The following is a 144,179-nucleotide window of genomic DNA, read 5'->3' as shown; positions in this document are numbered from 1 at the left end:
AGAAAAGGGGGAATATGTACCCGCACACAGGATCTTACTGAGAGTAGTCCTAGTGGGCCACTAACTGGAGAGGGGGAGGTTGTTCCATTAAGCCCAGACCCCATAGTGATAGCATCGCTCGAGACATTACCGTCCATTCTGCCACTGTTCCTAGAGTTGGAGAGACTAATGCGGTCCCTTCTGATTCCCATTGAGGAGCGAGTTATAAAACTAGCTGATCGGTTAGATCACTTTGAGCAGGCTAGTCTGAATAATTTCTTCTCCACAAAATCATTAATTAAGTCCTATTTTAGGACGGGTGAGAGTAGGAACCTCCAGCAACCTGCTGGGCAGGATGAAAGTGTTCCCACGGTTGAACTCCATTCTCCCGTGGTTAGCACCGTAATCGGGCCACAGGGAAAGGGACAAAATCGCAAGACTAACACCGAACTGGCAGTTATTTTAGGTGGCAACAATGGGGGGAAAACTAAGCTCCTTGACAATGGGGTTAAAGGTAGCAAAGAGTGTCCCAAAAATGCCATCCCTCTAAGTAATAGCACACAACATCCACCAAGAACCCTGAAACCCTGTCAAGGTCTTGTAGCTGGTGGTAATAACAGCTCCAGAAAAAGTAATGCTGTATCGAATAAATCCCAGGCTTCCCAGGCTCCAAAAAATGTTGGTTTTGTGGCTGGTGTTAACGACAGCTCCAGAAAAAGCAATGCTGTACTGAATAACTCCCAGGCTTCCCAGGTTCCACAAAGTGTCCCAATACACCGCCCTGCTGTTCCAGACAAAAGCCGCCCCACATTCCTTGTGACAAAGCCTCCCCCAAGGATACCCCCCATAAATCTTACCCCAGACTCATACCCTTATGTGGCTGTTCCACCTTTATTGGTAGGCCAAAAAGAAACCTTCCAGATGTTAAAAAACAAGGTCATGCACTGGTTAAGGGCTAATAGACCATTGCCCGGTGAAGTTGATGGTTTGATTATCGGGGTAAGAAGGGCTATTTGGATAGGTTGTACTCCCAAAAACTTGGGGGGGGAGTGTATTATAATTAACTTCCAAGATCCAAGGGTGGTAGGTTAGATCACGAAGCCAGGCTGGGGCACTAGCAGTGGTGGGATTGGTATTGTGGATCTTACCTTCTTCTACCCAAGACCAACTGGTGCCCAATTTGGTGTGATTAGTGATCTATGCAGTTCTAGTTACCTACCACTGACAGGGAACGTCCCCTCCACTGTGCCTTTGTCACGACCAAACTTCTACGATGGTCAAACCTACAATTCCTATGTTGGGATGAAAAATTCGGGGTGGGGTTGCTGACGAAAGTCGGGTAATTCCCTGAATATCGGGGGCGGTATGACAAGGGGGGACTTATGTGGGAACTCTTTTGTGTCTATCTTGGATACAACAGTGTATCCAAAAGAAGTGGTTAGTGGTGGGGTGATTAGGAATGGGAGGGGAAACAGTGGGGCGTGTATGCAAAGTTTGGGGGGTGAAGAATCATTCATAATAAGTACTACTGATACCCAGGAAACTGATGCTAATTTTGTGGACATTGTTATGGACCAGGAAGGGAACACTGAGAGCCCGAACAAACCTTCCTCCACGTTAGCCTTTGAGGTGGGAATTAGAGATGGCCCTAGCCCGGGGAAGTTTTTCTCGTGGAATATTGCGGGGCTAGGTAATAGGCTATTGTCCCAAAATTGGATAGATTTTGTCAAAGGGTTTGAAGTGTGTCTATTCCAGGAGACATGGGCTTGCGATCCTATTTTCTTCCCAGGCTATTTAAATTTTTCGATTACAGCGAATAGAGGTGCCAGGGGTCGACCTATGGGAGGTTTAACAGTTTGGGTAAAGCAAAGCCTACAAATTAAAGTGAAAGTGTTGGATCTGGGTTGTAAGGATATCCAATTGCTAAGAATGGCATCTGACAAGTGGGGTGCGGTAGACATATATAACATTTATGCTAGGGGTACCACACCAGGAGCTCCCCCACCCTAGAGGCCCTGTCCACTTTCCTCGAGTCAAAGTCCCTGGGAAACAGAGTGGTAGTGGCTGGTGATTTTAATAGGACCTTTGAGCCGTTGGATAACACGGAAAATCCATTAGGGCAAGAGGAAGACACCCAATGGGGTGTTCCGACTCTAAACCTGGTTCCGGTTAAACGGTGGACGAAGGAGATATTGCTATTAAATGCCATGTGCCTGGAATACGGGCTGAGGGCCCTAAATGGAAGGACTAAGGGCGACCAGAAAGGTGCTTGTACATTTGACAATGGCCATAACAAAAGTAGAATTGATTATGTTATTTGTAGCCTTAATTTATGGCAGGGGGTATGCGATATGGAAATAGAGGGTAGATTGGAAAGTGATCACAATCCCCTCTGTGTCACCCACAATTGGTGGACACCCATGTTAGGCAATCCCCAACCTCGTGGTGGAGTGTTACCTGTTATGGCTAATGATATGCGCAGAGTTAAATGGCCAAGTGTGCTGGCGAATGCAGCATCTATGGACTATATAAGTTCTGAGGTGGACACTGCAATCGCCGCTATGGAGACAGCAAGCCCCGTAATTCCTGGGTCCAGTGTAACCACAGACATACATGATAAGTTTTTTTCCCTTTTAAAACCACATTTCATGAGACCTTCAAAGGCAATTAAGAAAGTCCCACCCAAACCGGCTAGGTGGTTCAATAAGCAGTGTAGGGCAGCTAGATTGGATTTGGGTAGAGCAATTAGAAGTAGGGATAGGGTTATGATTGGTGCAGCCAGGAAGCACTACAATGTTAGTGTTCGCCTGGCAAAGAAAAAATGGGATGAAGAGTACTGGGATGAATTGTTGGAGGCCTCAGGAGCAAGGGATTCTAGGGTTTTTTGGAAAATTGTGAAGTGGGGTAGAGGTGGCACCCCAAATAAACCAGATAACAATGTTGACGAGGCGTCCTGGGTGGAGTATTTCAAACCCCAGTACGCAGAGACTAAGGAGGTCGTGGCTGAAGAAGCAGTTCCAGTTGTATTTTGTACTGAAAGTTTGTTTTCCCCCAAAGAAGTAGAATTAGTAATTTGTTCCTTACAAGGGGGTAGGGCACCGGGTTTAGATGGGATACCCTCCGACGTATTTAAAAATGATAAAGTACGGTGGGCCAGGTATGTGACCCTATTGGGAAATGCCATTGCAAAAGGGGCTGCAATCCCAGAAACATGGAAGGGAGCAATAATCATACCCATCTATAAGAAAGGTGATCGGTCACTGCCGGCCAATTATAGGCCAATAAGTTTGATTGCCACTGTCCAAAAAGTGATAGGGAAGATGGTGGTAAACAAACTGATGGACTGGGTAGAGGAGAACAATGCTCTGTCCCCCTACCAGGCAGGTTTCCGGCGGGCGACCAGTACGGTAGATCAAATATTCCGTTTCACCATGTTGCGGGGGGGACGGTGTTGCTTGGTGAGGGCAGCCTGTATGTCGCTTTTGTCGACTTGCGGGCTGCCTTCGACCTGGTCCCAAGGAGCAAGCTCTGGACAGTCTTGAACAGAATGGGGGTCCCGCCCGAGTTGCTCACTTTGATCATGAGGTTGCACGAGTGCAACTTTGCCAAAGTCCAGTGGGGGCTGAATGGAGAATCCTCTGTCGACTTCCCGGTCGACGGGGGGTACGACAGGGATGTGCAATGGCACCCTTGCTCTTTTCCCTATTTATTAATGGAATTGTGGGTAGGATGCTGGATGCAAGTGTGGATGCACCTTCGCTAGCGGGCATCAGGGTCCTGATCCTGATGTTCGCTGACGATACTTTAATTGTGTCCAAAACTCCGGCTGGACTACAGCGGGCTCTAAATATATTTGATGTTTTCTGTGGGGAGCATGGCCTTGAAGTTAATGTTGGCAAGACCAAGCTGATAGCTTTTTCCCAAAGGCGCAGACCTCGACCAAGGATATTTCTAAACAACAGTGAGCTCGAGGTAGTTAGTGCTTTTACCTACCTTGGGGTTGAGATATCTAGTAAGCCAGGTTGGTCTCACCATATAGAAAAGGCGGTCCTGAGGCATCAGCAGATTTCCGGGGCACTTCGGGTGGAGCAAACAAAATCAAAAACCAAACCTATAAAAACCGGTTCTTCTCGTATATGATGCCAAACCTATAGGGTCAACCCTATATTGGGCAGAAGTGTGGGGTTTTGAGAGGCTTCTTCCCTTGCAAACATTAGAGAATAGGTTTCTAAGGGGAATTACGGGTATTCCCCAGAGTGCGCCATTAATCCCGCTCGGTCTTGATCTAGGGAGGAGATCTGTTAGTGACCGAGCTCGACTAAGGCCTATTCTCTATTGGAGACGGCTATGGACTACCCAAGAGATTCCACATTATGCCGACGGGTTTCTATCCCTAATCAAAGCAGACACCTTTCACAAAATATCATGGTTGAAGAAACTCAGGGTTGTTCTGGGTGAGCTCGGCCTCCCTAATCTGTGGGATAATCCATCTGGGGAAGTATTCCCAAGTAAAAGCACCATTTAGACCCTGTACTGGGACTACGTAGATGAAAGACTCTGGAGAAGTACAAGATTTGATACAATGGGGGGGAGATTTTTGGAAATTAAAATGAGACTTGTATTAGAACAATATTGGGACAGTATCACTGTCCCAATGGACAGGAAGTTATTTTTTCAGCTAAGGTCTGGGTCCCTTCCCCTGAGATCCTTGACGGGTAGATGGCGGAGCTCGAATACCTCATGCTGCCCGGTGTGTGGTGCAACTAATGAAAGCATAGGCCACTTTTTATTCTTGTGCGAGGCCTATGCTATCTCGAGGAGAGTATGGCTGGCCCCAGTTTGTCGAAATCTTGGGGCATCTAGTGGTGTTGAGGGGCTAAGAATCATCTGTACTTCCACCGACATGCCTATTGTCTTGGGAACAGCAAAGTATTTGGGGTGGGCATGGTCCATCAGGCGGAGGGCTATATCTGTTAATACAATTTGATATTTGTTTTAAAAGTTTAAACAATCTTTTTATTGTTAAAGCTTGCACAACTGTTTTAAATGTATTTACATGTATGAAATACTGATTTTAACTAAAATGTATTTTTAAATGTATGCTTGTGCTTTTATGAGTATATATCTCGAATAAAGCTTTACAACAACAACAGCTTTTCTCATAACTGGTGTTATCTGCACAAGGTTGAACGATCCAGTTACTTGGAGCCATTGATTGTCCAGCTGTTCCTGTAATGGCCTTATTCTGAGACATGCGTGAGGTACCATTTAAATTGCTGAGAACATTATGCAGAGCAGAGATTTTATAAAACGCACAGAACCGAACATTCTTCCTGTTAGCTTTGCCACTAGAGAAATAAGGCTTGCCTGCCTTTCTGTAGATAAGAATGTCTTGTTTTGGATGGTGTCCAGGATTGCTCCGAGAAAAAACGTCTTCTGAGACGGATGCAGAACCGACTTTTGATAATTGAGTGTTAGCGCAAACAAACTAAACATTTGTAAGCAGATTAAAGTTGCCTTTGAGGCCTGCTTAAAAGATGGTGCTCTTACTAGCCAGTCGTCTAGGTAAGGAAACCTTTGCAGACCTTGAAGCCTGAGATGAGCAGCAACTGGAGCCAGGCACTTGGTGAACACTCTTGGGGCTAAACGAAGGCCAGACGGGAGGACTTTGAATTGAAAAGGAGCACTTACCACAGTGAAACTGAGAATTTTTGGGATGAAATGGGAAATGTAAATATGCATCCTGGAAATCTAGAGTTGTCATAAAGTCCGCATGATTGAAAAGCTGAAGTATGTCCTGAAGGGTGACTATGCCGAAAGACTTTTTTTGCAGATATTTGTTTAGCTTTCTGAGATCCAGAATTGGTCTCCATTCACCCAACTTTTTATTTATCAGAAAAAAGCAGGAATAAAAACCTTTTCCCATCTGAGAACATGGAACTTTTTCTATAGCCCCTTTCTGGAGCATAACCATAGCTTCCTTAAAAGCAATTTGAGATGAGCTGGAAGCAGTCTTACAGGGGGATAAGGCGTGGGACTTTTACAAATTCTAAGAGCATGACCATAATTTCCGATGTCTAGGACCCATTTGTCCGTCAAAATTTTGCTCCACTGATCGTAGTGTTGGGAAATAATTGTGGAATTGAGGTTGGTCTTGAGCAGAGTCATAGCAGGTGCTGGGAAGTTGCCACTGCTTTCTAGCATTGTCTCTGGCCTGGGTTAGTTTGCTTCCTTCTAGGTTGCTGCCTAGAATATGCAGCAGGCGGTTGGGCTCGATACAACTGCAGCTGTTGATAAGACTGATAAGATTGCTGTTGGTACTTTTGATACTTTCCCAGAAAGGAATACAATCCTCTGCCACAGGCTCCTCGAAAAGATTCTTTCCTACATTGAAGAATACCTAACCCCTTAGAGGTATCAGTATCCGCTGGGATTGCTTGCAAGGCCTAATCAATATGTTTCCCAACTAGTGAGTCGCCATCAAACAGCATGTCTAAAATGTTGCCCTGGACGGAAGGTACTAGACTTCAGCTATCCTTGGCGATGGAGAACTGCTGCACCAGCTAGTTGCCTAAAAGCAAGAGAAGCCATATCCAAAGATATATCAATAGCTTCAGAGGCTGACCATTCACCTTCAAGGAGAATCTTTCTTGTCTCCTGTTTTTTATCGTCTGGCAAAAATTTGAGATACAATGCCACATCCGACCACATTGGCGGTCATATCTGCCTAGAATTGCTAAGGAGCTGGCGGCACGCACTGACGCACCAGCAATGGTAAATTTATTTCTGATATTATCTAAACGCCTTCCATCCTTATCAGGTGGAGCAGTGATGGGTACCGAAGGATTCTGTGATCTTCGCTGTGCAGCCTGGGCAATTACAGAATATGGCCTTGGATGACCCACTATGCACGTTGATGCATCTTCAGAAGCTTCATATTTTTTATCAATCCTGGGAAGGATTGCTGGCACTGAATATGGCGACTTAATGATTTTTATTCCTTCCTCCCAAATATGATCTTTAATGGAAATTGTACATAGAGAGTTTCTGTTCTGGTCTTTAAAATCATACAAAAAACAGTCAGACTGTTTCTAAAGCATTGGTAAATGAAAACGATTTGCTGCTCTTTCCATTAGAGCATGTAAACCCCCAATATCTTCAGGTAGAGAGTCAATCGCTTGAGGAGCTGGCAAGGAAAGTGTAGGAATTAGTAATCATACCACTCGTCAATAAATGTAGGGTTTCTCAGAATTTTGCACTCTTCAGCCTCATCATCGTCATCCTGTGGACCCTGATATTGTTGCACAGGTACAGAATCTTACAACTCAGGAGAAGGCACTGTAATTATTCCATAGTCCAAAACAGGCACAGTTCCTGCTGCAGCAGGGAAACGTGCAGATCCTGCACCAATGCAACAGGCAGTTTTATCATTCGTTCCTGGCATGGCATCAACACCTATGACTTATCCATGGACTGATGATGTTGTGGCCCATAATATTCATCTTCATCCTCCTCCTGAAATATGACATGCAGTTGAAAAGGCCTTCCATCATCTTCAGATACCTTCAAAAATTGACTATGAGGCAAAGGAGAGATGTATGATGGATCCTGAGAAAAACCTCTTGACGACGGGATAGTCAACGAGAATTTTGATGACAAAGAAATCATCAGCGACGGTGTAACGGATACCGTCGATGTAGAGAAAACAGTAATCCGTGGCGGTGTTGTCATAGTCAATGTTGTCGGCGGCATAACTACCGTCGATGAAGTAGTCATGGTCGACGAAGTAGTTGTCAACTGTGGAGGTGCCAACAATGGCGGAGGTGTCGTCGTTGGTAGCACTGTCGACAACGCAGGTGCCGACATTGAGATTAGAGTCAGCGGTGTTGTTGATGGCGGAAAAACCTTCAACGAGGCTTCCGTCGACGGTGCCAGTGTTGACATCGATTGCTGAGAGACGAAATCCAACAGCTGTTTTGTCATCGACGAGGTCTTTTTCGATGACGAAGAAGTTTTGACAGACTCTAACTGGGCCTTAGGTTGCTTAAAGGCAGTTTTTGAGGTGTTTTTTAGGCAGATTTTTCCTCAGAAGGGAATGGAAGTTTCCATTTTTTAGAGGTAGCCTGCTAAGACTCATGATGGTTCTTTTTTATGCTTTATGTCCCTCGGGTGATTCCACAAATCTACTGCTTTTCTAAGAAAGCTGGACTGATGCCAGGAAGTTTACACTGCCTTCCTCATCAGATACCACAGAGGCTTTTGATTTTAGCCTTTCCAACCAGATAAGCAGTTTGCCTCCCCTGTCTTTCAAAGTCTTTGAAGAAAAAGTTCTGCAAATTCTACAGTCTTTTACCTTGTGAAGGGGGTACAGGCAGTAAATATACTCCTTGTGGGGATCTTCCGAATGGAGCATTTTCTTACCACATGACCCACAAGGCCTGAAGAGTCCTTTCTTAGAAGATTCGGACACCATGAAATCACACAAATCAAGGATAAGGAGGAAAAACTGAGCAGAGTTCTGGGAGACTCCCGGTCACAACAACGTACAGCAGAAAATCTGAGGGGCTTGCCTCTCTGTGGAGTGTTCTAAAGGGTACCGTTGTCTGATTGGCTGTGTTTTAACTTTGATTCTTTTTACAAAAGGATATGGATGGGCTACTTTAGCATCTGTACAATGCGTTGTTGCCTATGATAAAATTAATTACTACTATCCCACCTCGACGGCAGGGATGATTCAAGCATGTGAATCTATTAAATACCCAATACTGGATAAACAATGATATCAACCTGTCAGGAAGTACTAGGTACCAAGAAACACCAGCATGAAGAATGAATCTCCATAAAAACGCTCTGCAAAATCCAAGAGAAAAAGGAAAAGGAAGATGTCGTCAACATCAGCTGAACAAGAGCAGAAAAAGTGAACGCTGAAGTTGAATACACCAAAACCAACAATGAAGCAAAGAGAAGCTTAAGAGCAGACAAGCGAAGATTTCTCAATGGTCTTGTCACAGGAGCCCAGGAAGCAGAAGGCTCTGGCCAAAAGATGCCTTATGCCACTAAAAGGAGCCAGGTTTGCAGGGAGGGTTGAGTGTATCGCTCCTGTTGAACTGCTAGGGGTCAATCTATCATGCTAGGTAGTAGGCGTAAAAGAGCCATCCTCAATATATATATATATATATATATCTTTATATATATTATATATATATATATATATATATATATATATATATATATATATATATATATATATATATATATATATATATATATATATATATATATATATCTTTATATATATATATATATATTACCTACTGGCGGTCGCCAGTAGGTAGTTATAGTTAGGATTATTTTCTATAGGAAATCCGCAACATTCTATTGGGAATAACTTTGGCGCCGGTTGAGGAATCTGCCTTGCGGCGCTCCGCTCCTTCCCTGAAAGTTTGGGGGGGATTCGTCAAGCGGGGGCCGAGAAAAAAGGGGGTCCCAAAACGTGTTTTCCCCATGTTAATTTCCATAGGGCGGTCAACCTCACTTTTAGCCCGAACGGCTGAATGGATTTCCACCAAACTTGGCAAAATTGTAGGGACTGGTAGCCCGATGTGCCTTTGCTATGTCTCAAGATATGTGCTCCAGTGGATTTTGAGTAATTTAGGTTAAAAAAAATATATATAGCTATAAGCGTGCCCCGGTACGCGCACCGGGGCGCTAACCAGCGCGGGGAAAGCTGATTGGTTCTCGGGTGTCTGTCAACATTCCAAACAGTCCTGAGCGGCCGTCATCTTATGTCTCCGTAGGATCGAGACACAAGAGATGGCAAAAACAAAGGGGAAATGACCATAAGGGGGCAGAGTAGACCCCCCCCATACCCCCTAGGTTTGATGTGGGGGCTATAAAAGGGCCCGGGGGCAAAAAAATGTTGTTTTTTTTCAATTTGCGCGAGGGGAGCTCCCGGTACGCGCACTGCAGAGCGTACCGGGGAGCGTACCATGGGGAAAAAAGAATGATAACGTTTTTTAAAAATGTAGCCTTTTTTATAATTTGGAGGTAGTTCTAAAAAGAACTGTTTTTTTTTCTTTTTGTTGTTTTATATTTTTTTAAATATTTTTTTGAACATTTTGTACTTTTTTTGGCTTTTATGAACTATTTTATATTTTTGTTGTTATTTTTATGGGGAGAAACAAAAAACAGGGAATTAAAAACGGCTCAACTGGAGCAAAAAAAAATTAGGAAAAAATTATGGATTTTTGGAGCATTTGTGGTTGTCACCAGCACAGTTGATGAGCGTTATGCTTTGCTCACCATAGGTGATGGTCTTACCACAAAAAATACAAGTGATATTGTATTGCCCAAACTTTGGTTGAATGTTTGGGACCATCTCCCTTGTCTCTGGTCCCGATGGAGTGGGTTGCTTTCTTTTGGAGGTGCTTGGTGAAGATTGGGGAGGGTTACTGGCCAGTTCTCTCACCTCTGCGGCAGCATAGTTGTTGGGATGCTTGCACTGCATGTGCCGAATCATGGTGTTATTGCTAAATGAATATTTCTTATTAGGGTTCCCCCTTGAAAGTTCAATGCCACAGATTTGGCAAGTCACCTTTGGCGCATTCACTTTCTTCTTGCCCTCTGGGATGGAAAAAAACTCCCATACAATGTGCTGCTTTGGCCTATATGGGGTATTATCTTCTGGCAGCCACCTCCTCCCCTCCTCCTCCTCCTCCTCCTCTTCTTCTTCTTGACCACCAATGTGATGTTGTGGTGGTCCTCTTGGTGGTGGTGGTGGTGGTGGTGCAGATGCTCCAGCTGCTGCTGCTACTGTAGCCATTTTAAAGTACAAAATATTACTAAAAGATCTCCAAACAGGTCTTCCTCAGTCAAAGGACAAAGTCAAAATAAGGAAAAAAGGTGGGGGCTTTCATCATTTGAAAAAAAACTGTCCTGAACCAATGAAAAGTGTTATTTTCAGGTCACATGACCCAGGCTTTCATCATTTGGAAACCAAAACTGTTCTGCACCAATAAAAAGTGTTATTTTCAGGTCACATGACCCGACGCGCTTACACGACGCGCCCGGGGGCGCGTCGCGTAAGCGCGTCAGATGCTTACGTTGCGCGATCGTATTCGCTCGAGTGCTTCCGGGTGCTCTTACGCCGTGCGTATCACGCGGACGCGGCTACGCGATACGTCACGATGATGTATTCGTTCGCGGCAATAGCGCTAACGGGACGCTCACCGGTGCGCGCTGGAAAACTGCGCTTTCCGGTGTGCACACGGGGGCGCGCACCGGGAGCGCACCAGGGCAAAAAAATAAAAAAATCAAAATAAAAAAAATAGTATTATATAAATATACAATATAGGATTCATTATAAAAAAATATTACATTTCATAGGTTTGAGGCCCTATATATAGTTAGGAATTAGCATTTAAAAAACCTATGAAATTCACTGAAAAAACCATAGGTTTCACACCAGTTATAGTTAGGAATTAGCATTTAAAAAACCTATTAAATTCACTGAAAAAACCATAAGTTTCACACCAGTTATAGTTAGCTGGAAATTTTACTGACATAAAACCATAGAAATTCCAACGTTATAGTTAGTTGGACTCACTATAACAAGCGCGCCTGCAATGCACTGCTGATGACGTCACATATTACATCACTCATGACATCGTCAGTGACATCACTCATGACATCACTTATGACACCATCCTTGTGACAGAGTGACAGACCTACTTTTAGTGTAATGTAACCCTTGAAACACATATTCAAAAATAGAAACTAACATTTTCAAAAAAATGGAGATACCCATACCAGTTACAACAACCAATTCAGTAATTCCACCATCTATATACACATCCACTCATTCACCAACAGTTCTATATAGTCACTCATACATATACTCACTCATCATATGTAGTGATACATCTATACATCCAGTTATACACCGACAGTTATCCAAAAGTTACTCACACACATACTCACACATGCAAATAAACTATTGAACATCCATTTATTTGCATCTACAACTATACACACACTACCTCCTTACTTCTAAGGAAACTTACACATACTTACTCTCTTAAACAATCACTTATAGAAACACATACTTATTTAAACAGGAACTCTTACAATCTCTTACTCTCACATATACTCACTTATATACATCAAAACTCACATATACACACTCATCCACCCATACAGTCCTGCACATATGCTGTCTTATAAACACATACAAACAGTGAGTCAGTCACCAACTCATGCAGCCACTTATACACAAAGTGAAACTGATACATATATTTCAATATTTCAAAGTTACTCGCTAATATATGTATTCAATAAGATACACTTAATAAGGCAGTTAACCAATCATTTTTTTTTAAAACAACATCCATTTACACACTTATTTAACCATTTATTCTTCCATCAACCTTTACAAGTACATATATAAAACATGTTGATTTTTCAGAAAGACACACATTCACTGGCTGGCGTCATCAGTGATGTCATGAGTGATGTCACTGACGATGTCATGAGTGATGTAATATGTGACGTCATCAGCAGTGCATTGCAGGCGCGCTTGTTATAGTGAGTCCAACTAACTATAACGTTGGAATTTCTATGGTTTTATGTCAGTAAAATTTCCAGCTAACTATAACTGGTGTGAAACCTATGGTTTTTTCAGTGTATATATACATATATATTCACTGAAAAAACCATGGGTTATAGACCATATATAGTTAGGAATTAGCATTTACAAAACCTTATTTTACTCACACAAAACCATTGAAATTCGCATATATAGTTAGTTGCACTAACTATATATCGCGCACCCGCAATCCACTGCTGATGATGTCACATATTACATCATTCATGACATGGTCAGTGACATCACTCATGACATCACTGATGACATTATCCAGTGACTGAATGTTTCTGTAAAGTTAAAATATGTCTTACATATTGAAGAATGAGTGGATGTATAAGTGTCTGGATGAAGCATTTAGTAGGTGCATGACTGACTGTATGAGAGAGTGATTAAATGAGTCTCACTAAGTGCATGGGTTAGGAACTAAACTGTCTTAATTTGTGCATCATTATATCTGTTGTTCTGTAAACTGCTGCATGTGTTGATCAGTAGCTATATGAGTAACTATATGGGTTATTGATTGGTTGCCCAAGTATTTGTATGGGAGAGTGAGTGTGTGTGTGTGGGTGGCTGGGAGGTGTGTGACTCTGTGCATAGATGTGTCAACAGTTGATTCACTAGATGTATTGATTCAAAACTGCATGTGGAAACAACTGTATGGGTTGTTGACTGTGTGCATGGGTGTATTGGTGAGTGAATGTATATCTCAGTGCTACATGCCAAAGTAAGTACATATGTAAAACACAGTACATGTGAGAGTTGTCATATATAAATTACTGTGCATAAGAGCCAGTGAATGTGTGAGTGGCTGTATGGATCATTGTAAACTTGTATCAGGGATTTATAAGAGAGTAAATATGTGTTAGTATATGTTTGAATAAGTAAGGTGTGTATAACTGTATAGTTGAGGAAATGGAGGTGTGATTGATTTTCTGCATGAGTGACTAGGTGTGTGAGTAACTCCATGAATGAGTGACAGTCTGTGAGTGTCTGTTTACACTGATTGTATCTAAGGTTATATTAGAATCTGAAGAGGTTCATCGTATTATCACATGAATGATATCATCAGTGATGTGATGAGTAATGTCAAATGAGATGTCATCAGTGATGTCACTGATCATGTCATGAATGATGTAATATGTGACATCATCAGCAGTGGATTGCGGGTGCGCGATATATAGTTAGTGCAACTAACTATATATGCGAATTTCAATGGTTTTGTGTGAGTAAAATAAGGTTTTGTAAATCCTAATTCCTAACTATATATGGTCTATAACCCATGGTTTTTTCAGTGAATTTTCAAGGTTTTGTAAATGCTAATTCCTAACTATATATGGTCTATAACCTATGTTTTTTTCAGTGAATTTCAATGGTTTTTTAATAGCAAATATGAAAAGCTTTAAAATGTCATGTACGTGGTAGGTAAAAACATTTTCGTGTCTATGCACGCTGATGTGCTTTGAACGCTGCCCCCCCCCCTCCTTCCTTTTAGGTGTATTCTCTCTTTGCAGATAGTGAAGGGTAGGTAACGCAGGCCTTTGCCCCCGTTGTAATCCGTCGTGCCTGCTTCCCTCTCCATTTGATTGATTGTTATCCAAGCATTTACTGTTTTAGAATTGGTTCTCTTTGGTTCATTCTCTATTTACAAACAAGCACAGAGTCGCAATACTCTGTTTAGTCTTTGCAGATAGTGAAAAATCGTTAGAAACAACAAAAGGAATCAAGCAAAATCAGTAGCCCACTAATGGGATCTCTTTTTGACCTCGCTAAAATGGAAACATTAGGAACAACCCCTCATGAGAAATATGAAACTAGTGAGAGGAACTGAGCTCGACGCCATGATGGCTGCAAGACAAGCTCGGCTCTGCCGCCCACCCCGCCTAAAACAACGACAAACCCTATGCAAATATTATAAATATATACAACACACCAGCAAAGTAACAGGGTAAAACGTTTTATTAAATAACTATTTACATGGCAGCCTGCTGCAACATCGATCCAAATGCATGCCGCCGTTCCCGGGATTTCTCCCCGACTACTCTGTGGCCTGCGAGATGGAGAGGCCGGGGCGTTGACTAGGCGGGGCCTCCGGCCGCAACCACAGCGCCAACGATCGCTGCTAACAGCCACTGATCTGAAGAACCGCTGCCTGCGATGCTTCCCTGAGCCGCTTGACGGAGGCCCCCGAGGGGCGGTGTGGTGGCGCGGACTCGGAGGGGGCGCTTGACTCCTGCCCCCTCCCCAAGTCTTGTTGCCCTGGTGTGGCCTGAGATCGCCCCTGACATAGGCGGTCGGCTCCCGGGGTCAGGCGGAACTTGTTGCCTTTTGGTGACTCTTCCATTCTGGACCTTGTCCCACAATCCGTTTGACCTGAAGACACGTCCTGCGGTGCCCTGGTCCAACCATCACATATACCTGCGCCAGGACACGGCGTGGGGTGCACTGGAAGGGAGAGGCGGCGGGAACGAGCCTCCCCCACCTCCCCAGGTGGAGGTTTCTAAGCTACACCCCAGCGCTTCACTCGGCCACCTGAGTTGCGCCCGCTCCTGCGGCACAGGGCCTCGCTCGGCCAGCTGAATTGCGCCTGCTCTTGTTATTGCAGCGTCTCACCCGCCATCCGGATGAATTACACCCACTCATGCAGTACAGCGACAGGCGGCTGCCATGGAGCTCAGGAAATGGCGGTCGGCTCCACAGACTTCGGCCTGGCCTGCAAGGATGGCTCTGGGCAACCCTGGAACTCGGACGCTTGACGGCGTGGGCTGCACTGGAAAGGAGAGGCGGCGGCGAACGAGCCTCTCCCACCTCCCCAGGTGGAGGTTTCTCAGCTACACCCCAGCGCTTCACTCAGCCACCTGAGTTGCGCCCGCTCCTGCGGCACAGGGCCTCGCTCGGCCAGCTGAATTGCGCCTGCTCTTGTTATTACAGCGTCTCACCCGCCATCCGGATGAATTGCACCCACTCTTGCAGTACAGCGAGAGGCGGCTGCCATGGAGCTCAGGAAATGGCGGTCGGCTCCGCAGACTTGGGCCTGGCCTGCAAGGATGGCTCTGGGCAACCCTGGAACTCGGGCGCTTCTACAAGAGTCACCGGGGCCCCCGACTCCCGCAGACTTCCGGTGGGGAGCGACTGCCATGATTGCTCGCGGAATGGCCACGACGTAGCCACGGAATGCTCTCATGCTGACGCCAGCTTCAGTCTGAAACATCCAGAAACACTGTAGACTACCAATTCGATCAGTTTCGGTGGAGCCCCAACGTGACCCGGTAGAGAAGAACTTGCCCTCCCCTCTTTGACTGATGGTTCTTGTTGCCTGTCCCTTCTGTCATATGACGCGCCGCGTTAGCGCACCCGGAAGTGCTCCGTTGCGCGAGGCGCGAAAAGCAGCTACCCGGAAGCGATCCAGGGCGCGGCGCGGAGCGCATAACGTAAGCATAACAGGTCATGTGACTTGTTAATAAAACTTTTCATTGGTTCATTTCACTTTTGGGTTCCTAATGATGTAAGGCTAGGTCATGTGACCTAAAAATAACACTTTTCATTGGTTCGAACTGGGAGGGGGCGCTTAGCTCCTGCCCCCTCCCCAAGTCTCTCTCGGCCAGCTGAGTTGCGCCTGCTCTTGCTATTACAGCATCTCACCCGCCATCCGGCTAAATTTCACCCACTCTTGCGATACAGCGACTCTTCCATTCTGGACCTTGTCCCACAATCCGTTTGACCTGAAGACACGTCCTGCGGTGCCCTCGCAATGCGGCCTGGTCCATGAATGTGTGCAGGGGAACGGTATTTCTCGCTCTGCCAGCAGAGTTGCGCCCACTCTTGCGGCCTACGACATGGAGAGGCCGGGGCGTTGACTAGGCGGGGCCTCCGGCCGCAACCACAGCGCCAACGATCGCTGCTAAAGGAGGGTAGCCTTGCCGGTGAGAGCCACTGATCTGAAGAACGGCTGCCTGCGGTTCCTCCCTGAACCACTTGACGGAGGCCCCCCAGGGGTGGTGTGGTGGCGCGGACTGGGAGGGGGCGCTTGGCTCCTGCCCCCTCCCCAAGTCTCTCTCGGCCAGCTGAGTTGCGCCTGCTCTTCCTATTACAGCGTCTCACCCGCCATCCGGCTAAATTTCACCCACTCTTGCGATACAGCGACTCTTCCATTCTGGACCTTGTCTCCCCAGAGGTACATCACCTTACACAGACATGCACTCTGATCTCCTTGGCCTCAGTCAAGCATCAACAGTAAGATTTTCATAGGTGAGTGTAAGTGGGGGCTGTTTGAGGACCTGACTGCATTGGAAAGCAATGTGATGCGGTGCCTCCCTGAACCGCTTGACGGAGGCCCCCGAGAGGCGGTGTGGTGGCGCGGACTGGGAGGGGGCGCTTGGCTCCTGCCCCCTCCCCAAGTCTTGTTGCCCTGGTGTGGCCTGAGATCGCCCCCGACATAGGCGGCCGGCTCCCGGGGTCCGGCGGAACTTTTTGCCTTTTGGTGACTCTTCCATTCTGGACCTTGTCCCACAATCCATTTGACCTGAAGACACGTCCTGCGGCCTGGTCCCTGAATGTGTGCAAGGGGACGGTATTGATTGGATCAAGATGGCGGCTTCACACAAAGCTGACTCAAGTGTTGCTGCTGATGCTGTGCAAACAAAAACTGGTTTTCAGTTTGTACATTCTTCAGGATTTTTCCATCCAAGGCTGGTTGAGAGTTTGTAGAACGATGGCTTCAGATTTTCAACATACTACTCTTCAACATTCTTCATAAATATAACAATGTGAGACTCACTAGGAGAACGGCCGTTTATCTTTCCTTTCAAAACGCTGCCAACAATATTTTCTGAATGGAAGACACCATCTTGTAGCATAAAAGGCTGCGTCAAGGGTGGTATTGCCCAGAATGTCTTGTTTTCTAGTGCTCGTAATGACGAAGCCAGAACTGCCGAAAAGGATTCTGGTCCTGCCGCTACTTACTGGAGACATTGAACTATACTCTGGACCTGCCTGGGCTCGACCAAAATGGCGCCAGTACTGGAGCGACTTGCAACTCCTTATGACGTTCTAGTTACTTAGCCTTGACGTTATGGGGGATGTATGCGGTCTTTGTGCACATGGCGTGCGGGGAAGGGTACTGACTGGGAATACGGACAACCCTATTGATGTCGATTTTTCATTATTAATTATTGTATTAATAAAGCTTCGAAGTAATGTTACCCATGATACTCGCCCATGGTGTGCGTATAGACGATTTTATTGTAACTGATCCTGTTATACTTTCAATTAAAAAATCAACCTTCACTGATCCTACAACCGTTTATCACGTTGAATTTTTTCAATTAAATGGCTCGCTTGTTACATACTCCTATACCCCTGGCTTTTGAAAGACACCATCTTGTACAATAACGGGCTGCGTCAAGGGTGGTATTGCCCAGAATGTTTTGTTTTCTAGTGCTCGTAATGACGAAGCCAGAACTGCCAAAAAGGATTCTGGTCCTGCCGCTACTTACTGGAGACATTGAACTATACTCTGAACCTGCCTGGCCTCGACCAAAATGGAGCCAGTATGGGAGCGACTTGCAACTCCTTATGACGTTCTAGTTACTTAGCCTTGACGTTATGGGGGATGTATGCGGTCTTTGTGCACATGGCGGGCGGGGAAGGGTACTGACTGGGAATACGGACAATCCTATTGATGTTGATTTTTCATTATTGATTATTGTATTAATAAAGCTTCGAAGTAATGTTACTCATGATACTCGCCCATGGTGTGCGTATGAAGGATTTCATTGTAACTGATCCTGTTATACTTTCAATTAAAAAATCAACCTTCACTGATCCTACAACTGTTTGTCACGTTTAGTTTTTTCAATTAAATGACTCGCTTGTTACATACTCCTATACCCCTGGCTTTTGAAAGACACCATCTTGTACAATAAAGGGTTGCGTCAAGGGTGATACTGCCCAGAATGTCTTGTTTTCTAGTGCTCGTAATGACGAAGCCAGAACTGCCGAAAGGGATTCTGGTCCTGCCGCTACTTATTGGAGACATTGAACTATACTCTGAACCTGCCTGACCTCGACCAAAATTGGGCCAGTATGGGAGCGCCTTGCAACTCCTTATGACGTTCTAGTTACTTAGCCTTGACGTTATGGGGGATGTATGCAGTCTTCGTGCACATGGCGGGCAGGGAAGGGTACTGACTGGGAATACGGACAACACTATTGATAACGCAAAAAAAACGATTTTTTTTTTCTTGCCCCGCGGGGCCCTTTTAAAGCCTCCACATCAAACCTAGGGGGTCAGGGAGGATCTACTATGCCCCCTTATGGTCATTTCCCCCTTCGTTTTGGCTTCCTCTTGTCTCTCGATCCTACCGAGAGACAAGATGGCGGCCGCTCCGGACTGTTTAGAATGTTGACAGACACCGGAGAGCCAATCAGCTTCGCTTCGCAAAGTTTCGTTACGCGAAAAGTACGCGAACCGGAGCGCTACCCGGGACGCTGTCACAGATATATATATTTTTTTGAACGTTAATTTATCAAAATCCACAGGAGCACATATATTGAGACCTAGCAAAGGCACATCGGGCTAACAGTCCCTACAATTTTGCCAAGTTTCATGCAAATCCATTCAGCCGTTTGAGCTAAAAGTGAGGCCAACCGCCCTATGGAAATTAACATGGGAAAAACGTGTTTTGGGACCCCCCTTTTTTCTCGGCCCCCCTTGACGAACCCCCCCAAATTTTCAGGAGCTGCTCAGAAACAAAATGTGCCATTTTCCTGAAAATTTCAGCCAATTCCGTCCACAAACGCCAAAGTTATTAGACATAGAATTTTCAAAAATCCCATAGAGAAAAAATCCTAACTATATATACCTACTGGCGACCGCCAGTAGGTAATATATATTCCATATGAAAGCACACCACAAATCGAGGCGCTGCACACAGTCGTGAGAAATACCTTCTTTATTGGAAAGGTAGCAGGAGTAACATCAGTGTCCCTTCAGAAAAATGTTCGTTCCCAAACGCGTTTCTGGCTCATATAGCCCTTGGTCACTGAGATATAGTTCAGGTAGCAGCGGCAACAGATTCTTACGCTGCACTGGCGGCGTTTTGAATGATTAGCTCCACCCAGTTGGCCGTATCCCCGCATCGTATTCTGGTCTCAGTAGTTCAATGTTAGTCAATATGACATTGCCGCTTGCATCTCTTTAGGGTTCACAAACCTAGGTAGGTAACTGGAGGGGATGATATTAACTCACTGCCAGTATTTTCCTTCCCACAGTGGTTCATGACGTTCCTAATGCGCTCTGAATAATCCGCGCTTGGAATCTGCTCATCCGCAGCGCGGCGTCTCGCGACTAGGCATCAGCCGCTATATATTCCATATGAAAGCACACCACAAATTGAGGCGCCGCACACAGTCGTGAGAAATACCTTCTTTATTGGAAAGGTAGCAGGAGTAACATCGGTGTCCCTTCAGAAAAATGTTTGTTCCCAAACGCGTTTCTGGCTCACATAGCCCTATAGATATATACACACCCTTTGTTCTTGACTAAGTATGTCTTTACTGCTGTAAAATACAAGAAATAATGGGAGTTCCTTTCCTGTACGAGTTGTATGAGTGCTGCTTCAATAAAAAGAGTTAAAAAAACCAAAAAGAAGCATTATGCTGATAACTGTGCTTTGTTGTAAGCGGAAAAAAATGAGCGGCAGAAAGTTGCTCTGTATTGGGCCATTACTACCATCTTTTGTCATTTGTATCCTAGCTGACAATATGTGACAAAAGGGAGGGCCCCCAAATATTCTTCAAGACCCCCACCCCCATTTCTAATAATCACACTGTGAATAATTTTACACATTAATAAGGCCTGCCTGACCAGAATAGTATGATTGGCAACCATGAATTGAATTGCATTTTCAAAATGGTAACAGAAATTATCTGCTATGTTTAAATAAGTCTATGCATATTTCAACAATGCCAATTTAATAGAATTTTGAATAATTGTGAGGGGGGCACTGATTGTTTTATTTTCAATGCATGGGGAGGGGCACAGCATTAATACATTCGAAGACCACTATCCTACTGTGATATGTCATATCCATAAAAGTAGATTTGGTAGCATTAAGAAAATTTTACTCAGTTGTAACTAACGTTTTCAAGCACGTCTGTTTTTCACAGAGTCACATGCCTGCATTACTCCCTCTGGATAGGCTCATGAGTCAGTCAAATAGCTTTAGTTCGATAACAAGTATCATAAAAGCATAATCATTCATACAGTCCAACAGTAAAAATACAAGTTATCATAAAAGCATTGTTAATAACAAAGTATATAAAATCCATCAGGGCATAGTATATTAGCACTTATTCAATTCGTTAATGATTGGATAGGCTCATAACTGTCCAGTGAAGTGTTACATCCAGCTGTTTTATATAAAATAGAGCTCCCCCTCCATCCACCTAACTGACTAATATGCACTACAGTAATGTGGTAGACTGGCCTAAAAGGTGCCATAGGTCAAACAGCACATTGTGTGAGAGAATCCTCTGCATATGTACATCTTCTCTATCAGCAATTTGTATAGTTGTTTTCACCATGTTAAGATGTTCCCAATCGCCGCATATGCATAATCTATAACGTGGCAAAAGACTGTTTTCCTTTGCCGTTTCTTCACTTAACTTTAGCTCTCCGGGTTTTACAGTTGTTTGTGTGGGGGATAGCTCTTTCCTAATGACCATTTCCTTCGAACGATGGATAAAGTTTATGCTCAACCCTAGACTTCACTGTTACGTCGTGTAATCTTTCTGAACTCAAAGTATTTATGGGTATAACCTGAACCTACCACCTATATCCTAATCATATCCCAAAAGACTGAAATTTGTCGACCTTTTTTTGGTAAAAAGTTATTAAACAGGAGGAGAGGTGGTGTTTGTCTGCGGGATATTCCTTCGTTGAGAAACCTATCTAGAAACACAACACTTTGTACAACTGCAAAAAATGTGACAAAATCCAAAACAAATTCAAGCTTCCACCTCTGAGGTGAAAAGGAAGACGTTGCAGAGCTGAACCAAGCTGGGAAATGTCAGAGTAATGGCTGTCAGCACGCAAGGCACTCTGGGCATCCTCTGCTTTGAAAACTGGAGCGCCCCTTTATTAAAAGAGGAGATCTGTTTTGTGTCATGTGCTCTTCAAGCTGTGACACAGGACCCTCGAAGTGTTGAAAAATGTAACAATGCGAGAATGGTCTCTTAACTGAGAACTATCCAACCGCTGGCAGTCATCCCCCATCCACAAAAAGGAAAAGTGTGTTTCTCCTCTAGAGTCTGAGAATTTTAGCCTCCAGAGAAACCCAAAAGCCCCCATGCTCAGTGAATGAACAAATGCCAAACAACCAAAAATGACAATTAGCTAGACCACTGTTAATGTTTATTACCAGACGTTGATGTCTTACTCATTAGTCCTTGCTCTTCAGTTCTTGTTAGCAATGACCTCCAATACAGACTTGGCATGGTAAATGCTGAATTAGCACAGACGGTATGGCTTAATACCACAAGGAGAAGCAGCATGGTAAAAACGTTGTAAACGTTAGCCAATGATAGTAAGCCAGACTAGATTCATCAGAACATTAGCATACATGATGAGGCTACATACAGCTCAAATAAGGACAGACGAGATAGACTGAAAAGAAAGACGTGATTGCTAGAGTCCAGTCAAACCATGTACTCATGCCTTACGAACTAGCACACAAAAATGTCTTACCAACAACAGAAGGGTGAAAATTTACTTTTGCGTGAGAGAGCACAGTTATATTGAAAGAAGGGATTCTTCTGACTACCGGCCGAGTGCTTTTCCAGTCACTTTGAAAGACGAAAAGACTGGACGGGGCAACATGCCTGTCACTTTCATCTAACACATAATAAAGTGTTACTTATATAGTACATTTGGTACTCTTAAATCTATAGACTGAAGAACAGTGACTCCGCACATTAACACACACCACCCATAAACCCAAGACGAAATTGCTATCACTAAAACAATTATTCAGAGCCAAGGCTTAGAGGGGCAGATTTACAAGCCCCTTGCGCCTCATTTACGCCGCCGTTGCGTCACTTTTGTGACGCAATGGCGGCGCAAATCCTGCTCCATGGTGTGTGGGTACTTAGGGGCAGATTTACAATCCCCTTGCACCTCATTTACGCTGCCGTTGCGTCACTTTTGTGACACAACGGTGGCGCAAATCCTGCTCCATGGTGCGTGGGTATTTACAACGTGACGCATCTGGGAGATGCGTCACGTTGTAATGCCCTGCGCCACTTGTAGGCGTTCCTGTGCAGGGGGGGGCGTTCCGGCGCAGGAACTCCTCCTAAGAGTGGCTGAGTGAAATCTACAAGATTTCACTCAGTCACTTGTAGGCCCATGCTGCGTCAAAACCCTGCGCCTGCCTGAAGCAGGCATAAGGATTGACGCAGCATTAACTAGTTAGGGCCCCCAGAGCATTGCTGGAGCTGCGTCGCGCTTGCGACGCAACTCCAGCAATACGTCACTTCTATGTGCGTCACGCATCTGTGCCGTTTTTGCACCATGGTGCGCCGCATTGTAAATGCGGCGCATCCATGATGGCGGAGTTGTGGCGCACAATAACTGGCGCATCCCTGCTGATTTGCAGGGATGCGCCAGTTATTGTAAATATGCCCCTTACAACGTGACGCATCTGGGAGAGTCGTCACGTTGTAATGTCCTGCGCCACATGTAGGCGTTCCTGTGCAAGGGGGGGGGGGGCGCGTTCCGGCGCAGGAACACCTCCTAAAAGTGGCTGAGTGAAATCTACAAGATTTCACTCAGTCACTTTTAGGCCCATGATGCGTCAAAGCCCTGTGCCTGCCTGAAGCGGGCGTAAGGATTGACGCAGCATTAACTAGATAGGGCCCCCAGAGTATTGCGGAAGCTGCGTCGCGCTTGCGATGCAACTCCAGCAATGCGTCACTTTTACGGCACAGATGCGTCACGAATCTGTGCAGTTTTTGCACCATGCGGCGCATCCATGTTGGTGGAGTTGTGGCGCACAATAACTGGCACATCCCTGCTGATTTGCAGGGATGTGCCAGTTATTGTAAATATGCCCCAAAGTGCTTAAATGATTTTCCCTCTCTGTTTTTTTTTTCATCCGTCAGGTTCACTAATCACAACCTTACTTTATACCAAACACTTACTTCTCGATTGAGGCCTTAACCTGTTACTTCCTACTGGTGTGCTTTATCTAAATTTGCCATACAGCCATCTATTCCCAATATTCCCAATACGGGTGTGCAGAATGATGTGGGCCATCCTGTTTCATGAAGGTGACAGGGACAACTTTAATCCCCAAGTGGTTTGTGCCGGTTACTACAGTACATCCAGTTTAGTGTAGGAGACCGGAAGCAGTTTAATCCCAGTGTGGGGCTGTGTAGAATGGTGCTAATCATCCCGATAGAAATCACTTTATTCTCCGTGTAGGCGGTGAAGAATTCTATAGGCAATCCACTTTCGTGTATGTGATAGGATTCACTTTAACCCCAATGTGCATTATGCCGTACGGTGACACAGTTTCGTGTAGGTGATAGGATTAACTTTAATCCCATGCAGCTGTGAAGAATGATGCTCGCGATCATTTTTTTGTGAGGCAGATAGGATTCACTTTAATCCTAATGAGGGCTTGCAGAATAGTGTTGGCATCCAGTTTACCAACATGCGGAGAAGTGTGGCTCACTGGTTCGAGGAGGCAGACCTGGAAGCAGAGGTCAGCCCGGGACCAGGGTTCAATTCCCGGCTCTGCGGGGTCTTGAATCCTAAAATGTCCATGGACTCGACAATTCTCGCTCCAGTGCCTACTCGGTTCACACTCTGCGACTCTGGGCAATAGCTTGTTTAATCTCCACAATGGCCCCTCGCGGCGGGATGCCTGGCTTTCACCTTGTGGATACCCTGCCGGGGTTATCTCACAGGGGAATACCAGGACGGGTTCCCTAAGCAAGCGCTTACAAACCGGTTGGTGATTTGCGCTATATAAATTTTCTTTGTTTTGCTGAAATCTCCTGAGGCACAGCCGGGAGAAGGGACCCTCTACCACATTTGAAATATTTTGTGTTAATTTACTGATTTTAATAGTAACTGCTGCACCAACTCCTCGCACAGCGAAGAGAACGCTGACAAGGGCGGGAGTTTGTTTGTGTTGGTGAAGCGCAATTGGCCGGTACAGAACGGCACGCCCAGCAGCCGTAGCCACGCCCCTTTCTCGCCATAGCGCGCGCTGAACACGAGCGCTGCGTCTTTGTTTTGCTGAAATCTTCTGAGGCACAGCCGGGAGAAGGGACCCTCTACCACATTTTAAATATTTTGTGTTAATTTACTGATTTTAATAGTAACTGCCGCACCAACTCCTCGCACAGCGAAGAGAACGCTGACAAGGGCGGGGGTTTGTTTATGTTGGTGAAGCGCAATTGGCCGGTACAGAACGGCACGCCCAGCAGCCGTAGCCACGCCCCTCTCTACTCCCCATCCCACTCCTATGTAAGATGTGCCCCTACAGGAAGCGCAGCGGGTGCGACGAATGCGCGCCGAAGGCGCGCATAAGGCAAGCTCGTCTGCGCTCGTCCGTGCCGAGACCGGGCCTAGGGCATCCCCCCCTGCTCGAGCTCTCCCGCCCCACAAGGCAAATAGATATAGTAGAGAAACACTCATGCTACTAAACCCTCTGGCAGGCAGAGCTAGCTGCCCCCGCCTAACTCCTCACATTGAATCTGAGGTCAATAGCCCCTGTCCCAACTGCCTAGGGTTCCTGCCTCATATCAATCCCCTTCCACTTGATTCACAATTGAATCCTGATCAGACGTCAGGATATAGGCATTTCCCGCCAACACACGCCGCCTCTAAACAGACCATTAAGGGAGAATTAGTCAGTGGTCTATTAAACGTCAGATCCCTGCCGAAACACGCCACCGAAATACAGTTATTGGTCGAGTCCAACAATTTGGACATTTTATTTCTGACCGAGACATGGACGGCTGCGGGAATGGAACTAGAGCTAGGGCCGGGCTGCCCACCAGGATACAAGATCATTCATAAGCCTAGGACCATAGGACGAGGAGGAGGAACAGGGATCATCTTTAAAGAGGAGCTAAATATTGCAACCTTAGATGTCGACACGGTTTCATGCGCTGAAATCCTCGGAATATCAATCAGACATGACTCAGGCCACTGCCTCACGAGCCTAATCTGCTATAGGACACCAGGACATATTAATGCAACACAACAGCAGGAATTGATTGCCGTTGTCAACAATATGTCAATCTCACATAGCAAACTACTGGCACTAGGAGATTTTAATCTATGGGATAATGACCAACTACACACGACCTTCCACAATATCACCCATTCCTGGGAAAATTTAGTCCTGAAACAGTGGATAACTACCCCCACACACAAACAGGGAAATACATTGGATCTAATATTTGCTGCAGAGGATCTCATCACAATGAGAACAACGCTCCCAGTAGGTTGATCAGACCACCACCTCCTACTTTTCAACATTCACACCTTGGTCAACACAGGAACTACTAATATACAGACTAGGTCCTGTATCAGACGCGATTGGAAAGGCCTGTTAAAAATGAAAGAGAAAGGAAAGTTCAATTTCCGGCACGTCGGGGACTCATTTAACCTAGAGAACGACATTACCACAAACTATCTCTCTCTCTGTAAAGAAGTAACTATGAAGCTCGACGATACTGTTCCCCTGAAAGTAATCAGGAAAAGAGGAAGACCCTCCGCACCCTGGTACACGGATAACCTAAAGGCACTGAAAAGGGCTTGTAAAAACACAGAAAGGATCTGGAGAAAAAATTACTCGGAGTCTGAGAAACTGATATGGAGACAAACCATCGTACGGTATAAAAAAGACATAATCGCAGCTAAAGCTAACTATTTCGCCGACTTAATACTCCACAGCTCTAACAAGTCCTGTGACACCTTCAGGATAATCAGAGAGTTATCCAATCCGGATTGTGCTAACAGTCAAATTAAGCCCTCACAAGAACTATGCGATGATTTAGCATCCTTCTTTCAGGAAAAAATTACTAAAATCATTGAGGGAATGAAGTATGCTTCCATCCCCTCCGAGCAGGATAATAGCAACCCCGAGAATAGGGAGAAGAGCGAAGGCAATGTAGGATGACCCAACCCAAAGGCTACTTTAGAAAACTTTAAGGTCCTCACAGAACAAGACTTCATAAATACTGCTCTTAAAACAACTTCAGGATCCCCTTTGGACCCTTTGCCTCACAAAATAGTAAAGGAGTTTAAGGATGACGTTTTCCCTGTATTACAACAGCTTTGCAATCAATCTCTCACTTCTGGCACAGTACCAAAAGACTGGAAACTGGCGGTTGTTACCCCCCTACTAAAGAAACCTAATCTAGACCCGAATTGCAAAAAAAACTACCGTCCTATATCGCTCCTACCATACCCCATAAAGATCGTAGAGCGGTGGGTCAGCAGATCCCTTGCCCTCTTCCTAGAGACTAACAACATCCTAGAAGAGGAACAATTCGGTTTCAGACCAGCTCACGGAACCGAGTCAGCTCTGCTGACAGTCCTGGATGACCTGCGAATGAGGGCGGACAGGGGGGAATCGGCAATCTTGATTCTGCTGGACCTGTCCGCCGCATTCGATACTGTGAGCCATGATATCCTGCTGACAAGATTAAAGAACATTGGAATCGGGGGAGTGGCGCTCGATTGGTTTCACTCCTACCTAAAGGACCGATGGCAGGCAGTAGCCATCCCCCCATATCAGTCGGAATTTGTTAAAGTCCCACATGGAGTCCCACAGGGGTCCGCAATCAGTCCGATACTTTTTAATATATATATGCAACCCCTGTTGGGCATTATCAAGGCCCACGGTATTAGCGTGATCAACTATGCGGACGACACGCAGCTGATGATTTCCCTTGACGGTGCCCAGGCCAACTCACTTGAGACCTTCCATACCTGTATGGCAAAAATGACACTCTGGCTAAACCAGAATTCACTACAATTCAATAGTGATAAAACGGAAATAATGCACTGCGCAGTGGGCAGAATCACCAGAAGTCTACCCATCGATTTCTGGCCTTTAGACTCAGGGGAACCATTAACCCCAGTGAAATCGGTGAAGAATCTCGGAGTCAGCTTTAACGACAGTCTGAGTCTAGAGACCAATGTTAATAAGCAGGTGAGTTGCTGGTTTGCTTTAATGAGAGGACTGCGAAAGCTACTACCCCTCCTACCAGCGCAGGTCAGAACCACTATAGTTAGGAGCACCATTCTCAGCCGCCTGGATTACTGTAATGCTCTGCTTCTGGAATTATTATTATTATTATTATTATTATGTTTCTTATATAGCGCCTGAATCGACCCCCGAAGGGGTATCTCCGCGCTTGCCTTGGGAACCCGTCCTGGCTTTTCCCTGTGAGATAGCCACTACAGGGCATCCCCAAGGTGAAAGCCAGGCATCCCGCCGCGGGGGGCCGTTGTGGAGATTAAGCAAGCTTAATGCCCAGAGTTGCAGAGTGTGAACCCATGATTAGGTCAGGCACCGAAGCGAGAATTATCCAGTCCATGGACATTTGAGCTCAAGACCCTGCCGCGTTGGGAATTGAACCCTGGTCCCGGGTCTGACCTCTGCTTTAGGGTCTGCCTGCTCTAACCAGTGAGCCACACTTCTCCCCGGCCTATTTGATTTCCAGACTGCAAAGCATCCAGGCGGCAGCAGCGAAGCTGGCACTCTCCCGAGAGCGAAGATCCTCTACCACCCTCGCTCTGGCCGACCTTCACTGGTTACCTGTACATCAAAGGATCTGTTTTAAATCCCTCTGCATTGTCTTTAGGGCAGTACACGGGATGGGCCCCGACCACTTCAAAAGAAATTCAAATGGTATACACCCACCCGGTCCCTCCGATCCTCATCCTCCAATCTCATAAGCATACCCAGAATTAGGAAAGCCACTTATGGTGGCAGAGCCTTCAGCATAGCCGCAGCCCATCTGTGGAATAAAATGCCTATCGACATCAGGAAAACAGACGAACTGATGGCTTTCCGGAAAAAAGTGAAAACATGGCTCTTCCCCAAAGCTTAATCTCACCTGAACCTTAATACTATTCCTCCCCCCCTCTGATGCACAGTATTTTTTTCAGCAAATTGTACACAGCTCCAGGATGCCCGTAGGGTTGCAGATGCGCTTTACAAATGCTATAAATAAATAAATAAATAATAAATTCCTGTACATTTACATTCACATGCGTAAGGTACCACACTGAAAGCCAGCTGCTCGAAAAAAACAATGAAAAGTAGCATTATGTGGTTCTTCATGAACTAGTGCCCAGATCACAGGTCTCAGGTGATGGTTCTCTTCTGAGCATCTCAGCGTCTCCATTTCTCAATTCTGCTATGTTATTGAAAGCACTGGGGGGCATATTATCAAGGGGGTTTATCTCCGCTTTTTTGGCTTTAAAAGCCAAGAAAGCAGAGATAAAATTATCTCCCTATTACCTAGCTGTCGCTAACACCAGTTAGCGACAGCTAGTAGGAGATAGCGACCATCTTGGGCCCCACTTTGCATGTCAGTGATATTTATCACTAATGACATGCAAAGTGGGCGTGCCAAGATGTTAGCGACTGGAAACAGTCGCTAACATCGCTATCTCCTATTACCAACTTTTGGAGATATTCGCGCTAAGCGCGAATATCTCCAAATATCTCCAAAAGCTAACACCTGCCCCTGAGCAGTTCTTAGCCATGTTATCCAATGGTAGGTGGATAACATGGCTAAGAGCATTAGCTTGGTAATGCATGAATATCGCTGACTTTTCAGCGATATTCATGCATTTCGGCCGATTTTTATCGCTTAGGAGATAAACCTTGATAATAGCAAGGTTCCTAAGCAATAAAAATCGCCGCAGCTCGGCGATAAAAATATCGCCGCTAAACCAACATAGCGATAATTATCGCTAGTTGTTGGTAATATGCCCCGTAGTTTGTTAGTAGCTTTCTTTTTAATAATGCACCACATTACACAGTCTAAAAGATGAAATAGATGATAGGGTTTATGGTATTGCCTGCCAGACAGTTTTACCTATCAGTAGGCAGAAGCCTTGCGGACCATACCAAAAGGTTAGAGATTACTTAGAGACAAACTGCTTACAATTAGTTGGCTTTTTTTCTCGCTCTCATTTGCTTGCTTCTTAGGTAATAGTTTTCCTTTCTCCTCATGTGTTTGTGCTTCCTGTGGAGGATAGCATATTTATCATCCTTTTCACTGGATTACTTGTATCTTTCTACTGCTCTTATTCAAGCAACTTCTATTTTCTTTTTCTTTCAGTACTCCATGACAGTGCACATGTTATCTACCCTGCTCCCTCTAGCACCGCTTTTTCCTAAATCCGGCTTCCCCACCCAGTGGTGTTCCCTCATCCCTCTCCCCAAGCTCGTCTATTGCTTTACTAAGCGTGCCCAGACTTTTTTTCTCTTTATTTTCTAAAGGCTTCCCTGGGTCTGGCCTCACGTTCCTCTTTTGCTCCATAAACCCCAAGCCCACTCCCTGTTGCTTTCATCCAACCCACTTTCCTTATCTACTTCTTCATAGTTACATGAACGTCTTGCAGTATATATTAATTTTTTTAACTCTACTTATTTTTGGAGGGCCAGGAAGCTTTCATTTGGTGCCGAACCCCTTCACAGTGCCACCAAAATTACATTTTTTAAATTTACCAATCCAATTGGTGTTTGCCATTTTTGGATGCTACATTTAAAAATGGCACCGCGTCATTTAGGCGCACACATTCCTCATCATGCATGATTTGCATATGGCTGGGTTCAACTGGAATGGCATGGTGAGCAAAAAAACGATGGATTTAGGCCCAGATCTCTGTACTGGGGTGAATGTATGACATTGTTCTGCATTCTGTCCATCAACTGTTGTTTTTGCATTTGTCACCCCGAGTGGGACGGGTATGCTCAGACGTGAGTCCCGTGCTCTCCATGCCACTGGAATGAAGCTATCTTGGCTGATGAGGGCTGAAAGCCTGAAAACAGTCCTAGGATGCTTGTTTCCAGTCCAGGGAGGTTCTGGCTTGGCAGTTCGGGCTGGACTGTCCCCATGGGGCACAGGGTCAAGACTGATTTGCATATGGCTGGGTTCAAACTGGAATGGCATGGTGAGCAAAAAAACGATGGATTTAGGCCCAGATCTCTGTACTGGGGTGAATGTATGACATTGTACTGCATTCTGTCCATCAACTGTTGTTTTTGCATTAGTCACCCCGAGTGGGACGGGTATGCTCAGACGTAAGCTCGAAACCGGTCCTAGGATGCTTGTTTCCAGTCCAGGGAGGACCTGACTTGGCAGTTCGGGCTGGACTGTTCCCATGGGGCACAGGGTCAAGACTGATTTGCATATGGCTGGGTTCAAACTGGAATGGCATGGTGAGCAAAAAAACGATGGATTTAGGCCCAGATCTCTGTACTGGGGTGAATGTATGACATTGTTCTGCATTCTGTCCATCAACTGTTGTTTTTGCATTTGTCACCCCAAGTGGGACGGGTATGCTCAGACGTGAGTCCTGTGCTATCCATGCCAATTGAATCAATCAAGCTATCCTGGCTGAAGAGGGTTGAAAGCTCGAAACCGGTACTACAATGCTTGTTTCCAGTTCAGGGAGGACCTGGCTTGGCAGTTTGGGCTGGACTGTTCCCATGGGGCACAGGGTCAAGACTGATTTGCATATGGCTGGGTTCAAACTGGAATGGCATGGTGAGCAAAAAACGATGGATTTAGGCCCAGATCTCTGTACTGGGGTGAATGTATTACATTGTTCTGCATTCTGTCCATCAACTGTTGTTTTTGCATTTGTCACCCCAAGTGGGACGGGCATGTTCAGACATGAGTCCTGTGCTCTCCATGCCAGTGGAATCAAGCTGTCCTGGCTGATGGGTGCTGAAAGCCAGAAACTGGTCCTACAATGTTTGTTTCCAGTCCAGGGAGGACCTGGCTTGGCAGTTCTGGCTGGACTGTTCCCATGGGGCCCAGGGTCAAGACTGATTTGCATATGGCTGGGTTCAAACTGGAATGGCATGGTGAGCAAAGAAACGATGGATTCAGGCCCAGATCTCTGTACTGAGGTGAATGTATGACATTGTTCTGCAATCTCTCCATCAACTGTTGTTTTTGCAATAGCAAATGACAGTCAACAACCTCCCCAGCCTCCTATGTTTGTGTTTTTGCTGATGCTACACAGCATCAGAGAAACAAACTGGTAAAGTCAACAGGTCAATAACGCAAGATCTATTGGCTTTGGCAATACTTATTTACCAGACCTTTCCTGCATACGCGCAGTGCCTTAAGTGGAAATACAGATATTCAGATACTCGCTATGCAGGAAACCTGTTTGCCACAAAGAAGTGCACATACTCTGTTACTTTACCAGTGCTGAGGAGAGCTGGAACTCTCCCTCTCAAATGAGTGAAGTGCAAATACTTAATACCTGTCCATTGACAGCACTGCATGTGCAGATCACCACAGTCTCCTCTCTTCCAAGGTCAGCTGAGCTACTTCCGACAGTTACTATATGTTGCTGGGAACACAGATGTTCAGGGAAGCAAAAGACCCGACCTATCGTCAATGCTACATTTCTAATGCGAGTCAATGGAAGATTACTTCTAAGATTGTATGTAACTAATTTCACCTCTTTCCCACTGCAGGCAGGCACTCTAAAGAAACGATCCTCGGCAAGAGTGTCCCTCCAATGCACATGGTAGTGGCATGAATCCTTTATATCAGGGGTCTCCAAACCGGTCCTGGAGGGCCGATTCCATGCCAGATTTTTAAAATTACTACATGTATCTCAATGGGGATATCCAAAAAATCTGGCATGGATCCGGCCCTCCAGGACCGGTTTGGAGACCCCTGCTTTACATATTCGTGCAGATGTGTTCTCGGGCGCTGGGCTGCTATGGAGACCTCAAACACGGACACAATATAAACCAGTTCCCCTGATCCTTAGAGCCAGGCAGCTCTGCTGGGAAAGGTTAATCCCTGACAGACCTGCCTGAGACACCGCTATGCTCGAATGTCAGGATTCTCATTCCTGACACTGACAGATCGACCAGTGAGGCACTGCTGCTGGGCCAAGTGCACTGGGAGCTCCAAAGCATACAAGCCAGCACCGTCTGGGCTTTCACTGTGAATCAGCAGCCATGGCACTGCTCCGAAGGCAGCACATTCATAAGGGATGAACACCCAGGACATGGGCACAGGCCAGGGAAGCTGCAGACGCATTTCCTGGTCCCACTGGATGGACTACGAGCAGCTGTCAAATCAATGCAAGTGGAGACTCTACAACAAACTACATGGAGGCCTAATAGAGCAGTTGCATCTAAGTTAACACAAGACAGCAGCACCATAGAGAGCAAACTTTGAAAACAAGAGAACAATGAGAAAGAACACAGGCATGTCCGTCTGAAACAAACACAAGGAGAGGGGGGAGGCAGAGCAGGTTAAAGACGAGTTATGAAAGATTGGGGGATGAAGGGAAAGACTAACTATCATATCTAACAACAGAGGAAATAAGCACAAGAGAACATCTGCAGAAATCATCTGATATCGCAGGGCAGATAGCAACAAAGCATAAAAAAGAAAGCCAGTTGTGGCTGTGTAGGAGAGAGAATATAGAGAAGATTGAGGGCGATGGAAGAGTAGAGGGGACTGGAACACATGCAAACGGTGGAGGACATGGAGAGTAGTAACCATACAGACTCGAAAGAAGGATGGGTGAAGATCTGATGAAGAAAGAGAGGAGGCAGAAGGAGGAAGGCACGGCAAGTGGAGAGAACTGGAGGGAAAGACAATGTGAGCATAAGTAGGAGGGAGGAGGAGTACAAGGGGTGTAAACCTGTTACATGCATGTGGACATGCAAGGAGTGAGGGATGGCAGTGTCGGTGATCTTATACTGAAGTGACACAGCTGCCATTGTTAAAGAGGACTGGAGGCAGGCACATGTAGGAACATTAATTGTAGGAGCAAGACAGTAGTAGATACACAGGATACACAGGACAGGACAGGCAGAGTAGCACCAAGAATTAGTGCCCCACCAGGAGCCAGATGTTACTTGCTAAGCCACCAACGTGCTTCTGCCAGATGTCAACTGCCATCCTCAAAAATCAGGAGATGGCGCCTTCGAAAACACGGGCACAGCAACAATACGACAAGGGAAGGACAGGAGTGCCCATCAAACGAATACAAATTATGACAGATGGCAATAAACATGGGGGAGAGCTTAAGTAGACAGGGGGAAGGTGCAGTGGGTGGAGAGAATGGGGGGGAGTAACGATAGATGGAGCTCTGTGTAGAAACAGGACAACCTGCGAGGTGTACTGGGTAGTGATGTGTAAAAGTACGGAGGGCTCACAATCGTAAAATGCTTATCATGAGGAAGACGTACATGCTGCGTATTTGGTGTTCTGAGTGCAGCTAAAGTGCGCGGATTTTGGTAATCAACTTTTCCAAGCATTGATTTCAAAGTTTCAACTCAGTTGAGGGAAAGTGGTGCAGAAAAAACGATAACAACGGTGGGAGTGATAGAAATTTGATTTATGTACTATGTGAAGGGTAGCATTTGTAGTAAGCAAAGTCCTGTACAAGGAGGGAGGTGTTTTACACACAACAGAAGCCCATGTAAGAAATTACTTCATAACTGGCAGTGGAGCTAACCCCCATTTAAAGGAGGTTTACCATCTGCTTACATCAACCGCGGTTGAAAAACCGCAGCTCTTTGGAGCAGTTCTCTGGAGCTCGCAAGCCGTTTTCTTTTTTTTCTTTAACAAGTTGTATTGTTTTACTTCTTAAACGTTACACAGAGATATTACAAGTCAAGCAAAACCTACATTTCTTTATATACAAATAAAGAAATCACACAAAGAATTAACACAATTACAAATTGCTCAAAACCTACAGTCTCCCTTGTCAATTATTCTCTCCCGCACACAGCAAAGTAACACAGAGACCCAAATCTAGAAAGTCCTCTGGTTCTTGAGTGGACAGACCTCATGGAGGTTGGCTGCACTCCTAGATCCCTATGTTTTCACTAGGCTTCAAATTGTTACTGCTGACAAATATTTAATTGTAGGTTCAGTCCTTTAATGGATCCCTCCTTCCTCCATAGTTGGTTTCAAAATGCTTATAGGACTGGTTTTAAATGAAGCCAAATCAAATACTTCCAAACAGTTCGATAGAGACCTAGTCGACCTAAGTCCTACGTCACATCTATAGGATATATTATTCCAATGCACAGAGTCTATTGGGAATATAGGAACTACACTACATGGCGCCCAACATTTGGTAATGCACTAATTTAACGGTAGATACTAGAGTAACTCAGTCGTGCTTTTTACAGAGACCGATTTTTACCGTGAAAAACTCCAATAGACGTCTGGAGTGGGTTAAAGGATACAAAATCCGCCATAACTGAGTAGGAAGAAAATCCTATGTATTAGTTTTTGGTTTTGTTCAACGTTGAAGGATACAGCGTTGGACCCATGGTTAGAGAGGCACCGAGGCGAGATTTATCGAGCCCGCTGACATTGGTTCCGTACCCTGCCGCGTCATAAAACATACATCTGATTATTTAAAGGTCTATAAAATTGTAAAAACATATGTGTCCTATATAGAATTATAGGACATCGGGGGGTGCAGTAGAAAAGCGAAGAAAAGTCACCAAGCAAAACTGAAAGGCATGGGTGCTTGAGCATGCAATAAGGTGTCATACAGGCATGCATGTGATTATTTTAGGCGTAGGCAGGCCTGTGGGATAGTATTTGCACATACGGTGCATGATACGTCATAAAACGTGAATATAATTGTTAAAAGGTCTATAAAATTGTGAAAACATGTGTGTCTCATATAAAGTTTTAGGACATCTGGGGGCATAGTAGAAGAGCGAAGAAGAGTCACCAGGGGAGTCATTTTAAACACGCCGCCACCGCCGAGAGTCACTTACCTGCAGCGAAGGCACCCTGTTGCTCCAGCCGCCACCGCCAAGAGTCAGGAAGGCACTTGACTCCGCGCCGCCGCTCCGGGGGACTACAGCACCCGGCAGGCCACGCGGCGGCGCCTCTAGGGTGACGCACACGCGCCAGAGAGCGCCAACGGGGAAGACAAAGGCCGGAGAAGCCCGGCAGAGCGGGGGAGTCATTTTAAACACGCCGCCACCGCCGAGAGTCACTTACCTGCAGCGAAGGCACCCTGTTGCTCCAGCCGCCACCGCCAAGAGTCAGGAAGGCACTTGACTCCGCGCCGCCGCTCCGGGGGACTACAGCACCCGGCAGGCCACGCGGCGGCGCGTCTAGGGTGACGCACACGCGCCAGAGAGCGCCAACGGGGAAGACAAAGGCCGGAGAAGCCCGGCAGAGCGGGGGAGTCATTTTAAACACACCGCCACCACCGAGAGTCACTTACCTGCAGCGAAGGCACCCTGTTGCTCCAGCCGCCACCGCCAAGAGTCAGGAAGGCACTTGACTCCGCGCCGCCGCTCCGGGGGACTACAGCACCCGGCAGGCCACGCGGCGGCGCGTCTAGGGTGACGCACACGCGCCAGAGAGCGCCAACGGGGAAGACAAAGGCCGGAGAAGCCCGGCAGAGCGGGGGAGTCATTTTAAACACGCCGCCACCGCCGAGAGTCACTTACCTGCAGCGAAGGCACCCTGTTGCTCCAGCCGCCACCGCCAAGAGTCAGGAAGGCACTTGACTCTGCGCCGCCGCTCCGGGGGACTACAGCACCCGGCAGGCCACGCGGCGGCGCGTCTAGGGTGACGCACACGCGCCAGAGAGCGCCAACGGGGAAGACAAAGGCCGGAGAAGCCCCGCGTCGCGGGACGCCCGGGGCTAAGCCCGGGCAAAGGGCGGGCCCTCTACGGCCCTCATCGGCACGAGGAGGCAGGGCAGGGCCAGAAACTCTACAGGATCTATACTCAAGTAAGCTACTTCGTTGAAAATTGCCTATATATCAAGTAACTAAAGTTGCAATAACGTTGGATGTGAGTACTTTGAAAAGCATGCCCGCGAAAACGAAGGAAGCTCCACAGAACACCCTTGATAACTATCTTGTTCAGACAGTTAGGAAAATCAATATGCAAAGGAGAGACTCTCTTGGGTTAAGTCAATCCCCAGACCTTCGCTGTTTGTCACCTACTGCTTCCACTACGATTGATGACACTATTCTACAGGAAACTAGTCAGGAGAATGTAACTGGCGGCCCCATTCTCCTAGATCTAAGTAGTGCACCGGATAATGCAGTTATGGCTATTGAGACCTCTAACATACAGGCCGAGGGTGGTATTGATACTGACAATGACTCTGACCAAGAGAGACATGCACAAGTTGCATCCAAGGAGATGACACCAAAAGGGCGTGCAACAAGGCCAAGACGCTTATGCACCAAGAATCCTCCAAAGCTGAGTGGCCCGCGTTTAGGGGCAAGAAAGAAAAGGGTCACCACTCCAAAGACTAAACAAGTAAATGTCGTGGTGGACAATCAGAGTCATATCTCCGAGGATGCTTTTTTCGAAAGGATCTCTGACTTTCTTGAACAAAAAATCAATGCCATTGTTAAACCCTTAATATCTAAATTAGACAAATTGCATGCAGAGGTTAAGAGGATGGGTGGCCTAAGTACTAAGATAGTAGATGGGGTGGAAAATATCACCAAGATAGTCACTAACCTGCCCAATAACACAGGGGGAGATGTGATTAACGAAGTGTTTCATGATAATGAAGGGACTCAGTTACCTGTTGACAATTTATTGCCCCAGCCATTAATACCTTTGTCTACCATTACTGAGGCCCCTCTTTTAGTTACCATCCCAACAGATGATCTCCCTTCTGTCAGACCACCCCCAGCAACTGCCCACACTACGGTTCCCCACCAATTTTTAGTTGAGGCCACCCCAGTGGTCCTGGTGCTTGCAAACGTACCCCCTTTGGAAGGGGGAACAGTCGAAAGCCCTTCCTCCCTTACAAGCAAGGCTCTGCACTGGCTAACCAACAACATGCAGTTAGCCCCAGGGGGAAAACATCATTTGGCAAATGTCATTAAGTCTGCGACCAGGGTCCCTTGGTTGGGAAATCGCCCGAAAAAGTTTAAGGGGGACTGCGTGGCAGTGACCCTCTCGAATCAAGATGTTCTTCCTAACATACTGGCCAATCTATCCCCCCCCCCAACGCAGAAAAGGCACTGTTGTCCCTCTAACTTTGAAGTTCTTTTATGGGGAACAACAAAATGTTACGTATCCAAGGACTCCAGCATTGGGGTGGGACAGACCCTGGGATTCTAACCCCAGACGGGGGCAGGATATAAGGCATAATTCTGTAGCCCAATATCCCCTTTTACCACAGCATAATTCTTTTGTTGAACCTCTTCAGTTATTTAATCGCTATGCCCCATTGTCCTTCATGGACCAGAATGACTGACTCGCTCCTATAGAAGATACCAACAATGAGGGTTTTTTACCTGTTTCTTTTTCTGTCCCTGTACTTCCAGATTTAAAAATTAAAAGTAACAGGGTGTGTAGTATCTTGAGCTGGAATGTCGCTGGTATCAGCTCTAAAATTAGTAATAAGAACTGGCTGGAAATGGTTAGATCATACGACATTCTTGCATTTCAGGAGACTTGGGAGACGTCCGACGGATTTGCTCTAGACGGCTTTTCACAGTTCTCTGTACCTGCCGTTTCTAGCACATCTGGAAGGGCAAAGGGAGGCTTGGCTATATATATTTCCTTAAATGTCCAGGGAAAGCCAAGACAAATTATTTCTAATTCAACAAACATACTAGCGGTTGAATTAACTACATTTAACTCACTGCCTACTTTATTAGTTAATTTTTATAATTCTCCTGTCAGTCATTTGCTCAACGAGCACTTGGTAACCCTAGAGGATTTCTTGTCTACCCACAGCGAGAATAGCGCCCACGGCTTTGATGTGATTCTCATGGGAGATTATAATATCCACCCATGCGACATGGATTGCCGCGAGGAATATGAAGATTTTCCCCCTTATCTCTGTATTCCGCACTTTGAACACTCATCGCGTGGGGAGGCATTGGAATCACTCTTAGCAACTTTCAACCTTTATGAATTTTCTAGCAGCAACAGAGACCTGAGGTTACCGACATTTGTGGGTAACAGCTCTGGCACAATAGTAGACTATATCTTTTTGTCGTCTAGTATTTTGTCTGAGGTTTCAACCTATAAGGTAGTAACCTCAGTCTTTAGTGACCACAACCCAGTAATTTTAGAGATTTTATCTCAGGGAGTTTTCGGAAAGAGAGAGGCTGCAGCCTTATGCGCGACTAACTTAGTCCTGGGAGATCAGAACCGTAGGCTGAAGTGGGATCAAGTTACCCCGATCACTTTCATGCAGGACACTTTGTCCAAAGTTGAGGGTGAGGTTGCTATCTGCCTGGATAATAATAACTCTTCTAGTACCTTGCTAGAGGCATTTAACATTATCTGCATCCAGGTTGATCTAGATCTGACTGTAAGGAATAAGGCCCGGACATGTAGAGGCAAAAAATGGTTCAACATAGATTGCTCAAAGGCCCACTCAACTCTTCTAAAGGCTCTAAAAGCTGAGCCAAGAGATAAAGCACAGATAGCGTTGCTAAGGAAAAACTATAATGACGCTATCAGAAAGAGAAAATCAGAGATTAAACACGAGGCCTGGAACGACTTGCTGTCGCCCGACATACAGAGAGACAGCTCAAAATTTTGGGCGATAATAAATCATCCCTTTTTTGTCGATCTAGATAAGCAGAGAGCAGATTGCACCATACCGGATGATCAATGGGTCACACACTTCAGTAATATCTACAGTTGTCCTGATAATATCTCAGGCTGTGGATTACAATCCACATTAGCAGCCCCTCCAATTTCCCCTTTTAGAATAGAAGAGGTAAAAAAAGCTATCAGCGACACACATTCTAAAAAGGCTCCGGGCCCCGATGGGGTCCCCGCTGACTTTTTTAAGAGTGCCCCTGAATTAAGCGCCAAAATTCTTACCAACATTTTTAATGCCACTAGAGATCTAGTTTTTCCTATTAGCTGGTCGAAGTCTACCATTATACCTATTTTTAAAAAGGGACAAAGAACAGACCCAGCCTGTTATAGGCCAATCTCCCTAATCGATTCAAGTGTCAAGATTTTGGGAAGAGTCCTCTTAGGAAGACTGACTCAGCTCCTAGAAGGAAAGGGCATTTTATCGAATGCACAATATGGCTTTAGAGCCAAAAGGGGAACCTTAGATCAATGTTTAAATTTAGAAATGATTATAAGTAAATATGTGGCTGCCAAGGGGGGCTCTCTGTACATGGCCTTTATGGACCTCTCCTCAGCATTTGACCTGGTCAACAGGGCTAAGCTGTGGGGGGTCCTTTTGGCCATGGGCTTTGATACCTCACTGGTGGGATACTTGGCAGAGTTACATAGAGACCTCAAGACGTCGGTCAGAGTGACCAGGGAAGGAAGATGTACCTGCCACTTCGAATCAGGGAGAGGGGTTAGGCAGGGATGCATCCTTGCACCCCTTCTCTTCACACTTTATATAAATGGTCTTGAGGCAGTTTTGGCTGCGTCCCATACGATATACCGCGTGCAGGAGAAATAAAAATACCTGTCCTCCTGTACACGGACGACGCCGTCCTTTTGGCTCGCTCTGGAGTGGCACTGAACAATCTACTCTCAGGTTTTGGGGATTTCATGTCCTCATTGGACATGAAAACTAACGTAGAAAAATCCCACGTAATGATAGCAGGAGCCGCAGGCAGGAAAAGAAAGACTAAAACTTTCTTTTGTTCAGGGAAGGAAGTCAGGAGAGTCCCATCTTTTCCCTACCTAGGCGTGACCTTTGACGAGAAAGGCAAGTGGGGCCCCCAGCTTTTGGCCAAAAGCAACGCAGTAGCAAGAGCGGCTGCTGGGCTGCTCGGTTTTGCTAAAAAGCTTGGTGCTCGCCCCATGGAAAGCATTATAAAGGTCTATAAATCCAAATGTTTATCGGTTGCCCAATACGGCTCTGTTATCTGGGGTTACACTAATCATGACTATGATAAAATTCAGAAAGTGGAAAATAAATTCCTAAGAACCCTGCTTTCTGTCCCCCAGTCAACTTCTACATACATAACACATACAGAGCTCGGCCTGGGCTACATTACCGATATTCTGAAGGCAGCCCCAGTCATTGGTTGGTTGAAAGTATGGCTCAATCAGGAGCTTACTCTAAACCATCATATTTTTAAAGATTGTTTAGCCCTGGACAATGTTTATAACATCCCTTGGTTAAAATATGTCAAGATGCAGTTAACTCTAGTTGGCCGACCTGAACTTTTTTCCTCTCCACATTTGATAAATCTAGAAGACGTAAAGACAGTCAAAAATCTTTTGACTGAGCGCTATGTCTTGGAGAGGGAAGCCACAGAGTTGAACAATGTTAATGTTAGTAGGTATTTGTGAGCGCTCGTACGCCCGGGGGCTTCATGGCGCTATAGAAAGGAACGAACGCAAAGGTCACAGAAGAGGAGGAGCAGCTCAGCAATACGCCTGAGTGAAAAGCCAGGTTTTCAGGGAGTGTCTGAAGCTGAGGATGTTATCATTCAGTTTCAGATGAAGGGGAAGGGAGTTCCAGAAACCAGCTGCAAGATGGTCAAAACAGCTGCGTCCCAGACTTTTCCTCTTATAAGGTGGGACAGTCAGAAGGGATTTGTGGATAGACCGGAGGTTGCGGGAAGGAGTGTATTTCTTAAACATGTCTCTAATGAACAGGGGGCCAGAGTCATGCAGAGATCTGAATAAAATACACCCTGTTTTAAAAGCCACGCGCTGCTCCACGGGCAGCCAGTGTAGCTGTTTCAGGCCAGATCTAACAGACTGCCTCTTAGAGAGGTTCAGGAGGAGTCTAGCAGCCTGGTTCTGGACCAGCTGAAGGCGTTTTAGCTCTCCAGCTTGAATGCCAAAATAGAGACTGTTGGAAAAATCTAGTCTGGACAGAACCAGGGAGATGACAATCTGAGTGAGGGCAGCTGGGGAAAAGAAGCTGGCGATTTTCTTGATTTTCTTCAGCTGGAAAAAACTAGCTGAGACAACTGCTCCTACTTGTTTTTTGAGAGAGAGGTCCTCGCTGATGTATATCCCCAAACTCTTGACTGAGGAGGACTTGGATGGGGGGGCTCCCATACTGGAAGGCCAAAAGCTAAGGTTCCAACTAAGAGCACTCTGCCCCGGCAAGACCAATTCGGTCTTGCCAGGGTTAAGTTTCAGGTGACTGCAGTTCATCCAGTTTAAAATGTGGGACATAGTATTTTGAAATTCAACCACAGCGTCCTTGGTGTTTAAAGGAAAGATGAGCTGCAAATCGTCAGCAAACACACACACACACACAAACACACACACACACAAACACACGGTTAGGAAACATTGTACGATAATAACTGTTTTAGGTATGGAACCATATCTTTTTTCGGTACATAAACCATACCATTGTTTCCTCCTAACAAGATTTCGCCTTGATTTAATTCCTTTTATTTTGGGCAACTTTAAAAAGTGGTCTAGACCTGAAAATGCTGATCCTTGTGATTGTGACCATTTCTCTATTCAAGACACAACGCACTTTATCCTGTTCTGTGGTCATTACAAAGAGAGTAGAAAAAAATTCTTGCTGCCTATACTGTGCAATATGGGTTTTACACAGGTAAAACCAGCTATGCTATTCCTGCAACTTCTACCCAATCTAAAAGTGGCATTTCATGTCGCTAGTTTTTTGGTTGCTGGTGCACGTATAAATAAGCATCGTTTTAGCAATAGGCACTCTGCCCCTGATTAATTATTACCATCTATATTTTATTGATTTTTACATTTTTTAAGATCATGGTACAACTTTATTCTTGTATAATGTGTTTTTAGGGTTTTTTATAAAATTTTTATAAATTTTTCGATATGTATTACTATGTGTCATGATGAAATGTTACCGTGTATTGCTCGTTCTTCTTTTATGATTTTAATTAATCGAATAAAGAAATTTTGACTGACTGAGTCACCAGGCAAAACTGAAATGTGAGGTGTCATACAGGTGTGCATGTGATTATTGTATGTGTAGGCTGGCATATGAGATGGATTGTGGAACAGTATTCCTCCCAAAATAAACTATACAATGTGAAGAAATAAACAGTGATGCAGGTAAATGGTATATAGAACCATATAGTGTCAGTGTAGCTGCCACGGGAAACAACTTTTACAACGCACTACCATTACAACAAAACTTTTACAACGCATGCCATTACAATGCAACCATTACAACGCATGACACTACAACACATACCACTACAACGCATGTCATTACAACGCAGTCATTACAACGCATACCATTACAACGCATAGCATTAAAACACATAGTACCCTTACACTATCTAACACTTACCCTACTGTTGCACCCCCTGGAGTTAGAATAGTAATTTTTACCCCTACACTATCCAACACTTACCCTACTGTTGCACCCCCTGGAGTTAGAATAGTAATTTTTACCCCTACACTATCCAACACGTTACCCTACTGTTGCACCCCCCTGGAGTTAGAATTGTATTTTTTACCCCTACACTATCCAATACTTACCTTACATGCAATGTAATGTTATGCGTTGTAATGGAATGCGTTGTAAAGGTAGTTTTTAAAAATTTGTTGTAATGGCATGCGTTGTAATGGAATGCGTTGTAATGGATGTTGCGTTGTAAAAATGTGTTGTAAAGGTATGCGTTGTAAAAGTATGCGTTGTAACGTCATACATCCAGCTGCCACGATAGATGATCGGTGGCTCATGTTTTGTTTTCTTTCATCATCAGTTCTTACAATGTTTGTAGAGTCCTTCCTGCTGCTGCATAGAACTTCTCAATTCGTGCAAGGTCCGTCAGCACTTGGGTGGTGTAGATGAACTTTAGAGCCTCCTTGCATGATCTTACACCATTTTGAAGGAACATAGTTCTTAGATACAGTCGCCTTTGACACAGCCAAGCTGGGCTACAACAGATGATAGGGTCTGCTGATTCTATGTGATATTGGCACAAGCAACATCCACTACTTCTTGACGGTGTGTTTTTCCAGTGGGCCCTGTAGTCCTGTATTGGTAATATTAGGAGCCCAGTTCTCAAAACATTCTGGAGAGCTTGACTTCCCAATCCTGCCTTCAGATATGCTTGGCATGAAGTGGCTTTGTATGAGTAGACAGGACACTCTGCGCCTGGGATATGTCTAATCCGTTCAAGATCCTGTTGTCTTGGAGTATTCTTGCTCTGCCTCTTTAACAGGCTTTTTAGGCCGGCCATTGTTAGGGGTGTGTCTGTTAAAAGGTCTGCTGACAGGCCTAATGTCTTGTTAGCCATCAAGAGATACCTTGCCCAGCGACTAGTATTATCAGTTAAACCTGTTTGTTACACCTCTCTGATTGTGCCCGGGCCTGCCTTGATCATGCGATAATGGAACTTGACTATGTCTTTTTTTACATTCAACGTCCATTGCTGGAATATTGAACTCCAGGCGGATGAGTGTGTGCCTTGTTGAGTATGGAATATTGAAAACCTTTCTATTAGCCATGGTGTGCAGGCGCTCCAATTTATCGGTAAGCAAGCCAGGGAAGGTGAGATGGCCATACCTCAATGTTGGAATTAGCTTTGCTTGCATTACTCGTCGGATGCCCTCTGTTGAGTGGCTTTGGAGCTTATGATTTAATTTGCATAAACCATGTGTAACTTAAGCCACTTTAGCCTTGAGTGCTTTGGCCTGCACTGTTGGTCTACCTGTGTCTGAGAATTGTACTTCCAGATAAGTGTATTTGTTAGCAGTAGCAATCCTTAGCAGGTCAAGATGTCTACCCAATAGTGGTTTTTGGGTTTATGGCCAAAAACCAGCACCTTGGTTTTTGTTGTGTTGGCTTGAAGTTTATTTTCCATATAATAAAGGTGTAGTTCCTCCAATGCCCTTTTCATGCCTATTCAGTAGAATGAGGTCATCTGCGTACTGCATAATCGGAAGTCTGAGATGGCCTAGTTTGGGCGGAAAGATATTGTTTTTTAGGAGTGCCTAAGTGTATAAGTTGAACAGTGTAGGGGTGATCACACAGCTGTGTTTTAGCCCTTTTTTTCGTGTAGATCTTGGCCGTTACACATGTCTGTGTGAGCTTAGTATGAACCCAAGTGCCGGTGTGAAGTGTCATGATGGCCGCCAGACGTTTCCTCGGGATGCCCCACTTTGCAAGTTTTGTCCACAGTATGTTGCGGTCAGTGCCGTCAAAGGCGGCACTGTAGTCGACAAAACATGCAAAAAGTGGAGGGGTGACGGCCTCTTGGCCTTAGTTGCCAGGTAAGATAGTGCAATGGCTTAGTCCTGGGTAGCTGAATTGGCCTGAAATCCTGTCTGATATAGCAGTATGATTTGTTTTTTTGTTATCCATGCCTCTAGCTCTTGCAGGAGCACTTTTGCGAATGCCTTCCCATCAACATCCAACAATGGATCAGTCTGTAGTTCTCCGGGCAGGAAGTATCCCCTTTTTGTAAATGGGATGCAAGATAGAGCCTTTCCATGAGTCCGGTACTACCAAGGTATTTTAGCATTGGTAGAAAAGGCTATGCATGTGGGGGGCCCAAAACACTTGATCTTTGTTAAAAATGCTACCTGGTAGCCCATTAGGCCCGGGTGCCTCATCCTTCCTGATTCCCTTTAGCGTAGGTATGGTTGCTTTTTCTGTTGGAGCAAAATGCTCTGCCTCATTCTTATCGGGGTGAGTACCCTCTACTTCCATGGTGTTAGCCATGGGTTTAAATTTGGTCGACATAAAGCCTTGTTGTGTGGGCTGCCCATTTGTTGGCGAGTACAGCATTATCTGTATGGCCTCCACCATTTAGACCGTTAAAATAGCTCCAAAATTCCCAATTGTTATTGGGTGCGAAGAGGGCATAAATAGGTTACCATTTTTCTTCTGTATTGGTTTGTTTCAACTGTCAGACAGATTTTTTATGCAGTTCTCTTGATGTGTTCAAGATTTTTTTCCATCCAAGGGCACTTCTCTCTCTTGTGCTGTAGCTCTGCCAGATGGGACCTCTTTTTACTCTCTCTGAATTCTTTGTTATCGAGGAGATAACTTGGCCCTTTTCCTGCAGGTTTGCCTATGTGTGTGGGTTGCCTTCCTGCACTCAAAGCTTTAAATAGTGATCCCATGATTTCTGACCAACTTTTCTGCAGGCCACTTGTACATATAACCTGTATCCACTAGTTATATCTGGCCCGACTTGGCTGTCCCCATTTAATTTGTTTTATCGTTGCTGGTTCACTGGTTGGATTAAGCATTTTACCGACAGTGAGATGTTCCTCATGCATCATGGTGCTTACATTGACAAGAATGGATATTGGATGATGATCGCTTGCAGTGGTATGTGGCACCTTGTATTCTTCACACCTCTTTAATAGGCTGTTGCTCAGGAAGATATAGTCTAGAGTGGAGATGTTTTTAAATGTAAGTTGTAGTTTCCTTTTTTTTTAAAGTGTGTTTATTGAATTTTACATAACAAAAAGAAGACATAGCATCATATCTGGATCATTAGCAAGGATATTACACACTTGAAACATAAGAAAAGAAAGTCAACATACAACATACACCAGTCTGAACGTCTCTCTATGTCAAATCAGGAGTTAATGTTACATATTTCCTGACTTGGCTACCTCTTCACAATACAATCGGCAGTAAAACAATGGTTAAATTAGGCTACACACTTGTCTTTATCATGTTTTGTCGGAGCAATAAACAGGGCTAGAACAGTGGATCAGGAGACAGATATCGCCTGTTACGTCCCCCATATGGGGTGCTTCTAAATTACACAAACATCGAATTGACCTTAATAAGGGAATATCCTCCTGCCCGTGACGGGCGGTCCAACATATACATACATCAAGGGGGTACTGCAGTGTCGCCAATTTCAGGGGGAGCTCGCTCTGGCCCTAGTCCATTTCAGAAAAGGTTCTCATATATTTCTAGGCCTAGAGGTCAAGGGCATGAGTTCCCAATAAATTCCCAACTGTGTGTGCCCATAAGTGACATCTGCCAGTCATGCATCGAATTTAGGTACCTTCCCCCTGCCCCATCTAACAGCAATTTGCCTCCGGGCATATAACAGCAGGAGAGCATGTAGTTTACGTTTCTGGGGCACAGTGTCACATACAAGGCCTAGTAGACCCAAATGCGGGGTGGGGGCGTCAGTTCTCTCAACTATCTGGTTTACAGCATCAAAGATGTCTTGCCAGAAATCAGCCAGTTTAGGACATTCCCAGGCCATGTGCAAAAACGAAGCATGCTCGAACCCACACCTCCAGCATCTCTCATCTTCCCGTAAGCGCATGCGGTATAAACTAGTAGGAGTCCTATAAAACCTGTGTAAAAATTTTAAATGGATACGGCGCAGCCTATAGTTTGGGGAAAGTTCCAACAACTGCTTACAAAAAAAGCCCCATTGTTCGTCTGTCAACGGGGGGTCTAACTCTCAATTCCATAGCAGCAATGATTTGGGTTGAATGATCGGGCCGGATCCTGCCTTACAGTATATAGACGAGTCACCAACTTACGTGGCGAGGCCTGTGCTAAAATGTTTTGTAAAGCATTTAACGTTGGGGGTGCTTCGGGAAACCCTTCCCAGTGCGTCCGGCCGCTGCTTTGAATTTGTGGTAGGCAGATTTCTCTTGAAATGATACCTCCTGGCCATCTTCTCTCACAGGTGGGTGCCTAAAATTTCCATCAGGGTACAAGTCCGCAAATGTTCGCATCTGTGTGCCCCCTATCTCCACCACTCCCCCACTTTCTTCCAGACAGGCCAGCATCGGGTTATTTCGTAAAGGGACAGCTGGTGCATAGAGCAGTGGGAGGCGAGCACGTAGTTGAAGTTCACGCCATGCCCATCTCAATGTTTCTGCAGTGTCTACATCTGTTTTAGGGTGCGGTGTTTTTTTATAGACTGCCACCGTTAGCGAGATCGGTGCTACTGCGTCTATTTAAACCACCACATGGGGCTGGTATGGTGTCTGGTACACCCAGAAATGCAGAAATTTGGCTTGTGCCCATAGCGCATAAAGCTGCTTGTCCGGGGCGCACAAACCTCCCTATCGCAGCGGCAGGGTTAGGAGAGCCCATGATATTCTGTCTTGGCCGCCCGCCCACACTAGGGACAGCAACTGTGAGCGGAGACATCTGAAAAAATGCTGCGTGAGGGGAATTGGCACGTTAGTAAATAAATACAGAAATTTTGGCAAAACCACCATTTTAGATAACGCCACTTTGCCTGCGATAGATATGGGCAGTTTAGACCAGATCGCCACTTTACTCTCCAGCCATGCAACAGCCCGCCCGAAGTTCAAGTTCCAAATGTCCTGCATGTTTCGGCTAAGCCTGATCCCCAAATATTTAACTTCCTCCGTCTCCCAACACAACGGATATTCAGACATCACCACGGGGGTGCCGTCTGTCAATGGAAAAATTAATAGGCAAATAATAGAGGCGAGAGCGAGCAGCCTTGTCTGGTGCCTCGAGTTATATTAAACGCCTCCAACACCATGCCATTTACTCTCACCCTGGCCACTGGCTTAGTGTAGAGCAACTTAATCCGACCTATGAACTAAGGGCTGAACCCTGTGTGCTCCAATATCCTAAACAAGTATGGCCATTCGAGTGAATCGAACGCCTTCGTTGCGTCTAAGAACACGGCAGCAGCATGGACACTGGGATGGAGGTAATGCAGTACCGAGAATATCGTTCTAAGGTTGTGCGACGTTGAATATCCGAGTATAAACCCCGACTGGTCTGGGAGAGCCACCATTGGGAGAAGAGGTTGAAGGCGATTCGCCAGCAATTTAGCATACATTTTGATGTCCACATTTATTAGGGATAACAGACGATAAGAGTCTAATTCCGTTTCTTCTTTGTCCGGCTTTAATAATGTCATTTTCAGTGCCTCTCACATTGAGGCCGGGAGGATCTCTGCCTCAAGTGCCTCTTCATGAACCGCAAGTAGCCTCTGAGCCAGCTCTTCCTCATAGGCCTTATAAAACGCAATTGTCAGGCCATCTGGACCTGGGGCCTTGTTCAGCGGCAAACTTTTTATCACTTGCTTAATATCTTCAATTGTTATGGGGAGGTCCATGTACCTTCGAAGCATATCATTGAACCATACCAACGCGATGGAATCCAAGAACTCCTGCAAATTCTCTGAAGGTGTCGACTGAGTGGCAGTGTACAAGTCAGAGTAAAAGGCGCTAAATTAATTTAAGACCTCTGCCTGTCCTGTAATGGTGTCTCCACTAAGATCTTTGATTGTGTGTATAAAAGTTGTGGATGTAGATTTGCGAATCATGCCTGCCAATGTTCGGCCCGGCCTATCCCCCTCCCAATACCTTCTGGCATCAGCATATTTGCCTAGGAACTTGAGCTCTCTCTGGGCCTCCTCTGCAAATTCCAAGAGTTTACCCTTCAATTCTGCCGCAATGTTTGGACTGGTATCAGAGCAAAACTGATGTTCAAGCTCTTTGATCCACCCTTCAATCGTTGCAATGGTACCCCTAATAGCCTTCAGGACCCAGCCTGCCGTGCTATACATTTCCCCCTTATTACCACTTTGAAGGCGTCCTACAAAGTAGCTTCGGTGGGCACCGAGCCAGAGTTCGGGGCAAAGTAGTCAGCAATGTCAGTCTTGATTTCCTCCTTGAATGCTTCATCTAGCAAGGCGTGAGGGGGGAGCCTCTAACTAAAGGCCCGTGGTGGTGAGTCAGGGAGAGACAGTGTAAGCAGCTTGGGGCATGGTCCGATAATGAACGTGCGAGGTGGGACACCTCAATCGTCCATGCGGCTATGTCTGAAGATACCAGCCAATAGTCCAATCTGGACCAAGCTGCATGTTGACTAGAAATGTATGTCCCCTCTTGCGAGTTAGGGTGCCTAACTCTCTAAATGTCTAGTAGGTTACCTTCCAATATGAGATCATGAAGGGCCAGGCTAGCATGGGGGTGTAATGGTCATGGTGCACCTTTTCGATCTAGAGCAGCATTTAGTACAGCATTAAAGTCCCCACCCCAGATTATCGTATTGCAGTTAGTAAAGGCTATCCGCGCCCAAACATCTCTAAAGAACTCTGGAGAGTCTATATTTGGCCCATAAACAGCGGCCATCACAACCGGTCTGCCACCCAGGCGGCCCTGTAGGACTATGTATCGCCCTTCAGGATCAACATACACCATATCCTCCTTCCAGTCCAACCCCCTACGAATATGTATTGCCACGGATGTATGTCATTACAACGCATGATTTTTCCATGCATGCCTTTACAACGCAGGTTTTACAACGCAAGTCATTACAACGACTTGCGTTGGGGGGCGCTGGATATTGAATAGTTTAATTTACTATTCTAACTCCAGTCCCCTTGGATAGTAGGGAAGGTTTTGGATAGTAAATTAAACTATTCCCTATCCTACAGCGCCCTCCAGCGCAAGTCGTTGTAACGACTTGCGTTGTAAATCCTGCATTGTAAAGGTAATGTGTGGAAAAAGTTTTGTTGTAAAGGATGTTTCCCTATTGCCACACCTCGTGCAGAATTGGAGTAAATCGCAGAATGTATGCCCGCTCATCTGCTGTGCTTTAATTTCGATGATGGTTGCGAATTAAGGTGCGTTTCTTGTAGAAAACAAATGTCAATAGTATGTCTCACTAAATACGCAGGAACTTGGCGAGCTTTCCTGCTATCGTTTAGTCCCCCTACATTTCAGATAAGGAACTTAAACACGTTCTTACTAGCCCCTATCTTAGTCGCTTAGCAAGCGTGTGTGCACCCAGCACCCAGTCACCCGTAGCATGCCAGTGCATTTTAATATTTACAACAAGGGGTGGTGAGGGACAGAGTCTCTGAATTAAGCAGAAAGCTCTCACCCAGTCAAGAGATCCGGGCTAGATCCAACACCGTTTTTTAGCTCACTGCACCATCCCAGTTTCAGAACCTGGCTGTATGCAAATTAGTCTGTTCCTGTCCCAGTGCATGATGGGAACAGGGCAAACCAAACTACAAAAGCCAATTCTTACACTGGGAAGGAAACAAGCTCCCGGGGACCGGTTTCTGGCATTACAGCCGTCTTCGGCCCGGTTTGCTTGAATCCTGATGGTGCAATGAGCAAGGGACTCATGTCTGAGTATACCCTTCCACGCTTAGGGTGGACAAAAATATTTACAACAAGGGGTGGTGAGGGACAGAGTCTCTGAATTAAGCAGAAAGCTCTCACCCAGTCAAGAGATCCGGGCTAGATCCAACACCGTTTTTTAGCTCACTGCACCATCCCAGTTTCAGAACCTGGCTGTATGCAAATTAGTCTGTTCCTGTCCCAGTGCATGATGGGAACAGGGCAAACCAAACTACAAAAGCCAATTCTTACACTGGGAAGGAAACAAGCTCCCGGGGACCGGTTTCTGGCATTACAGCCGTCTTCGGCCCGGTTTGCTTGAATCCTGATGGTGCAATGAGCAAGGGACTCATGTCTGAGTATACCCTTCCACGCTTAGGGTGGACAAAAATATTTACAACAAGGGGTGGTGAGGGACAGAGTCTCTGAATTAAGCAGAAAGCTCTCACCCAGTCAAGAGATCCGGGCTAGATCCAACACCGTTTTTTAGCTCACTGCACCATCCCAGTTTCAGAAACTGGCTGTATGCAAATTAGTCTGTTCCTATCCCAGTGCATGATGGGAACAGGGCAAACCAAACTACAAAAGCCAATTCTTACACTGGGAAGGAAACAAGCTCCCGGGGACCGGTTTCTGGCATTACAGCCGTCTTCGGCCCGGTTTGCTTGAATCCTGATGGTGCAATGAGCAAGGGACTCATGTCTGAGTATACCCTTCCACGCTTAGGGTGGACAAAAATATTTACAACAAGGGGTGGTGAGGGACAGAGTCTCTGAATTAAGCAGAAAGCTCTCACCCAGTCAAGAGATCCGGGCTAGATCCAACACCGTTTTTTAGCTCACTGCACCATCCCAGTTTCAGAACCTGGCTGTATGCAAATTAGTCTGTTCCTGTCCCAGTGCATGATGGGAACAGGGCAAACCAAACTACAAAAGCCAATTCTTACACTGGGAAGGAAACAAGCTCCCGGGGACCGGTTTCTGGCATTACAGCCGTCTTCGGCCCGGTTTGCTTGAATCCTGATGGTGCAATGAGCAAGGGACTCATGTCTGAGTATACCCTTCCACGCTTAGGGTGGACACAAATATTTACAACAAGGGGTGGTGAGGGACAGAGTCTCTGAATTAAGCAGAAAGCTCTCACCCAGTCAAGAGATCCGGGCTAGATCCAACACCGTTTTTTAGCTCACTGCACCATCCCAGTTTCAGAACCTGGCTGTAGGCAAATTTGTCTGTTCCTGTCCCAGTGCATGATGGGAACAGGGCAAACCAAACTACAAAAGCCAATTCTTACACTGGGAAGGAAACAAGCTCCCGGGGACCGGTTTTTGGCATTACAGCCGTCTTCGGCCCGGTTTGCTTGAATCCTGATGGTGCAATGAGCAAGGGACTCATGTCTGAGTATACCCTTCCACGCTTAGGGTGGACAAAAATATTTACAACAAGGGGTGGTGAGGGACAGAGTCTCTGAATTAAGCAGAAAGCTCTCACCCAGTCAAGAGATCCGGGCTAGATCCAACACTGTTTTTTAGCTCACTGCACCATCCCAGTTTCAGAACCTGGCTGTATGCAAATTAGTCTGTTCCTGTCCCAGTGCATGATGGGAACAGGGCAAACCAAACTAAAAAAAACAATTCTTACACTGGGAAGGAAACAAGCTCCCGGGGACCGGTTTCTGGCATTACAGCCGTCTTCGGCCCGGTTTGCTTGAATCCTGATGGTGCAATGAGCAAGGGACTCATGTCTGAGTATACCCTTCCACGCTTAGGGTGGACAAAAATATTTACAACGAGGGGTGGTGAGGGACAGAGTCTCTGAATTAAGCAGAAAGCTCTCACCCAGTCAAGAGATCCGGGCTAGATCCAACACCGTTTTTTAGCTCACTGCACCATCCCAGTTTCAGAACCTGGCTGTATGCAAATTAGTCTGTTCCTGTCCCAGTGCATGATGGGAACAGGGCAAACCAAACTACAAAAGCCAATTCTTACACTGGGAAGGAAACAAGCTCCCGGGGACCGGTTTCTGGCATTACAGCCGTCTTCGGCCCGGTTTGCTTGAATCCTGATGGTGCAATGAGCAAGGGACTCATGTCTGAGTATACCCTTCCACGCTTAGGGTGGACAAAAATATTTACAACAAGGGGTGGTGAGGGACAGAGTCTCTGAATTAAGCAGAAAGCTCTCACCCAGTCAAGAGATCCGGGTTAGATCCAACACCGTTTTTTAGCTCACTGCACCATCCCAGTTTCAGAACCTGGATGTATGCAAATTAGTCTGTTCCTGTCCCAGTGCATGATGGGAACAGGGCAAACCAAACTACAAAAGCCAATTCTTACACTGGGAAGGAAACAAGCTCCCGGGGACCGGTTTCTGGCATTACAGCCGTCTTCGGCCCGGTTTGCTTGAATCCTGATGGTGCAATGAGCAAGGGACTCATGTCTGAGTATACCCTTCCACGCTTAGGGTGGACAAAAATATTTACAACAAGGGGTGGTGAGGGACAGAGTCTCTGAATTAAGCAGAAAGCTCTCACCCAGTCAAGAGATCCGGGCTAGATCCAACACCGTTTTTTAGCTCACTGCACCATCCCAGTTTCAGAACCTGGCTGTATGCAAATTAGTCTGTTCCTGTCCCAGTGCATGATGGGAACAGGGCAAACCAAACTACAAAAGCCAATTCTTACACTGGGAAGGAAACAAGCTCCCGGGGACCGGTTTCTGGCATTACAGCCGTCTTCGGCCCGGTTTGCTTGAATCCTGATGGTGCAATGAGCAAGGGACTCATGTCTGAGTATACCCTTCCACGCTTAGGGTGGACAAAAATATTTACAACAAGGGGTGGTGAGGGACAGAGTCTCTGAATTAAGCAGAAAGCTCTCACCCAGTCAAGAGATCCGGGCTAGATCCAACACCGTTTTTTAGCTCACTGCACCATCCCAGTTTCAGAACCTGGCTGTATGCAAATTAGTCTGTTCCTGTCCCAGTGCATGATGGGAACAGGGCAAACCAAACTACAAAAGCCAATTCTTACACTGGGAAGGAAACAAGCTCCCGGGGACCGGTTTCTGGCATTACAGCCGTCTTCGGCCCGGTTTGCTTGAATCCTGATGGTGCAATGAGCAAGGGACTCATGTCTGAGTATACCCTTCCACGCTTAGGGTGGACAAAAATATTTACAACAAGGGGTGGTGAGGGACAGAGTCTCTGAATTAAGCAGAAAGCTCTCACCCAGTCAAGAGATCCGGGCTAGATCCAACACCGTTTTTTAGCTCACTGCACCATCCCAGTTTCAGAACCTGGCTGTAGGCAAATTTGTCTGTTCCTGTCCCAGTGCATGATGGGAACAGGGCAAACCAAACTACAAAAGTCAATTCTTACGCTGGGAAGGAAACAAGCTCCCGGGGACCGGTTTCTGGCATTACAGCCGTCTTCGGCCCGGTTTGCTTGAATCCTGATGGTGCAATGAGCAAGGGACTCATGTCTGAGTATACCCTTCCACGCTTAGGGTGGACAAAAATATTTACAACAAGGGGTGGTGAGGGACAGAGTCTCTGAATTAAGCAGAAAGCTCTCACCCAGTCAAGAGATCCGGGCTAGATCCAACACCGTTTTTTAGCTCACTGCACCATCCCAGTTTCAGAACCTGGCTGTATGCAAATTAGTCTGTTCCTGTCCCAGTGCATGATGGGAACAGGGCAAACCAAACTACAAAAGCCAATTCTTACACTGGGAAGGAAACAAGCTCCCGGGGAACGGTTTCTAGCATTACAGCTGTCTTCGGCCCGGTTTGCTTCAATCCTGATGATGCAATGAGCAAGGGACTCATGTCTGAGTATACCCTTCCACGCTTAGGGTGGACAAAAATATTTACAACAAGGGGTGGTGAGGGACAGAGTCTCTGAATTAAGCAGAAAGCTCTCACCCAGTCAAGAGATCCGGGCTAGATCCCCGGTAGCTTGTTTCCTTCCCAGTATAAGAATTGGCTTGGTAGTTTGGTCTGCCCTGTTCCCATAATGCACTGGGCCAGGGTCAGACTAATTTGCATATAGCCAAGTTCTGAGCTGGGATGGTGCAGTGAGCTAAAGAACGGTGATGGATCAAGCCCTGATCTTTGGACTGGGTAAGAGTGGTCTGCTTAATTCAGACACTCTGTTCATCACCACCCCCTTTTCTGAATCTTTTTTGTCCACCATAAGCGTGGAAGGGTATACTCAGATGTGAGTCCCTTGCTCATTGCACCATCAGGATTCAAGCAAGCCGGGCCGAAGACGGCTGAAATGCCAGAAACCGGTCCCCGGTAGCTTGTTTCCTTCCCAGTATAAGAATTGGCTTGGTAGTTTGGTCTGCCCTGTTCCCATGATGCACTGGGCCAGGGTCAGACTAATTTGCATATAGCCAAGTTCTGAGCTGGGATGGTGCAGTGAGCTAAAAAATGGTGATGGATCAAGCCCTGATCTTTGGACTGGGTAAGAGTGGTCTGCTTAATTCAGACACTCTGTTCATCACCACCCCCTTTTCTGAATCTTTTTTGTCCACCATAAGCGTGGAAGGGTATACTCAGATGTGAGTCCCTTGCTCATTGCACCATCAGGATTCAAGCAAGCCGGGCCGAAGACGGCTGAAATGCCAGAAACCGGTCCCCGGTAGCTTGTTTCCTTCCCAGTATAAGAATTGGCTTGGTAGTTTGGTCTGCCCTGTTCCCATGATGCACTGGGCCAGGGTCAGACTAATTTGCATATAGCCAAGTTCTGAGCTGGGATGGTGCAGTGAGCTAAAAAACGGTGATGGATCAAGCCCTGATCTTTGGACTGGGTAAGAGTGGTCTGCTTAATTCAGACACTCTGTTCATCACCACCCCCTTTTCTGAATCTTTTTTGTCCACCATAAGCGTGGAAGGGTATACTCAGATGTGAGTCCCTTGCTCATTGCACCATCAGGATTCAAGCAAGCCGGGCCGAAGACGGCTGAAATGCCAGAAACCGGTCCCCGGTAGCTTGTTTCCTTCCCAGTATAAGAATTGGCTTGGTAGTTTGGTCTGCCCTGTTCCCATGATGCACTGGGCCAGGGTCAGACTAATTTGCATATAGCCAAGTTCTGAGCTGGGATGGTGCAGTGAGCTAAAAAACGGTGATGGATCAAGCCCTGATCTTTGGACTGGGTAAGAGTGGTCTGCTTAATTCAGACACTCTGTTCATCACCACCCCCTTTTCTGAATCTTTTTTGTCCACCATAAGCGTGGAAGGGTATACTCAGATATGAGTCCCTTGCTCATTGCACCATCAGGATTCAAGCAAGCCGGGCCGAAGACGGCTGAAATGCCAGAAACCGGTCCCCGGTAGCTTGTTTCCTTCCCAGTATAAGAATTGGCTTGGTAGTTTGGTCTGCCCTGTTCCCATGATGCACTGGGCCAGGGTCAGACTAATTTGCATATAGCCAAGTTCTGAGCTGGGATGGTGCAGTGAGCTAAAAAATGGTGATGGATCAAGCCCTGATCTTTGGACTGGGTAAGAGTGGTCTGCTTAATTCAGACACTCTGTTCATCACCACCCCCTTTTCTGAATCTTTTTTGTCCACCATAAGCGTGGAAGGGTATACTCAGATGTGAGTCCCTTGCTCATTGCACCATCAGGATTCAAGCAAGCCGGGCCGAAGACGGCTGAAATGCCAGAAACCGGTCCTCGGTAGCTTGTTTCCTTCCCAGTATAAGAATTGGCTTGGTAGTTTGGTCTGCCCTGTTCCCATGATGCACTGGGCCAGGGTCAGACTAATTTGCATATAGCCAAGTTCTGAGCTGGGATGGTGCAGTGAGCTAAAAAACGGTGATGGATCAAGCCCTGATCTTTGGACTGGGTAAGAGTGGTCTGCTTAATTCAGACACTCTGTTCATCACCACCCCCTTTTCTGAATCTTTTTTGTCCACCATAAGCGTGGAAGGGTATACTCAGATGTGAGTCCCTTGCTCATTGCACCATCAGGATTCAAGCAAGCCGGGCCGAAGACGGCTGAAATGCCAGAAACCGGTCCCCGGTAGCTTGTTTCCTTCCCAGTATAAGAATTGGCTTGGTAGTTTGGTCTGCCCTGTTCCCATGATGCACTGGGCCAGGGTCAGACTAATTTGCATATAGCCAAGTTCTGAGCTGGGATGGTGCAGTGAGCTAAAAAACGGTGATGGATCAAGCCCTGATCTTTGGACTGGGTAAGAGTGGTCTGCTTAATTCAGACACTCTGTTCATCACCACCCCCTTTTCTGAATCTTTTTTGTCCACCATAAGCGTGGAAGGGTATACTCAGATGTGAGTCCCTTGCTCATTGCACCATCAGGATTCAAGCAAGCCGGGCCGAAGACGGCTGAAATGCCAGAAACCGGTCCCCGGTAGCTTGTTTCCTTCCCAGTATAAGAATTGGCTTGGTAGTTTGGTCTGCCCTGTTCCCATGATGCACTGGGCCAGGGTCAGACTAATTTGCATATAGCCAAGTTCTGAGCTGGGATGGTGCAGTGAGCTAAAAAACGGTGATGGATCAAGCCCTGATCTTTGGACTGGGTAAGAGTGGTCTGCTTAATTCAGACACTCTGTTCATCACCACCCCCTTTTCTGAATCTTTTTTGTCCACCATAAGCGTGGAAGGGTATACTCAGATGTGAGTCCCTTGTTCATTGCACCATCAGGATTCAAGCAAGCCGGGCCGAAGACAGCTGAAATGCCAGAAACCGGTCCCCGGTAGCTTGTTTCCTTCCCAGTATAAGAATTGTCTTGGTAGTTTGGTCTGCCCTGTTCCCATGATGCACTGGTCCAGGGTCAGACTAATTTGCATATAGCCAAGTTCTGAGCTGGGATGGTGCAGTGAGCTAAAAAACGGTGATGGATCAAGCCCTGATCTTTGGACTGGGTAAGAGTGGTCTGCTTAATTCAGACACTCTGTTCATCACCACCCCCTTTTCTGAATCTTTTTTGTCCACCATAAGCGTGGAAGGGTATACTCAGATGTGAGTCCCTTGCTCATTGCACCATCAGGATTCAAGCAAGCCGGGCGAAGACGGCTAAAATGGCAGAAACCGGTCACCGGTAGCTTGTTTCCTTCCCAGTATAAGAATTGGCTTGGTAGTTTGGTCTGCCCTGTTCCAATGATGCACTGGGCCAGGGTCAGACTAATTTGCTTATAGCCAAGTTCTGAGCTGGGATGGTGCAGTGAGCTAAAAAACGGTGATGGATCAAGCCCTGACCTTTGGACTGGGTAAGAGTGGTCTGCTTAATTCAGACACTCTGTTCATCACCACCCCCTTTTCTGAATCTTTTTTGTCCACCATAAGCGTGGAAGGGTATACTCAGATGTGAGTCCCTTGCTCATTGCACCATCAGGATTCAAGCAAGCCTGGCCGAAGACGGCTGAAATGCCAGAAACCGGTCCCCGGTAGCTTGTTTCCTTCCCAGTATAAGAACTGGCTTGGTAGTTTGGTCTGCCCTGTTCCCATGATGCACTGGGCCAGGGTCAGACTAATTTGCATATAGCCAAGTTCTGAGCTGGGATGGTGCAGTGAGCTAAAAAACGGTGATGGATCAAGCCCTGATCTTTGGACTGGGTAAGAGTGGTCTGCTTAATTCAGACACTCTGTTCATCACCACCACCCCCTTTTCTGAGTGCATTTTAATAGGCAGCAGAGAGCCCGCAGACCGGTACAATACAAACAAACCAAACTTCCCCACCCATCCCCCTCCCACTCCAACCCCCCAATCAGGTTGTGTCAAACCCCCCCCCCCCCAATCCCACTCTGAAAGTGGATACAACTGAACATAGGGAAACTACCCATGAGGACGAGGAAGCGCAAGCATACTCCCCTGTTTACACAGGGTGGCTGAGAGTAATGTAAACGCATTGGTGATGGCATAGCCCAATCCTTAAGAATCATGTTAGGACATTTAAAGAAGGGGTGAGAAAGGTCAGCGCCATGCAGGATAACTTATAATAAGAGTAGCAAATTGGGCATCAGGTCAGCTTGGAACATAAGTGGTAGCAGTTATAACAAACATAATGCGCATTTGACTTCATCAATTTTGCCAGTTTTGGTATAGACAGTACAAGTAGGCAACTCAGTCATTATCGCTCATGCAATCAGTGCCGTGGTCTCTCTTAGCGCCAGCTGCTTTTGATTTCGGACCACAGACATGTTTGGCAAATTTAGGAGCAGATTTAGCATCATTGAAGAAGTGTGCAGTTCCATCATGGGAGACTTTGAGTTTTGCAGGATATAAAAGTGAATACGAGATTTGTGCTTGCAGCAACAGGCGTTTGGCTGGGAGAAACTCCCTCCGTGCAGCCTGTACTGCTGGGGTGAAGTCCGGGTAGAAGGAGATAGTATTTCCTTTCTGAGTAATTTGCCCCTTTTCTCTCACTAATCGTAAGATGAGGTCCCTATCCTGGTAGTTCAGTAGTTTGGATAGGATGGGCCTCGGTGTACCACCCACAGGTGGCTTTGGGCCCAACGCCCTGTGTGCCCGCTCAACCACAAACACCGGAGAGAGGTGGGGATCGAAGAGTTTGTGTAAGAGGTCCGTCACAAACACCTCTATCTTAGTTATAGCAGTTGTCTCCGGAATTCCAGTGACTCGTAGGTTGTTCCTTCTGGAGTGCGCTTCTAAGTCGTCATTCTTAGCCCTTATAACATTTAACAACTTGTCCATGTGTAGGAGTTGTTCTTTCGTTTCCTGCTGAATCTCCTGGAACTCAGTGTGTCTATTTTCCAAGCAATCCAATCTTGTTTCGTGTGTAGATACTTGGGATTTAACCAAATCTAATTGTGAGGTCAAGGAGTCCAGTTTCGCATCAATATTTCGCAAACTGCAGCGCATTTCCAGCATCAGCGACCTGAGGTCTTCCCCCTCGCTTTCCATGTCCGCATCGCCACTCGCAGCACCCTGGGCATCCGGGTCTTCAAGGTTGTTTGGCGTTTCGCTTGTTTTCAAATGTAATTTTTGGCTGCCTGGCGTCAGTCGTAACCATGATGCCTGTTCGATAGGATATCGCAGATGGAGGGCCAGATGTCACACAGCTTAACGTGTGTGGTCTCCACCTCTCACTTCTAGGCAAATGGCGGATCTCTTGAGTGAGCAGAGCCACAGAACTGCGCAGAGGATTTGTGCTGCAGGCACCAGTGAGATGTCGAGTGCCCCAATACTTAAAGGGTTGAGGGGGCTAAGCACCAGACATCAGCGTGGCCATTCACCTCAATTCAGGCCGCGTGCGTATCACAGACTCTCAAGCAGTCGCGAGTAGAAGTCTCCTATCGGCACATGTAATTAGGGCGCTTATCATAGGGGCCACTACAGTACATATACCAAACCCCAGTGCCCATTAGGCCCAAGTACCTACACAAAGAACAGTGGCATCAGCAGTCCGATATCCGCAGCTCAGGTTTATGCATATCTGACCATACTGACCAAGGCTCACAGTCCATGCATTCAGGGAGGGCCCTCACTCCAGCGCACCTTCAGGTAAGATGGCGGCGGCTTCCATGCACATCCACCGCGTCCTCTTCAGTCTCAGAGGTTACCTGCCACCACCAGTAGCAGCCACAGCCCACCACCGCAGCCCTGTTACGCCAGGTCAGCAAGCCAAGCAATCTGCAGATAACGCATAGTTTCAGCTAGTCACAGGGTATGCAGGCTCAGTATGCAGCCGCCGTTGGCAGATCACATTTTGTAGTCTATAAGTCAAATTTTATAGCTGCGTAGACCACAGTATCATTCACATGTCCGGATGAACTTCAGGTAACGCTCCTCTAACCAACGGCGTCCCACCGCCAAGCCGAGGCCAGAGCGCCCGCAGTCTCTGCTCCTCTGCATAGAAAATGGCGCCTCCCGCCCTACTTCCAACACTCTCAAGAATGCGTGCCTGGGGCGTCTCGTCTACAGCAGCCGTGATATCTGACCACCGGGGTACCTGCGCTGTGTAGCCACCTGACTCCGCAACTTTTTTATTTTATTTTATTTTTTTATTTAGACAACTTCATTAGAATTGAATATAAACTTTTCACCACAGAATTAATACAATCATATAAATAGCAAAAAACACATAGACGAGGGAACAAAAAACGAAGAAAAAAAAATGTGCAAAAGAAGATAGGTTACTTTTTCCATAATGAAAAATAGAAGTAAGGGAAAATTGAAAAAGAAAATTTTTAAGGGGATCATAGCTATTATACATATACATATGACTGAGCATACCCAATTTAAACCATTCAATTTGAAGTTGCCGAGGCACTCCAAGCCATGATAGGAGCCCAAATTTTTTCCCCTCGCTTTTTAGACTTCACCCCCCTAGTGGCATAGATTGCTATCTCTTGATTATAAACGCCCAAGAATCGGGCTAGCCACATTTGAAAACTAGGAGAATAATTCTCCTTCCACCGTGCAGTGAGTATAATTCGGTATACCGCGGCTCCAATGAAAAGAATATCTTCCTCTCTATGGTTCAGGTTTAACGTGCCATCATATCCGAGCATACAAATAGCGGAAGATATGGGAAATTCAAACCGAAAAACCTCTTTCCAAAATTCCCATATCATTTTCTTTAGTATTGTTAATTTGGTGCAATCGTAAAACATATGTAAAAGCGTTGCTGGACCCTGATTACATCTGGGACAGAGGTCATTAATTCTTTACCCCCAAACATAAAGTTTTGCGGGGGTATAGTAAAGATTATATAATGTTTTATACAGTTGCGCTTTTAAGTTGGTGGATAGTAGTAATTGTGATGCAAGAGCCAGAACCTTATCAATATCTATATCTGGATTATCCAGTCTTGTTGCCCAGGCTACTTCGGTATGTTTCATATCATCAGGTGACTTTTCAAGGAGGGTGGAATAAAAAGTGCCAATTCTGGTAGATGGTCTAAGAATATCTTCTATTAGAGGTATTCTATCCCAATTTATGCGGGGCAGCCGACAGTATAAACTTATTCTTCTCCTGGTTCATTAACAAAACCCGTGTGTTACCCACACTTAAGACTGAGGAACGCCCTAGAAGAATTAATATTCCGGATCTAGTGGAGGCCCTCACCCACTCCACCCCAATGAAAACACAAAACTTGGATGAAGCGGTAGACAACTTCTCATCCTGGATAGACTCCTCCATTAAGTCACTACCAAAAAGCAAAAGTAAAAACAATCATAGGATAACCCCCATTTCCCCCTGGTATACTGAACAATTAAAAACTTTAAAAACAGGATGTAAGGCGCTAGAGCGAGTATGGAGAAAGAACTACTGTCCCACCGCTAAAACGGAACTGCGTGCAGCCCAAAAAAGTTACTACGCAGCGATTAAAACAGCTAAAGGGGAATTCTACGCGTCTAGAATTCAAAAAGCCAAAAACAACAGTCGAGAAATTTTCTCCATAGTTAAAAGCTTTACTGCCCCGGTAGCAGAGAAGACGGCAATTCCGCCTTCCACTGACTGGTGTGAACAACTATCCACTTTTTTCATCGAGAAAATTCAAAAAATCCAAGACAGTCTGAATAACCCTGACCAGCCACTTGCCCCGCAATCGGATCTAGCCTTAAACGGCCAACCTCTTCCCCCTTCACTTCCCCTAATATCAAGGGTTAAAGCAGAAATGACCAAATTCACTCAGGTTGAAAGTGTAGATGTTATGGCCATATTAAAAACTCTGAAGTCAGGGTCACCTATAGATCCTTGCCCGGCAAGGGTCCTGAATGGAATTGCTGAAGTAATTACCCCCATGGTCACCGCCCTGGTTAATGAATCCCTAACTTCAGGAACTGTGCCCACCAAGTGGAAACAAGCCAAACTTCTCCCTCTGATAAAAAAACCCGCCGCAGATCCATCGATCACCTCCAACTACAGGCCCATATCACTCCTACCAGCCCTTGCCAAAGTTTGCGAGAAGGCGGCATTTCGGCAACTTGAGAGATTCGTGGAATCCTCTGAAGCTCTTCATCCGGCCCAATCAGGGTTCCGCACCTCTTTCAGTACTGAAACTGCATTGGTGGAAATGGCTGAGGCCATTAGGGAATGCCTTGACGGAGGCGGCAGAGCGGCCCTTATTCTTTTGGACCTCTCTGCCGCGTTCGACACGGTGCCCCACCTTCAGCTTTTATCTAGGCTGGAGGACATTGGCATCTCGGGCACGGTTTTAGATTGGATCAGGTCTTTCCTATCTGACCGCACCCAACAGATTTGGTTACCCCCATATCACTCCTCTAATAGAAGGGTAGAAACTGAAGTACCCCAGGGGTCGACTTTAAGTCCCCTTTTATTTAATATTTATTTAACTCCTCTGATCCGGCTGGCAGAGAGCTGGGGTGCTAAGATAATGGCCTACGCCGACGACACCCAGCTTCTCTTCACCTGGAAAAAAGAGAACTTGTGCACCTCTGGAGTACGCCAATGCCTATCCTCTGTATTTGCTTGGCTAGCTAGATCATGCCTCAAATGCAACGAGGATAAAACAGAAATTCTGCTCTACGGCCAATTCCCCATTGACTTTAAGGAGTCTATTTGGCCCAGTGAATCAACATGCCCAACGGGAGAAAGTGGGATTGCCAAGAACCTGGGTATCTGGTTCGGAGCTGACTTATGTTTCCGCGACCAGATCTCGCGTTTGAAGGGGACGTGCTTTGGAACCCTGACCACTCTTCGCAAATTCTTTCCCCTCCTTCCACAAATGGCCAAAGAAACGGTAGCCAGAGCTCTGGTACTCTCCCGTCTGGACTACTCAAATGCCCTTTATATAGGGGCTCCTGACTATATGATCAGAAAGTTACAGGTAGTCCAGAATGCTACGGTGAGACTCATTTTTAACATCCCCAGGAGACTCAGCGTTCGCAAACAGTTGAAGGAGCTTCACTGGCTTCCTGTGGCACAAAGAGTGCGCTTTAAAACTTTGGTCATCGTCTATAAAGCCCTCAATGGACCGTGCCCTTCCTATCTAGCCAAAAGATTCACTCTCTACCTCCCGTCCCGTCAGTTGCGATCTACCTACAGAAAGCAGGTGGTCGTCCCCAGATTCAGAAGAGTCCGTTTGGGTGGACAATCTCTAACGGTAAAGGGAGCTCAAATGTGGAACGCCCTGCCAGACGCTCTTAGACACGCTCCCAATCTGACCAATTTTAAAAAACTGCTTAAAACGCACCTCTTTCAAGTTCATGAATAGCAGCCTTCTTTTTCCATTCTGATCCAGTTTCTTCTCCGCGCCAGGACAGTCTTGACTATCGGAGCGCGTTATATAACCACATATAACATAACATAACATAACATAAATAGTCTGTCGCAGATATGTTAAACTGATTTTGCAGGGTGACAAAGCTGCAGTTCTTGTCTACACCTAAAAAGTCGAAGAGGGAGACTATCCCCTGTCTTTCCCAGTTAGCTGAAGTTCTATCATTTACACTTAGTGGTAGTACCGATGAGTGCCAGAGTGGAGTATATCGGGTTAATTTTGGGATTTGCATGTGTTTAGTAACTTTTGTCCACACTTTCCATGCTCCATTTATTATTTTAAAATTTACTTTTTTGAAGTAGCTGGGCTCGAGTTGTCTTAGAAGTAGTCCTCTGGCTTTATGACCCAGGGCCAGTTCATATATTGATGGGATGCCCCCTACTTCACTGCTACATGCTATGTTAATCATCGGGGCGAACTGTTGCAGGTAGACTGCCCAAAAATAAAACAGTAAATGCGGTATTGCGAGTCCCCCTCTATCAAATGGCAGAGATAAGAGTTTTATTGATCTCCTGATCTTACCATATTGCCACACAAATTTAGACATCTGGGAGTCAAGAGTTTTGATCAGGTTGTCCTCCACTATTAAGGGAATCGCTCTGAATAAATACAATATTTTAGGAAAGATAGTCATTTTTATATAGTTCCCTCGCCCTATAGTAGATAAGTGTAGACTATTTACTCCTGTTAAATCTTGTTTAATTAAATTAATGAGGGGTTTGTAGTTATTTTTAGTGATATTTTGAATTTCATCCGATATGCAGACCCCAAGATATGTCGCCTTCTCTGACCGTCTAGAGTCAATGCAATGTATGCTTTCTGTACATAATATGACCGTTTTGTTTTTGTTAAGAGAGTAGCCTGAATAGCACCCAAATTGTTGCGTGATTGCCTCAATCTCCATTATAGCTACATCAGGATCAGGTGTTAAAATGGCGACATCGTCGGCGTAGGCTAAGACTTTCGTTTCAAACACTCCTGTCACCATTGGCTTAATTCTGGTATTAGCTAAAATTTCGAAAAATAAGAGGATTGATATATAGGGCAAATAAAATCGGGGAGCACGGGCATCCCTGTTGCGTTCCCCTTGAGATGCAAATACTGCCCGATTCGCTTCCCATAATTTGAAGCCTAGCCTTAGGATCAACATACATTGCTTTTACAGATTTAATAAAGCCTTGTCCAAATTTGTAGTGTTCTAAAATGGCCCACATAAATTCCCACGACACTCGGTCAAATGCCTTCTCGGCATCAAGGAGAACCATTGACATCTGGCCGCCCGTTGCTGACATAATATCAAATAATGCAATTGATCTGCGGGTGTGGTCAGTGGTACCCTTCCCGGGAATGAAACCATGCTGCCACGGGCTGACCAGATGCTCAATGACTCCCCCCAACCGATTGGCCAAAATTTTCGAGTACAGCTTAGAATCAGAATTTATTAATGATATTGGGCGGTAAGATGCTGGGGAATTGGTTGGTTTTCCCTTTTTAGCGAAGATGATAATATTGGTATCTTTCCAAGAGGTGGGTGTATTTCCGTTCCACTGTACCCCTAGAAAAAGATCAAGCAACATTGGCAAAATAATTTTACCTAGGATTTGGTATAGCTCCAGCGGAATTTTGTCTGGGCCCGCAGCCTTCCCAGGGGCAAGTTCTGCAAGTGCAAGCTCGACTTCGGCCATTGAGATCCCTCTCTCAAAATCATTCTTTGTCGTTTCATCTAAACTATTGTCTGAGCAGGTTAGAAAACTGCTAAGGAAATTCTTTATATCTTCCCCAGTATGAGTAATATCACTTTGATATAAATTTTGATAATACTTCTGGAATATCTCCAGTATATCCTCTGTTTGCGTGGAATCTTGGTCATCTATTTTAATAGAAGAGATTACATTAAGGGAGACCTTTTGTCTTGTTCGTAAGGCTAATTGTCTGCCGACCTTTTCCCCATTCTCATAAAGAATTCTTTGATGAGTTCTAAAGGTTTCGGCTGACTTCTGGGTTAACCCCTTATTTAGATCAGTTTTGAGGATTAAAACACGATGAAGTAGGTTTGATCCATCTGTTTTCTCTACAATTGACCTTGTGTGAGCGGTTTCCAATCTGGCTAGTTCAGCTAGTTTCTCAGAATACTCAAAGGACTGCAACTTCTTGAGTCTGGCTACATAACTAAGGGTTTCTCCACTGAGTGCAGCTTTAAAGCTGTCCCATACTATGTTCCTTGGAGCACTATACCGATTGATATCAAAGTAGCCCTGAGCCCAGTTTCTAATGAAGTTAATATATTCACTATTAACCAATAGTTTTCTGTCAAATGTCCAGGTTGAGGGTTTCCGGGTGGAGCTAGTTAAATTTATTGTAGGAGCCAGAGCATTGTGATCGGATATTAGTTTAGGGTATTTAATAATAGTTGCAAGACTTGAAATGTCTCTGGTAGTGAATATATAGTCGATTCTGGTGTATTTACTATGGGGATGAGAAGAAAATGTGTAGCCTGGATCGTCTTGATGTTTAAGGGGCCAGATATCAACAAGATTTTGGCTGGTTATAAGTGAGGAAATTGCTTTATACACTCTTGGTTTCCGGCCGGAATAGTTATGTTCGGCTGAACTGCTACCATGTGTTCCAAGTGCAATATTAAAATCTCCAGCAAAGATTAAAGGCCGGGCCAACCAGCCAGCTCTAGTTCTAAACTCTCAAAGACCGCTGGGTCGTCCAAATTAGAGCCATATGCTGAGCACAAGGTTAGTCCCAGAGCTAGCTCTACAATTACCCATCTTCCATATTGGTCTAGGGCCTGACCTTTAGGGGTCCCAATGTGATTCTTACCTAATACGGCTACACCCGAGTATTTGTCATATGATATGTTGTGGCTCAAACTTTCTAGCCCTGTGTTTTTAGTAAGCTCCGCTTAGCCCAAGGTATGTGCGTCTCTTGCAGACAGATAATGTCTGGCGAGTTACGCTTAATTATCTCGAACAGCCACCCCCGTTTATCTCTATCATGTAGCCCAGCCACATTCCAGCTAAAGATAGTTAACTTCCCCATGGAACTAGATTGTTTGACCCCTTATTCATATTGTTACTCACATTGTTGTGTGTGTTGTTATGTGTGTTCCTTTTATAATCAGTAGTTTGGTGACTAAAAGATTCGATTCGTTCTTTTTGGAATAAAGTTGTCTGCATTTTTTGTGTCCCCCCCTCCTTCCCCCCACTTCCCCCCTTCTCCACCCTCCTCCCACCCCCTTGCTCCCAAATTAAGGCAAAAAGACTCCATTGGAGTCTAAAAAGTGATGGAGGTGCCCGTGCTGTCAGGCCCCCGACCAAGTGCAAAAACAGGAGAAAAACAACGAGAGAGAAAAAAACCCCATAAAGAGCTCAATTGAGGAAAAAAACATCCGTCAAATCTCAGTCATTTGGCACAGCGAGTACTGACTGTCAAACAGCCAGACTAGTGCGTTATAGAAAAAAAAATAGGAAATAATGCTCCCCGCCTTATGCGAAACCATTAAAGACCCACACCGGTGCCACTATATAAGTATCACACCCCCTCGTGCAATACCGACAATGTTACATTTGTTACATTGCTCAGTAAGACTCAACAGTCTCGGGGAGGCAGGGAGAAGTTTAGTTCACTTTTCCCTAAAAGCAAGCCCCCATTTTTATCAATTTACTTTAAACTATTTTAAACTATCAAGGTATTCCTGGGCAATAATCTCGGATACAAAAAACTTTGTCTGACCACCAAATATAACCTTGAGTCTTGCAGGATTGTTCAGGTATACAATTGCGTTTTTATCCTGAAAGGGTTTTATAAGCTGGAGCAGCCTCCACCTTCTTTCAATGGTGGTATGGCAAAAATCTGGACATGTAAAGTATGAAATGTCTGTCAAAGAGCGCTTGGCTTCAGGTTTGGCCTTCTCGAAAATCGCCTCTCTAAGCAGAAAATTTTCAAAATAGACTAGGATAGCCCTAGGATACGCGCCAGGATTGGGAGAGACTCTTTGGGTTAGTGGCATTCGGTGGGCTCGCTGTATTTCAATGTCCCAGTTCCAGTCGGAAAGCTTAGGGAGGGAGTCTCGAAGAAGGTTAATCACAAAAGTGCGAACATCCTCTCCCTCTGATTTTTCCGGGACCCCCAAAATGCGCAAATTGTTTCTGCTCTGGCGGTTTTCAAAGTCCTCCAGCTTTCACCTGATGTCTCCTATTTGGGCTTCATTGGACTCAACTCGCTGCCTGATGGCACCGACTTCCACCTCATTTGCTAGGGTTCTAGACTCTACCTCAGTTAGCCGGTCCCCAAAGGCGCTACATGTTTTAACGACCTTTCGTACAACTCCTTAAACCTTACGTAGCGCTGCTTGAGCCCTGCGTCCGTCCTGAGAAGTCTCTTCCCGGTGTGCTGCTAGACAGCATCTATGTATGTGGGTATTGGGGGAGTTGTAGAGTTGGATGCTGTGGGGGTCAGCTGTTCAGTATGGGTATGGTCCCAGTCAAAGACTGCCCCCTGAGACTTATTCCCTCGCTTACTGGTGACTTTCCGCTTTGGTTTAACAGTAAGAGTAATAGCCTCCTCTCCTGTATCGGTCAGGCTATCTGATTCATCTGTTACAAAAGATGTATCCCCCCATTCATCTTCCACTTCATCAGAGAAGGAGAAGAATTCAGGGTCTTTTTCTGTGATATTTTGCACAGGGCCTGATTTGCCGGGGTCACAGGGAACCTGTAGTGGAGCGCCTTGCTCTACATTAGTCTCTTTTTGGTCATTGCAATCATTAATTGGGCAGGGACTTTGATTAATGGTAGTAAGACTGGTTGTAAGACTGTCCTGTGCCTGTGCCACATTATCACCTTGCTCCAATAGTCGATCCTTGGTCGATCCAATCATTGTACATATGCCTGTGCCTGTATCAGTACCTGTATCTGCACAATCATCAATGATTACCTCTAAGCCAGGATTTGGCTTCAAAGTACCTGCGATATCATAGATAGTCACTATGTTACTGTGCAAGCCAAGAATCGCAGCAGAGCTCACCTTTACAGCTGTGGGTGTTTGTTGTGGATTCAGGCAACTTGTTTCTATGCCTGCTTCACTGGAGCCTTCAATCCCGGAGTTAGCAGTATTGTTGCCGGTAAGCGCTGGTTGTACGGCATGGTTATTCAAGTTGCTCGGCAATGAGGGGCTGTTTGAGTCACTTGTGCTGCCACTGCACGTGGACTGATGCTGCTACCCCTGGCCCGGAAGCATACTCTCTCCCCTTCGCAACAGCTCCACCACTGTAGGTCCCGCGGCATCTTTGCAGGTTTCTTTTTCTTCCGGATCGCCGCCGGCTTGTTCGGCTCGGTTACTGCCTCACTCCGAGATGACCGTGTGGGTGTCGCTGCCTTGTCCTTTGCGTTGATGTCCTTCTGTCCTTCACCTCCGCGCTCCGCCGCCACCCGTTGTGCCTGTCTCGCAGCCCTCGCCCGAGCAGCCGCCGTTAAAGCAGATGGAGCTGCAACCTTGGGGGCCATCACCGCCGGATCAGAAGCCGCAACTTCTTCCGAGATTTTGAAGTGCGGATTGGAGGAGCGTAGCCTTGTCGGCGGTAGGCCTGCCCAACCACGGGCTCGATTTTGGGGCTTAGCCGAGGTCAGCCGATCCGCGTCCGGTCTCCGGCGATATTACTGCATGGCTCTCGCAGATGGCTATGTAGGGTCACAGCTACCTCTTTTCCTGTCCTGGAAAGCGGATAATCGTGTGCACCAGTGTCGCCTCAATTCAATGCGCTTCAGCTATGCCCTCACAGCAGTGTTTTTCGCAGGATTACTGTAGGATTTCTGCCTCAGCCAGTGGAGCTCGCTTAGGAAGTGGCCATTTCGCAGCCCAGCTAGCCACGCCCCCCGTAGTTTCCTTTTTTGACTGGCCTATTTGGTTTGGAGACTCCAGGTTAAATTCATTAATGCAGGCTTCCATGAAATTCCACCCATGCTCCCCTTTGCTTTGTTCCGGGTGGCACAGGTCTCTCCTGTTAAAGTCCCCGGCAATAATACATTCATGCCCTGGTTTCTCGTAAAGATATTCTCTAATCAGTCCAGTTATCATCCTGGTGTTTACGGTTTTTGCCTTCTTGTCCAGATTAACATAGAGGTTAATTACTGCAATTGTTATCGGGATGCCCTCTAGTCCAATTCCTTTTATGTTTATGATCTGAACATCAGTGGAGTGCATAGGCCATTCCTTGATTCATGCTTGCAGGTTCAGTTTTACAAAGAGTGAGGCCCCACCAGTTGGTCTTCCAAAGAGGTTTTTCTTATTGGCCAATGTGTTGGTCGCATGGAAATCTTTAATAGAGCTTGGTGTTATCATCCATGTTTCCTGTAGGCATAGAATGTCTCCTGTTTTGAGAAATTCCATGGCTTCTTTATTAGCTAAAGTCGATTTGAGCTTGGCCACATTCCAACTTATTATTCTGATCTTGGTTCTTGTTGTCAGGTCTTTTATGCTTTTCAAGTTGTTCGTTTGGGCTTTCCGTGGTATTCAATGATGTTGGGATCCGGGCAGGATCAGAAGTTTTCTTATGCTAGGAATTTGCCTTCCCATTGGTATGCAGTGCTGTTAAGATCCAGGCCCAATCCTCTGATATCATTGCGTCATGAGATGCTCTTACCTCCATGCAATGTCTAGTTCCGTTGCCCTAGTATAGCTGGATTTTAATATTATTATCGCAGTTTTGGCTCAAGATTGATTTTGTACCCCCTTAATATGCTTGTCTCGATTTCGGGAGTGAAAATCACTGTATGCGATGAGTTATAAAAAGGTTCATTTCCCATGTCTTTTCTTTCCATCTCATGTCTTTGCCCGCTGGCCAAATTTGCGTGATCAGAAATCCTCATCTGGCTGTTATTCCAGCAGGGTGCAGCTTGTGTTATATCATATGGTTTAATGCTGAAAGGTTGCTTGAGCATCCTCACCCTTTGATCGACTTCCATGCTATCGTAGTTTGTGAAGTTGCTGTATTTTGGCCTTTGCGTTGTGTTTCCATTAGTGATGGGTATACCTTTGGTGTGCTAGGATCCTGCTCTAGTGCCTTGTTTGAGTTATTGTGCTTCTGCAGTTCTCAGATGATGCCCTTGTCTGCCAACTTTCTGTTCCTGTTTCTGTGGTTGATGGTCACCACCTCGGCGTAGGATTGTGCCTGAGAGTTGGGAGCAGTATGGATATTGAGATGCATTGAATTCTCCTTATGTGGACATTCTGTGTTCTTCACATTTGGGTTTGTGAACTAGAAGCTTCCTGGCAGTTTCTCGCCTGGGCCACTTCTATAGTGCCGTTTCTCGTTTGGAAGATGGGATAATTCAATGGGCCCTTGTCAGTGCTCTCTGTGCCGGTGTCAGACTGGTTACAGACTTTGTTTGGGAGAGTTGTCCTTTCACCCTTTTTTGTGTGAATATCACCCCACTTTTCCTTTTATTTGTTGTTAGCGATTTCCGTAGTTTTTTCTTTTGCCGTCTGGAAAGCTGCCCTTCAATTACTCTTTGGCCTGTTGTCCTGCTTTGTTGTCCGTCATCTATTCTTATTGTGGGGCTGACACTTTTACCCATGACAATTGTTGCTTCTGGTTCTGTAAATGCTGTTGTTACTCTAGGGGGCAGTTCCTCATTTTTAGAGTTTTTCCTATCTTGTGTGTTGTTTGTCCTTGCTTCCCTGCATTGATTTAATAAGGTTATAAGCAGATCAGGCAGTGTAGTTAGTTTTTCCACTATTGCTTCACTAAAGTTCTTTACTGGGCTTTTGATAACCCTTTGGCCATTTTCTCCAGTAGGCCACTGGTCAACATTGGAGTTAATCATGTCCACCTTTTTATTAATTGTCAAGACATTTTGTGCTAGCATATGTATCAATTCCACCTGTATCTCTAATTTGTGGGATTGCCAGGTAAGTGCATTTACTGCTGCCTGCAAATAGGAATTTATTGTGTTCAGAATCAGTTCCGGGGCATCCTTATAAGTCGGATCTTGATCGTTACAATAGGGTCCGGGGTAATGACCCATGGCGACTCCTATGGGTTCCTCTGTCATTGGTTGTAATTTGCTGGCTGATATTGCTGTTGTTTCGATGGGCTCTGTGTATGGTATTTCTAGGGGGGAAAGATCACCAAATTGTTGTTGTATATGCGCCCTTCTGGAATTATTAACAGGCCTGGAACAGTTCTGATTGGTTCCCCGGACACAAGGGTTACTAGAATCATCCAGTATGTCATGTTGCTGGTCATTAGTGTGGTGAATGAGAGCCTCGATTTTGTAGACATTCTTATTTTGAATGGGTTAAGAGAGTATTAGACGATGTGTCTAGCTTAGTACTTCAAGAAAAATTGAAGGAGGCCCCCTTAACTGTCAACTTTGGGACAGGGGAGATAGCTTTAGAAATCCAAAAAACGTCCCACAGGTTTACCACAAGATGGGTAGGAAATGGAATAGTAATGTTTAGTACGTTTTGCAATGTTTAGCAATACCAATCACACACTTCTACAAATTACCAAGGGGTGAAATACAAATCATAAACCAAGTATTATATTCAGAAGACCACCAACAGTTGTAGATTTTATGCCAATAAAGCACACAATTCGTCAGATGTAAAAAACAAATCAGAAGATAGTTTTTTGGAAAAATATATATATTTTTATCTATTTATTCAAAAGAAAAACACATTATCAACACAATTGTAACAAATCATTAAAAAACATACATGTGGTATGTCAAAACATTTCATAAAAAGCATTTAAAATCACATAACATAAGCATCAAGTTAAAAGGAACAAGGGTCGACGCGGCGTTTCGGTTACAGGTAAACAATAGACAACCTTCTTCAGGACCAAGTTCTAGAAGGAAACACATAATTACTTTTCTTTGCAAAACCGATTTTTCATACAGGGCAATTTTCCGAAACAACATTTTTACTAAGCTATGACATTTGACAATTGGTGCTGTTATTACAATTAAAAAAAGGGGGGGAAAGTGGTTGGTCATTTCGGTATTGCTAAAGTGCATCGCGCATTAATACTGATACCATTTAGTGGGTCACTATATTATCTATCATAGCGAAAAGGGAATCACTTATGTGGGTATGTTTACTCATTTTTCCCACTATAAGGTTACCTCACATTGCTGATATTACTAGGAGTGCATCAAGTCTTATTGCTAGCACCTTCTAGCAGGTCGCGGTTCGTATATTTGGGAGGGTTTCACTTATATGGGTATGTGGGTAGGTTTTATTACTATTATCTCCACTCTGAAATTACCTTAATGGTTTTAGTGACCTCCAAATAAATCCAGGAAGGCACAGGGCCGGTTCTATGATCCGGTAGTGAGCTGGAATAGATTCTCACTATTGTCACATATGTCGTAGTGGTATCTATAAATGACGATAAAGTTTTGCTTTAGTGATATTTGTGCTCTATGCATATTGAGCCGTCATGAAATAATGTGTCAAATCTCTGAATAGAAAATTAATACCTTGAGATTGTTAGAAATGAAACTCGTTATGGTAGTAGGAGCCACCGATATAAATCTTCTGTATTGCTGTAAATAAATGCCCCTATTAGTATATTGCAAATAAGGAGTGATAGTCAACTGTCTACTAGTTTTTTAATTAGATGTTTATACTCACCCAGATTTGAATGACTGGCAGTTGTATATAATACACGTGCTTTTCAGTATGCTTGTGTATCAGCTTTTAACGTTCATTTCGTGGTGGGGATTGTCCTGCCACTGAGTCTTTGGGGACTAAACAATAAAAAATATTTTGTTAGGGTCCCAGTCTATCTTACTGGATGTTTAATCATTATATCAAACAGCCCTGTCAAGTAGATCTTAATAAGTAACCTTATAGTGGGAAAAATGAGTAAACATACCCACATAAGTGATTCCCTTTTCGCTATGATAGATAATATAGTGACCCACTAAATGGTATCAGTATTAATGCGTGATGCACTTTAGCAATACCGAAATGACCAACCACTTTCCCCCCCTTTTTTTAATTGTAATAACAGCACTAATTGTCAAATGTCATAGCTTAGTAAAAATGTTGTTTTGGAAAATTGCCCTGTATGAAAAATCGGTTTTGCAAAGAAAAGTAATTATGTGTTTCCTTCTAGAACTTGGTCCTGAAGAAGGTTGTCTATTGTTTACCTGTAACCGAAACGCCGCGTCGACCCTTGTTCCTTTTAACTTGATGCTTATGTTATGTGATTTTAAATGCTTTTTATGAAATGTTTTGACATACCACATGTATGTTTTTTAATGATTTGTTACAATTGTGTTGATAATGTGTTTTTCTTTTGAATAAATAGATAAAAATATATATATTTTTCCAAAAAACTATCTTCTGATTTGTTTTTTACATCTGACGAATTGTGTGCTTTATTGGCATAAAATCTACAACTGTTGGTGGTCTTCTGAATATAATACTTGGTTTATGATTTGTATTTCACCCCTTGGTAATTTGTAGAAGTGTGTGATTGGTATTGCTAAACATTGCAAAACGTACTAAACATTACTATTCCATTTCCTACCCATCTTGTGGTAAACCTGTGGGACGTTTTTTGGATTTCTATAGCTTAGTACATCACCAACATTTATGGTTGATGATATATTAATGATCCCAGTTTGCTCTAACTGATGGTCTGCCGTGTTATGATTAATTTGTTTACTGTTGGCATTTTGGGTGCCTTTACTGTCCGTGGCCATATCTGCTGTCTGTGTGTCTCACCATCTCGGTAATTAATGATTCTTCTAGACCATGGGTACTCATAGTACGGCCCTCGGGCCGCCAGCGGCCCGGCAAACCTTCCTTGGTGGCCCGTGGACCTTGCAGACATCCTACCTGTGTTTTTAAAAAAAGAATAATAGTGTTAGCAAACACTGGGGGTTGCAGCAGCCCATCTCTGAGAGACTCTGCTCTGTGGGGGCTGGGGATTCCAGTGATTGTCAGCGTGGAGATGCAGGGGCGCTAAGAGGTGAAATACAAGCAACAAATCTTTATTAACATGTAAATGGTCTTTTAAAGACTTGTGAAGTACTGGGGTGCGACTGTGTGTGTGCGCCGGGAAGCTGTCTCAGCCCGGGCTGAGACAGCTTTCCGGCGCACACACACAGGGTGAGATGACAGAGGGTGACAGAGGGAGGGAGGAGACGGAGGGAGGGAGACAGAGGTTGACAGAGGAAGGGAGACAGAGGGTGACAGAGAGGGAGACAGAGAGAGGCAGTCAGGGGGAGACATAGAGAGGGAGACAGAGGGAGAGGGTGGGGGACAGAGGGTGAGAGAGGGAGGGAGACAAAGGGAGGGCGAGAGACAGAGGGTGACAGAGGGAGGGAGAGGAAGGGAGACAGAGAGGGAGGCAGAGAGGGAGGCAGAGAGGGAGGGAGGGCGAGGGAGACAGGGAGGGAGACGGAGGGAGCGAGACAGGGAGGGAGACAGAGGGAGAGATACACGGAGGGAGAGAGAGAGAGACAGAGGGAGAGGGAGACAGGGAGAGAGACAGGGAGGTAGACAGGGAGGGAGACAGAGGGAGGGAGACAGAGGCAGGGAGACAGAGAGAGAGAGGGAGGGAGACAGAGGGAAGGAGACAGAGGGAGGTAGACAGGGGGAGGGAGACAGAGAGAGGGAGACAGAGGGAGGCAGACAGAGGAACGGAGACAGGGGGATGGAGACAGAGGGACGGAGACAGAGGGACGGAGACAGAGAGAGGGAGACAGAGAGAGGGAGTCAGAGGGAGGAGGGCGACAGAGGGAGGGAGACGGAGGGAGACAGACAGAGGAAGACAGACAGTGGGAGAGAGAGGGAGACAGAGAGAGGGAGGGAGAGAGAGCGGGGGAGAGAGAGAGAGAGAGAGAGAGAGAGATGTGTGTATGCCCGGTCTGGTCTCTGCATTTCGCCCATTGCTTACTATTGACATTATTGGTTTGTAACTCACAGTTGCTTGCTTTCTATTTGCTGGCTTTACAAACTTTAGGCTGTCCAGCTTGAGTACGTCCCTCCCATGAGCATCCCTTGTTTACGGCATCCTTCCAAGTACTCTTAACCCCTTCCATGCTCATGACGAGCTCAGCTCATCATGAGGCACAGTTGAGCTGTGCTGATGACGAGCTGAGCTTGTCATGACACCAGCAAAATGGCAATTCCCAGCACAGGGGAAAAATAACCACAGCAGCGATGTGGTTAAACATGCATTTAAATCATATTCTACAGAACGTAAAACGTGTGTGGAACATGCTGAACACAAGTTGCCAACAATCACCTGCACACAGGGTTACTCTTCAGTGCAAACATTTGTAACATGTTCAATACCTGTATACAACTATGATGGATTAGGACCACATGCATTTTGTAAACACTTACACAAATTAGCTGGATACAGACTGTATGTACAAAATTAAATAAAGAAGTACTATTGTAGTTACGTGCCACTATCTAAACTGTAAATCAACCTAACACACTCATTGGATGATGTCATCAGTAATGTCATCAATTGTCATTTGAGATGCCAAGAGTGATGTCATAAATTATGTTATAGAACATGTCATGAGTGATGTAATATGTGAGGTCATAAGCAGTGCACAGTCAGTGTTGCAGTTATAATTAGCTGTAACTGGCAGACTTGAAATTTATTAGCTGGAGGTCTAAAATTTAACTTGAGAGCAATATCTGCCTAACAAGTTTCGGACCCTCCCGGTTCTTGATCACAGGCTTCAGATTGGCTGCATCACTTGCTCCTCCGGCTCCGTTTCCTACACGCTATTCATCTTTATTACCCTCTAGTTTGCCTTTCTGGTATTTTCTTTCATTCCGCTGCATGCTGGGACACGTAGTTCCAAGAAGCCAATTATTTCCCTTACTATTTGGTACTCGGAAAATTATTTTGATTCATTTTTATCATACCAATTTTAACCAACATTACGTAGACATTGTGAATTCTCTAGCATCCCGATAGTGCTATTATGCTCTTTAATTATTTGGGGGTGATTTTAACCTAAGAACATGCACTCTTACCAGTGCTCTTGTGTGTAGATTTTTGAACCTCAGTGAGGATGATTGCCTACATTTTTAGCATGATCCAAGTAGAGAGGTTTTTAATCACATTATAGTAAAGTTTACTTTGATATTTTCCACTTTATTTGGTGTCATTGCCCTTTACAGGGAGGGGAAGGGGGTAGCATGATGGACTAATTCATTGTCTCAAAAGAAGGTGGGCCCCTGGTTTAAATTTTTTATTATTTCTAACAGCATAAGTAACCATGGTCTATTGGTACTTTCTGTAGCGCTGAGAGATGTTCCTGTCCTGAGTGAGCCAACCCTATTACCCTTGGAGGCCCACAAGAACAAAGGCATATAGGCAAAGTGAGCCACAATTGATCCTCTGCAATTTTTTTCTACACTGACAAATCTGAATCTTTTGAGACTTCCTAATTTGTATGAGGGAAGATGGAGGTCCCGCTGAGCTTCTGGCCTCATTCATTATTATCTGTCAGGACAATAGGAAATTTATGATGGTCCCTTTCAGATTCAGAGCCACAAAAATGAGAAATTGTTTGATGGTGCTTGCTTCTTAGTAGTTTATTGCTGGCCTCAACAATACCCAGCATGTCCCAGAGGAACTCACACTATGTAGGCTTCAGTACAAAGATGCAAATTCTAAAACTGCATATGGCAAGATTAGGCTGTGGGGTTTTAGGTTTAAACCTATTTTAACTGATAAAACCCCACTGAAAGAAAAATAGTCCTCACCGGTGAAAACATATAAACACTGAAAAAACACCTGCACACCCACAAACTAAATGCCATTCAAAGAAAGGAAAAAGAAAGTGAAAGAGTCATTTTGTTCTTACTGAAGGAGTCAATAAAATGTAACTTTGTTTTACGAGCTAGCAGTAAGAAAGACTGGCTAACATTATTCTGCTTGAGTTTTGTTCTTTAATGATGCCACAAAAATATTGTTTTTTCTTCCTTTTACTTTTTTCAGTTTTATGGCCTTTGGTCTAAAGATGCATGGTTTAGTTTCACGTTTTAGGTTTAGTTTAATTAATATATAAACTGTAGAGAATCAGGACATATCAAACTCACATTTGATATTTTGGCTGCATTTGATTCTTTCACTGATAGGTAAAATGGTTAGTTTCATAAAAATCTTTCCTAATATGTGTCATCACATTTGCCCACAGAGAATGGGTAAAAACCCTTAATATATCAGACCATAGTTTCTAGTGGGTCAGTATTGCTAGTAGGGTAATTGCCAACACCTCAGGCTTTAAACATTAAATGCAAGGTATAGTGACAAGTATATTTATCATTAAGCATCTGGGATAGTGGTGAAAACATGACACCAGACTTCTGGAAAATATGGAACGCAGTGTCACTTGTTATGCTCTGCAAAAAAGGTTCTTTCCAAGTTCAACAAAGATTGGAGTGATATTGTTTGTATTTGTAGTGATTCAGCTATGTAAATAAAAAATGTGTGTGATGACTTGTCAAAATTGATCCCCGAGCTGAAGTGATTCCCTGTAGGAGATCCTTGCCACTTCTTAGATGGTATGCTGAAAGCATCTTTGCAATCTTCAGAGTTAATGAGGGATGCTATTGACTTTTTAGTCCATTCAGGTGCACTGTTTTCTTATGACCAGGAACTAAAATGCAAATATTTATAATTTCGTGCTTTATGTGGCATCAAAGAAAGAGTCATCGCAAATGTGCCCCTTAGCTGACGGTTCTCAGCCCAAGTGGCTATGGATGCTGAGAGGGCCTTTTCTCAGAAGTTTACATGGGAAGGAAAGCGCAAGCGCACATGACCAAAGACTCATTGAAGAAGTATTGTATGGTGTGCTACAATAAGATTAATTTGCAAAAATCTCTTTGGACCTCATATACACTATACCTACACTGTCTATATACCATGTTCTTTCAGTGCAGAAAGCAGGCAATGACAAAAGCAAAACGTTCCATAAACACCGGAAAAACACTTTTTCTGTTGTTTTTAGTGGCGTGAAAATGTGTAACCACTGATAACAACTGTTTTTTAAGATATTGAAAACACTGAAAAAACCCCACCAGAATTTACCAAAAATAGAAACTGAAAACAGGACAGCCTAGGCAAGATGTATGGGAGAAGTTAAGATGCTAGTAGCAGGTACGCTGACTTCCTATTTGGAAAGTCAGAGAATGCATCCTATTTTAGGGATGGCCACAATGCAATTACCAATGTCTGTTCCTGCTGAGGAATAAGTAGTTCACTTTTTTAATGTCTATAAATGCCGTGCAATACAAGGAGACACTGGTCTGACCTCTGTGGTGGGTATAACAAAAAAGGATGGCAAACTAACTTTCGACCTGGCAGAAATTACCACAGCCATTTTACACAGCCCACGGAACAAGGCACCAGGCCCTGATGGAGTTTCTGTGGACCTTTTTTAGGTAAAATATTGATATATGGGCCCCTCTCTTAGTTAATGTTCTGAGGAGTGCAGCTCAAATGAGGAGCGCAGATCAAAGTTGACCTCCACAATCTAGGTCGATCATGTCCATTGTCTCCAATTTTGAAAAGTGGAACAGGTCAGACCCTAGAACCTACTGCCCCATATCCTTGATCGACTCTACAGCTAAAGTTATGGATGGAATCCACTTAGATCGATTGGAGTCATGAGCAGAGAACAATTCTATCCCCTCTGAAGCCCAGCATGGGTTCCGTGAGGGATTTGTCACCATTAACAAGAGTTTGACTCTATATCTAGTGCACAATAAATATACAAGAGCAAAAAAAAGGCTGTATTCATGTCGCCTTTATGGACCTATCTTCTGCCTTTGACTGTGTGAGATGCTCTGGGCTATGGGAGCTGATAACATCATTGGGATTGAGTGCTCAACCCGATTGGGACTGGGAGACTAGTAAAACAAGGGTGTGTCCTGGCCCCTTTTCTTTTTCACCCTTTATATCAATAACGTGAAGCTAATGCTGGCCAAAATAGGTGTTGATATTCTGAAGGTGGGAAACTGACCAATCCCTGTCTTACTCTATGTGGAAAATTGTGTCTTAAGGGCAAGCACTGCTTTGGGCCTACAGAAGCAGCTGGATTATTTTACTCTGTTTATGGACAGGCTGGATTTAACCACTGCCTAAGGTACGATAACGCTCTTGAAATTCCGCTGCTACAATACGTTAAAGAGCAATTTGCAAAGTTAGGTAGTCCATATTTATTCTGCAACCCAGAGTGCATCATCTCATCCATTAAAAAACTCCTAAAACTGCATTTTAAGCATAATCAACGCACTGAATTGTGCAAGAGGTCGGTGTCAAGATACTGTTGCCTTTCACCCACCGAGGCTATGGAGCCCTTTTTGGCTTCATTCAGAATGCCAGACACATGTTGTATTGCATTTGCTTTGGCTTTGACACAGTTTATTATCTGGTCTCCTATCCTAGTTGTGCCAGTGGAAATAGGAGCTTCATCTGGGCCCGTGAGGCTTGGAATCAATTCAACCCACGTTACACTTATTTTTCATGTGTACCTCATATGATAGACTGAGGAAGTTGCTTCTGCTACCTCTAGTAAAGGTTCTTAATATAACACAACTTAGAGCAGCTTGTACTTTATCTTCAACTGGTTCAATCTGAATTTGTGTGCCTGATGGATTATACAGTTTTATGGGCTGCTCTAAAAATAAGAAAAAAAGGTCTGGAAATGTGCCTCTGGCAGATGTACTGATCCCATTTATTGGGATATTTTTTTTCTAAACTTTGATATTTTAAATGCATGTATGCATTTGTATTTTATTTGTTTGTTTATCTTTACGCCGAATAAAGATTTTTCTGATCTAATCTGACATACAGTTTTTTACTCCTTCTCCCTTAGGGTAACATACTATTTGATTTTCTATATATCAATCAACTTTATTTTGAACATATAAACAATTATAAAAACATGCAACTTTAAAATACAAAGCTCATTTCATTACCAGCCAGATCTACATAACTTGAAGCTCTAATAAATCCATTAAAAAAGAGCAAATACAATAAACGGAGCTTCAGTGCTAAGACAATTGCCGAATCAACAAAAAACTTTAGAAGAGTCCTTGAGATGAACTCATAAAGGGTCCGCTATGCTATCCCAAGAATACTGGTATGGCTTAGTAAAATAATGATTAGTTTAGGACCCTTGTCTGACTCCATAAAAATGAAAGTGCTCAGTGCATTAAACGCACGCCTAGGGATTTTTTTTTTTTGTATTCTTTTTTTTTAACGTGCTCAGAATACAACATTTCAATTACATATTCATTGATTCGCAATTACGAGATGCATACTTTCCCCCTTGGCGTTTCCTAGAAGGCATATAACTTGAAGCTTCGATCATGCCCCCCCTCACCCTTCCTTCTGCACCTACCCATCACCTGCTCCGATATGTTCGCCAGGGTCCCCAGACTTTTTACCACTTCTTCCGGCACTCTCTACTTAGGTAAATCATATGTTCTGCTTGCTGACACCAGTCAAGGTCAGTGATACAGTTTGCCATTTCAGGAGGGGCAGCTGCCCCACAATGTTTAACAATGTTGCGTTTAGCGATTACTGCGGCTAGTTTTAGCCATCATTTCGTGCAGGTTAGCCAAGTCTGTTCATATATATCAAGAATAGGAACTAATTGGGGTCAATTGAAACCTCAGCCCCTACCACCTCCGCCATTATTTTCCCTATATCTTGCCAATATGTCTGAAGCACTGAGCAATCCCACAGCAAATGGAAGAAGGGTCCCTCCTGCCCACACCATCTGTGGCACTGACTATTTTTGGCGTGACCTATATGACATAATGTGGTTCGGAGTAGTATACCCTGTGATAGTTGTGTGTGATAGTTGGATGAGACAGAACTGCGCACAAATTGCTACTTCCCGCAGTCCCTCTGTCCATTCTTCATCATCTATCTGTCCTAGGTCATTTTCCCAGCGAACTCTCCATGCCCCTAGGGGATCTGGTGAATTATTAAGGATTTTCATGTATATACTTGAGATGGCTCTGGTAGACAGTGGGTCTCTCAATAGTCTATCCTTTAGTGGGGATGCTGTCAGTAGGGTTGCCCTTCATGTACATAATTCTTAAGGGCGTGTCCCAAATGGCGATATCTCAACCATTCTCCATGTCCCAGTTCATACTCTTTTTGCATGACTATGAACCTTAAATAGGCTTGGTCTCTCCATACATCCCCCAATTTTTCTAAACTGAGTCGCTTCCATTTATTGAAGTTTAGCAATGTGCCCACCTTGTGAAGCTGCTTGCTATCCCAAAGTGGGATCATCTCTGTCAGCTTCCCCTCCCATCCCAAGTGTCTGGTAGCCGAGCACCATGCCCTCACTACTGTGTGTGTATGCGTCGGGAGATCTTAAATCCCTTTTTTATTGTAGAGGAGGCATGGGTACCCTCTAGATCCCATAGTCTCCCTATCGACTCAATAGGCCGGGTCCTCCCTGTGGTCTAACACCCAGTCGTTAACACACACTAACTGCGAGGCCCAATAGTATATCTTAATAAACTGGCACTGCTAGTCCCCCCTCAGAAACTCCTTTTTGTAGTTTTCGTAAGGCTATCCGTGGGGAGCGCTCCAGTGTAAAGCTCTCAATTCGGCATCAATTTATCAGAAGAACGAATCTGAAAGCTCATTGGGGGTGTTTTGTATGACATGATAATTGTGGGAGAGTAATCATCTTAAATAGGGCCGCACGACCCATCAGTGTGAGGGGCAGTGCTTTCCAACGTTCAGCGTCCACACTGAACCGGATCCGTTGCCTTTCAGCATTTCTATGATAGAATTCTTGTGGGTTTCTGGTTATGTTAATTCCTAAGTACTTTAAGCCTTTGATCTCATCTGGGATCACACATCGGCTTGTGAGTTTCGGGGTGCCACCTGCTAAGGGGAAGAGTAGCGACTGGTCCCAATTAATTTGGTATCCAGAATACTCTCTATAGATACGGAGAATTTGAAGTGTTCTATCCACTGACTGCCTTGGTCTCCTGACAGAGCAGAACATTATCTGCATATAGGGATATGCGCTCTTCCCATTCCTCCCCGACTGGTATCCCCCAGATTAGTGGGTCGCACCTTACCCATGCTTCCAAGGAGTCCAGAGCTAGGGCAAAGAGCCTAGGGGACAGCAGGCATCCCTGCCTAGTTCCCTTTTGCAGTGTAAATATTCGTGAGACGGTTGAGTTGACTCTCACCCTCGCGAGGGGTTGGTAGTATGGAAGCTTCACCCATCAAATAAAATTGGGTCTAAAGCCGAAATGACCCAGTACAGCAAACAGGTAGTTCCATTCTATGTTATTGAAGGCCTTTTTAGCATCCAAAGAAGTAGAGCCAGCGGGTTTGATTAATCTACGAATGTTATATGCAGGACCCCAAACAGTTGGCGCAGGTTGAGCCTCGTACTTCTATGGGGCATAAATCCTGCCTGATGTAATTATTGCCACTAGATGCTTCGACAAAACCTTTGCTAAAATGTTTGCCTCATAATTTATCAGAGATGTTGGCCTGTACAACCCACAATTTTCAGGGGATTTACCCTCCTTGGGAATTACTACTATTGTCGCCACTCTCTGGTCTGGTGTAAGGACACCTTCAGTTTTAGCCTCTATGTACATTACGAGTAGGTGTTCTGCTATTTTCTCTAATATTGACTTAAGTAGCTCGATCGTCACCACTGCTTTCCCTGACTGTAGTGCTCGTTTGGCGGCTTTAAGTTCCTCTATCCATAAGTCACTATCTAGCAATTCCCTATCTGCCTCAGAGAGGGTTGGCATTTTTATGTCTTTTTATGAAATTCCGTACATTCATCTTCAATTTTTGTTGAGGGCGAAGAGTATAATGACTCATAGTAATTAGCAAAGGCCTCCGCATTGCTTTACGTGCCTCAAGCCTTTGACCCCCTTTGTCTACTATTCTGGGGACCCACTTATGTTCAGTTCTTTTCTTATCTAACCATGCCAGTAGCTTGTTAGCTTTGGCTCCTACTTCATGTAACCTTTGCTGTATGGCCCATGCCAGGGTTCTGACCCTGTCCTCCATTACTTCCCTCAGCTCTTTTTGTTTTATTTGCAGTTTATGTCTTGCATTTGTATCGTCTCTCTCCTCCTCTCCCACTAAGGCTTCCAAGCTTGGCACCCCATTCTCCAGGGCAAGGCATTTTTTTCCTTTTTATTGTTCCTACGTGTGCCTGTGCCTATCCTCAAATCACCGTCTTGAATGCTTCCCAAAGTATTGTTTTTGAGTCAATAGAACCCTCATTTTCTTCTAAGTAGGGTTCTGTCTCTTTTCTGAGGACCGCCTTGAATTTCTGGTCTTTAAGGCACCATGGGTCTTTTGGGGGGCAAGCGTGTAATCTTTCTGGGGGCCCTCAAGAGTCACCTTTACTGGGGAGTGATCCGAAACCCCTCATGCTATGTGGGTTGCCCAGCAGAAGTCCCTTAGATTATGGGCCTGAGTAAGAATATAATAGAGCCTGAAAATGCTCCCATGGGACGCCAAGACCTGTGTATATTGTCTAGTCCCAGGGTGCTGATGTCTCCAAATATCACTGAGTCCCATGGTTTGGAAGAACTCGCCCAAAGGGTCTAGTCATCTCTCTGCCATCGTACCTCTCAGGGTGTCTAGTTCTGCCGGGACCACATTGTTCATGTCTTCCCCAATAATTATTCGGCCCTCTGGGAGGGCCAACAATATGGTACCCAATGAGTCAAGAGTCTCTACTTGTAGGCCCAGGGTGCATACGTTGAGTATAGATTTAAGGTCCTACCCTCCCATTGGCTGTTTATCGCCACCTATCTGCCCAATGGTTCAGACCATTGCCTCATTTGGGTGTATGGAAATTATGCCTTACATAGTATTCCATCCCCCTTGGACCCTTATGTGTTGCCTGCAAGTGCAAGTAAAGTGTATCTGTATCTGTTCAGTGCCTTGCACGGGTTACCAAGAATGTGGGTCTCCTGAATCAGGACTATGTCCGGTGTATGTTTTTTAATAAATTGAAGCACCATTGTACGCTTTAGACCTCCGTTCAGGCCATTAACATTCCAGGACCATAGTTTTACAGATCCTCGCAGGATTTCAAGGGATACCATTAGTTGAGCCTTTTTACTTCTCTCTCCTCCCTCCTGCCTCTGGGTGGGGTGTAAGTTAGTTGGATTGTTGATCTGTCTAGTATTGTAACCAGCTGCGGCCTGTGGAGGGAGTTCCGTTGGGCAGAGAGGTGGGGCGGGAGAGGGGCAGGGTGGGGGTTGCTAAAAAACGGAATATGGAAAATTGGAGGTAAGTAAACAATCTAATAAATACAACGAATTTCGTAGTGCACCCAGCATCGCAAAATGCAATGCAGGGCGCTCTGTGAAATTCGTTTTCTTTATTAAATTGTTTACTTACCTCCAATTATCCATATTCCGTTTTTTAGCAACCCCCACCCTGCCCCTCCCCCGCCCCGCCTCTCTGCCCCACGGAACTCCCTCCACGGGCCGCGGCTGATTGTAACTTCTCTGCATCTTCTCCTGAGCACTAACCCGAACTATATAACCTCTACTATTGTTACTCCCTATCCAAAAACAAGTACCCTCCTCTCCCTTCCCTGCTACCCTGCTAAATAGGTTGTACATACCCAACTCGTCAACACTCAGAGCACCTGTTGCCCAAGTACTAAACTATATCAACATACAGTAAGGGGGTGTAACAGCCGCAAGCGCGAAGCACTGAGTCTGAGTTGTATATATAACCCTTGTTTCAATATCTGGTTTTCAAAGTCTCTCATTGGCAAATTATGTGCATCTCCAGTCTTTCAAATGTTAGCTACCTTTAACGCGATAGCCCAACTGCTCGCCCCACATTGAGGTACCTCAATCTTGAGTTCCCATCTGTTCAGCTTGCTGCATCCCCTGCAGCATTAGAATCTCTTTCATCCTCCCTGTCAACCCAGGGAGATGCATATGTTCCCTATTTGTTGTCCTCAGTCTGGGTCCTTTCGGTTTTGTCTTGATCTCTTGTTTGAGTTCAGCTTTCCAGATATCGCCCCTCGATCCATTCCCATACCTCATCTGGATTAATGAAGTGCCAAGTCTTACCGTCTGTTATAATTTTGAGTTTGGCTGGGAAGAGCATCATATACTTAACTCCCCTCTTGTGGAGTTCTTTCTTTGCCTCTTCGAAGATCCTGCACTGTCTCTTCACCTGTAGAGTGAATTACTGGAAAGAACCTAACTTGGGTGTTTTCAAACTGGATTTCTCCTGTGGCTCTGGCTGCTTGGAGAATGGTGTTGTGGTCGTGCTAATTAAAGATTTTTGCAATTATTGTCCTGGGAGAGGGGCACGAGCTGGGTGACGGGATCAGGACCGAATGTGCCCTCTTAATGGAAAAGAACTTGGACAGATTCTTGGGTTTCAGTTTCACTATAAAGTCCTCCATGAACAGCCTTACACTGGGGCCTTAAATCCCCTCCCGGTACCCACACCACTCTGATGTTGTTTCGTCGGGCTGTGCCCTCTTAGTCTTCGAGTTTGGCCGCCATCATCATGGGGTGGTAGGTTAGTTTCTGTACTTGCCCCTCTAGTCGCTTTGTCACTGATTGAAGCTGAGTGATTTGCATTTCGGCAGTCGTGACTTTATGTCCGAGTTTTGATAGGTCTGTTGATGATAATGCATGTGGGACTGCATTTAGTCAACTCTCACAAGCAGTCAAGATGGGAGTTTTACAGGAGGTAAAAAAATGCACGGGCAAACTATAAAAAAGCCCAACATAGGGCTAAGAAGAATTTTGATGAGAAAAGATGGGAAGAACTAACTAATGCTAGCAATAAGAAGAACTGGCTTAAATTTTAGCATTTGGTCAAATGGGGCAACGAGGAATCAGAGCCAATACCAGTTAATAACGTTCCACCTGAACTTTTCTGTCTTGCACTATCAGGCCCAATTTGCCTCCCCGACAAGTGCCCTAATCGATTATCCTGAGTTTATTTCTGATGGTGTTCTAACTTTTGATATAGGAGAGATAGAAAGAGTTTTAGACGGTGTCCCAACAGGAAGGGCCCCTGGTCCGGATTGCATCCTGGCCGATATATACAAACATGACCGGAAGAACTGGATCAAATACATTCATATTATCATAAACGTCTTGGCCAGAGGTGCTCCAATTCCCAAAACTTGACGTGGGGCGGAAAGTATCCCAATATATAAAAAAGGGGACAGCGCCAGTCCAAGCAATTATAGGCTGATGAGCCTAATTGACACCCTGCACAAAATCGGAGCTAGACTTGTGCTAGGTAGAGTCAATGAATGGATAATTGACCAGGAGGTACTGTCTACCTATCAAGCAGGTTTACGACCACACGTCAGCACCATTGACCAAGTCTTTAGATTCATGATGATCTATTGGAGTACTGTGATCCTATCTGGGGGGACCCTATATGCTGCATTTGTTGATTTAAAATCAGCATTTGATTTAGTGCCTCGTCATAAGCTATGGGATTCCCTAAAGGAGGCCGGGATGCTATCAGAGCTTTTATGCTTTATCATTAAATTGCATTAAGCAAATTATGCACTGTTAAGGTGGGGACAACAGGGCGAATTAACTGATTGTGTCCCAGTTAATAAGGGAGTGTGGCAAGAATGTGTTCTAGCCCCTACCCTATTCTCCCTATTTATAAATAAGGTAATCTCTTACTACACCAACTTTCCATCTGATGCTCCAACTCTTGCCGGATCTAGGGTTCCACTTCTAACGTTTGCAGACGATACTCTAATCTTCTCCAAAACACAATCTGGTCTGCAACGTGCCCTAGACAGATTTACTGTTTTCTGCAACGACCATGAACTGGTAATTAACGTAGACAAGACAAAGTTCATGGTGCTGCATAGACACAAAACAATAAAGGGAAGAGTGGTAATGAATAATGCACCTTTGGAACAAACGGATACCTTTACCTACCTAGGAGTAACTATGGGTAGGAGGATGAACTGGAAACCCCAGTTAGATTTGCTAGTCCTCAGGCATAATCAGCTAGCAGGAGCTCTACTAAAAGAACACCGACTTTCACAGACTAAACCGGTGGGGCCCGCACTAGCTATGTATAATGGTAAAATCAGAGCATCCATAATCTATGGTGCAGAGCTCTGGGGATTTGATAACTTATCTCCCCTAGTTGTTGCACAAAACAAGTTCTTACAATCGTTAACCGCCCTGCCCCAATCTACTCCTATCAAGCTCCTACTGTTAGATTTAGGTTGTACTCCGTTTGATGAGGATGTGGGATTTAGACCCCTATCCTACTGGAGAAGGCTGTGGACGACACCAGAGCTAGCATCCTATGCCAATGCAGTAATGTATATTAGGAAAAGCAGACATGTCTTCGAAAATCATATGGTTGCTAAAGCTTAAGGGCACATTGCTTGAAATGGGCCTTGGCCACCTGTGGGATGACCCAATAGGGAACTCGTTTCCTAATAAAAACGAGTACAAAGCACTCCACTGGGACATGACCAGTAGGAAAACTATGTCTTGGGTAAGTAGTAGCTCCCTAACTGCCATTTTTTGGAGCATAAGCTGGTCACAAGAGTAGAAGCTTATTGGAACTCTATCACTAGACCAGGTAATAGGGAGTTGTATCACCAATTTCGAGTGGGCACTCTTCTGTTGAAATCTGTCACAGCAAAATGTAACGATGCTCTAGATACTCATTGTCCCACGTGCCCCTCTATGATAGAGACAATAGCTCATGTACTGTTTGTGTGCCTAGCATATATTGGTCCGCGTGACATGTGGCTTAAGCCGATATGCTCTTACTGTGGCACCAGATCTTATGGGATTGCTTTGCGTATTTTGAAAACTAATACTCGCGAAGACATAGCAATTGCCATGGCAAAATTTCTTAGCTGGACCTGGGCATTACGTAGAACAAATTTGGAGGCTGCCACAGTATCCCTACTGTCTTCTTAATTATGTACATCTGGCTGAGCGGCCTGTCTCTATGATAGAATCCTTAGTAAATTGTCTTCTATATGGTTTTATTTCTTTTTTAATTCTAAACTATTAAATTGTTATGTTTTGGATTTTAAATGATACATGTTAGGAAAATCTTCGCTAATGATGATATTTAATCTTGCACTGAACTGTATGATTTTATGGCATGGATATGGATAACATACCTTTTTATCTTTTGTAATTGATATTTTTTTTTCTTAGGGAATTTAACTGGCATGTCTCTTTTTTATCACTTCTACATGCCAACACAATATTTTATGACACTTTTTATGTTTGTATTGTGTCTTTTATGATTGAAATTATCGAATAAAGACCAACTTGAGTTGAGTTGATAGGTCTGTTTGGATTAAATTAACCTTCATCGTCATTGTGTCTATCTTTGGCTCTAAAGTGCCTTTCTGATCCCTTATGGGAGCTATTATGGCACTCAAGGAGGGTTCCTCTGCTTCCTTACCTCCCACCACTTGTGGGAGTTTCAGGATTGTGTAATTGTCTATTTTATTTAACTGTATCAGAGACAGTCCTTTAGGCTTCACCATTGTGGTCTTGGAGGCTCAAAATCTGTTGACGTCTTTCTCAACACTATTTCTGATGGTCACTAATCCCACTGACTGCCGGGGGGGGCCACTCTCTTCTATGCCTCCAGCTAGCACCAGGGCCCCAATCTCTCAGCCCCGGAACCCACACATCGCCATCGGAGATCAAGACCTAACAGTGTGCATGTATTAGCTCTCTGGTTATGTGTTCTCACCTGGCTCACTTGTTCATCTAATTTCTTGGCAAGCCAGTGGCTGGCCCCCTCATCTTGCCCAGGGGACGGGGAGCCTCTTCCTTGTATCAGCTGCCTCGTTTTTGCCAAGACTTAGACCCGTTATTCAGGCGACATTCTATCCTCCCTGCTGTCCCTGGATCATAAATTATGCAACCTCCCCACTGGAGCTCAATTGTCTTCAAGGCCTAGGCCCTCCGCCATCACCGCAGCGGCCAGGTGCACTCGGATCGCCCTGCTGACCAGAGTATGTGTGGTAGTTTCGCTGTCTCCGATGGCATCTACTTACTCAAAGTCCAGTCCAGTCAAGTCCAAGCTCCGAGCAGCAACTTGGGTATGTGGGCCTCGGCGCCCTCCAGAGGTTTACTGCATCCCTCTCCAGAACACCGCTGCCACAGATCACGCAGCAGGAGGGCCCTGCAGCCCTCTGTCTGTCTTCATATGCTCTTGGGCCCTTCACTGATGCAAAAACAACAGTTGAAGGACAGAATGCAGAACAATGTCATACATTCACCCCAGTACAGAGATCTGGGCCTAAATCCATCGTTTTTTTGCACTCCACACCACCCCAGTTCAGACATGGCCATATGCAAATACGCCTTAACCCTGTGCCTCATGGGAACAGTCCAGCCCAAACTTCCAAGCTGTGTCTTCCCTGGACCAGAATCAAGCATCCTTGGACCGGTTTCTGGCTATCAGCCGTCTTCAGCCAGGATAGCTTGACTCCAGTGGCGTGGAGAGCACGGGACTCACGTCTGAGCATACCCGTCCCACTCGGGATGACAAATGTAAAAACAACAGTTGATGGACAGAATGCAGAACAATGTCATACATTCACCCCAGTACAGAGATCTAGGCCTAAATCCATAGTTTTTTTGCACTCCACATCACCCCAGTTCAGACATGGACATATGCAAATCAGCCTTGACCCTGTGCCTCAAGGGAACAGTCCAGCCCGAACTGCCAAGCCATGTTTTCCCAGGACCGGAATCAAGCATCCTAGGACCGGTTTTTGGCTATCAGCGTTTGACAGTGGCTGAGGAATACATTTCTCAAAGAAAACCGCACACAGCTTTGTTTCCTTTCTTGAATTTGAACGGAAGGTCGGGTGTTTTCATATATATAAATATAAATATAAATATATATATGTATATATATATATATATATATATATATATATATATATATATATATATATAGATATAGATAGATATATATATCCCAAGAGCTCCGATTCCCTGACAGAGTTTCCTCGCAGGCAAAGATGTGGATACGGACCACAAAATCTGTGCAGGTTAGTTTATTTTCGTGCAGCAAGTCACCATGATGCGTTTCGGCCCGTCCCACGGGCCTTGATCACATGACAAAGTGAAAGACTTTGCATTGGTTTAAGTACATTACAAGTTGCTGACGTTTGCCATTGACGTGAACTGGCATACAAATACAATTAGCATAGACAAACACTACCTATATTAAGGACTACAAGTATGTCTTCAATGTTATTTTGTCTAACGATGTTGTTTGCGACAAGTACACTTGATGATCGCAAATTAAAATACATTTTAGTCGACATAAAATCCAGTCGAAATACAGTTTTTACGTCCATGTATAAAACCAATGTCTCAATAAAGTGAATACATGTGCAAAAAAAGTGCAAAAATCCATGCAAGATAGATGAAGTAAATCTTAAAATAAATATAGCAGCAAGTATTTTCAGCATACTGGTTCATTGGCAAATAATTCTGCCCAATAACTGTCTAAATACATCCAAACATTCATAAAGGACCAATAAAATTATACATACATTTTGTAAAACAGCATTGGAGCCCCAATGTTGTTGAGATCAAATGGACAAGTTCTCTAATATATAATATGTAATTGTAGTGTAGTTCCTAGTTTCCCACTAGACCCTGCGCATTGGAATAACATAAACAGTAGTATCGACGGGGAACTGCGGATATTCCAGGCCTCCACTGACTATGCTAAACTTAATTGGGTTGTGTTACCAACTAGCTCAGAGGTCACTGGAAACTTTCTTCTCTGCATAGGAAGTGATCAGCTTCCTTGGCACAGACAAGAAGGGATTCAGCTTTCCAACAACCGTGCAACATGACAACTTTGCTCCTCAGATCAAGAGTCAATCTCTAGGGTCGTGTGAAACAATAGACATGTATTTCACTCAGTCAGTCTGGTGCAGTTTACTTTCACGAGATGTAGAGAATAGAGAGACGGGCGTTTGTCAATAAAAGGTTAACATTTATTGAACAGTCTTTCTTCTCGTACAAGAGAAATGTATTGCCACAATTGCAATAATTGTTATTATAAAAAGTACGTACAGTACGATAAGTATTGCGAAATAGAACTGTAAAAGCATTGATATGGTTTCTTAGCCATACAATGGTTTAAAAGTAATAAAACATATATACAGTCATATACACATTAGGCTAACATACTCAACTGGTGCTTCTAACTAAGCCTACCCCAGTGTGCCTGACCTAAGCCTAACACGTGAAAGGGGAGTAAGTAAGTAGCTTTAAGTTAAGTTGGTTTTGCCAAGGTTTGTTTCAAGAATTCTCGTCTAAGGGTTTAGTCAACACCATACCTCTGAATAGAATGATGGAGGATTGGTATCTCCTTCAGGGGTCTCTCTCGATATCCCAGTCACCCGCGAGGGTAAACCGGAAACGCCGTGGCTGGATTTCTCTGCACGAGAAAGGCAGCGGGTCTCTTCAGCGCGTCGAGGAAGGAGGGGGGACAGCGTCCGCGGGCAGCTGGAATCTGCTGGATGTCTTCGCAGAGGGACGGCTGTTCAGCTCCTTAAGCGTACTGCACCATAGTTCGCGCTTTAGCGGCGATAATGGTATCAGCAGCTTCACCACCACAGGATAGCAGGCTGCAGCGACAGAGTGCTAGATTTACCAACACGGGGTCGTGCAGGCAGCTGGCTTCAGTAGCTCGTACAACAGGCATTGCTTAAGGCAACGTTGGTAATATTTATACCTGACAGGTGCCGGGTTTGACGCAAGTTTGCTGGACATAAGACGTCAATTAAAGATGTCACTAGGAAGTGATAGTTATCAGTTGCTCATTAGAGTTCCATTACTAATCAAAACATAGCAAGCGGGGATTTCCAGGTTTGCTGAGTTTTTATCTTGTTGAAGAACTTGGAGTGTTATCTAGGAATATCAGATAGTGACTACTGCTCTGTCATTGCACTAATTGGTCGCAAAGGAAGTGGCAGAGGGAACTATGCTGGAATGTGGCTCTTTTCGTGTGAGGCCAGAGATGACTTTTCAGAAAATCGCACTTGAACGGTTATGCCAATATAGGGAATAAATGGAATTATAGCCGAATAGGGGCATAAGGTCACAGTATCGATCAGGAACCTAGATAAACACGCAACACCCACTCCACGGGTTAATGTCCATCAAAATTACTAAAACTAAAGCAATTAGATGCATGTGTAACATTGCCCACCCCAAAATACATAAATGCATTCGAAATAGGCGTACTTGTAATACATGAATTTAGGTACTGTACGTATTTTTTTAAAGCATAGTAATCATTCAAAAAATTATCGCATATGAAATCAATGAACGATTATGCAAAAGGAATTAGACATGAAGTATCTCTGACAGAAGAAAGGCGAGATAAATCATCACATAAAAATGCATTGTAATAACATGTGTGCTAGAGGCTGGTGTAATGTTGTTATGTCTCTAGATGTGTTTAGAAATAGAAGTGTGAAGCTTCTGTTCTCTAAGAATAGTTTTTACGTTAAGCAAAGAATTGTTTGTGCCAAAAAAGGTAAATATTAGAAAAATTGTCCAATTCAAAGAAAATAGATTTCCAAAGCTCTTGGCAGTTTTTGTTGATCAAAACTGAAGGCCGAATTCAGAGTTCATGGGAACGCTGTGTGTCGGAAAGCTTCTAAAAAGTTATTGTTTCTCTACGGGTGAGAACATCGTTTCAGACAGGCTCTCAAAGAATTGGTCTAAAAAATCAGGTGATAGTTCAACCAAATTAGATAGCGCTGTAACTTGGCAGGTGTGAGAATGATTGCTGTCATCGAAGGCAGGACCAGCAATGCTCACAGAACGTTGTACCTGGATGATGTTGCTTTTGTCACTCGCTCCACTGTTACCACTTTGTTGTAGCACAGGAGTCTCCACGAATGCCGTCATCAGGATGGGTAGCCGCTGGGGACAACACAATGCGTGAGCCGTTATTGGACTGAGCAAAGTATCGACGTCCATTGGTACTGCTGATGTAAGTGAAAGACAGATGTCCAACACGCATTCATCGCCGCAAAGCATACACCGTAGCACAGGTAAAATGCAATTTTGCCATATCGGTCTGAATGAAAGGAACCAGGTCATGTTTAGATCTCTCAGCCTGGCCAATCCAAGGATGTTAGTTATCCTGTCCCGGTAGCGCATTGCTAGGATTGTCTCTTCCATTCCCATGGGAGCTATGTCTGAGCCGAGGCTTGCCATAACGAAGCAGGAGGGTCAAAAATAGAATCCCTACGACGAGTCCCAAAAATAATGGTATGCCGCCAAAAATGGAGTGCACAAAATTAGGAAAGATTCCCAAAATTGCCTGGAAGGGTGTTAGCAGTCCCGTAAAGACTGTCTTAAATATGCCTGGGATGCTTGTTGCACTAGACATGTTAAGGAGTTGGCTGAACATTTCTACGAAATGCACGGGGCAATTTGTTGATAAAAGGTCATGAACTTCAGTAGCTGTCCTTGCAACTAGAAGATCATACGTCTCTTTAGATGACGTTATAGGCACTGTTGTCTGTAAAAGTACAGATTTCATTTTGCTTAATGTATCAATTCGTATAGAATAGAGATTCAGACGAGGCCAGATGGGAGTCACTATGTCTGGAGGCCCACTCGGAAACAATGCTTGCATACAGCATTTGACCATGGATGTTACTTCTACTAGATAACTTTTCCCTGGCACGAGGCCACAACATCTGTTATCCGTTCTAAGAATGTAACTCCCGTTCGAAAGTTGCATAAAGAAGGGCTCTATCTGAGTTGCAGGTGTGACTAGCTGGTGGCATGAAAGGTTGTTTGAATTTCCATCACATGCTCCGTGTAAATTAATACCCTGACACAAAAGTATACCGCTTAGTGAATGTTTACAATTTTCACCACTAAGAAATACATTTTTGTCACTGTCACTATAGCAAGAATGAGTGTATGGTAATTTCCATTCGGATTTTACATATCCTTTACCCAATTGTTCATACTGGCCAGCAGGTATGTACTCAAGGCACTTTTTAAATCGGAAAGTTGTTATCGGAATTGTGATAATTCCGTGTATTATCCATTCAATGACAGGACTCTCTGACATTGTCAATGGTAATCTCTCGAGTTTTTCGATGCTCAGGATTGTATAGTCTGCTCCTTTCTGTGCCAAACTGATCTGTTTATCAGTAAGGTTAAAACCGGAAAATAATGACGTTGTGTTGATTAAACGCCAAGGCACATAGCCTGAACGAAGATTTTGCAGCGTCCAGCCTAATTCTATAATAGAGCGTAATTGAGACTGGCCATGTTGTAACATTAGCAAATCTCTGTCCATCACATCAAAGGCAGAGGATACAATATTGTCCAACGAATATATTCTGGAAGACAGAGTCGTTAACCCATTGTCTACCACAGAAAGTGATTTCTCCAAATTAATACGATCAATTTCTCGTATTTTTTCAGCAGTTTCAATTTGCTTTACTTTCCAAGCCTCGTTGTAAGCAGCATAGATACTGGTCGCTATGAAACGCTTTTGACGCTGTTTGCGTGGTCCAACAATGAAATCGCGCAAATCAGCACCATCTTTTAGTAAAGACAAGTGTTGCTTAATTTCAGCCAGTGTGGACGTAGTTAGCCATTCAAGGCAGAGTTTCCCTACACTGTATGTTGTTATAATCCCTGGATGTTGTCTCTGGGAGTATCTAGGGTCTAATCTGGTCATTTTTAACCCCTGTGTTTTATTCAGGAATCTATCTTGACAGCTATTTGTGTCTGTAGGCCAGATTAACCACTTTTTCCAATCAGGATGTGTTCTGTTGAAATGTAAAATTTGTGACACGTCTAACTCAATATCTGTGGTTGTATTCTCAGGTATCGGCTTTGGTACAGACGGTGTTTTAAGGTCTTTGATCTTAGCTAGGCCAAGACAAGATGTTTGGTGTATTGTGTCATTTAAAAATAACATTTGTTCTGGTATCATGCAGGTTCTAAATAGTGCTTCTATGCCTTGCACCTGCCAATCTTTTGTACCCCAAATTGTTTTCGTTTCAATATTATTTTTCCAATAATCAAAACCAAATGTCATCATTTTGTCATAAAATGCTTCTGAATATATCAATTTAGAATTTGTCAGCATTGTTTTCATTCCTGTTTTATCTAACAGTTTATAATAAAACGTTTCTGCATCACTGGTGTTAAACCCTGAGAAGTATTTGAATTTCTCAAAAAATGCTTTAGAACTGCTTTTAGGTGGTGTAGAACAATGTTCCCATTGATTATACATAAAAACATTTCTAGGCTGTGCAGATTTATGCAAGTAATGATCCCCATAGTGGGTGTAACAGAATAACTGCTCATAACTAGATGAACCTTGTAAATAATCATGATCTGTGAATCTAGCTGACATTACTAAATCAGACATCATGTCATTAATACTGTTAAAGTCCCAATCATCAGAGAATGTACTAGGTGTCACAAAGTCACTTAAGGAAACCTTTAGTTGATGAGGATACTTCAGGATTTCGACCGGACCATATATCTCATAGTCTGTTTTCTCCCATACTACCCCACCAGGTATTGGAATTGCTGTGACATTTACTGTTGACAGTTCTCTTTTCTTCACGTGGGATGATCTGTGTGGTTTCAGGACTAGGTTGATGTTCTGACTTGCTGTGTCCATTCAATTGTAATAAACTTTCCTAAAATTAAAACTAAAATTAGGCATAGTAGGAGTATGAATACCCCTGAGATAATCCAATGCTCAATCAACGGTGAATCCAGATATAGTTCTTTGATTTGTTGAAGGAGTCCTGTTGTATTTTCTTTAGAATACTTTTTTGTTTCTGGCATCACTTCGGGGTCGTTTTGATCTTCAGAGAAGTTGTCGAAGTTGATGAAATAACCAGAGGCAGTTCTGTCAATTGATGGGATTGTTATTTCAATATGTCTTTCGGTAGCACTTTCTGATGCCACATCATTGTAGACTGGTGTTGTTTCTTGATGAACTGTTTCAATCTGTGTTTCAAGAGGCACGAGTTCCATGGCATTATTGCATAGTCCTTCATTGTGCACTGCAGGCTGATCGAATGTGATTAGTCTTTCAGTTTGAACCTCTTGGATTGTTGCAAGTTTGGGTATTCTGTTGTTTCTTGGGAGTCCACTGGGCCTACTGTTGATTATAGGCCACATGCTTGTGGTTTTACCAGATCGATAGACACGACTCTGTTCTCCTTTTTACCAGCAAGGGGCGGTAGCACAACTGATCTTGTTCCGGTGACTGCCAAGACAGGTACTGCTTTTCTGTAAGAAGGCCCAAATTCCTTCTTAACCGCGATCTTTTCTCTGACTAGATACCCAACCTTTGGAATCCAGACAGGCCTTGCTGGGGCTGTTGCGGGTGGTGCCTCGTCAGTGGTACTTGGCTGTTGCTTTAACTTTATGTTGCTTAATGATTTTCTTGTTTCATTCAGTTCCTGTAAAACAGCCAAACGATCTTTTACATCAAAGTGCGTTGTTTCTTCTTGTACCACTGACATCTGACTATCGAGGTCCTGAACTCGCATTCTAATTCCGAACAATAGTTCGTATGGGCTGAAACCTTTTAGAGAATTTCTTGGCATGTTGTTAAGACTAGTCTGGACACTTATTAAATGTTTGACCCACCCAGCGCCTGAACCTAATACCTTTGCTGTTATAGATTGCTTTATGTCACGGTTTTTTCTTTCTACCACACTGTTCCCTTCCGGGGTATGACGGACAAGAATACCGCAACCCAATTCCCATGCTGGCCATGGCCTCCCTATAAGCTCGAGAGCTGAAAGCAGGACCCTGGTCAGAATGGAACGTGGTAATTGCGTATATGCCGATATAGACTCGCAAATCTTTTATAACCGTTCTAGCGTCAGCCGAGCGCTGGGGGCCTCATTTTTTAAATGCTTTTCGTCTCAATGGTTAATAGGACGCAGGATGGGGTGTAGGCAGCGTTACGCTCTTTCTGACTGGTAGCCGGTAGCAAGGTTCGCTACCGCGATCCCTATTACAATTTTCACAGTTGTTTGCATATATTTGGTGTTCTACACTCATTCCCGGCCACCAGAATACTGATTGTAAATCAGTCAGTGATTCCTTGATCTCTCTGTGCCTTAGACCCAAACCCATGTGTGCGTCTGCTATTAAAAATATTCTCCTGTTCATGTTTGGAATTACTCTGTCCCCCACTCCAGGGATTCGAGCAAAAGGAACGGAGTTTGCATCGATTATGTATGCATAATTGAGTGGATAGTTTACGGGTAGTGCTGCACAGTCGCCTTTTACGGTCGTTTTTACTGCCAGCATGGTTTCCCCGTCTATGTACTTATCTGTACGCTTTTTTGTGGCTACGGAAGCCGGTTTAGTTGCTTCCGCTTTGGCTGTATTAGCCAATGAATTCCCTGCAACGTGAACACCATCACGTTGAAGACTCTGTGCGTGAATCACGTGAGTCTTTTGTAGTTCTTTGTGTAAAAGAGCTACCTCGTTCCAGAGCAATTTATGCTTTATTGTGGCACCTGTGTCATCTTTGTAGTCGTTTTCGATCCAACTCTGCAGTTTGTTATTGTAAGAGTTGACGCAAAAATGAGAATCGCACACTATAAGTGTCGGGAATTCACGTTCTGCATTTTCGAGCGCCTTCTTTAAAGATCTGATTTCAGTTCTCTGAACCGAACAGTTTCTTACAGATTCAGTTTTTGTTACTTTCGGTCTGAATTTACCGCACAGCCAACGACCTTTAATGATCGCACATGCTGCATCGTAGGATTTTCTCTCTACGTTGAAATGCTGTACAAAGCTATCTGTATAGATTATACAGGCGTATTGTGGGAGAGGCAGAATTTCGATTGGCAGAGGATATTCTTCTTCATATTCTAAATCATTCAGTTCTTCGAATTGCGGTGCGAAATAGTATTTCACATCTTCCGCTCCTAGAGAATCTATGCACTGTATCCATTTCGGATCCAGTGACACTGTAGGCAGGTTTACTGGGCTGAATAGCGCCTCGAAGGCGGATTCCACTGTAAGGATATTAATCCGTTTGCCGTGTGCTAGTTCTCGTTCATTTGCTAATGCGATTTGCACTGCTTTCACAGTTCTTTCTGTGTGACTGAATGTTTTTTCTGCTTGTGTGTACAAGTGAGATTTAATTGAAATTGGTACCTTTTCTCCCTCATTAGAGGTCAGGTACGTGAATCCGCATCTTCCTGGGATGACTCGGATTACAAGATCACGTGTGTTGTCACGTGTATCTAATTTTGTTTTTGCTAACATGTCTGTTTGCAGTGATCTCAAAATTTCTGTGTGTTTTTGAGTCCAATTGATTTGTTTAAAATCAGGTTTAATTAGTTCGTAGAGAGGTTTAACCCTCTCTGCGTAATTTAGAATGTAAGTTCTTCCGAAATTCAGAAAACCTAGTATTGATTGTAAATTCTTCAGCGTTTTTGGAGCTTGGAGTACAGCGCACTTCTCTAAGAAGTTGTCCGCTAGGCTTTTCCCTTCACTTGATAATTCGTACCCTAAAAATAGTACTGTCAGATGGGCAATTCGGGACTTTTTAAAGTTGAATTTGTAACCCTCTGCTGCGAACCCAAGTATAATGGTGTTCACTCTTTTCAAGTGGGTATCCAAGTCGTCATCTGTGAGATAAATATCATCTACGTAAGATAATGCTTCATCATCATAAATTTGTAGTAACTCTGTTACCCTAGCTGAGAATAGTCCTGGGCTGTTCTTGAACCCCTGTGGGAGACGACAGAATTTTTTCTGCGACCCAAATGCAGAGAAAGCGGTCAAATATCTGATTTCTGGTGCAATGTTTTGACAAAAGAAACCATTAGAAATGTCTAATGTTGTTTTATATTTTTTCCTAACTATGTTATTCATTAGGGCTGCACTATGCGAGTTTTGTACTGCAAAAGTTTTGCAACATGTATTAAGGTGTCTGTAGTCCAAAACTAGACGATATGAAGTGTCTGGCTTGGAGACAGGAAACAAAGGATTGTTCATTTGAGAGGTGCATGTTTCAATCACCCCCTGGTACTCAAGTTGATCTAAGATCTTCCTGACCTGTTTTTTAGCTTCTTGCTTTATGGGATACTGCCGTTGGGCAGTTGGTTCACTTTTTAATTGGATTTTGTGAGGAGGTGAATCCTCATCCCATCCTACATGATTTTTATATAATGCAGGTGCCTGGGCCACTGCCCATTTCCTTGCATATGTATATTTTTTGTGAATCGGTATGTGATTCGAGAAGGCAGGCATAATCACTTCTTCGCCACGAGGGCACTCCCTGACAAACTCTGGGGGCCAATCTTTTTCAGCTAACAGAATATCATAGCCTTTTGAGAGCTTATCCCAAAATAGACCCTTAATTTTCCTAGTCTTATCACCCTCTATACGCAATGTTATTTCGTATATTTTATGGGGCTCGCTAAGTCTGGCGTCGGCAGTTTCAACCGAAATGAATTCATTCGTGTCCACTGTCTCCAGATGACTCGTCAAGATCTTGCGCGCTATACTGATTTCTGCTGCACTGTCCAACATTGTCAATGCCCACTCCCCGTTTTTCAACTGTGTCCTCAGTATTCTCGGCATGGTTGATTACTCTAATACTGGCTACCTTCTTTTTCTGAAATTGAGATTTCTTATTTTGAGCAGGTTCCTTGTCTTTGGACTTGGTGTGCTCTCATGGGTCTGACCGTCCTCTTCTTTCCGAATTCTGTGGAAGAGATCGAGAGGGACGTGTATCAATACTTTGATATCTATCAGGTTTTTTCAGATTATCCCTATTTCTAAGGTTATATCTTTTCTCAGAGGGCTCCCTCTGGGGAGACTGGCGTTCTCGAGTCGGAGTTCTTTCCCTCCGTCGAGGAGACCTTCCTCTGGACTGGAAAACTTTTTCCTTGGGAGTGGATTGTTTATTTCCATCCCAGCTCTTTTTAGGAGTGTTTGAATTATTTTTAATAAATAATTTTTCAGGATTTTCGAGCAGTTGGGGCTTAACTGGTTTTCCACCCAAGCTGTCTCTACCTAATTCTTCATAGCATTTTTCTATGATTTTGGCAAGCTCAACAGGATCTTTTATATCTGTTTCCCTCAACTTCTGGCGGATCGCCACAGATGCTGCTTCTCCTCTTATATTGGCTAATAATATAGCCGAGACCTGCTTGAAGTCTTTCAGTAATTTCATACCTAGATTTAAAGCGGGCTCTGGACCGAATTCATTTTGAATCTGTTTTAGCACTTCTGGTATTACCGCCATAGACGGAACACCGTGTGTTTTTGTGTAAATGGAAGCAAAGACTGTACCCCAAGTGTCACAGTCCTCCACGTGTGGTGCGATTCCCATAGAAAGGCAGATGGTCAAGATTCTGTGTTTCTCAATAGGGGTAGTATCAGGAAATACTGCCTCTATTTGAGTGATTTTCTGGGCTAACCAGAAAGGAATTTGTTCCCGTTTTACGGGTGTTTTACCAAGACATGACTGTATGTTCTGTGGTGTAATTTTATTTGTATTCCCCTGATGAGGGGTCAGCTGTGGTGTATTAACAGCTGGCTGGACTGTTGCAGTCCGCATTACATATTGGACTAATTGCCTATGTATTTTTATTAATGTGTTTAGCTGTACTAACAGCTCTTCTCTAGACATTTTTACAATGTCAGGATGTGGTGTGTAGCTGGCTAGAACCGGCCACGTGGCTCCTGGTCTACCTAGTGGACCGAGCCTAGTTATTTGATCAGTATGTTTTAGGGCGCCATTAAACCAGAGCAGGTGCTCTTGAAATTTAAGTGGAATTTCAATCTCCTCGAAAGGAGCGTACTCTTCCGGAGGTTTCTCTATTTTGTAATAGTGAAACTCTTTTGTTATAGCGTTTACCGCTGGAAAGTTTATCCATGAATAGAATACCTCTGTCTGCCGATACTCGTGAGCCTCTATCACGAAAATTACTGTACCACCTTGTGGTGTCAGTCCGTTTTCTATAAGTTTTAACGTTATAGATCTTCTTAAGTGGACCGGGATGATAATAGCATCCGGGTCTGTGTATTCAGGACCTTGCTGAGTCGCATCTGCTGCGGCCCCAGAGGTTCCGTTTTCTGGCATTGTAAAAATGCGAGGTTTGCAGAGTAGGTCTCCAAGGAGACAAAGATTAGGTGCACAATATTTTGGAACACTGTATCCTTCAACGTTGAATAAACCAGAGCTTTACATAGGAATCTCTTCCTACTAAGGTCGGGCGGATTTTAACCTTTCACCCACTCCAGACGTCTATTGGAGTATTTACGGGAGAAAGGGGTCTGTGAAATATGCACGACTGAGTTACTCTAAAAGTCTTGCGTTAGTTTATCGCCTTACCAAACGTTAGGGCGCCATGTAGTGTAGTTCCTAGTTTCCCACTAGGCCCTGCGCATTGGAATAACATAAACAGTAGTATTGACGTGGAACTGCGGATATTCCAGGCCTCCACTGACTATGCTAAACTTAATTGGGTTGTGTTACCAACTAGCTCAGAGGTCACTGGAAACTTTCTTCTCTGCATAGGAAGTGATCAGCTTCCTTGGCACAGACAAGAAGGGATTCAGCTTTCCAACAACCGTGCAACATGACAACTTTGCTCCTCAGATCAAGAGTCAATCTCTAGGGTCGTGTGAAACAATAGACATGTATTTCACTCAGTCAGTCTGGTGCAGTTTACTTTCACGAGATGTAGAGAATAGAGAGACGGGCGTTTGTCAATAAAAGGTTAACATTTATTGAACAGTCTTTCTTCTCGTACAAGAGAAATGTATTGCCACAATTGCAATAATTGTTATTATAAAAAGTACGTACAGTAAGATAAGTATTGCGAAATAGAACTGTAAAAGCATTGATATGGTTTCTTAGCCATACAATGGTTTAAAAGTAATAAAACATATATACAGTCATATATACATTAGGCTAACATACTCAACTGGTGCTTCTAACTAAGCCTACCCCAGTGTGCCTGACCTAAGCCTAACACGTGAAAGGGGAGTAAGTAAGTAGCTTTAAGTTAAGTTGGTTTTGCCAAGGTTTGTTTCAAGAATTCTCGTCTAAGGGTTTAGTCAACACCATACCTCTGAATAGAATGATGGAGGATTGGTATCTCCTTCAGGGGTCTCTCTCGATATCCCAGTCACCCGCGAGGGTAAACCGGAAACGCCGTGGCTGGATTTCTCTGCACGAGAAAGGCAGCGGGTCTCTTCAGCGCGTCGAGGAAGGAGGGGGGACAGCGTCCGCGGGCAGCTGGAATCTGCTGGATGTCTTCGCAGAGGGACGGCTGTACAGCTCCTTAAGCGTACTGCACCATAGTTCGCGCTTTAGCGGCGATAATGGTATCAGCAGCTTCACCACCACAGGATAGCAGGCTGCAGCGAAAGAGTGCTAGATTTACCAACACGGGGTCGTGCAGGCAGCTGGCTTCAGTAGCTCGTACAACAGGCATTGCTTAAGGCAACGTTGGTAATATTTATACCTGACAGGTGCCGGGTTTGACGCAAGTTTGCTGGACATAAGACGTCAATTAAAGATGTCACTAGGAAGTGATAGTTATCAGTTGCTCATTAGAGTTCCATTACTAATCAAAACATAGCAAGCGGGGATTTCCAGGTTTGCTGAGTTTTTATCTTGTTGAAGAACTTGGAGTGTTATCTAGGAATATCAGATAGTGACTACTGCTCTGTCATTGCACTAATTGGTCGCAAAGGAAGTGGCAGAGGGAACTATGCTGGAATGTGGCTCTGTTCGTGTGAGGCCAGAGATGACTTTTCAGAAAATCGCACTTGAACGGTTATGCCAATATAGGGAATAAATGGAATTATAGCCGAATAGGGGCATAAGGTCACAGTATCGATCAGGAACCTAGATAAACACGCAACATAATGAAGTGCAAGTGATTGACAGATCTAACACATGGATCAACACCTGTAGTGGTTGGATCTCATAGTATGTAAGACTTTGAGTAGAAATATCGGTATGAATACCCTGATATTACAAGATGGGGAATTATAACGTTTTGTAGACTAAATCCGATTATTGCTGGCTGGTAGGAAATAAACCCTACCTGCTGAGAGTGTATCGTAAGAAACCGATATGTCTAAACAACTATACAACCCAAGTATTACACAACAAGTATAAATAAGCTAAGAGATAAAATCCTATATTGGATAAAATGGCAGCCTAAAAACTGTTATTTTATAAATAATTGATGTAAAATTTGTATACAAAAAGGTTACTAGAATCCTCATAAATAATCAATAAATAGAGTCTAAAAACCCATAATTACAAATAAAGTCCATTCTGTATAAAACCTATTACTGGTTTAAATTCATGTATAAAAAAGTCAATGGATCCCACTAAAATTAACATGAACATGTTCAGAGACATGTGAACAGATCTTCTGTGACATTGAGACCTGACGGTTGTTTGGTATTCAGCTCGGGAATATATCTGGTCTCAAGACGGCATTGTTTTTCTTCTCTGTTTCCGCCTCTTCTACTTGCGGGAACAGAATCAATAGCAAAATACCTCAAATCACGGCATCTGGACTCATGTTTAGATTTAAAATGCCTAGCCACAGGGTAAGTATTGTCTTGATTGTTTATTGCCTTGTGGTGTTGTAGGATTCTTTTATGGACTTGGAGCTTAGTGATCCCTACATACAATAGATTGCAAGGGCACGACAAGACATAAACAGCATATTCGGTTTTGCACGTAAGCAATCTACCGATCTTGTGTTCCTTTTGGTCAAACGGGGAAAAATACGTTGTTTTATTTTCACCCTGCTGGCAGGCTTTACATAACTTACAGTTGAAGAAGCCAGTATGTGTTTGCAACCAGTTTGAAGATTCAATAACTTCTGGGCTGGTTTTGACTAGTTCATCTTTCATTGATCGTTCTCTACTGTATGTTATTGATGGTCTTTTAGAGATATGTATATATATATATATATATATATATATATATATATATATATATATATATATATATATATATATATATATATATATATATATATATATATATATATATATATATATTGTAACAATAATGCCGGAATGGCCGCGCTGCAACAGCAAAGATAGCCCACACTTCAAGGGTATTTTTTTAACACGTTTTAATGGAAGCTACATATATAAATTTATATATATATGTATTTCTACGATCAGCTTAGAATCAAAGAACGCATCAAAGAATGCACTTACATGACTGTTATCCTCTTCGACTCACTGTCTCTATTTGTCTTTGAGGTAGCTCCATCAATCAAGTATACTTATAGAGCGCAACGTTCAGCAACATTGGTTTCTTGGTGCTAAAGAAGCATATTTATTGTTAGGAGGATTATTGATTCCTCTGTTTTCGCTCCCTCTGTGGTTGATGTGGGGAAGAGGGGGGTGAATGAAATGTTATTAAATTACAATGCTGAATTGCCGGTTCCAACATTAATTCATTGCGCCAACCTAATATTTTTACCCGTGTGTGATTAACTAAGATTTGAATACTGTACTGTTGTCTTTAGGTACTTTGGGGCTCATCGGGAGACGGGGAGGGGAAGAAACCAACCGGACACTGATGTGGGTGTGATAAAGGCCGCTTTTTATTGGGAAACAGGTGCATCCTGAAAACATACCCCAACCTTGGCCTTTGCCGTACAAAACTAGGCCTAACTAATTATGCATGTACCTGACCAGTAAACCCCCACCCCCTCCCCTAAACAGTTCCCCGCCAACAACATAACATCATTATCAATAAACCAAACTTTTATCACTGTTTGAACATCAGCCCTCAGTACACTCCCTCTCCTCAGCCAGTAAAACTCCTTCCTCCTATCTTACCCCCCCCCGTTTTACTAGGAAAGCGCCATCGGAAATAATCATTGCAGCACCTGCCCCCAGCGACAACACAAACCCAAGCCCTAACACAGAAAGCACCTGCTTCACAACATCCCCCGGACCTCCCGCCAAGCTCAAAAACCTGGGACAACAAACCCCCCCCCCCCCTCCCATATCCCCAGAAACCTGATCTGAGGGAGGGCGGGTGGGACAACGCTAACTACGCCCACCGGCTGCTGGGTCACAGTCTCCAAATGGTGCCCAGCTACCTAAAATGGCCGGTTATAAACCCCCCTAGCCCAAAATGACCTAATCCTACTAGCTTAGCCCAAACCCAACGTTCCATCCTGTGTCCCTGTCTAACTCTTCCCCCCTCCCCTTCCTCCCGGAGCCCCAAACTTCCCCGGGGGGGAGAGCCTCCCTCCGGTCGGCCACCCCCCGCAAAGCCCATTGGGGCTCATCGGGAGACGGGGAGGGGAAGAAACCGACCGGACACTGATGTAGGTGTGATAAAGGCCGCTTTTTATTGGGAAACAGGTGCATCCTGAAAACATACCCCAACCTTGGCCTTTGCCGTACAAAACTAGGCCTAACTAATTATGCATGTACCTGACCAGTAAACCCCCACCCCCTCCCCTAAACAGTTCCCCGCCAACAACATAACATCATTATCAATAAACCAAACTTTTATCACTGTTTGAACATCAGCCCTCAGTACACTCCCTCTCCTCAGCCAGTAAAACTCCTTCCCCCTATCGTACCCCCCCCCCCGTTTTACTAGAAAAGCGCCACTCGAAAGCCCCCCCTAAGGCTTTCGACCCCCCCCTTAGGGCCCCTGCACCTTAGGATACCTGCGCACCCCTATTGCCCGGTCTAACGCCTCCTTCAATTGCACTATATATAGCTCCATCCCATATCTCGACAAATGGACCCCATCCTCAAGAAAAAAGTAGACCGCCCCATATTTCAATTCCGGGTGCTCCATCCTTCCCACCCCCTCCTTGTCACAAAAGGCTCGCATCTCTCTGTTTATCTTCCTCCTAGTCCTATCTATGGCCCCCGGTCTCTCCGCTCCCCTCCAACACCTCCTGGGTATGAACTCAGACCATATGACATAGCACCCTGCCCACTGCCTCTTGATTTCCAGCAAGTCCCTCCTCATTTGTTTTACTAGCGCCAATCCCTTGCACTGCACCAAGTCGTTCTCCCCCAGGTGAATAACCACTACATCTGGGCAGATCCCCCCTCGCACCACATTGTTCAACACCGGCACCAACTCGTGCCAACGCATGCCCCCTTTGCCCCTCCAGTGACACCTAAACAAATTCGCATCCAGCTCCAGATTGAGATTCCTGCATTTCTCCCACTCAGCCCTCTCCGCTCTTTTGACAAACGAGTGGCCCACCACATATATGGACACTGCTGCTGCCGTAGGCCCCGCCACCGCACCTGCAAAGAGACATATGTAAGCAGCGAGTCCAGCATCCATTTTTTAATCCAACGCTACCCCTCGCAACCTAACATACGACTTATAGCAGTCTGATTTCCAGCCCCCCAGCCGTTTGATCTCCTCCTTCCCCCAGCCTTTCCTCGCTGCCTCCGTCGCTGCCCCGATGCGAAATGAATGTGTTCCAAACGCCCCCGGGTCCTCACCCATAGACCGCAGGGCGTGCCGTAGGACCCACAACAACTGCGCCGCCGTCACACGACCCCCTACGCTCCTGCCAAAGACCTCCGCCACATCCTGTCCTTTTTCTTCCGCCAGCCGTCTCCCCCACTCCGCCGGGCACACCGACTCGATCCCACCGGGGCCCAACAAGACCCACGTACCCTTCCCCCGCTGATCAGTTTTGGACCGCCGAAGCCGTACCGCTACCTCCCGGCCTTCGATCTCCACATCCCCCCACTGCAAGCCAGCATTGCCCCTTAAGCCCACCAACTCCGACACCCGAAAGGCTCCAAAGTACAGCCACGACATCAACGTGGAAAACCGCACCGTCTCCGCCCGATCCCTGCACACCCGTGGTAACTGGCCCAGCAGGCCTGCCAACATTTCCTCCGTAATTGGCCGCCTCTTCCGCGCTCGAGCTCCTTTCTCTCTTTCCCAACCCTCCAGCAGTCTCCCCCCCAGTTCTCCCGCCGAAGGTGCATACCCCCACCACAGCTTGCCCATGAAGGCCACACCCGCCAGTTTACCCGCGATAGTCACTCTCGCCAAACCTTTGTCCATCAATCCCAGAATGAAGCGCACCACCTGCTCCTCCCGACACCACTTGCCCCGCTGCCTTACCGCTCCAAAACGCAGAAATTCCTTCCAGGCCTGCTCGTAACTCTTCCATGTCGACGCTGCCAGGGATGACCTCACCAACTGAACGACCCGCGCTCTCCCACCAACCACATCTCCTTCGGCACCTCCGTCTTGACCGCCGCTGCCTCCGTGGCTAGCCCATGGAACCACTGCCACTGAGAACGAGACAAGGCGTCAGCAATGTCATTGTCCACTCCCGGCACATGCCTAGCCTGAAACAAGATATCGTGTTCCAAGCACCTCAATACAAAAACGCGCATCAGCTTCAGCACCTGGGGTTCCCTTGCGGACTGCCGGTTAACTACCTGCACCACTGACCACCTCGAACAAAACCCGCCTGTGCGCCAACTCCTGTGCCCACACGGTCACAGCCACCACCAGCGGGAACAATTCCAAGAAAGCAATGCTCCTACCCCCTGCCTGCCAGTGCTCCGGCCATTGTTCCGCGCACCATCTGCCTGCCCAGTAGATTCCGAAACCTCAAACTCCCGCCGCATCCGATGACATCGTCACGTCCCACTCCCAGTCCTCCGGGGGTGCCATGGGCACGCCATTAAAACGCTCTAAAAAGGCCAACCACATGCGCAGATCCTCCTTTGCACCCGCCGAGATCCGCACGTGATGATGCGGCCTTGTCAGACCGGCCAATGCCAAACCCAGCCGCCGACAGAAAGTTCGCCCCGCACGCACCACGCGACAAGCGAAGTTCAAATGCCCCAGCAACACCTGCACCTCCCGCACCAACACTTTCGGCCTGGCTAACATGCTCATCACCAACTCCACCATAACCGTCCGCTTCTCCTCCGGCAGGCGTGCTTCCATGGCTGCTGAATCGAGCTCTATCCCGAGGAACGACAGCACCGTGCTGGGCCCTTGTGTCTTCTCTGGCGCCAACGGAACCCCCAGGTGACCCATCAGGTCCGTAAAACTGTCCAGACTCCGCTGGCAGTCCGTCGAACCGAGCCGACCCACCAGGAAGAAGTCGTCCAGGTAATGCGTAATCGCCTCAGAGCCTGTGCGCCAGGAAAAAGCCCACTGCAAAAAGGAGCTGAATCGTTCAAACAAGGCGCACGACACGGAACATCCCATCGGAAGCGCTCTGTCCACAAAAATCTGCCCATCAAGCTGAATTCCCAGCAACTGATGATCCGCCGGGTGAACCGGCAGCAACCGAAAAGCCGACTTCACATCGCATTTTGCCATGAGCGCCCCCGTGCCTGCCGTCGTCACCAAACGCCTTGCGACGTCCACGGACGAGTACGACACGGACGCCAACTCTGCTGATATAAAGTCGTTCACCGACGTGCCCTCCGGCCACGAGAGATGTTGAATCAGTCGGAATTGGCCCTGTTCTTTCTTCGGGACCACTCCAATGGGGGAGATGATCAAGCCCTGCAATGGCGCCTCTGAAAAAGGCCCTGCCATCCTCCCTACCCTCACTTCCTTAAAAAGCTTCTCCCGGACGATACCTTTGTGTGCGTTCACGGACTTCAGGTTCTCCGCCCACCGAGCGATCCGCGGACCCTCGTACCCCAACCGGAAACCATCCCTAAAACCCCGACGCAGCACGGACGCATCATCCGCCCGCGGATAAGCCTCTAACAACGGTTCTAGCCGATCCAGCCTAACCGGAGTACGAGCCTTTTCCCATGGTACCTGCACCCCCTCTACCTCCACCCCTCCCTCTGCCGGACCCGGGCGCCGTGTAATGAGACTGCGCCGGGCCTCCCCACGGCCCCCAGTATCGCGCCTCTGGATGTCGTCTCCCACAAGCGGAGCACTCGTGTCTGAAACGGCACGCCTGCCGTAAACAGGAACCTCTGTTGAAATCCCAACAGGTTCCGACACCCTGACTACTGCCGGTACCGCCCGCCCCCACCCCACCCCGGGTGGGGCGGGCCGAAAAGGGGGCGGCGCCAGCGGTAAACCACTGGCCATGAAGATGGTGCGGCCAAACTTGGCCCCACTCATTGTCTGCTGGTAGAGGTCGGAGTCCAACTCCCCCCAATTGGCCTCCGGGTCCGACGCCATGCGCGCCCGAAACTCCTCATCGTAGTGCGACCAAGCATTCCCTCCGTAAGTCACCTGAGCCCGCCGCACTATATCCATATACTTGAACAGCGCGACCGCTCTATCCGGGTACTTCTGACAGTACACGCTGGCATAGATCAGAAAAGCCGCCGACCAATTCTCAATAGTGACAGGCACCTTCGGCCGCCTAGCTAACTCCTGTTCCTCCTCCTTCGACCCTTCTTTGGCCATCAACTCCCTGTGAAGCAACCTCAAAATCTCCACGTATTCCCCCTTCCATATCTTTTCTTTAGTTGCCAGCGACAAGTGCGCCCCCAGCGGCTTCACCACCCCCATGTACGGCAGCTTTTTTACCGGCACGTCACAACTCTCCTTCGCCCCCGCACTAGACGCCCCGACCCACCGGCCTTCGCCGCGTCCCCCGACACCGTGCTCCCTGCCGCCGCGCCGTTTGCACCCCCCACCAAATCTACGCCCGACGCACCGGCCTTCGCCGTGTCCCCCGGCGCCGTACCTCCTGCCGCTGCGCCCCCTACCCCTTCTGTACCCACCCCTGCATCCGCTACGTATCTGCCCTTCACCAAGCGCACCTCCTCACCACCGCCAGCATCTGTCCCCACGGACCTCTGGCCACCACCATCCGCACCCCCACCCTCCTGACCTCCATGAGGCCTGCCCAAGCCACACCCCGACCCCACATTGGTCTTACCTGGCGTCAAGGCAAGCGTCCTCACCGGATCCCGCCGCCTAACCAGGTCTGTTGGGGGGGCCGTCACTCGCGGCACCACTTGCCGGGGGCATATCTGCAAAACACTGCCAACAACGTTACCAGTCTCCCCCCCGTCCTCCCGCAGTTCCCCCTCTTCCTCCGATTCCACCTCATTGTCTCCTCCTCCCATAACCGCTCCTGTTGACATCCTGCTCAAACCTGCCTTGTCTCTACATGCTGCCATCAACAATCCTAAATCTACCCTCTCCATACTCCTGTCCACATTTTGGTAATCTTTAGATCTTGCCACATTGCTGCTCCATCCCCGTCCCCCGGCGGCCGGAGTGACCCATCGGGAGGGGGGCGTTGGAGACCCATAACCTTGCCAGCTGCTGCCCGTATGCGTCTGGGCCCTCGTGGGAGCGCAACCGCCCGTACTAGGCAGAGCCGGCCCATCCTCTCGGCGGGGTGGAGCCGCATGCTGCTCACCCGAGTCCCTTACCAGCTGCTCCTGCCAAGAGAAAAACGGGGACGTCCAGCATGCCGGGGCAAAAACACCGTCGCCACCCCACCCCCTCTCCCCCCTGCCGCCGAATGTCCTCCTCGCCGCGCCAGAGGCCCCTCCTCCCAGCCCCCTTCCCCCCACCCCCAAGCCCCTGACTCGCCCCCTCCCCCCCATCCGCCCCCCCTCGAACCCCAATAATCTCCGCCGCCCCACGGCCCCCTTCCGCGACCTCCCCTGGCCCCCCTGAAACTGTACTCTCCCCCGCCGTACCCCCCCCTCCCCCATCCCCAATCCCCTCCTCCCTCCTCCCGTGACCCCCGGGGCATGCCCTCCGCCCCGCTACCCCCTTCGCCGCTCCCCCTCGCCCGCCCTCTCTGCCCGGGGCCCCACCCCCCACCCTGCGGTGTAACCGGTCTACTGGGCGGCACCACGTCCTCATCTGCTGAGGATCCCAATTCTACCTCAACCGCCCCCCCTCCCCCTCCCCGTCTCCCACCTCCTCCCCAGAATCCTCAATGAGTAATGGCGATCCCCCCCCGACTCCCCATGCCCCCCAGCCTCCTCCTCAACCACCATGTTCTCCTCTCCTTGCCCCTGTCTCCCCCCCTCTCCACCCCCTCCCACTGCCTCCCTCCCAACCGTTTGCACCCCCCCTTCCTGGGCTTCCCCTGCCATTCCCCCGTCACCCCCTACCTCCCCCCCCCAGCCTGGCCTTCGCTTTATGTGCTTGGACGCTCCCTCGGCCCCTGGCAGCGCCTGCCCCTCCCCCCGCTCCTCCCATGGCCTCCTCACGTATGTTCCCGCCCCCCCCTATCCCCCCGAGCCTCCCGCACCCTGTACAAAAACCAGCGGTGCCTTCTTACGGCCTCCGCGCCCCCTCGCCGCACCTCCTCCTCGTTTTTGTGCCCCAGCCGCCTTCGGCCCGCCGCCTCGCGCCGCTCCGCCCCTTGCTCCCGCCCACTCCCCCTTCCTCGCGCGCGACCTCGGAGGCTCGCACGCCATCACCGCTGCCACGGCGCCATCAGCAGCGCGCCGTGGCGGCCTTACCCGAACGTCGTCTCGCAGAAGGTCTGTTCTGCCAGCCTCCCCCAGGAGCCTCAGCGCCTCTCGCACCCTCGGGTCCGCCATGCTCTCCGCCGCCATATCGCCAGGTACGCTCTCCGCAGCTCCGCCGCCAATCGTAGCTCACCCTGCTCTCCCACCCGGCACACTCTAGTCCTCTCTGACGCCACACACCCTCCGCTAACTCCACCACGCACTCCCCGCCGTCAACAATATCGCCTAAAACCTACAACACAACGCTAAACCACACAACGCTAACTACGCCCACCGGCTGCTGGGTCACAGTCTCCAAATGGTGCCCAGCTACCTAAAATGGCCGGTTATAAACCCCCCTAGCCCAAAAGGACCTAATCCTACTAGCTTAGCCCAAACCCAACGTTCCATCCTGTGTCCCTGTCTAACTCTTCCCCCCTCCCCTTCCTCCCGGAGCCCCAAACTTCCCCGGGGGGGAGAGCCTCCCTCCGGTCGGCCACCCCCCGCAAAGCCCAGTGTGCCTGACCTGGTTTCTTTAATGTATGTAATGAATCCAGTGCTTGCTTCATTCAGGTAGTAGTGGAGTAGCACTGGGCACCAAGGTTGAGGGGGTGCCCTCTGTATGACAGGTTGAACTAAGAAAATAGTATACTTAAGAGTTCTTTGTGTGTGTGGCATTTTCCATGAAGATAATTACAACAGCATGCTAAATCTTGTAGTTAATGCACTTGGGAGAGAGATCTTCCATTTGGCTAATCACAGTTTTGACTCATGATATAGTGGCTTTGAGGGTTAATGCTTGTATTGCACAGCTCAACGTGTAAAATGCAGATTACAGATTAGTATTTATGTAGATAGCTCAGTGGGTTATTGTTTTTGTCACAGAGATCATGTTGGTACTTGGACTTCATAAGTAACAATCCTTTTAGTATTGCACATTGAACTATGTACTGGCATCGAAGGGTTGCATGGAAACTGGAAAGGCAAATGTTTGGAATCTTATTGTTATTTTCCCCTTCAATCTTTTTCATTCTAAAGTTGCATTGCCATTTCATTAGAATGGAACTCCAATCATTGTGTTACATTTATTGGGCAGATTTACCAACCTGGATTGCATGACAAAAGTGATGGAAATCTGGAGCAAAGTGTTGTTTTGAGCCTTACTTTCCAGCGCAAATCCTGAATTGCACTGGACAATAGTTCTAAAGTAGCACCATTTGCAATTTACATAAAAGAGGCATATCATGGGTAGTACATGAAAGTTGCCATGCACTCACCCATGGATTTTGACACTAATCCCTATCTGCTAACTTTGGTAAAAAGTGATTGGCATAAAAAAAACTACACCTGCTCAAGGCAGGCGTAAAATTAGAGAAACGATATATGTTTTTTTCAAAACGTTTCGAACTGTGCATGCATGCTGTACTAAACAGCATAGAAACAAAGTGGTAAAGAGATAAGCCTTGTCAAAGTAAAGAATTGTGTGCTAGAAGGGTACCCTTCCAGTGTAAAACCTATGCTTGACATCATGCAAACACCCTTGAACTATGGTGCAAGTGTGTGTGCATTGGCACGAGGGAGCCTAAGGTTTGTCAGCACTATTTCTTAGTAGATGTGGTGCGATTGTGCTCTCTACTTTTCACGTCAACTCATCGCAGCAACTTTGATCCAGTGCATCATATAAACTTCATCTGGCCCTTTATTTCTACAGACCAAGTGCTGTACCATATAGTCATATATGCCAATAGACCCATTTTAGGTGGAAGACTCTTAGGGGCATATTTACAATAACTGGCGCATCCCTGCATATCAGCAGGGATGCGCCAGTTATTGTGCGTCACAGCAGACACCTCTTGCGCCACCTTGGATGCACCGCATTTACAATGTGGCGCACCATGGGGCAAGAATAGACAGATGTGTGATGCATCTGCTGCCGTAAAGGTGACGCATTGCTGGAGTCGCGTTGCAAGAGCGACGCAGCTCCAGCAAGGCTCGGGTGCCCCTGTGCCTAACATGCTGCGTCAATCCTTACGCCTGCTTCAAGCAGGCGCAGGGTTTTGATGCAGCATGGCCTTAAAAGTGACTGAGTGAAATCTTGTAGATTTCACTCAGCCACTTTTAGGAGGCGTTCCTGCGCTGGAACACCCCCCTGCACGGGAACGCCCACATGTGGCGCAGGGCTTTACAACGTGACACATCTCCCAGATGCGTCACGTTGTAAATACCCCGCAGCATGGCGCTGGCTTTGCGCCACCGCTGCGTTACAAAAGTGACGCAATGGCAGAGTAAAACTGCCGCAAGTGGCTTGTAAATCTGCCCCTTAATTTTTTTAACCCCAAAAAAGGTAAATTTCGGCTGTCTCCCTCCTGAATTTTACTCTATTTCAATAGACATCAATAGGGAAAATACATTCTCAAGATTAGTTTTTAAAAATCTCCCACTTTCCTCTTCTACAATGTTGTCATTTATGTAATCTCTACCACTGTGAATGGCAAGTCACTCCTACAGCTTGTAGTCCTCATTTTCTTAAGTAACATTTCCTTCACATTAATTTACACACTTGCAGGGCTTTAAGTGGGATGAAAACACTGGGGGGGGGGGCACTCAAAGGGACGTGGCTGGTGTAATTAAGGGCGTGGCTTAAAACACGTAAACTAAAAATCTTTGCTTAGCTTAGTGTGCCACACAATTGGTATTTTGCTGCTTTTGTCGTTGTATACAGATATATTATGATTATAAAACAAATAACATTAAATTGTTCACACTCTAAAGTGGCCACTTGGCAACAAGCTTTTCCTCTTTTAAATGTCTAAAATAAAAGCTCGGCGTCTTTTAAATGTCCAAAGTAAATGAATACCAGGCCATAGTGCATCAGGAGATTATACCGTAATACAGCTTGGAGATGCGCCATAAAAAGTTGCCTTGTGATGTATTATTATTTATCTACATGCTTCTTTTTGTAATCATCATGAACATGATGTATGCTGTCTTACCTAAACAAAAAAGGCCATTACCATGTTAATGCATTTCCTTTGTGTCCATTCAATTCTTGCGTATTGATGGTCACACATATTCACATATATTTCTCAGTCCGTTATTAGTCACTTTATTAAATCGTACCACGCACGCGTGCGCAGATCCTTGTTCCCTTCCCTTCTTTAACCACATGCAATGTTAGTTTCAGTATTTCCACAAACAGAAACTATTTCATAGGGAATTTTTTTTCTAGTTCAACTTGAAGAAATCATGCTGCTTCTTTATAAAAACTTCATTTTTTTGTCATTGAAATGTGTATAATTAAGCAAATGCGCTCTACATTTATATTTATTCCCCACGATTTGCACAAATTAGTTCCCAGTAGTTGCAACTGAAATAAACCTCTCGTAACTATAGCAACACGTATTTTGGAGTGCTGCCTGTTCTCTCTGTTCATGTTGATACCGGGAGGCAGCAGGCAGACCTTCAGACGGCCACTGTCATATAGTAAGAATCCTGAGGTTGAGGGCAAAAACAGAGAGCCCGATAGGGACCCGTCTCAGCACCTACCCTGCCTTTTAGAACTGCTGGTGCTGAACACTGGCAAGACCCGGCCCACTTAAAGCCCTGCAGACTTGTATGACTCAATGACTCTGTATTCTATGCTTGTGATGTAAACTGCTCTGACAGTCTATATTGGGATAAGTAGCACTATAGTCTAACTCTATAGCATACATGCCACCCGTCCCAATTCAGGCGATTTCAAGGCTAGTCTCCCACTTTCCGATTGCTGCACTCGGAAATCTGATTCAGAAACCGCATCATGATCTGCTGGAAACAAGCCAAAATTAAAATGTTGATGCGAGTCACACACGCTCCTTGGAGGGGAGATTACTGCTTGTGACAGGCCTCGACATTTTATTTTTGGCATTTTCACGAAGAGAATACAAAAACAGAGATTAGAATTCTGTTTTTGGTTGTGTGTTATTAAACTGCCAAAAATTAAGTGCCAATAGACCCGGTGCAGGCAGATTGTCTTTTATTTCAAAATAAGATAACGGGGAAAATACATTCTCCTTACTATTTTTTTTCATCTCCCACTAGCCTGCTCTAAAACGTTGGTATGTATTAATACAAGGCTTGGTTTGTATTTTCCAATCGCCCCTACTCTGAAACATTAATAGGAAGACTGGCTGCCCTGGGTGTCATGCCGCTGTGCATGGGTAGAGGGCAGCAGTGTTCAAGCAATGGCACCAAGAAGAAGCTGCAGCGCCGGCGACAGAGGGGAAAGGCAGCCGAGCTTGGGCCACCTCTTCCTGGAAGGAATGAAAGGTGGACGACGGGTGATTTATCTATCTGGGGGAGGAGGACCGCTGACGCGTCCTGCTCCCTTATCGAAGCGAGGTGGGGGAATGACACAAGCGAGGAGGGGGATGGGGGGCACTGACGTTAAAGGTACCAAGAGCCCCTCTTCCCATCACTCCCACCAAGTACGCAATTTGAATTTCCCGTCTGTGCGCAGAGGGTGGGAAAATCACATGATGGCATAAACCACAGCACGGGGGAGGGGCACGAGCCGCTGTACCCTAGGGGCCTATCTCGAGCGGGATGGAGAGGTGAGCTGAGGAGAGGGTAGATGGGGGAGTGCGCTGCTATGCGTGACAGTATTCGCCAGTGCTGCATGCTTTGCACGAAAGGGCATATGTACCACCAGGACGGGTACAGGGAAAAGAGAGGAAGAGGAGGCTAAGCCGGAAAGAAATGGAAGGTGAAGAAAGGGAGATGACAATTGGAGATTTCGCCCCCCCCCCCAAAAAAAAATGACGATTATGTTATCCTTACGAGAACAAGCACAACGGAATTCGACATGAAGCTGTAAACATTTATTTATTTATTTATTTATTTATGCAATTTTATATAGCGCGGACCTTACCCGAAGGTGTCAGAGCGCTTCACAAAAGGACCAAAAATGACATACAGGAACAAAATACAAATGCAGGCAATAGGTTACATGGATCAAAAGTGACACTAGTGAGCAACCAAAGTACATGAGGTAGCAATCGGGGCATTACAGGAGAAACAATCATTTACAATGCAATGGTTTTGCCTTTGTTAAAGTTAGAGCTATTGGCATTGCTCTTGACATTATTTTTATTTATGTTTTTTTTAACATAAATAAATGGCATTGTCATTTACAATGCCACTAGCTTTATCTCTCGTAAATGACACACACAAACACACACAGAGCCCCCCCACACACACACCCACACAGAGCCCCCCACACACACAGCCACACAGAGCCCCCCACACACACAGCCACACAAAGCCCCCCACACACACAGCCACACAAAGCTTCCTACACACACAGCCACACAGAGCCCTCCACACACACCCACACAGCACAAGCGGGCAACAGGGGCACACGGAGGCACAAGCAGGCAACAGGGGCACACGGAGGCACAAGCAGGCAACAGGGGCACACGGAGGCACAAGCAGGCAACAGGGGCACACGGAGGCACAAGCAGGCAACAGGGGCACACAGAGGCACAAGCAGGCAACAGGGGCACGAAAACAGAGGAACAAGCAGGCAACAGGGGCACGAAAACAGAGGCACAAGCAGGCAACAGGGGCACGAAAACGGAGGCACAAGCAGGCAACAGGGGTGAGTGAGCGACTCCGTCAGAACAGAGGAGCCTGCAGTTGGACAGAAGTTGCTGACTGACAACTAAACAGTACGAGAGGAGGTTTTGGCACGCTTAAGGTTAAGTTGTTGACAAGAATTTCGGAAAAGACTCAACATCATTTTGCTTTTCACTGGTTGGGGTTGTGCACGCTGCCTCCTACAGTTAGGACATTTGTACTACAGCCTGCACATGATGATTGGAGGTTTGGTGTGCTAGTAAACTTGTCCTCACCCGGAAGAGACACTTTAAGCCGTGGATGCTTTCACGCACTGTGAGCAGGGCTCACCGGTGGCACATGCTCGGAGCCTCTCAGACGCTTCTCTTTTGCTCACGATGAACTCCCTGTGGAAGGGCCTTGCATGGAGTTTGGTTTCGGAAAGGCTGGGCCTTTCCTGGTGCGAAGACAATGCAGCCTTGCTCGAGGGTGAAGGGAGCCCGTGGCCTTTTGTTGTCATGCATATCTCGCCTGGTGGGGGTCTGTTGGCTGCCATCGCCCCGCCCCCGCCTTGTGCAGGGTTTCGCATACCCCAATCCGACCCCCCACAACAACAGCCTGTACAACGAGGAGCCGTGCCATCTACAGCAGCCGGCATGCCTGCGCACTGTAACATTTATATAGCGCTTACAACTATGGGGGGCGCAGATACACCGTCCGCAACCAAGTATTAATCGGAATGCACTTAAGAAGCAGACAGCTGACTTCTCGCTACCCTCACTCAACCCGCTCGAGAAGAAGGAATACAAAACTCAAATCAGGGTCCATTTCTTTTACAACCTGTGCGCTGGCATCACCAACATCTGCGCTCATTCGCCCCGCTGGGGGAGCCCTGCAAGGGGGGCAACGGAGCAAGGGACTTTTGAAAACTAGCACAAACTACCAGAAAGGTTCGCCCCGTGTTGGCACACACGGCGCCTCCGGAAAAGAATATTCAGCACCAGCTGTCCTTAAAACTTAGCAAAAAATGCAAGCAACTTAGCAGCATAATAGACCACGCCGGCGGACTTACATTCGTCGGTCCTGCGGCTTCAACTGCTGGTGCATGGCCAGAGAAAATCCGAAGTAGCTGCCGGGGTCGCCTGTCTTGCGGATGGCGTCGTCCGTGTCCAGGTTGAAAGCGCACAACCAGGCGCACAGGGACAGGAGGTGCAGGGTCAGGTGGAAGAGTATCGCCCTGCTAGCGGCAGCCATGGCTGGGGGTCGTTCAGTCAGCGCCGGTCGGGATCCTGCACCTTGCTCTGTGCCTGCGCTCCCTCCCTCTGTTCAGCTCCCGCGATGCTCCGCCCTCGGGTCTCCTCCCTCGCTCGGGTCCCTGCCTGCCACGCTCTGAATGGTGTCCTTGTTCTCTCCAGAGACTCCTCCAGCTTTTAACAAGTACTAGCTGCGCAGTCCGTAAGCCCGACTCCTGCCCCTCTCCAGAGCCCTGCTGCCGCTGGCCTTTGAAACCATGCCGGCGCTATAATAATCACTCAAACTACGGATCAATAACGCAAAGGGAGAATTCTTCGAAGTGGTCCGGGGCGGCGGAGCGTCGTCCAATCACGGGCGCCGGGCACTCTATCACAAGTAAACAATTGATTTTGTCCCTTCCCCCCCCCCCCCTCTCCCTCTCCATCAGCCTTCCTCCCCGACGGAATGTGATGAGCAGCCCGCGATCAATAACGGAAGAAGCTGTTCATCGAGAGGGACGGGGGGAGGGGGGCGGGAGAGGACACGGACGGCGGGAGACACCGGAGCAGGAAGGCGGGTGCCGGCAATGCCGGCTGTTCATCGAGAGGGACGGGGGGAGGGGGGCGGGAGAGGACACGGACGGCGGGTGACACCGGAGCAGGAAGGCGGGTGCCGGCAATGCCGGAACAGATTCGGGGGCGTTCCCGGCTTTTGGCTGACGTCGCGTGACGTAGCCAAAAGCCAAAAATTCTCGGGAACGCCCCCGAATCTGGTCCGAGATTGACGGACAGAGCCCTCTCCCAATGGCTAGCCTCCATTTATGGAGCTAGCCAATCGGAGGAGGGGGCGTATCCCGACCCACACACACAACTCAAGAGGTTTTTTGGCGCATGCGCAAAGCGCATCGCCAGGCAAAACCTAAAAAGTGAAATTGGTGCAGGTTACAAAAATGTACAAAATACAAGTAGAAGTATAAAATTGCAATAAAAGGCAGACACTCCATCACAAGAACAAACGTTACGTAGGCAATGGAGGCACTTGTGCAAGTAACTAAAACAAACAAAATGTGTGAGGTAGCAAACAGTGTGTTACAAAACAAAAGTGACGTGTGCAAGTTCCAAAAGGGTACCATAGACAGGTATTGGGATAATACTAAACATTTAAACTACCAGAACACACTGGGGAGGAAGTACTATAAACCTGGCCAATAGACTTTCCAGTAATGGGAGGTTTTCCTTCAAACGAAGGCAAAGGTGTTAGTTAGACTTGGAGGTGTCTTTGGAGGAGAAGAACTTTAAGGTCCTGTTTGAAGGCCTGACATGTTGGCACTGGGTAAAAACAGCATAACAAAAGAATTCACGTGGCACATGACATAGTGCATTCATCTTAGAACCACTCAGATATTGATGAGTAGAGGGTAATATAATTACTTTATAAATAAATATAAATAAAGCAAATTGGTCTTTCCTATCCAATGTGAGTAGCGAGCAGTTGGCCTTACCAATGTTTAAGTATTGTTTAAGAAGTAAAGTAATAAAAAAAATTGTGGAAAAAACCACATACATCTTATAGTAATCAAAACAGTACCCTGAATGTAATGTTTTCAATCTTTATAACTGGTATGATTTTTTGGCCAAATACTTCAGAATTTAAAAAGAATAAGGTAGTGTCAGAATGCAAAGGGAAATACTTTGCCAGGCTCAATTTACTTTCCACAGGATTCAGCCATTTGGACTTCTTCAGTAGCCCAGGAAGCAGATTTATGGGCCTCCTAGAGAAGAGTCATGCTAAGTACACCTTTTGATTCAGAGGTCAGCTGATTGAGTACAGCAGAAGTTGCTCACCTCAGCGTCATAAAAGCCATAGTCTGTAAAAGTGTGTGCTTTCATGCACTATTTGTTTTGCAGAAGATAAAGGAAAAGCAGCCCTTAATTTCTACTCTTCAGCCATACCCAGACAAAAATAATCCTGTTGCTGTACTTTAACATTGAAGCTGGGATGGGTGAGGAGCAACATAGTGCAAGGTGGGTAGGATTTACGGGGGTTAAAACCACAAGAGGGAGATAGAAAAAAATACAGTCTCATGGGGTGGTTAGTGAAAATGAAAAAAGGTAGTTTCCCAAATGTAAGCAGTGGAAGGATACAAGTCAGCTAATCAAAAGGATCATAAAGAGCAGGGCTTTAAGTGGGCCGGGTCTCACTGGGTCTGAGCACCGGCAGTTTTTTAAAGGAGGCCTCAAAGCAGGTCTCTATCGTGCTTTGTTTTGTGCCCTGTCACAAGCAGTGCGTTTCCGGACTGCAGTGACAGCAGGCACATCGATATGCACTGCTCACACTGCTCACTTCTCACTAGTGGAGAAGTGACGGCATGATGTCATGCCAGGGGAGCGTTGTAGGGGAAGGGAAATCCTTTAAAGAGTCATTTTCTCTCTGGATTTCCCTTCGCTTTTTGAAACTCAGGAGCATCAATATCATCTGTAATGTTACCAGGGCCGTAAGTGGAGGATTTTTCAATATTAAATACAACAAGCCAGAGTTGCTGCTTATTTATCTTATGCAACTGACAAAGCCAATAGTCCTAACTTGTTGTAGGTATGATGTTACTTGTTATATCATATATCTGGATGCAATGACAGAAACAGCAAAATACAAGTTAGGCGGGACACTTTGTTAAGCACAGATTTGTAGCTTGTGTTTTTTTAAGCCATGCCCTTAATTACACTGTTCACGCCCCTATGAGACACTCCCCAGTTTTTTCATCCCACTTAAAGCCCTGATAAAGAGGATATGTTTCAGGGGATGGACAAACACAAGAGGAAGGAAAGACATTGAATAATAAGCAAGCAAATGGGACTGCCAGTAAAGGTTATCATAGGTGGGACTATAAACTACACTGGCTTCGATACAGAAGAGATGCCAGTTCAAGATGCTGACCCACTCTTACAAAGCCATACACAACGAAACACCAGCATACCTCAACCAACACCTGACCTTCCACCAACCAACCGTACTTCGATCTGCCTCCTTCTTCCTCGCATACAACCCCTGGTCCGCTTGGTGGCCAGGACATGGAACACCCTTCCCCTGCACCACAGGACCACCCCATCTCTTCAGCAATTCAGGAAAAGACACAAGACCTGAATGTTCAAATGAAATCCACCACGCAACAGCCAACGTCTACAGCGCCTCAAGACCCTCACCGGTGATTTGCTGTGCTTTATAAATGATTGATTGATTTAAGTGCATTGTAGTTCCACAATAGGTCTTTTTCAAGCAGACAGCTGATGCTGCCTGGCAGGCAAGACCTAAAAAGCATTGGATATATATATTTCCCATTCTTTTTTCACTGAGAGGGCTTTGTTAATAGCATAAAGTTGAAATAAAGCCATTTTTACTTTAAAAAAATCACAAGTCTCCTGCCTAAATAATGAATGTTTGCATGTGTGCTCACGTGCACAACAATGCATCATAGCATTTTAGAAAGCAATCCTTGTGGACAATCTGTAGACAGCAACTCATCACCCAGTGCAGTGAAAATGGCAAGGTCCTACCACACTATGCAAATATTTGCTAGGATCATACTCATTTTACTTTTCAAATTAACTGTCAGGTACTACTACTAACGCAGACTCTTAACACAGCATTACTATCCATACCCAACCTAAAAACCATGCACAACCAATGAATGAAAATCGTAGAACCATGTGCAAAGGGTGCAAAGATAAAGGCAATGCTTTAGGTCCATACTACCATAGAAGGCTCTTTACAAATGATGACAACATACATCAATACACCGTCATCACCATCAATCTTTATCCGATCATCAAATGACCATAAAAGAAGCACAATACAAACTTATATAGAACATTGCAAAGTTTGCTTTATAAGGCACATAAAATAAGCAATTAAAGAAAAAGCATAACTTCCACATGGCGGGTCTGTCTCTCGCTCTAGAGCGAATGTAGGTGGGTACTGCACTCAGTTTTTACACTTTAGTTTATATGTTTGCTCGGTACGCGTGCAGCGTTAGATTAGTGCCTGCTCCCTGTAGTAAATCATGTGTGTGGCCTGGTCCCAAAAGGTCACCAGGACTCCAACGCGCACTGCTGTTAATACAAATACTCCAATTGTGCGTTTCAACAACTTTATCAGAGTTCAAAAAAGTATTTAAAGTTTCATTTTACAGGCATATACATAAAAAATAAATCACAAAGCAAATGATTGCGTTTCCATCATATCAATCATACAGAGAAGGTGGGGGATTCTACAAGATGAGAAAGACTTTGGTTCATTGTTTATTGACAAACCTCTATTCGCCTACAAAAGAGCGCAGAATCTCAAGGAACTACTCAACAAATCAGAAGCAGATGAGGGGTTCAGTACACAGCGAGAAATTCACAAAGGGACCATGCGATGCTACAACTGTAAAAATTGTAACAATGTCATCCCAGGGGACACTTTACTACATCCTCGCACAGGAGAAAGAATTCAACTAAGACACACTACCAACTGTAATTCAGAGCATGTAGTGTACTCAATCAAATGTCCTTGCGGACTATTGTATATTGGCAAAACTGACAGAAAACTAAAGTTGCGGCTCTCAGAGCATAAAAGTCGGATCAGAAATAAGAATCACACTTCACCTCTGGCAAAACATTGGATGGAGATGGCTCATACAATAGCCCAACTGAGGTTTCAAATTATTGAACTTGTTCCACAACGACTAGGATTAGATAATGCTAGAATCCTGCTCCAGAGAGAAGCCTTCTGGATACGCAAATTACAGACATTGGCCCCAAACGGGCTAAATGACAAAATGGAAATGATTTGTTTCTTGTAAATCCTTAAAGTTTTAGCCTAATATATCCTCACGGGCCTCTAATCCACAGTGATATGTACATATACACGATACGAATGTAAATAGATAAACAGACACTTCTCCAACCACATATAAGCGCATCAGCGAAATAGGGTTAATTTCAATATGAGATTGTAAATAGGTAGGAATTTGTATATGCTGAGCATTATTTTCTTGTATTTTGTAATTGTTTACCTGAGTGTTATCGACTCTCTTGCTACTTACAATTTGTTTAATTTGATCATGTTGGTATTACTATCATGTTCTTTACATGCAAAGTTCATTCATGAGCAACATCATAGTGTGACATCTATTATACATAATATTCAATCCTCACTTGTTATTAATGACGGCCGTTTAACACTTATGATTAAGTCTTACGTTAATTTTTGTGTGTTGAGCATCAATGGCTAAACAACAAAAAAGAACCAATAACCAACTTCGGTCGATATTCCTGAGTGAAACCTTTGCCTCTTACTAATGGCGGCTACATAACATTTATGTATAAGTCCTTCGTCTATTACTGCGTGCTAAGCACTAAAAATGGGTAAACATTAAAATAGGACTAACAACGGAGTGGTTCAGCTCAGTTCGACACAACCGATTGAGAACGCCGTACCCAGTGGGATGACTTGCCCTATCGGTAAGATTCAAAACAAGCACTAATGAGCGTTTAACCGCTTTTAAATTCCCAACAGGCTTCAGAATACGCTTATTATTTTCTACCCACAGCCGAACTGCTCTTATAACTTAGCGAGACCTTTTGAACTACCGTGGAGGCTCGCAGGTAAAAAACCTTTCTTTCTACTTAATCAACTTTATAGAGCTGGAGACCTTTTAATGAACGTCACGAAGCTCATTGGAATACATGTATTTTTATTTCTTGTAGGATCTTTTTATTTTCAGTTCCAAAAAGACTCGCACGTGAGCATAAGTTATTGCAAATCACGCTGATGATACAAATAAATACCGACATCCTCTGGAAATGACTATGATTACAATATTTTTCTTGCAGACATAAAATATACAAGCAAGACCCAGGTAAACCTATTCGAAAACTGAATAAACAACAAACATTCTTCATACATAGTATCATAAAAAAGATACTTATATAATCCTTTTCTTTTAGATTGACCATAGCCAAGGAAATAAACTTCTCGATACAGAAATTATCGAGTTAGCCTATACCCGTGGTAAGAATCGTTATAACCATAAACTAAAAAACTTAAGAAAACCTCAACGGCACCATTAGTAACTAAGTTTCCTTCTTCTTCTTTTCTTTAACAAACCCCCGACGAAGGGGCCTCAGCCCCAAAATGCATTGGGTTTTTTAATGTATTGATTTGGATTATGTTTTGAATTATGTTTTGAATATGCATTGATATGATGGAAACGCAATCATTTGCTTTCTGATTTATTTTTAATGTATATGCCTGTAAAATGAAACTTTAAATACTTTTTTGAAACTCTGATAAAGTTGTTGAAACGCACAATTGGAGTATTTGTATTAACCTTAAAAAAGGAAAAACAGTCCCTAAGTTTAAGGATAACCCTTATGTCGAGGTGTCCCTTGTCCCAACTAATCCAGTGAGACACAACACGACTCAAAGAACAACCCTATGGTCAAAAGACAGCAATAAGACTCAGCTGACCAATAGCTGAGCATCAGTTTTGTTGGGTACTCAATGTCATATACAAGTCCTGTAGCATTACAAAAACAATCCTATGTGCATATGTGATAAAAACAATAGTTTATTAAAAATAATTTTTCATTACAGTACATAGAATTCAATATTGCACAATCATACAAACAATTACATTAAAAACCAAAAGGTCGACGCGGCGTTTCGGTGTCTTGAAAGGATAGGTACACCTTCTTCAGGACGGTTTTTAAAATCACTCAAATTATGAGCGAATCTGGTAGTAGCGAGCTACCTTTAATACCAACAATTTCTTATTCCATTAGTTGCATATTTTCTGCTAAGTTGATTATTACAAATTATTTCCACCTGGATCCAAGTGTTTATATAAACTGGATAGGTTCGCTGTACCAGGGATGACCACCATATGGATAATGTAATCGCATACAACCTTGCTTAGAGCAAGTTTCTTAGGGCCCCCTCATGGGGTCTGGAGGAGCTATGTATCTGTTCTCCTATTACCGGCTGAAAGCGTCTTGCTTCGTGCTTCCTTACGTCGGTTTATCTTATTAAAAACCAGCGGCCTCCCTGTCATCTCTTCCTGGTACAGCGTTTACCAGGAAGAAATGACAGGGAGGCCGCTGGTTTTTAATAAGATAAACCGACATAAGGAAGCACGAAGCAAGACGCTTTCAGCCGGTAATAGGATACATAGCTCCTCCAGACCCCATGAGGGGGCCCTAAGAAACTTGCTCTAAGCAAGGTTGTATGCGATTACATTATCCATACGGTGGTCAGCCCTGGTACAGCGAACCTATCCAGTTTATATAAACACTTGGATCCAGGTGGAAATAATTTGTAATAATCAACTAAGCAGAAAATATGCAACTAATGGAATAAGAAATTGTTGGAATTAAAGGTAGCTCGCTACTACCAGATTCGCTCATAATTTGAGTGATTTTAAAAACCGTCCTGAAGAAGGTGTACCTATCCTTTCAAGACACCGAAACGCCACGTCGACCTTTTGGTTTTTAATGTAATTGTTTGTATGATTGTGCAATATTGAATTCTATGTACTGTAATGAAAAATTCTTTTAAATAAACTATTGTTTTTATCACATATGCACATAGGATTGTTTTTGTAATGCTACAGGACTTGTATATGACATTGAGTACCCAACAAAACTGACGCTCAGCTATTGGTCAGCTGAGTCTTATTGCTGTCTTTTGACCATAGGGTTGTTCTTTGAGTCATGTTGTGTCTCACTGGATTAGTTGGGACAAGGTACACCTCGACATAAGGGATATCCTTAAACTTAGGGACTGTTTTTCCTTTTTTAAGATTGTTTCACCCTGTCCCATATTGGTACATAGGGTACCTCCCCTGTTTGTTCTTTGATACTAAAATAGTATTTGTATTAACAGCAGTGCGCGTTGGAGTCCTGGTGACCTTTTGGGACCAGGCCACACACATGATCTCGCTCTAGAGCGGCATAGTGGGCAAAAACAATAAACTGGAATGTGGCCAAGTAGTTAACAGTTTAGAACCTGTAACATGCAGGTTGCTCACATTCCTTTGCAGAATGTGGGGCAAAATGGGTGAGGGAGCCGTAAAAAGAGGACTGATAAAGGAATAGAGGGGAAAGGCAGACAGAGATGATACAGCAAATAGGCGGGATGGAGGGCTGGGAATAGAGGATAGAAATGGAGATTAGGACTAAAGGAGCAAAAAGAGAGATAGACCTGGTTGATGATTGTGGACAGTATAGGATGTGAGTGCAAAGATGCAAATAACTAGATTGAGGGGCAAAAAGAGGAGGGCTTCCAGCTCTGTTCAGCGTGAAGATTCTCGGAGCCTTAGGGAAAACCATAGTTTGCCATTTGACTGCTTACCAAGCACAGCAACAATTTTTGAGGTCCCATCAAGCCCTCTCTTGTGCAATCTCTGAGGCAGTAGCAATCTACAGTGGTCTTACTGTAGCCCGGACCCAGGGACAGCTAGAGAGCAGAAAATAGAGAACAGGGGTGATGAGGAGGAAGATGCACTGATATATACCTAAATCAAATGAAAAGTGGGTCAAGATGGGGAAGATTTGTCAGAAATGTGGCAGGCTAATAAATATAAGTGAAAACTCAATATTGTATTTAGCCCTACTAATGACCTCTTATTAGATTATATTACAGGACCGGAGGCTTCGGAGTATGCTATCTCTCTCTTTACTGTAAAAACACAGCAGCCAATGAAAACACAAAATTAGTGAATATAAATGTATATAAACTACATTGTCCATGATTCTTAGCATATGCCACGCCTCCTTAGCTCTCCATAATAGTCCTGAGCCCCGTTTGTTCCTCCTCTTTCTTTGCTTCTCACAGCACGAGCTAAGTACCTCCCCAACTGCTTTTCAATAGCATGATTGATGTTTCAGCTTTAAAAGATTCTATGCAAAAAATTATTGATTGGGGTCATTTTTCGACTATCTTATTGCCTTATTGTTCTAATTTGTGCTTCTTTGTGCCTTTTGTGGTATTTGGGGTGTTATAATTGCTTAGAGTGATCGCGCGCACCGCACGCTTCTTACCGGGATTCACTCCCTTCTAACAGCGCTGCTGGAGTTCTTTGCCGCTTGTACAGCGGAGCGCTGCTTCAGCGCAAGGTACCGGACCGTGCATTCACGTTTTTTTCAGCCGTTTACCGGCTGCGCATTTCAGCGCTTGTGTCCGGGCTCCCCTGACCGCCCACACGACACGTTGGAGCCGGAGGGTTCACGGCCAACGTGTGCAGCGCGAGCGCTCCCATTGGGCTCCTTTTGGGCGCGCTTTGGGCTGCACACGCCAGAATCGGCCCCAGGATGCATTTGCACCGCGTTTTTCACCCGGGCAGCTGGCTGGAGACTACGCCTAATCGGCTGCAACAATAATTGCCTTAGGGAGTGAGCAAACGCTCCGTGGAAATTACATTTTGGGCTCCTACGCCTATATATTTATATTGGGCTGGAACAACTACAGAGTACAGCTTTGCTGAGGGGGCACGGTACTGGTATAAGACTATTGTGTGCACAGTGGGCTAGCCCCCCTTACTCCTCCATTGATACTAAATTGAGACTGAAGGTCATTTGTATATATACATATATATGTATATCTAATCCTCACCACCGCCTTATAACAAAATAGAGGACTGGGTGACATATGAAGAGGACTAGGAGGAGATTTATTATGAAGGCCAGCAGGAGACTGTCCTTGAAGACAATATTGCGGAGGCCCTGGACGCTTCTGCCAATCCCCTGTGAATAAGGCCATTGAGAGCACAGTTCCCAATAATGTGCAACAAGCAGTAGCTGCTGCACTTAAACCTATCACTAAGCAGCTTGAAAGCTTTGCAAAACGGCATGGTTTCATTAAAGAAAAATCGAAGGCTAGTCCTCCAGCTCCCGGCACAGCATCAGAGAGTCAATGGCCGTATGCCAGCGCTTTGGGGAAACTCCCTCCTGCCCCAGCTGGGGAACATGAGTATGCTTCTGGGGCAAGGTGAAAAGTAAACAGAGAATATACCCAGATACTGACACTACCAACACCAATGCAGACACTACTTCTATGGATGAGGAAGCACCTCCCAAGAAGAAGGCGAAGAAAGTTGCTTCTTCCGCCTCGGAAGGGTCCGTCAATACCCCGTTCACCTTCAACCCTAGTGACAGTGTACATCCCAGGTCTTCAGATTGGGCTCCAGCTCCTGAGTTTTCCCAATACCTTCATGAAAACCTCCGCAAAGGATTTGACAAAGAGGTCCGCAACCGGCTGCGGTCGGAGTGTCCTCGCCCTGATCTACCTGATAAGGTGGCCGAGACCCCATAGATAGATGTAAGTCTGGTAACCTTTCTAAAAAAGTTTGCGAAGGATCCTAAGACGGGGATAGACCGCGCATGGCGGGGATGTCAGGACAAACTCCTCGACGTTGTTGGACCTCTGGCAAAGATCCTGGAGATGGCCCTCGTGGCCAAGGAGGCCGCGACTCCAGTAGACCCAGACATCCTAGCCGGATGGACACAAAGGGCAATCTGCCTTTAGGGCAATGCCAACTGTGCCATTTCCACCGAAAGGCGCAAATCCTTGCTCATGCGAATGGATTCTAACCTTACCGACCCTGCAGCAGCTGAACCAGGTCCCCTAGGTGCGGGTAATCTCTTCGGAGATCGTTTCGTGAAGGATGTGTCCAAATACGTTGGGACCTTCACTTCTCTGGACAAGGCGCAGTCAGACATCAAGCGCATATTCCAGCAAGCCCTTTTCAACAGGGCCGGACGAGGCAGGGGACACTCGTCAGGCCGTTGCAACAACAAGCCTCACAGTTTTTGCAGCAATATCTTTTTGGTTCAAAAGAAGGGTGGTGAACACAGGCTAGTTCTCAATTTGAGGGAATTCAATCAGTACCTCATTTACAAACATTTCAAGATGGAGGGGATCCATCTTTTGACAGATTTATTAAAGCAGGGGGATTGGATGGTCAGGTTAGATCTCAAGGACGCCTACCTTTCCATCCCTATATTTCCGCCACACCGCAGTTTCTTTCAGTTTCAGTGGAAAGGTCGGTGGTTCGAGTATTTGGCCCTTCCTTTCGGGCTTTCCTCGGCTCCCTGGTGCTTCACCAGGGTGATGAAGCCGGTGGTCGCTCATTTATGGGAGCGAGGGGTGCGCATGACCATTTATCTGGACGACATCCTGATCATGGCGCAGAATCCAGAACTGGTCTTGCACCATTTGCAGATGACAATGTCTCTGTTGCACAGTCTAGGCTTTGTGATCAACCACAGCAAATCTGCCTTGGTCCGGTCGCAGACGACAGAGTTTCTGGGGTTTGTGATAGATTCCCAGGCAGCTAAATTGAGCCTTCCCAAGACGAAGTTGAAGGAGCTCAAGGAAGAGATCACGGCAGTTCTCAACAAGCAAGTGGTCTCTCTCAGACTTATAGCCAGAGTAGTAGGGTTATTGGCCTCGTCCATTCAGGCGATTTTCCCAGGCCCGCTGCATTACAGAGCATTGCAGAGGCTCAAGATTCAACATTTGCAGAACGGTCTGTCGTATACGGATCTGGTACCATTGTCTCAAGAAGTCAGAGATGAGATGCAGTTGAGGCTGGGCTACGTGGAAGCGTGGAACGGCAAGGCGATACTCGGCTCACAACCTGAGGTTATCATTGAATTTGACGCCAGTCGTTGGGGTTGGGGAGCGTGCTGTGGAGACATTTCCACAGGCAAAAGGTGGTCTCCCCAGGAGTATCACTGCACATCAATTGTCTAGAACTCCTAGCGGGTTAATTTGCGATTCGGACTCTGTCCCCCAAGCAAACCTCATGTTGTATCCTTCTTCGGATGGATAACGTTTCTGCGGTAAGGTATATAAACAAGTTGGGGGGAACAAGATTGTCCCTGTTAGTGGAGATTGCCAAGGACTTCTGGCACTATTGCCTGAATCGACAGATCACGGTAATAGCGGAATACATTCCGGGTCAATCCAACCTCATAGCGGATTGGAACTCCAGACATCTCAGGCAATACAGCGATTGGAAGTTGCTTCCGAGCATATTCCAATGGTTTCAGGAGCTTTGGGGTCCTTATCAAATGGATCTGTTTGCTTCCAGACTCAACCGGCAGCTTCCCACTTTCTTCAGTTGGAGGCCGGACCCAGAAGCGAAGGCGACTGATGCCTTCCTTCAGGATTGGTCGGGCGGTGAATTATGCGTTTCCTCCCTTCCTTCTAATTCCCAGAGTAGCGTCTCACATCCTCAAGCAAGGAGCGGAGGTGATTTTGGTGACTGCTCTGTGGAGATCACAGCACTGATTCCCGATGTTGTTGGACATGAGTTGCGATCTTCCCAGGATGCTTCCGTGGTCCGACCCTACTCCTGGGACCTCACATGGTACAGCATCCGTTAATCCTAGAGAAACGGTTGTCCCTGATGGTATGACTGCTTTCCGGCAACAGTGGGAAATGCCGGGTTTTTCGGAAACAGCTTCAGGCTTCATCAGGCAGGCTTGGGTCCCTTCGACTAGGAAAAGGTACTCTTCAGCTTGGAAATGCTGGATGGGTTGGTGCGTGGAACGGCACCTGGATCCTGTGGGGACAGGACTTCCCGATATTGTGAATTTTCTGTCAGAAAAGGCGGCAGAGGGTTTGGCTTATCGCTCAGTAAATAGCTTCAGATCAGCCATCTCTGCAGTTCATAAACATGTAGATGGGAAACCGGTTGGCATACACCATATGATATGTAAGCTTCTTAAGGGCATCCCCCTAAGCCCAGATACTCAGGATTATAGGACGTGTCCTTAGTCATTTCCCTTTTTAATAGTTGGCCAGAGAATACCCTTCTAACCAGGAAACAGTTGTTTGCCAAATTGGCTAAGCTTTTATGCCTGTCAGCATGTAGGCGTTCATCGAATGTGTGGGCCCTGGACATTACAGGTAGAGTATTTACTCCGGAAGGAGTTTCTTTTACTATCACCGGTCGTACTAAGACTCTCTCCAGACACATTGAGTATAATGCCTTTACTAGTAATAATAAGTTATGTGTTGTCCAATGTTTGAAAACATATGAAGAATGTACTAGGTCTTTGAGACCAGAAGGTGCCAATCAACTTTTAATTGCTGTGCAAAAACCTTTAAAGCCTGTGTCAGCTACAACCATAGCCAGATGGCTACGATACATTATGAAGGAAGCTGGTATTGACAACCAAATATTTGATGCACATTCAGTGCGTGGGGCTATGGCGTCAAAAGCATATATGTTAGGTTCTAATATTCAAGACATCATGTGTTGTGCTGATTGGTCGTCAGTTTCGACTTTCAAACAGTTTTATTATAAGCCGGTCGGAGACATAACATCTGTTGTTTTTGATAAAGTGTTAAACTAGTATAATCCGAAGCCTCCGGTCCTGTAATAGAATCAAAAATGTGCTAGCATTCGTGCCAAGAATTTTCAATTCTATTAAGGACACGGAGGTGAGGATTATCCCACCCGGCTATGTAACAATATTTTGTTCATGCTTATCCCACCCATTGATGATAATAATGATGACATTCATAATCAGCAGGTTTTACTGGTTGTTCAGATCTGTTTTTCCTAGGTGCTGATAAGAAATCCGAATAAGATGCTTCTTCAAGTTGCTGTCTATGGACGGTTTTGTTTATCCGGTTAAACTTCCATGTTGGAGGATGTTCTGGATTTGGTTGATATAATGGACTTTTAGAGTTCGAGCAAAGAAAGAGGTAGGAACAGACGGGGCTCAGGACTATTATGGAGAGCTAAGGAGGCGTGGCAGATGTTAAGTATCATGGACAATGTAGTTTATATACATTTATGTTCACTAATTGTGTGTTTTCATTGGCTGCTGTGTTTTTACAGTAAAGAGAGAGATAGCATAATCCTCGCCTCCATGTCCTTAATAGAATTGAAAATTCTTGGCACGAATGCTAGCAAATTTTTGATTCACCGTTGCCTATATTCCTTTGCCTCCATTTATCCATATGTTCATCCAAAGTCTTTTAGTTGTATATACATCCTCATCCCTTCCATGTAGAGGGATTGGGTTTTGACAGCGAGGCCAGGGCATGCTCATTTCAGTTTCAGCATAGTTTGTGTAGGTGGTCTGATGTGCTCGTCAACCCAGTTTGTCCTGATCTCATATAAAAACTATGCGCCCGCATATCAAAGCTGGATGCAGCATGAAGGGCAACAGGACCACAGCCATGCAGATCAAAGCAGTGTAAGGCTGACTCCATGTATGATACTGTATATGAAAGTGATGGACAAATATGAACAGTACAACAAGCTTTCCCGCTGCACTGCTAGATTCAGCTTCTACATCTTGCTTAGGTTTCCTCTGGGTTACGATATTCCAGAGAATAAAACAAAATAATCATTATTGGCAGTCAGGTTCAACTATTCTGTTGATTTTACTGCCTTCTGGGACCTCGAAAACTTTATGTAGTGACCAACTTTGTGTTTACCGTTTAGCTCCATGTCTTTGTAAGCTTGAACACACAAATATTTAGATACTACCTACAGAGAATGGCCACCATCAGCCTTGGCATACGTTGCTTCTAAAGCATGGAATGACCTCCTACTACACATCAGAGTCTTCTCCTCTCTACTTGAGTTCCACAAGAAGCTGAAGACTCAGCTCTTCAAGTAACCCTGCCCCGGAGAGGCCCATACACCTGCTCAGCACCAGGATACCCTTTCGAATGATGGCGCTCTACAGATACACATAACATGTTCTGACTGTCCTTCTTCACTGCTTCTTGTCATACCTTGTATATTCTACATGGTCTCCACTTTTGTCTGACATTACAATTAAATTACGACAGATAGATAGATAGATAGATAGATAGATAGATAGATAGATAGATAGATAGATAGATAGATAGATAGATAGATAGATAGATAGATAAAGGTTAGTTAGTTGCTTCTCTGGCAATGCCTTTTTTTGTTTATTTTACAGGTCATAAATTATGATTTACTTGACAAATCTGCTGTTTTTAGAATATTTCATACATGTTGGTCAAGTTGCCAAACGGTTCCCAGCACAGAAGGGGCCAGATTGTTTAGAAATCCTGCGCTGAAGAATCAACATCACTGAACATTGCATCCACAGGAGGCAGTCCTTCGAGTACCTCCAGTAGGATATCAAGGGAGCAGAAGTGGTCATCACTGGTTACCACGGCAGCCGTCAGGGTAGACTTAGATGCCTGTGTGCCTGAGAGTGATGCCTGCACAACCGTGGTGGAGCCGATTTCCGGTCCAACAGGAGCTGAAGCGTCCTGTGGAGGCTCTAGAAACGCCTTCATCAACATGGAAATATGCTGTGAACAACTGCACATGGGCCTGCAAAGGCGCCAGGAGCATGTCTATGCCCAGCGGCTCAACCGATGGAAGTGTAACACAGAGGTCCAACACGTGTCTGAATCCGCAAAAGAGGCAGCGGAATACTGGCAGAATGTAGTAAAGCCAGGCGGGTCTGAAAGGCAGGAACCAATGCTCACTCAGCTCTTGAAGCCGGGGTATACCAATGAAGAACACCAATCGCTCACATCAAAGTCACTCCAGTAGTGTTCTCTCCATGTCTTGAGTAATGTTGACATCCTTTGTGATGCAATAGAATTGAAATCAGGATCCTCGCTATTGAAAGCAGGACCAAAGGAAACCCTCCAAAAACGCTTCAAAGCACTCCAGCAATGGTTTAAAAGGTGGTTAACAGACCTGATCCAATGCTCCTAAATAAGTGTACTATCTCCCGCGTATCAGACATGTTAAAGATACGATGGACCATTTCTCTGAAATGGAGCGGGAAGTTTGTACGGACCAGACCCTGTATCTCTGCCGAGAGTCTTGCCACTTGGAGATCAAAGTTCTCTCAGGCTGAAGTTAAGGCCACAATATGCTGAAACAGCATGGCTTTCAGTCTGCTCAGAGAATCAAACCCTATGTTGGATACATTCAGTGAAGGCCACAGTAATGCCTCCCTAACTGTGCGAGCTGGGGGAAACAATACTTTTTTACAACAAATAACCCTGGAGTTGGCGGTCACTAGATAAGCAATGCTGGGCGTCATACCACTATTTCGGAAACAGTGGTCCCTAGACAGTTAAGGATAGGCGTGAGAAATAAATATAGATCAAATGATTTCTATATTCTCTGTCCAGCCGGACAGGATTTAATACATCATATACTTGTGTAGTCAGTTTAACTATGCAATATCAAGTGGGACACGGCCTGTGTCCTACTACCACATATAGACAGGTGTGACATACATAAAAGGTGGGTGTCAGGCAAGGGCAAACATTTGGCATACAATCAAATGTTCGCAGACTAATAAATTGTAAATACACTATTGTTACATCTCCATATGATATAGTCAGAAACATATAGTGTATATGGTGTCAACGACGTTTCGATCCCTGTGTTTAAAATGAAGGGATCATCTTCAGGACATTGTTATTCATGCCTGTGTTACATTTCTTTATCAAACTAAGATTGGAAAATCGAGGCAATGGTTAAAAATTCGTTAACGACTGTAGGATGTGGTTGAAGATTAAAACTGCAGTAGAATAACCGCTGCGAGTTGATGAACGGCAGTTAAATGGAGAGTGAGCCATGTAATGAATGGAGCGAGGCCCTAAATTTGGGTCCAAGCCTGCAGTCGAGCAATTGCTCCGAATGACTGTCATACCACAGCAGCCTTGGTCATTCAGCATCTAGTAACTCCCATAGTAAAGTAACTCTAAAACCGGATGAATTACAGCCGCTGGGGAACCCTTCAGGTAGCAGGACGAGTTTGCTATTGACACATTACATGTTCTGTGCAGTGATATTTCTTTACACACTAAAGACCCACTCAAGGCCTTTCTGCAGTTTGAACCACTCAGAAAAACCTCCTTCTCCTTGGTGCTGCACCTATATGTGTATGGTAACTCCCAGGTTTCTCATATATACCCTATACTCAATGCTTCATACCTGACTACAGGGTAATATTTCAAGCAGAACTGGAATTGGAATGTTGTGATTGGCAGTGTGATATAGCCTTGGATCAACCATTCAGTATACGGTGACTCTGATACAGTAAAAGGTAACTTCTCTAGTTTTTCAATGAGCAGTATGGTGTACCTCGCATCTCTGTGTGCCATGGTCAATTGTCTTTCGGTCAGGTTGTAAGCCAAGAACAGATTTGTGCCTTTAGTGTATCGCCATGGAACGTGGCCAGAACACAATGATTGAAGCGCCCAGCTGAAAAGCATAAAAGCATGTAGCTGTGATTTCCCATGTTGTACAATAGGCACATCTTGTTCCATTATGTCGATAGGTGAGGACACAATGTTGCACCGTGAATAAAAGAGACGAGAGTGTGGTCATGCCGTTGTCTACCACAGCTAAGGCTTTTTCTATGTTAATTCTATCTATTTCACAAAGTCTCTCTGCAGCTTCCTGTTGGGAGACTTTCTAAACCTCATTATAGATGGTATATAAGAAGATTTTCCTACGTGGTTCTTGGGACCTAACAAGAAATCCCTAAGATCTATGTTGTCTGACAGAAGGGACAAGTGTTGTTTCACCTGTGAAAATGTTGAGGTCTTTAGCCAATCTAGGCATAACTTTCCGACACTATTGGAAGCCACTACCCCTGAGTCGTCTATGTGTACATAGCGTGGGTCGGGCCTACGGGTACTAAACCCTTCCGTGGTACCCTTGAATCTTTAATTACACATATTCGTGTCTACAGGCCAAACCAACCAACCCTTCCAATTGGGAGATGATGAATTGTATGTGCTTGTACCATGTGTCCCCTCATTGGTTAGTGTTTTATTCGTGAAAACCTTAATAGGTGTAGGTGAAGAGATGCTTGGTGTTTTCAGGTCTTTGATTTTTGCAAACCCACAACAAGTAGTCTGTTGCACTGTTCTGTTCAGGAAAATCATCTGTAATGGTGTGAGGCAAGCTCTGAATAAAGCCTCAGTTCCCTGAACCTGCCACTCTCTTGTCCCCTAGATAGATTTTGTGTCTCTGGTGTCTCTCCAGTAGTCGAAACACTGTATAGACAGTTGGGAGATAAAAGGTGCTGAATATATCAGCTTTGTGTTCCTTAGCATAATTTTCTTCGCTGTTGCATTGGTCTGTGCAAGTTTATAGTTAAACGATTCTGGGCCGGAGGTATTGAACCCCAAAAAGTATACGAATTTCTGTACGAATGTGGCAGAACTACCTTTTGGTGGTGTTGCGCAATGTTCCCATTGGTGGTATATATTAGCAGTGTGTGGTACACTTGCTCTTTGCAAAAAATGATGACTATAATGCTGGTAACAAAACATGGTATCCTAGTCAGCTGTATCCTCATACAATTCTCTGTAAGAAAATGCAGTAGATTGTTCTAAATCTGTGAGCATAGTATTTACACTCTCAATGTCCCAATCATCAGATACTCCTCAGGCCGGCATATGGCAGGAAACAGATAGTCGGAAAGGAGCTACACCAGTAATACAGGAGGGGTATAAGGAAGAACGCTTATCTGGGGGGGTACCCCATTACCGCTGCGCCTGTTATGAGGGCTCAATCTCATGGGTGGGCAGCGGGTAGCGGGCAGCAGTTCTACCAGCTATACAAATCAGGTCTCCCATGGGAGTCACCACCTCTCAATACTTCCAAGTTCTCCCTTTGGGTCTCATATCCCTTCAGTGGCAGGTGTTGGAGGGAGAGTTCTTATTTGTGCCCCTTCCACATTCTCCCAAGTGTGGCGTGGCACCCGCTCTTGCCTCCTGTCCCTTCAGAGAGCCCTGCGCCTCTTCCTAGTGCCAATAAAATCACAGGCGGGCCCGGGGCTCTGCCAACGTGGCTCTCTACCCTCTGGGGCCGCTGAGATCCAAGGGTCCGGTTCGAGCTGCCGTCCTGACATCTGGCATAACATCCGGCATACAAGGGGAAAGAGTGCGCCTCCAGCCCATCACGGCTCAGCTCCCCCAAGCCGTCGCAGGAATTCACTTTGGACTTTGGAGCTGTGTGGCTGCCTGCCCGCCCAGCAAGGAACAAATTGGTTTGGATGGCTGGCCATTGGCGCACTGCCCTTGGGTTGGGTAGTTTATAGTTTGGGGTAGTTTATGCCATTTTTCTTTCTTCTTATTTTTTATGGTTACACAGGGATTGCACAATTCAATATGGTGGTGGTGACGATGGGAGAGGTATCCTGGGAGGCATTGAGGAGTGTACCCCAGCAATATTTTACATAGCTGAACAGCGACATGCCTTGACCTTTATGTCTTGGAATATTAGGGGGATGGGAACAGCCTCAAAGAGGCATGAAATTCACAGGTACAAGTTGCCATGCTCCAGGAGAACTAACTGGCTGGAGCTGAGATAGTAGGTGCAGTGCCAGCTTTATGCTACTTCCTACTCTGCCTACGCCAGGGGGGGGGTTTAAAATGGATTAGAGCAGGGGTCACTTTTGAGCTTATTCACAACATTATAGATAAGGAGGATAGATTTGTCTTTGTGAAGGGTACATTATCCTGGAAGGTGATTGCACTGGGGTGTATCTACACCCTGAACCAGGACCAGATTGTCTTCCTGTACTAACTTTTGACTCACATGGCTGACCTACCAATTGGTAGCCTGCTGATAGGTGGCTTCTTTAACTGTGTACTAGATTTGTTATTAGACCCCTCAACTCCACCACTAATGGGACAGGAGTGGGCAGACTGGTGGAGGGGCTGCTGATTGGGTTGGACGTTGGGAGATGGTAGATGTATGGAGGACTCACCAAAGTGAGGGCTGGGACTTTTCATATTTTTTTACATATTCATAACCTGCACACCAGGAGAGATAGATTTGAATGCTCTCAGAGGCTTAACCAACATTTTACACATTCTGAATATCTGAGGCGGACCTTCTCTGATCACAGCCCGTGCTCTTGGGATTTCAGCCTCTGGGGGAGCATCAGAGAATACTGGATATCGTGTTCACGAGGGGCTCTATTGACCACCCATCACTGTGCAGCGGCTGAGTCTGGCCTCTTTGGAGGACACACTCTATCGTAGCTCCCTGGCAGAAGCAGTTTCAGATTACTTTGCTCAAAAGCAAGGCTCCACATCCACGAGTATAGTGGAATGGGAGACTTTTAAGGTGGTGGTTCGAGGATGATGCATCAGGATGACGGTCGCTGCCCAGCTAGAGCTCTGTAAGGAACTCCAAACACTAAAAGATAAACTACATACATTAGATAGGGCTCTTGCTAATCAGCCAGAGATGCTGGAGGAGATCCAGGAGACGAAAGAACGGTACAATGCTACATTAGAAAGAATGCACAGCCATGACTACAAACAATACATTAATTAGACAAAGAGGAGGGCATGTATGCTGCCCCTGCCCACCTCCCGGGGGGAACTCGATCAGCTTTCTTAGCGGCTATACCACTGACTACTTTAGCCTCGGAACAGCATAAAGATCTTGGGGGACCTATAACAGCACAAGAGATCCAAATGGCTACTAAAGATATGTGAGGAGCAAGACGCCGGGCCCCGAAGGACTCCTGATCGAATTTGACGCAACTTATGATGGGACACTGACTCCATGGTTAGAAGGCTTGTACGTAGACTTGTGGCACCTCAGATAATTCCCGGAGTCCACCGGTGATGCCATGGTCATTTCGCTCCCCAAAACTAAGACGCAAGGAGCCCTCGTGTAGAAAAGTAGGATCTGCTTCTTATGGTTACCCGCACCGTTTGCTAAATGTATTACTGTTTTTGACTAGCCTGACTGGGAACCTGCTAATCAGGACCCCAGTCGATCTGCTTTCTCCTTAAACTGTTATGTTACGTACTTAGGTACACTCCAGACTGGATACTGGGGTACCCTTGTTAGTCCCTAGTATATGGTACACATGTACCCAGGACATAGGTACCCCAGAGGCTTCCCTTGGGCTGAAGCATGTATTATGCCACCCATGAGAGGCCATACAAAATGGAACTACACGCCTGCCATTGCAGCCTGTGTAAGTTGGTGCATGCACCACTTACTTAAGATATAGGTTTATTATATTTAAGGGTCACTGCACTTAAAATCTATAAGTCACCTCTATAGCAGGCCTTTACAATTCTGAGGGCTTGGTGCTTGGGTCTAAGTGAGAAGGTGCCACTGCATGAGCAGTAAGCATGAGCGAATTTTGCGGATCTCGCGTTCGCGAATTTTGCGGATTTGCGGATTCGCAATCCGCAAAATCCGCGAATTCCCGCGAATTTGCGGATTTTTTTTTTTGTGTTCGCCCGTGTTTCTGCGAGTTCGCGAGGGTTTTGTACACTTTCGCAAATTGCGAACTTACCTGTCGGGTCGCAAGTTTCGCGAACTTGTTGTTTCTATGTGTCCAGCCTGTTTGGGACACTCTTCTTCATCACTGCCACTCTCTGTCACCACTGCCACTCTCTGACTACTCATGCCACCCTCTGGCCCACCCATGCCACCCTCTGTTTCATCACCACACCCTCTGGTTGTCCAGTGTACATTATTTTCGGCAAAGCAAAGCACACCTTCCCTGCCTCAAGTGACCTGAATTAATTTGGGGCTGATTAAAGTGTCACAGAATATTTTTTTAGCTGGCACCTGCTTCCTTAGTGCGCCCTGATTAGTGATCTTTTGCACTTGCTAAGTGCTTTCATTGTTGCAAAATTAGTTACAACACCTGCCCTGCCCCAACTGACAATAATGAATTAGGGGCTGATTAATGGATTTTAACTTCCAGCCTGGCTCCTGCTTGTCTCCCTTAGCTGTAATTCAGGACCTTTGTGGCATATGTGTAACTATTCTGAGGTTCAGAGCAGGGTCACATAATAGTTTCAACTGGCAACTGAACTCTGGAGGGGCCCCTCAGGAAGCACTACAGGAAATGGCTACTAATGATGAGCCTGAACTTTTGAACCTGGTAAGTAGTTACTTTCAGTTTTGCTAAAATTGTATTTCTGCAATTTTGCACTTATTCGCGGGGCGCGAACTCACGCGAACTCACGCGAACAGTGCGAGCAGTGCGAGCAAAATCCGCTGCTCGCGGATTTGCGGATTTTGCGGGAGATTCGCAAATCTCGCGGATTGCGGATTTCCCGAAAATCCGCAAAATCCGCGAGCGGAACGGATTTTCCGCCCATGCCTAATGAGCAGAACACTTCTGCAGCCTACGGAGTCCATTCTCCCGGGTTGTCAGTGAAGCAGCCATATATGCCTGCGTGATGGCCAACTCAAAAACGACTGAAACTAACCCTTGTGTTTGGTGTCAAACATGTTGGATTCATACTCCCACACCGGTAACCGGTGTGGAACGTATGATTCCACCCCTCAGAGCGAGCTTCATGGGGTCCCTGGTGTTTCTGGTACCAGACCCGGACAGCACAAAATGGTTGCTGTCGACCAGAGACACATTTCTGCCCTCCTGCTGCTGAGACAAGCGCTAGCAGAGGAAGGCTGAACAATAGGCATCCTGTCATAGGGAGGTGTACCCACCTACCAAACAGGATTTAGTGTATTAGGGCTAGGTGGGTGCGCTTGCCAGTGACTGAAAGTCTGCATGTGGGGCACATTTGGTGTCCCTGTGCATAGTCCAGTTCAAACCAGTCCTGGGAGCCGTTGGCTCCCGCTCTGGTGAGAAACTGGACAAAGGACATGGACATAACCTCCCCACTGTCCAGACCCTCCCCTGGGACGGTCGCCTGAATCTTGCCAACCCTTTTCCGTGGGTACTTAAGGGCTTACCTGGCTGTAGGAGCTTAGATTCCATGTGGACAAAATTCTGAACAAGAAACCACTGCACTTAGACCGTCTGGACACTCTGGACTTCACTGGACTTCGTTTGGGCCCGACTTCATCTCCCTCTCAGTCTGCTGCATTGTCTATGCCTGTGCACCATACAGGATCTGTGTTGGACCTGTGGAGCATCAAGGACAACCGAAGATAATCTCAGTTGGTGTGAAGGAGTCACTCTCCTGCATTTGCAGGCACCTCAACACTGCTGACCGGTCAGCTGATCCCAAGCTTCTCCAGACTCCGAAGGGTCCAGCAACACTGGAGGTGGGTTTCTACGTCCCTCGAGGCCGGAGCTGCACTCTTACTGAGATTGAGGCCAGTATCCCTCGTGGGGGCTGCAATACCCAAACCCCTGGGCACGGCGTGTATTTGCAAGTGCATATGCTTGTTGCCATTTCCCAAACAAGTGCATTGGGCTTCAAGTAGCCCCAACTTATGGCACCATTTGCTACCAAGAACTTCGACCTCCTCGCACTGACTGCTCCGTGGGCTGTTGTTTTGTGAAGTCGCTTGAGGTCCTCTCACAACTCCTGTGCCTCCAGTATGTGGGTCCAATTGAGGGTCAACTTTGCTTTTCTTGGGCTCCCCTGGTTGCTCCAGGCTTGCCCTGACTTCCCTGTGTGTGGTGAGTCTCCTGGGCCTTGCTTGTCCAAATCATACACTGCCTTGACCTTCTGCGTGGGTTGCCGTTGCCAAGGCTTGTTGGTGCTCCTGCCGGAAACCTTAGTGGGACAGCTCGCATCCGGCTCCTGGTCATCCTCGACATCTCCTGGTCCCCCCAGCTGCAGAGTCAAAGATTCCATCAACCGACATCGGTGGGCATTCGTATACCGAGCCCCTGGTCACTCCCAAGTGACCTAGACTCTGTTCCCTCTGCTTTCAGGTACTTCTCAACAAGAATCCACCTTTGGATTCCAATAGACACTTTTCTCCCTTCCAGCAAAGGCTCTTCTTCGAAGTCCTCCATTCGGTTTGACAGCAGTTTCCGCTGACAATTCAGACCTATGCAACCGGCTTCCCTGGGATAGGTAACTTGGGTACCTCGGTATCCACTGGTGGGGTGGCTCTCAAACCTCCTGTCTTCCACAAGGTTTCTTCGTAGTCCACTGGGAAGGGCCTTAAACTCTAAAACTTCAACTGCAACTTCCCCATTGACCTGTACGGAGCACACGGTCCTGTTCACACACTGCACACGCACTCCATGGGGTCCCTGTCAACTCACCTTGGGTGGTTCCTTGGGGTCCCAGCAATTCCACGTCCTCTCGACACTGTCTTGACTCGAGTCGTAGTTCTTATATCACTTACTTAGTATATGCTTTGGTCCCTCCCTGGAGCCCACTGTGTATTAGTGCTATTTACTGTTATTTCTGTACTTAAGTATTGTGTACTTTGTGAGTATCTCCGTGTAGGAGATACTGTGTCTTACTAGATATTGTTATATTAATAAATACATATTTTGATAACTATTGTTTGGCTCTCCTTTCATTTAACCAATACTATAAAATTGCATTCTGGTAAAACAAGCTGCTTAACATTCTCTCAAGAATAAGCATGAAGGCTGCTCTCCACAGCTACCACTTGGATAGCTTTCTAAGGTTATCTTTGACCTCTAACAGCACCATAAGGGTTGTTTGGACTGGTGTAAGGTGCCATCTTTAATTAGTGTTCATCATATACCAGGCTAACTTCTCACCCCTGGCCATTGAATTCTGCCCTCTTTCTATGTTGAACTTAGACTTTGAGATTGTTAGTAAAAAAATGGCCCTCTGCTTGCTCCCTCATTTGCGAACTCTCATTTATGAAGATCAGAGTGACTTTATCCCCACCCATAACACTTCACGGAAACTTAGACGACTTTATCAC

This window comes from Lissotriton vulgaris, chromosome 1_1 (assembly GCF_964263255.1).
Source record: "Lissotriton vulgaris chromosome 1_1, aLisVul1.2, whole genome shotgun sequence".
Lineage (NCBI taxonomy): Eukaryota > Metazoa > Chordata > Amphibia > Caudata > Salamandridae > Lissotriton > Lissotriton vulgaris.
The sequence above is the reverse complement of the archived record's forward strand: the minus strand, read 5'-3'. Positions refer to the sequence as shown.